At 28.4% G+C, this 133,293-nt stretch overlaps 20 protein-coding genes and 1 long non-coding RNA gene across 25 annotated transcripts in view; 10 read left to right on the top strand and 11 right to left on the bottom strand.

Moving 5' to 3' along the window:
* Positions 1-12,121: 12,121 nt before the first annotated feature.
* Positions 12,122-56,540, top strand: LOC113793697 (uncharacterized). Its single transcript, XM_075824942.1, has 7 exons — positions 12,122-13,670; positions 44,992-46,235; positions 46,319-46,466; positions 52,477-52,519; positions 53,747-53,769; positions 53,848-54,159; positions 56,310-56,540. The coding sequence occupies exons 1-7, from the start codon at positions 12,662-12,664 to the stop codon at positions 56,504-56,506; spliced, it is 2,976 nt and encodes a 991-aa protein (XP_075681057.1). The 5' UTR covers positions 12,122-12,661; the 3' UTR covers positions 56,507-56,540.
* Positions 54,197-55,638, top strand: LOC142646325 (uncharacterized). Its single transcript, XR_012847278.1, has 2 exons — positions 54,197-54,860; positions 54,918-55,638. It is a non-coding gene; the product is annotated as an uncharacterized LOC142646325 (long non-coding RNA).
* A 2,380-nt stretch (positions 56,541-58,920) lies between the features above and the next one.
* Positions 58,921-62,366, top strand: ThrRS (threonine--tRNA ligase). Its single transcript, XM_075825234.1, has 8 exons — positions 58,921-59,061; positions 59,128-59,302; positions 59,456-59,884; positions 59,957-60,332; positions 60,393-60,808; positions 60,871-61,116; positions 61,180-61,928; positions 61,989-62,366. The coding sequence occupies exons 3-8, from the start codon at positions 59,744-59,746 to the stop codon at positions 62,323-62,325; spliced, it is 2,265 nt and encodes a 754-aa protein (XP_075681349.1). The 5' UTR covers positions 58,921-59,061; positions 59,128-59,302; positions 59,456-59,743; the 3' UTR covers positions 62,326-62,366.
* On the bottom strand, positions 62,353-63,620 carry LOC113793682 (uncharacterized). The gene has a single exon (XM_027343744.2). The coding sequence runs from the start codon at positions 63,500-63,502 to the stop codon at positions 62,375-62,377; it is 1,128 nt and encodes a 375-aa protein (XP_027199545.2). The 5' UTR covers positions 63,503-63,620; the 3' UTR covers positions 62,353-62,374.
* A 242-nt stretch (positions 63,621-63,862) lies between these two features.
* On the bottom strand, positions 63,863-72,750 carry LOC113793680 (protein unc-13 homolog B-like). Its single transcript, XM_075825233.1, is given in 21 exon segments — positions 63,863-64,857; positions 64,941-65,100; positions 65,162-65,471; positions 65,531-66,094; positions 66,163-66,387; positions 66,481-66,577; positions 66,636-66,848; positions 66,918-67,279; positions 67,351-67,419; positions 67,495-67,645; positions 67,715-67,812; positions 67,887-67,952; positions 68,039-68,254; positions 68,256-68,467; positions 69,529-69,635; positions 69,992-70,112; positions 70,176-70,395; positions 70,479-70,553; positions 70,630-70,723; positions 70,802-70,857; positions 70,915-72,750. Coding segments are annotated over 21 exon segments (5,649 nt in total). The 3' UTR covers positions 63,863-64,460.
* Positions 72,751-72,757: 7 nt separating this feature from the next.
* LOC142646401 (uncharacterized) lies at positions 72,758-76,756 on the bottom strand. The gene is made up of 8 exons (XM_075825235.1): positions 75,952-76,756; positions 75,412-75,441; positions 74,771-74,870; positions 74,552-74,669; positions 74,332-74,455; positions 74,015-74,170; positions 73,000-73,816; positions 72,758-72,896 (listed from the first exon to the last, which is right to left on the bottom strand). Exons 1-8 carry the CDS (start codon positions 75,977-75,979, stop codon positions 72,839-72,841), a joined length of 1,431 nt encoding a protein of 476 aa, XP_075681350.1. The 5' UTR covers positions 75,980-76,756; the 3' UTR covers positions 72,758-72,838.
* A 1,401-nt stretch (positions 76,757-78,157) lies between these two features.
* On the bottom strand, positions 78,158-81,355 carry Mau2 (Mau2 sister chromatid cohesion factor). The gene is made up of 12 exons (XM_027343677.2): positions 80,986-81,355; positions 80,832-80,915; positions 80,664-80,759; positions 80,241-80,601; positions 79,948-80,112; positions 79,760-79,863; positions 79,551-79,694; positions 79,324-79,454; positions 79,169-79,246; positions 78,995-79,102; positions 78,698-78,914; positions 78,158-78,645 (listed from the first exon to the last, which is right to left on the bottom strand). Exons 1-12 carry the CDS (start codon positions 81,217-81,219, stop codon positions 78,628-78,630), a joined length of 1,740 nt encoding a protein of 579 aa, XP_027199478.1. The 5' UTR covers positions 81,220-81,355; the 3' UTR covers positions 78,158-78,627.
* A 329-nt stretch (positions 81,356-81,684) lies between these two features.
* LOC113793628 (fringe glycosyltransferase-like) lies at positions 81,685-91,197 on the top strand. Of its 2 annotated transcripts, none has more exons than XM_027343678.2 (7): positions 81,685-82,844; positions 89,077-89,168; positions 89,777-89,981; positions 90,117-90,202; positions 90,496-90,661; positions 90,869-90,954; positions 91,023-91,197. In XM_027343678.2, the coding sequence occupies exons 1-7, from the start codon at positions 82,509-82,511 to the stop codon at positions 91,081-91,083; spliced, it is 1,032 nt and encodes a 343-aa protein (XP_027199479.2). In that variant the 5' UTR covers positions 81,685-82,508; the 3' UTR covers positions 91,084-91,197. The 2 variants fall into 2 exon arrangements, with proteins under 2 accessions (XP_027199479.2, XP_027199480.2); XM_027343679.2 differs by lacking the exon at positions 81,685-82,844 and adding an exon at positions 85,632-85,703 and having other exon boundaries at positions 91,023-91,195.
* Positions 91,198-91,600: 403 nt separating this feature from the next.
* Positions 91,601-93,801, top strand: ArfGAP3 (ADP-ribosylation factor GTPase activating protein 3). 2 transcript variants are annotated; one of them, XM_075825138.1, is made up of 5 exons: positions 91,601-91,619; positions 91,694-91,812; positions 91,883-92,074; positions 92,143-93,258; positions 93,318-93,801. In XM_075825138.1, the coding sequence occupies exons 2-5, from the start codon at positions 91,732-91,734 to the stop codon at positions 93,549-93,551; spliced, it is 1,623 nt and encodes a 540-aa protein (XP_075681253.1). In that variant the 5' UTR covers positions 91,601-91,619; positions 91,694-91,731; the 3' UTR covers positions 93,552-93,801. The 2 variants fall into 2 exon arrangements, with proteins under 2 accessions (XP_075681253.1, XP_027199450.2); XM_027343649.2 differs by lacking the exon at positions 91,601-91,619 and having other exon boundaries at positions 91,626-91,812.
* Positions 93,802-94,411: 610 nt separating this feature from the next.
* LOC113793602 (TOM1-like protein 2) lies at positions 94,412-96,286 on the top strand. Its single transcript, XM_027343650.2, has 4 exons — positions 94,412-94,514; positions 94,579-94,663; positions 94,731-95,919; positions 95,991-96,286. Exons 1-4 carry the CDS (start codon positions 94,451-94,453, stop codon positions 96,150-96,152), a joined length of 1,500 nt encoding a protein of 499 aa, XP_027199451.2. The 5' UTR covers positions 94,412-94,450; the 3' UTR covers positions 96,153-96,286.
* Positions 96,199-96,893, bottom strand: LOC113793611 (zinc finger SWIM domain-containing protein 7-like). Its single transcript, XM_027343659.2, has 3 exons — positions 96,761-96,893; positions 96,683-96,704; positions 96,199-96,621 (listed from the first exon to the last, which is right to left on the bottom strand). The coding sequence occupies exons 1-3, from the start codon at positions 96,822-96,824 to the stop codon at positions 96,300-96,302; spliced, it is 408 nt and encodes a 135-aa protein (XP_027199460.2). The 5' UTR covers positions 96,825-96,893; the 3' UTR covers positions 96,199-96,299.
* Positions 96,894-96,983: 90 nt separating this feature from the next.
* LOC113793603 (ribitol 5-phosphate transferase FKRP) lies at positions 96,984-98,589 on the top strand. The gene has a single exon (XM_027343652.2). The coding sequence runs from the start codon at positions 96,984-96,986 to the stop codon at positions 98,463-98,465; it is 1,482 nt and encodes a 493-aa protein (XP_027199453.2). The 3' UTR covers positions 98,466-98,589.
* On the bottom strand, positions 98,463-99,824 carry LOC113793609 (BTB/POZ domain-containing adapter for CUL3-mediated RhoA degradation protein 3). 2 transcript variants are annotated; one of them, XM_027343657.2, is made up of 5 exons: positions 99,667-99,823; positions 99,561-99,599; positions 99,412-99,502; positions 99,125-99,339; positions 98,463-99,063 (listed from the first exon to the last, which is right to left on the bottom strand). In XM_027343657.2, exons 1-5 carry the CDS (start codon positions 99,703-99,705, stop codon positions 98,599-98,601), a joined length of 849 nt encoding a protein of 282 aa, XP_027199458.2. In that variant the 5' UTR covers positions 99,706-99,823; the 3' UTR covers positions 98,463-98,598. The 2 variants fall into 2 exon arrangements, with proteins under 2 accessions (XP_027199458.2, XP_075681255.1); XM_075825140.1 differs by having other exon boundaries at positions 99,125-99,502; positions 99,667-99,824.
* A 57-nt stretch (positions 99,825-99,881) lies between these two features.
* Positions 99,882-102,970, bottom strand: Rpn1 (regulatory particle non-ATPase 1). The gene has a single exon (XM_027343647.2). It carries the CDS (start codon positions 102,848-102,850, stop codon positions 100,016-100,018), a length of 2,835 nt encoding a protein of 944 aa, XP_027199448.2. The 5' UTR covers positions 102,851-102,970; the 3' UTR covers positions 99,882-100,015.
* Positions 102,971-103,020: 50 nt separating this feature from the next.
* On the top strand, positions 103,021-104,203 carry LOC113793605 (uncharacterized). Its single transcript, XM_027343655.2, has one exon. The coding sequence runs from the start codon at positions 103,082-103,084 to the stop codon at positions 104,135-104,137; it is 1,056 nt and encodes a 351-aa protein (XP_027199456.2). The 5' UTR covers positions 103,021-103,081; the 3' UTR covers positions 104,138-104,203.
* Positions 104,103-108,194, bottom strand: LOC113793599 (uncharacterized). The gene is made up of 3 exons (XM_027343646.2): positions 107,608-108,194; positions 104,399-107,527; positions 104,103-104,334 (listed from the first exon to the last, which is right to left on the bottom strand). Exons 1-3 carry the CDS (start codon positions 107,873-107,875, stop codon positions 104,261-104,263), a joined length of 3,471 nt encoding a protein of 1,156 aa, XP_027199447.2. The 5' UTR covers positions 107,876-108,194; the 3' UTR covers positions 104,103-104,260.
* A 546-nt stretch (positions 108,195-108,740) lies between these two features.
* LOC113793610 (RNA-binding motif protein, X-linked 2) lies at positions 108,741-110,110 on the top strand. The gene is made up of 2 exons (XM_027343658.2): positions 108,741-109,328; positions 109,393-110,110. Exons 1-2 carry the CDS (start codon positions 109,315-109,317, stop codon positions 110,024-110,026), a joined length of 648 nt encoding a protein of 215 aa, XP_027199459.1. The 5' UTR covers positions 108,741-109,314; the 3' UTR covers positions 110,027-110,110.
* Positions 110,005-112,062, bottom strand: LOC113793604 (G2/mitotic-specific cyclin-A-like). 2 transcript variants are annotated; one of them, XM_027343654.2, is made up of 5 exons: positions 111,470-112,062; positions 110,962-111,388; positions 110,720-110,897; positions 110,555-110,653; positions 110,005-110,489 (listed from the first exon to the last, which is right to left on the bottom strand). In XM_027343654.2, the coding sequence occupies exons 1-5, from the start codon at positions 111,777-111,779 to the stop codon at positions 110,157-110,159; spliced, it is 1,347 nt and encodes a 448-aa protein (XP_027199455.2). In that variant the 5' UTR covers positions 111,780-112,062; the 3' UTR covers positions 110,005-110,156. The 2 variants fall into 2 exon arrangements, with proteins under 2 accessions (XP_027199455.2, XP_027199454.2); XM_027343653.2 differs by having other exon boundaries at positions 110,962-112,061.
* Positions 112,063-112,595: 533 nt separating this feature from the next.
* Positions 112,596-113,936, bottom strand: LOC113793606 (putative quinone oxidoreductase). Its single transcript, XM_027343656.2, has 3 exons — positions 113,059-113,936; positions 112,810-112,995; positions 112,596-112,751 (listed from the first exon to the last, which is right to left on the bottom strand). Exons 1-3 carry the CDS (start codon positions 113,839-113,841, stop codon positions 112,695-112,697), a joined length of 1,026 nt encoding a protein of 341 aa, XP_027199457.2. The 5' UTR covers positions 113,842-113,936; the 3' UTR covers positions 112,596-112,694.
* A 383-nt stretch (positions 113,937-114,319) lies between these two features.
* On the bottom strand, positions 114,320-115,938 carry LOC113793613 (RCC1 and BTB domain-containing protein 1-like). Its single transcript, XM_027343662.2, has one exon. It carries the CDS (start codon positions 115,796-115,798, stop codon positions 114,335-114,337), a length of 1,464 nt encoding a protein of 487 aa, XP_027199463.2. The 5' UTR covers positions 115,799-115,938; the 3' UTR covers positions 114,320-114,334.
* Positions 115,939-130,349: 14,411 nt separating this feature from the next.
* nAChRbeta1 (nicotinic acetylcholine receptor beta1) overlaps positions 130,350-133,293 on the top strand; it is a 52,369-nt gene continuing 49,425 nt past the window's right edge. Inside the window, exon 1 of the mRNA XM_075825221.1 lies at positions 130,350-130,578. Coding sequence (XP_075681336.1) covers positions 130,422-130,578 — 157 coding nt within the window. The 5' untranslated portion in view covers positions 130,350-130,421. The remainder of the gene's footprint in view (positions 130,579-133,293) is intronic.

Here is a 133,293-nt window from a genome sequence, read left to right as displayed (position 1 = left end):
CAGAAATCGAGGAAGTGAATAAACATCCCGAGTGAAAAAAAAAGAATTAAACCAATTACAATGACAAGTGTGATTATATTGTCATCCTATTTTTTTACCAAATAAATTCCACTGAATAGCTGCAACAAAACAATATTGTAAATGTTATTTCATTAAAAAAATAAATGTTATCCAAATCAATCGAATTCGGATCAATAGAATTACAACAACAACAAAACATAACATCTATTACACTTACACACATTTTTATCGTTAATATGGACAAAAAAAATCTATGCACATGTCACAAAATGATCGATTATTGATTAATTATTAAAAATCTAATAATAATAATAAAATAAAATAATTCGTTCAATCATTATTATCATTAATATTGTATTTGAATTCAATAATCAGAATCGACAACGACAGCGACACTAATGTTAGTGATGACATTGAGATACATCAATCACAAAAGAAAAACGAATCATTAAAGGCTCCTCATCATTGATTGAATGAAAATGAAAAAATATTATTATTATTAATTTCAATCATCATTATACCAAATAACTTGAATAAATGAATTGAAAAAAATGAATTAATAAGGTGAACAATTTGAATTGTCATTGCAATTACAAATGCTTTTATTTTTCATTATATAGGGTGTGTGTAGATAGGTGGTTGAGAATAAAGGGATGATATGAATAACTACAACTTCAAATCATTTATCATTTTGAAATGAATTTGGCTTTCAAAAAAAAAAAAAAAAATCATAAAATGGTAATCAATTGAAAACCAAACTAACTAAAGTACCAAGATCAAATTTATCATTGTCATCATGATTATGTCATATCAACCAACCAAATATACATACTGTTTTTGTTTTAAAAAAAATCATAATGATTGTATTTGCACTTAATATTAACACCATGCATACAACAAATGTATGAAACAAATGACCTATGATTCTGTAATATTAAAAATACCAGCAAAAAAATGTGGGAAATTTCTAACAACAGAATGTTTATGAATTGTAAACATGTTTTATTTATACGTTTGGGATATGAAAAGAATTCAACTAACCAACCAACCATACAATGAGATTTACATTCGGATTCTATCCATATGTAATGTAATGGCAATGGGAAAAAAACAATGGATGGAACAGTTTTTCAATGGATTTCAATCATTTTCTCTACTGATTTTTCTTGTTGAGTTTGAGAAAACTAAATATTCTTTGTTTTCAAAAACAACAATAATAATAAAAAGTCTGAATTACCAAAATTGTCAAACAATTTATCGAAAGACGATAATATCTAGGATTTTTTTTCGATCAAAGAAGGTAATAATTTTTTGTTTATTATCATTATTATACCAGAAAAAAGAAAGAAAGTAAGAAAATATTCATCATCATATCTTTGTTCTCTTCTGGTATATTCATGATAGAACGCCTTTATTCATCACCAAGAAGCGTATAAATTCATTTCAAAAAAAAACTAATAATATTTCGATTGATGGCAGGGTGTGTAGAAGAATCAATCGAATGGAGAATATTTGATGGTGAAGAGAGAGAGCAAGAGAATTATCAAATCCCTATAATTGAATTTTTTTTGGGGTATATAAATAATAATAATAATAATCAAAAAATCGATGAAATAAGAAATCCATACACCTGGCCATTTATGAAATATATACATCATCATCATCATCATCATCATAATGTTTACGTTTTTTTTCCTTTTTCTGTTGCATGCTTCTCTAGTTTCGATCAATATGCCATTTTTTTCGTTTGTTTGTTTGTTTGTCGGATACAATATGTGTAATTCAATGCCTGAGTGTGTGTGTGTGTGTATGTGTTTTATGTTTTCCTGGTATTAAAAAAGCAAAAAAGAAAAAAAGAAAATTCATATTCATTCATCACAAAAAGCGTTTATTTTCCTTTATTCATTTCATTTTGAAATTTATTCATTCGTTGATTGTATAATGCAGGGGAGAAAAAATTAATAATCATAATCAAATGTTGAATAATAAGCTAAAAAGTCATAATATAAATAATAATCACATCACTTGACAAGAAAAAAAGTTTAATTATGTGATTTTATTTTTTAAAGTTTCGGATTGATCTTTGTAAAATACACACACCCGATATATTATTATATCAAAGCTTCTGATGTTGATTTGGGGTAAGGATAAATGAAACACGTGTGTTACACAAGTGTATTTAGGGAAATCAATTTTGTTTTTTTTTTCTTTTGAATGAAAATGATCATGGTTTCAATGTCATTTTGATCGTATGTTTGTATGTCTATGGTGGAAATGGTGAATTTATGAATGAATCTAATCATTTTGTTTTGAATGATTACGTGTGTGTGAGAAAGAAAATGTGTGTAAACGGAAAAATGTAATGTCGCCATAATGAGTGAGTGAGAGATAAACAATTTTGTTTGCCATTAAACATCTGGAGTTTATAAAATTTATGAACGAAAAAAAAACACTAAAATTTTGGTGGTGGTGGTGGTGGTGGTGAATAAAAAAAAAATATACATCCATAATCGGATCTGTTGTGTTCATTTTGTTCTCTCTTATTACTCTGGTTTTTCCATTCTGATGAGGATAGGCACATAGATTGTCAAATTCATTCATTCATTCAGCTCATTTAGTCGGTCGGTTGTTCGGTTCAGTCCAAATTCGTTTCGAAATTGTAATAATATTTTTTTTCTGGATTTCCCCTCTAGATACTCAATTATTTATTCACATGGCAAAAAGACTAAAAAAAATAAACGTCAAGGAACGTAAATATAACCAACCGATATAAATGTTGGGGTTAACAAGAATTGACCAACAAAAATATATTTTTGTTTTGTTTTTTTCGTATTCATTTGGATACGAAAAAAAAATGGAAAATTTTACTAGAAATCCTATTTTTTCTTCCTTTTTCTTGTTGTTGGCTATAAATTATTGCCTTTTCGTGTTTCATTAACATTTAGCTTGAAGCTTATAACGAAAATATACAACACGGTGATTTTCATTAGTATGAAGAAAAACAACAACAACAACAACAAGTAAATGAATTTCATTTTCATCATTACTATATATGTGTGTTTTGTATCGCCTATCATCAGTTTATAAACTGATGATCTGAAATAAAATAAAAAAATTCTTTTTTTTCACAAACAACAGCAATAATATTGTGAATAATGTAACAATGTAAAATTCTGTAACTGAAAAAAAAATATATATAAACGAATGTAAAAATTTCAGATCAAATACAAAAAATCTATTCGTTTTTTTTTCATATCTATAGAATCATCTATATAATAAACACGAGAAGCGAAGCTTCTCGAGAGTGTCGTGCACAAAAAATGAAGGGCAAGAGAAATGTGTTAGGAAATTTTTAATACACAAATGTGATAGAAAGGGTCTGCAGAAAGAGTCAATGTGCGCAACAGTCTGCGCAACACGAATTGCCTCGGGATAGAAACAATTGTTAACGCTTAGGCCCCGGTCTCATTGTTATGGGACCGCGGCCTTAGAGAAAATTGTGGCTTGCAAAAAATCTCAATAGGAAAAAATAGCCAAAAAAATGGAAATATTCAAATATAATTTAAATTTGGTTTAAGCAGGTTAGGTTAGGTTTGTGCAATTAGGTTTTCCGGGAGGAACTAACTAAAGCGCCAATATTTGTGGTTATTTTTGGCGATTTTCTCCACTATTTTTATTGGACCGATTTTCGGTGAGACCCGAAACAAATGGATAGAAACCAAATAAATAATTGGATCGAATCCCAAAAGAACAAAACTTCAGCCAAAGATTTGGGCGATGGGCGGCGTAGCCGCTCATCTGCCAGAATCTACGGGCTGAAGCAAGTGTGCGTGCTGCTGGCCGAAGGCCGGCAACACACACTTGTATATAACAAAAATGTTAATGACAATATATGACAGGATAATATGTTATTTTTGTTTTCTCAGTTCATTAAATGTGTTTATTCCAGAATCCGATAATGAAATGACCGATTGATTATTATTATTTTTTTTTTGTTTTTCTGTTTTGTTGTATAGATTTTATCAATTTTTGCCTATTTTTTTCCTTGTTTGTTTTGTTTCATTTAGATTAGAAAAAGAATAATGGAAACAAAAAAAACAAAAAGATAATGAAAGATATTGGAGATACAAAACACAGAAACATGAATTCTGTGTTTTAATAATGTTGTTTTTTCTGTCTGTCTTTCTGTGTTTGTTCATCATTGATTATAATCATCCATTATTTTTTTTAGATAGTCGATGCCAATCGGTCATTTCTGGTTGATAATGATGATAATGATTTGATCATCATTTGCAAACAAAACAAACAAATAACTAAATCAATGTTTAATCCATTTTTTTTCTTTTGATTGGAACAACTACGAATATCTTACAACAAAAAAAAAGAAAAGATAATCATAATGGAAAATATCATTTAGGTTATTTCATTTAACATTTCACACAGAAAAAAAAGTACACTGATTTTTTCTACTATCATTTATTTGTTTTGTAATTTACCGAAATCATAATAATTATCAATGAAAAAACGTTTAAATTCAAAAAAAAAAATGAAATAAATAGGATGTTGTAGTGGTGCAATCCGATTAAAAGAATTTTTTTTTTGTTGAAAATAGAAGTAGTAGTTGAAAGTAAAGAATATATTATCAAAGCAAATAGGCAGGGATAAAAGCAAAACTAAATCATAAGTAAAGAATAAAAGTTACTGCTACTACTACTACACATAATCGTAATCAGAATTTCATATATAATTTGGCTTCTAGAATATCTCATAATGGATAGTTTCAGAATTAATTCTGAACTTGTTCATGATTGTGTGTAGTGTAAGTGTGTGTGTGCGTTTGGCTGTCTGTTTGTATGATCTGTTTGCGTTTGCGAAACAACAACAACAAAAAAAAAATGTTACGATATTGTTCGTGATATTCATTTCATTCGAAATTCAAGTTATCATTACACACGGAATCGTTTTTCATTTTTTGTAATGAAAATAAAAAAAAGCAGTCATCATCTTCATTGAAAAAAAAGCAACAGAAAAAAAAATATACAACTAGCGGCTTGTTGATGAGAATATATTGTTTTTTTTTGTCTGTTTCTATTTGTAATCCGGTATCCAATTTTATTTTAATTATATTCATTCAACATTATTCTAAAATACACACAAAACACACAAATGAAAAACAATCATCGGTTTTTGTAATTCTAATTCTATGTCCATGTTTAAATGTTTTTTTTTGTGTGCATATTTGTGTTTGTCTAATGTGAAATAATGATTGTTAAATTGTGTGTGTTTTTTTTTGGCTATGACCAAATAATAACCGACAATTAATATCATTTCAATTTCGGATGTTTCAACATTAAAAATGTTTGCCACACATTCGTTTCATCATGATTTAATATTATCAAAATGATTGAATAAATTGGATGATATTCATTTTTTGTTGTAGTTTCTGTTGTTGGTTATATAATAAGCCCAAAAAATGAAATTGTGATTGATGAATGAATTAATATCTGGTGAATAAACGAAAAAGTGGGTGAAATTTTTTTTTCACCAGATGTAATCAAACAATAGCCACAACATACATTGGAAATTCCATATTTTTACATGTACCGTGTTTGTATTTATTCGGTCATCCAATCATCGAATTTGATGGTGTGGTGAAAATGAATTTTCAGACTGAATAGAACGAAAAAAGTTTTCGCCAACATCCAACTGCCAGAAACAATAACGATAACCATTCATTTTATTTTAACCAACGACCAAAACTCAAACTATTGAAACTCATGTAATGTTGATCATCATTATTTCATTAATTAGAAATTTTTTTTTCTAATTCGCTGGTTTTGTCAGTATTTTTGATTTGTGAAAAAAAAGTAAAGTAAAGTTAAAAAAAGAGAGGTGAGTATTTCAAACATTTGAATCATAAAATTGGATAAACAATGTCATCATCCCGGGCAAATACTATTGGAAAACAATAAAAACAAATACACAAACAAATTCCAATTGAAATTAAACACCCAGAAGCATCTTCTTTTTCTTCTTGTTTTATCATCATTATTATATTGGATCCGGAAAATGATTTGTATTTGAGTATAGTGAAATTATTTTTGCAATGAAAATCAAAGAAGAAGAAGAAGAAAAACATTCCACATTCAGAGAATAATTTGACTTGAATTTTCTGAATCCATTGATTGATTTACATTGATGTCGATCAATGAATGACAAATATTTATTCATTCTTTTCATTGTGTGAATAATGTTAGTAATGGATATTTGATGGAAAAACATGTATGGAATGGATTCCTAAACTGTTTAATGGATCAAATGTATTTTTTTCTTCTCACTTCTTAACCATTTCTTCTGTTTATGAATCAGTTTTCCTCTTGTTTGATCTTTATATCCGTAATGACCATTCATCATCAACATCATTATTCATATAGCCTTTATCCATCAATTGGTTTGACCAAAAACCACAAAATTATACATGATAATAATAATAATGTGAATGGTGAATAAATTTTTTTCAAAGTAAAGAAAATTTTTGAACAGAATTTTTCCACTTTTTTTAAACTGTTTCTCACAGTTATTCTAAGCTCACTTTTTTTTGTTGTTGTCATCATAATCATTTTGTTTTGAAAGAATGAGAGGGAGAAAAAAAAACATTTGGCATCATGATGATCATCATCATCATTATGATGATGATGATGCCTTGTAAAAGAAAGAAAAGAAAAATTCTTATAAATAACATTAACATGAATAATGATGGTTGGCTGAACTTGGCTTTTTTTTTCAAAATTCACATCAATATTTATTCTTCAATGATAATGTTGATATGACTAATGTCACTCAACCATGTAGGATATGTGGCCCCATATCTATGTATTTCTTTTTTGTATATTTAACCCCCACACACACACATCTCGATTTTCCCATGATGATTTGTCTCATTGAAAAACTTGTATAAAAAAAAAGATTCTTTTTCCAAAAAAAAAGCACATGTGTTCGTTAACCCTCGGCTATCCATGTGGGGTCAAATTTGACCCCAACGACATTTAAAACTTCGCCATTCGAAAATCTATTTTCAAAAATCAATTTTCTCTTGAATGATCGAAGCTCTATGTTTATTGAACATGATAGGCAATTTTCACCGTTTTTCGACTAAAAATAGTGGAGAAATCATCGATTTTCGGGATGAAGTCTAAATGTGCATAACGTAAGTGCTGTAGGATCCCTACCAGCCATCACTTACGTTATGCACGATCCCAAATTCAATAGGAAAATCAAAATTTGTTTGCCGCTTTGTATCATTAATGATATGCTTTTAAGACAAAATTTTTGATGAAATTTTAAAATTGATAATATTTTCTAAGAGTTGAGCACAAAATTTTAGATTATTTTAGCTTTCTAACATAATTTAAAAGCGATCAAAGTTGGGGTCAAAAATGACCCCACATGGATAACGACGCGAGAAATGCTGCGTGAATAGCGGAGGGTTAAGAAAAGTCAACAACAACAACAACAACATTTATATGCAACAAAAATTGAACCATCTTAATGATGATAACCTTCTTTGTTTATCCATAAAACAAGTAGAGAAAATCAGTAGGAAAAAAATTGGAATATCAAACAGAAAAAAATAGGTAAATTCCGAAATAAAAACAGCAACCAGAATCATCATCCGACTTTATTTTGATTTGAACTAAAACAAAAACAAAACAGCAAAAAAAAATTCCTCAGGCTCTTTGACAAAAGACTTTTTCAATTTTGTTTTATCATTTTTTGTTTTCTGGTGTTTCACATGTATTGATTTTGATTTTTTTTATTTTCAATTTCGATTTTCTGATCATCATCATCGGCATTGACGAATTTTGGGAAAACAAAAAAATTCCATTCCAATGTTTATTCAGAATTCTATACAAACATATAGGCAAAATAAAGGGAGATATGAGCTGCAGTGAAAAACAATCAAAAAAAATTTTTCTCTCCCTCTCTGATTCTTTTGCGAAAAAAAAGTAAAGGAAAATAAATTCAATAATAGAAAGTTATGTATGAAAACAACAACAGGAAGAAAACAATTTGTCATCAAACATTTTGATTTTCATTTTCATTTTTCATTACTTTTCATTCTTATCGATGGCCAAAATAACAGTAAATTAGAAAACAATGAAAAAAAATTCAATTCAATTTGAAAAAATTGATGTCAAAAATTTTATTATTCAACTGAACACATTATTGACACGTTTGATTTTTTTTTCGTCAATTGTTCCAGAAAAAAACCGTTCATCATCATCATAATTATGATCATTATTAGGACAATTCATTCAAAACACTTGTTCTATTGAAAAACTAAACTAAATAAGTGTTTGATTATTGAATGAATGAATGAATGGATTCTTTTTTTTAAACAAAATGAATTTCAATCTAATTTAGCTCGTTTTTGATAATAATAATAATCATCATCATCATCATTATGAGTGTGTAATGTATAGCTTTAGGGTTTTTCGTTCAAAACAAACAACGAACGTTGAATCTTTTGAATCATTCGTTTTTACAATTGAAAAAAAAATGAAAATAATTAGCATTTTTTCTCTCTAAATATATATAAATAGAATAATTGGAAAAGCTTCTGCTGCTGTTTCTGTTCCGCTAGATCTGCAAGAATATGTTATGTGATTTGCTTCGTTTGTAATGAATGAATTTTTTTCGCTGTTTTCATAAAAGTTGTCGAAGAGAAAGAGAGCGAAAACTATTTTAAATAAAATAAAATGAAATGAATGAATGAAAATCACAAAGATTGAACACTGGAAAAAAAAGTTTTTCAATTCTCTTCAATTCTTAGATTCAATGATGATGATTATTATTATTATTTTGTATATACGATTCTGGGCCAAAACAAAACAAAAAAACTGACAGAAACAGAATGATGATGATGATAATGATGATGATGATGATGATGAAATTGAAGAAACTGTTTAAAAGATGATGAAAAAAAAGAAATGAAAATGAAAACTTAAAATGAAATGAAATAATTTTTCTGATGAAAGAAAACGAAAACTTTAACTAACGAAAAATCATTATTCAAAAAAAAACGGGATTCATTTGAATAAATAATGTGTGATAGAAACTTTATCCAAAAATGGAAATGAACAATTTTCTTTTCTTTTTTTTCTAAATTTAATTTTATTGTTAAAATTTTTCATTATTTCTTTTGAAGAAAAAATTAAATTGTTTTCATTTCATTTCTAATATTTGCCCATAATCAAATGTTGGTCGGCGAATTTTCTAATGAATCAACCATACTACCGATCATCAAATGTCTTTGTCAGAAAATAATGACATATAAATGAAATGTCCAAAATATTTGGAATATTATTTGTTTGATGAATTTTTTTGTTCCTAATTCTATTGAATTGAATTGAAAAAACATCGACAAATCAAATCTTTTTGGATCATTTTCCTTTTTTGTTATTCAACTATTGTTTTATCACAACAACAATATTGATTTTGTAATTCCGGGAATTTTCGCTTTTGTCTTCTTCTTCAATTCTTCGCCGTTCCACTTTTGTCCATTCAATCAGTACCGCACTCAATAAAAAAAATTTCATTTTGCTTTTGTTTTGATTAAAGAACCATAGAAAAATAGATAGAGAGAAAGAGAATGAACATTATACTCATTTAATTCCAATTCATCATCATTGGATTGTCATTGTTTGTTAATGGATTGATCATTGAAACAAACAATGAAAATATTTAATGTTTGATGACATTTTTTTTTGTTCCCTGATTTATCTTTGAACAAAAACAAAACCATTCTTCATTTTCTTTTTCTTTTTGGTCCTTCTCATTGTCACCGTTTTGTTTTTCCCCATAGAAAAAGAAAAAATCACTCATTTTTATATATTTGAAATGAAAAAATTCTATAGTTGATCATCAAATCATTCAAAATAATCATAAATTTTTACACTTTTGTTTTTCATATCTTGAGAAAGAGAGAGAGAGAATTTTTTTTTCATATACAGTGGTACCTCGGTTAACGAACACCTCGATTAACGAAATTTTCGGTTAACGACGATGGGTCAGGAGAAAAAATTACCTCAGTTAACGATGATTTTTTCGGTTAACGACGATTTAAAAAAATCAATTTTTTGATTTTTTCAACAAAGACAACATCCTACTTATGAGAATTGATACCTAATCAAGAAATTTCATGAAAATTACAAGTTCCAAATATAATAATCGCTAGCCGAAAATGATTCTTTTTGGTTGAACAAATCTGAATTCCCTTATTCAGTTATGATTACTAACGATTCAAAATTCGCTTGCTTAACGATGATCACTAACAAATCAAAATTCATTTGTTTGAAGATCATCACTAAAAAATCCAAATTCACTTGTTCGAAGATCATCACTGAAAAATCCAAATTTCCTAACCAAGCAATGATCACTGAAAAATCTAAATTCACTAACCAAGCAATGATCACTGAAAAATCTAAATTCACTAACCAAGCAATGATCACTGAAAAATCCAAATTCACTAACCAAGCAATGATCACTGAAAAATCCAAATTCACTAACCAAGCAATGATCACTGAAAAATCCAAATTCACTAACCAAGCAATGATCACTGAAAATCCAAATTCACTTGCTTAACGATGGTCACTAACAAATCCAAATTCACTTGCTTAACGATGGTCACTAACAAATCGAAATTCACTTGCTTAAAGATCATCACTGAAAATCAAATTCACTTGCTTAACGATGGTCACTAACAAATCCAAATTCACTAACCAAGCAATGATTTGGATTTGTTAGTGACCATCGTTAAGCAAGTGAATTTGATTTGTTAGTGACCATCGTTAAGCAAGTGAATTTGATTTTCAGTGATCATTGCTTGGTTAGTGAATTTAGATTTTCAGTGATCATTGCTTGGTTAGAAATTTGGATTTTCAGTGATGATCTTTAAGCAAGTGAATTCGGATACGTTAGTGATGATCTTCGAACAAGTGAATTTGGATTTTTTAGTGATGATCTTCAAACAAATGAATTTGGATTTTTTAGTGACCATCGTTAGACAATCAAAAACATATTGCAACTCTTTTTGAGAAAAAAGGTAAAGAATTATGACAGTGAAGCAAACTTTTAAGGGAAGTGGGACATTTTTCATTTTTATCACCGAAAAGTGATGATTTCCGTTATCAGATCCAGTCTATGGATTAGCCTAGATAAGAACGAATTCAAAAATAATCAGTTTATTATGTTTACATGGCTTTTTTCGAGAATTTAAGGTGATACTAGGAAATCAAGGTCTGAGGTCGGATCAATTCTATCCGCTCTCCATTGAAACCTATGGGAAATCGTACCTCGGTTAACGAACATTTCGGTTAACGACGGTTTTTCAGGTCCCGATCATCGTCGTTAACCGAGGTACCACTGTATTATAAATAATGGCCAAGAATAATTTTTTTTCCATAATCATTATTATATTGAAAAATGATTGATCATTTTCATTTTTAAAAAGTTCTTCATGTATATGTGTTTATTTGTCTTTATATAGATAGAATATTTCTGTAGTTACTTTCAATGTGTGTGTGTGTGTGTTTTTATAATGTTGCTGTTGAATAACCGATACCATTACCGGTTCATCTTTTTTCTTTTTCACTCTCTCTCTCTCTTGCACTCACTCATTTCTTTTGATTCTTGTACGGAAATAATTCTTTATTCTTCTTCATCATCATCACTCAAACTTATGTTTTTGCGTTTTTTTGTTGTCTGGTTTGTTTGTTTGTTTGTAGAAACAAAAAAAAAAATCGACAGGAAATCTAAACTTATCATCATTCATTCATATCCATCATTATTACATCATAGTAATTATAATGATTAAATAAATTATTTACTTTTTGATGATTTCAAATGAATCATTGATTACCAAAAAAAATTTAATGATTTTTTTCAATTTTTGTTTGTCCATCAATAGATTATGAATTTTCACTCATTTATATCATCAAAATGGAATGAAATATTGAAAAAAATAAAATTATCAATATTAAAAATGATAATTTTTCAAATGTTGTTGACAATAAATGTTTCGGTTTTCATTTGAAAAATATCATGATAATCAATGATAATTGTAAAGTTTAATATGATAAAATATATAATGATTATCATGTAATAAATGATTATGTAAAATAAATATTTTGTTTTCTTGCATTGAATAAAAATGATATAAACACTTATCATCATCATTATCATCATTATCCGAGAGTAACTTTTCTATTCATTTGCCATTTCTTCTTACTTGCTATGAAATTTCAGCATTTTTTCCGTGTATTCATAATGATTCCTGAATAATCAACATCAACAAAGGAATTACGAATCTTCATCAACATAAACATCATAATCATCATTGGTTTTCATCGTAAACATTATTCTAATTGTTTTTTTTCCTGTGTGTAATCAATGTTTCAATGATTCATTCATTCATTCATTTTATGTGGGTGTTTTTGTTTATCATCAAAACATCGAAAAATAATCCTAAACGGAATAACTAAGGTATATTCCTGGCGCATAATTATTCTATGTTTACATCATCGATGTGTTTATGTTTTTTGCTAAAACAGCTTATGCTAATCCCAATTAAAATATTTTCATGATGAATAACAATTCTAAAGAAATTAAACAAACAGAAATAACAACAGCAGCAATAGATGATTGTCATTTTCATTCAGTTTTCATTCTTCGTTTGAATTCCAATGAATTCTGTTCGAGAATAGCATTCGATGATAATAATTGTGATAAAATTGCTTTCAACCATAGAAATTTACATTGGTCATCAGTATGGTTATCACCATCAATATTATTTCAACAAATTTATGTGCCAACATTTACATTCAACAATTATTATAAACATTTGAAATTCATTTATATGGAATCAACGGAAAAGAACGGAATATTGATTTATTCATTTATCGATAATAATATTGTCAACGACAATTCTTTATTACGATTATGTTCAAATTCTTCTTTATCATCATCATTTTTTGATCATCCATCAACATTTCGTGTTTATCTGCATAATAATAATGATAATAAAAACCAAATGATGACAACAAACAACAATTCATTAATGATGTTGAATAAAATAATAACGTCCAAAGCAAATACTGGAATAATGGATGACAAAATGATTATCGTTATTCCTTTAAAAACTTTAAAACCGAATGATCTTTTAGTTGATAAAGATCATCATCAAATGGAACAAAGAATAAACAACAACAACAACAACGATGATGATTATAGGTTTTTATCATTGTTTAAATTTGATGATAAACAGAATCGATTCCATAAACAACAAGAACAAGGTTATAGTATTTCACATCTTAAACATTATCATCATAATCATCATAATCATCCACAAAAACAACGAATAAAACATTTTTTATTACATATGTTTGCATTTATTTATTTTCTATTTACAACACAAACAATGATTATTTCGTTTGCATTATCATCAACTGTACCATCATCATCATCATCATCATCATCTGTATCATTAGTATCATTGAAATTGCCATCAACAACAACAACATTGGCACCACGAGTTCCACCATCATCATCATCATCATCATTTTTGACCATTTTATGTCAGCCAGTAATTGGTAAGTTTTATTTTTGTTTTTTTTTCAAAGTTTTTTATTATTTTTTCTTAACTGTAAAAATATATGGATTCTGTTTACAGTGTGAAATAAAAAAAAGATAACAGTTTTTAATGGCTGTAAAGACCTATTATTTGAGCTTTTGCTGTTTTTAAAGGGGGTTAAAGGGGAAAAAAATACATTTAACACATGCATAGAAATATTTAGATGACAACATCCAATCCATAATGTGCATTCCATTACAAATCTATTTCATTTGAATTTTTTTTTATTCAAATTTTCAACGAATGAAATTATCAATTTAAAATGTAATGCAATTTGATTATGCTGATATATATTCTGTTTTCATTTGTTTTTTTACAATCAATTTTTTCCGTTTTCCCATGAATATCATCATCATTTTATTTTTAGTTATATGTTTTTTTCACATGCTCATAAATTCACAAAAAGTCTTTGTTTTTGTTTTTGGTGTGTGGGTATTGAAATTTGCCGTTTCTCCGGAAACACTATTCTTTCGTTGAAAACATTATCCACCACCATCATCATCAAACATCATATATTCACATTGTAATAGTAACAAAAATATATCTACCATGTTTAATCTAATGTTATTTAGTTAAGTTATAGCAAATTTTGTAAATTTTTTCTCCCATATTTTTTTCATTTTCTTTCAATCAAACATCTACGTTTGTTAAAATCCAAAAGCGTAGAGAATTGTAACTGAAACTAGGCAACCGAATAATCAGAAAAACAAAAAATATTGGTCGACCTTCTACCAAAAGATGATTATAATGATGATGATGATGGCCGAAGTTCATTCCAAATGAAATTGAGTGTAGAGAAGAAAATCTAGAGCTTTAACATCACCCACACTCACATGGGATTGTTTTTATTTATTTTTATTATTATTATGGTCATTGTTATTGCCGAAATATATATTGTTTGTGTGCTTGGATGTCGGCATTCCGGTTTTGTTATCTCGTTTTTTTTGTAAAAAGCAAACAATCAACAAACAAAATCAGTGCACAAAAAAAAATTCCCTTGTAATGGAACATGAAAAAACGGGTAAACACAGAGAATGGAAAAAAAAGAAAAGAAAAAGCACTTGAAATGGAATGAATTTTTTTTAAAACAACAAAAAGCGATTCTAGAAATTCTTCTTAATGATGATGATACCAATCAACATTTTCTTCAACACCAACACACACATACACCGATAATTTATATTCAAGATTTTTTTAGCTGAAAATAAAGTGCTTCTGAAAAAAAGTTGTTGTTGTTGTTGTTGTTGTTTGTCAAATTCATTCATTCAATTCCACTTTCAATGATGATGATAATAATGATGATAAGGTAATTCAAATGAAAATTCTTATATAATTTTTTAAAAAAAAACACTTGAAATAAAATGAGTTAGTTGTAATTCCATTGTTGACGATTGTTGTTTTTCTTACAAATTGTCTCGAATCGAATAATATAACCTAAAATCATCATCATAATCATTGGGGAGAGAATTTATATGGAATTTTTGTTTGTTTGTTTTTTTTTGTTGAAAATAAGAATTTAAATAAATAAACAAAAAACAAAAACAAAATTGAATCCATCATTACCATATTTTTTGTTTGTTTGTTTGTTTGTCAAACATTTCAAAATCGTTTGTTTGTTTTATACCTGTTGTTGTTGTTGTCGTATGAATCCTTTTTGGAAATGTTTGAAAATTTTACGTAAATATTGAAAAAAAAGAAATTCAGAGTGAATATTGTTCTGAGAATTTCTTTTTTTCTCTAAACACTCGTTTAATCCTTTGAATGATTGGTATGTTATATGACTGAAATTTATCTTATTTTTTGTTTCTGGATCTGGATTTTTTTATTTCGATTTCACACTTTTCACCAATATATGCTATTTCGTAGCTAAATGATGATGCAGATGATGAAAAATCCAATTCCAATTTCAATCTCTTATGGGGATAAAGCTTTGGTATCATTTCGTATAGAATTAAAACGATCAAGAAAGAATGATGAAAAGTTGAATAAAGTTTCAGTTTGATGATGATGGTGACAAAATTGGTTGTCGAATGGAATGATAAAATATTACTTTACTTTTTTTTTTTGTCAAATAAATTCTTAGCTTTATAAGCTATTTTCCTGCGTCGTATACCATTCGATTTATATGTATGTTTTTTTTTTGTTCTGTTGCAGGAGGCTAATTTTAAATTTTAAATCTCCTCCTTTCATTTTTTTTTTCATTTCGTGACGATTGGAAAATGACGATGGATGAGCCCGAAGAAGAAGAAAGAAAAAAAGTTCGTTGAAGAAGATACGATTGAAAAAAAAGAAATGAATTTTACTTCAACCCCCGGTTTATACTTTTATCCATTGAAAGTGTTTTTTTATTTTGTTGAAAAAAATCCCCCTCCCTCCGTTTTTATCATCAGTTATATAATAAATTTGAAATTTTTTTTTCTGGCATCCACAACTGACTTTGGCTAAAATAAAAGATAAATATTTGTAAAGATGAGCATCGAAGTTTTTTTTTCTTCCTATTTCTACTGTATAAGTTCGTGTCATTTGAGTTCATTTCGTTTTTATTTTATTCGATTTCTCGTTCATTTCATTTCGTATTTTTTCTAACTCCCTTTTATTTTTTTTCCATTTCATTTGGATTTGTGTTGTCCAAAGTCAAATAACTTAACGAAGATGAAGAGAAAAGCAAAAGAAGAAGAAAAAAAAAATAATATTAACAAACATCGAAACGACAATTTTCATTGAATTTAGGTTATTTTTATTTGCTTCCTTCGATTCTTGGAATGAAAAAAATTTCCAAATAACCAACCAAACGAAATAAAAAATGTTTGTTTTTTTTCTTTCTTCCCCTGCATTTTTTTTTTTTTGCATCCACAAATTTGAACATACCAAATTATAATGGAAATGAATTGAAACTGTCCACAACGACGATGTTTGGTTGAAAATTGAAAATTTGAAAAGTTTTTCCTCTTGTTTCTTTCTTTATTATATATTTTTCTTTTTCTCGCCAATTGAATTTTATTTCAATTTTTTCAATTTTTGATTCTCAAACACACACACATGACTTTTTTTACCCACCTTTTTCATAGATTCTTGCTCCCACTTTCATTTTCAAACACATATATGAAATTTATGGCATGTGACATTTTATTTCACACACTCACACACACGTATTTTGTATACTTTATAATGGTTTTTTTTCTCACACACATGTTAATCGGAACGATGAAGAACGATGATTTGAATATAAAAATGACCATTATATTTGATTTAGGCCATAATTTATATTACGATGATGATTCGTTTTTGTTCACTGTGCAAAAATTAGTTTAGCCGGTTGTATGATGTGTTTACTTTTTGTTTTTGGAAACTTGAAACTGCCGAAATCTCCGAAAGAGAAAACCTTTTTTATTTCACAAATCAAAATGAATGATACAAACCAAAATCAAAACAATTTATATTTATAACCATAATATGAAAATCATATTCATTTCTTATTTCATTTCATTTAATTTGGTTATTTTTTTCCGATAGATTATATTCCCGGAAAATAAAATCATCATCATAATAATAATGGTACATTTTCAAGATTTTTTTCTCACTCTCTTTTTTTCATTTTCAAGATTTTTTTTTTTTGTTGATTTCATCATTATTAAGGCTTATTTTTTTGTTGTTTTGTTTTGTTTTGTTCATCATTATTGTCGTTGTTTCGTATAGTCATTGTAAACATGATGGCCACCATTTTTATTTTTCTTCAGTCAATATTCTCTCTCATTTTCTAATCTAATGGGAATTCGATTTTATTTCTCTATCTTGGTTATTTTTTTTCTTCTTCTGGTTGGTTATGGAATTCTTCATTATCATCATCATTATAATGTTTTTTTTTTGTTTTTTCGGCAAAAAACCATCCACCAATATTCTTGATATGTTTGTTAAGAGAATGTTTTTTTTTCTCATTTTGGTTTGGTTTGGTTAAATTGGCTGGTTCATTCTTTCTATTTTTGTTTTGTTTTCAAGCGGTGCTTCTTAATTTTATTTTGTTTTTGTTTTTTATCTTTATTTGTTTTCGATTATATATTTTTTTCGTTCATAAATATTATTCACTTGAACTATATTGAAATTAGGAGAAAACCAGGAAAAAAACTTTGCACCGAAAAATAACAAACAAACAACAAAGGTCCATCGGTATTGTATTGAATGGTGATTATATGCTGTTGTTTATTCTGATGTTCGAGAGAAAGAATAAAAAACAAGAATATTATCAGAATAAGTATTACCGTAAATATCGTTGTTGTTGTTGTTGTTGTTGTTGTAATTCCCATGAAAGAATTTCGGTTAATTTTGTTTGTGCTTAGGTTTTGGTTTTCGGGTATTTTTTTCAACTAGTAAGATTTTTGTTTTTCAATTCTTATATCATCGTTTGGTTGTTGTTGTTGTTGTTGAAGTTCATCAATTGAGTTAAATATTAAAATGGTGAATGAATACGATGAACAAACAAACAAACAGAAAAAAATAAAGACAAATACTGGATCTATGGTTCTGGATTCTCTCTCTATGTTTGTCCTTGTATGTTTGCTTTTTTTATTCTTTATTATTATAGCCATAAGTATGGTTATAGAATATCGAAAATCTCAATAATGTTTTTCTTTTCTTCGTTTCATTCTCGGTCTCAATATCATCACTGTTGTTGTTCGTTTTTTTTCATTTCTTAGAATTAAAAAATGATAGTGGGAGATTTTCGTTTCTTTTTTTTTCTGTCGATAATGATGATGCTTACTTACTTACTTACGTTGTTGTTGTCACTGTGTGTGTGTGTCTATTAGCGGTCTATGATCATTGATGATGGCCATTTTTTTTCCAGCCGAAACCAAACCATCCTTCTTTCTTTCTTTCGTTTTTAGCCATTTCATATTATTAGTGTTAATGTTTTTTTTTTCGTTTGCTGGATGTTATTATTTGGGATAGGGTTGATAAGGATAAATCGTGTGTAATGTATGTGTGCGATGTAGAGAAGAAACAAAACCCAGAATCCGGATCAAAGAATAATTTTTTTTCCCTTCATTACAAAATAGTGATCGAATAAGTGTGAGGATAGAATACAATTCTAAGAAGAAAAAACCAAGGAAAGAAGAAGAAGAAAAAATGATCGAAACAAAAACCGGAAAAATAACGGAAAGAAATTCGATCGATTCGAAGAATTTTTCTTCTTATTTTTACTTTATGAAATAAATGAAAGATCAAACACCAGAAAACGGATGAAAATCTCGGGAATAGAAGAACAGAAAAACAAAAAACAGAAAACACATAGAATCATCATTATCATCATTAATGTTTGCCACATATAAACATTGAAAATGGATCGAAAATCATGATGTTAGTGATGAATGAATGAATGAAAAACAAAAAATCAAAAAAAAGTAGAAAAACCGTAAAACAAGCGTCTCTAGATAAGCAATTTCTGTCACATTATATTAACTGTATGTTTCATTGATTCATCGTTGTCTTAATTTTGTCATTGTCACCTTGTTTCATTCGTTTTCTTTTTTTTTTCGTTTTGGTCAAATCATTAATTTCTGTCGAATAATATACAGTTCTCCATTTAGATTTTGTTGTTGTTGTTTTGTTTTCATGTATTTTACATTTGTTTTCATTTCTTCTTTCTGAATTAAGAATCCGAAAAGATTTTTTCTCCTTCACTCATTTTATCACCAAAATCATTCGATTGCCTGTTTTGTAGGTTGCTTTTTATTCAAAAAACTGTATTCGTTGCGTATAAACTTTTTTCTTCGTTTTGGTTGAAAGAATATTTCAATTATTTGAAATTTTTCATCATCAATTTCCAAGAAAAAAAAGAATCATTGTTATTACATTTCTTTTTCATTTATTGATCAACATGACTTTCAGAATAATAATAAAAAAAATTCAAGAATTCAGTATTGTAATGGCCAAAAAAAAAATCTTTTCTCTTCTATTCCACGAATGCATTTGAACAACAACAAAAAAAAACCAAATTGATGAAGAAAAATGAATGGCTAACCATTCATTCATTTTTTTCCTATAGTCCTAATAATAATGTTCACATTAAATTTTCCAAACTAAAAAAAAAATTCATTTCAAGAATGAAAATCCAATTTATCTTAACTAATGTTATAGGGATTTTCATGGATATGAAAAAAAGAAGAAGAAAAATTTCTAGAAATGATATCAACAATAACAACAACAACATTAATGATAATGATAACAATAAGATTATTGCCATGATCTATTCATTCATTTTCTTCAAATTTTGCTTCAATGATTTGTTGTTGAATGAGAAAAAAGTGGGAATTAATTTTTCAAAAAATTTGAAATGATTTTAAACTTAATTTTTACCAGATTGAATTATAGAATCTTTTTTTGGTTTATTCTTTCACTTGTCATTGTTATTTCAGGATTTTTGTCTTTCTGGTCAGATTCTTTATTCGGTTTTGATTTTGGTTTTTTTTCATTCGGTTGACTTCACATTGTGTGATCATATAACAGATTTCATTCGAAAATAATAAATATATTTCCGTTCGTGTTTTCAATATATAAAAAAGCATTCTTCTTCATCATCATCATCATCATACATGATGATTGATATGATTTTTCAATATACTTGTCATATAATATTTTTCTTTCTTATTCGTATCTCTCTCTCTCTCTCTCTCTCTATTTCTTGATGATGTCATCATTTGTCTTATCATCTTCGTCTATTGTTGTCCTCGTTATATAACATTTGAAAATTGACCCATTATTATTTATCATCATTAAACATTATCAAATACTTTAGCCAAGCGTTTGTGTGTTAATCAAAAGATTAAAATGAAAAATAGAAATAAAAACCCTGAAATAAAAAAGAATAGTAGATAAAAAAAATTGAAATGGATTTTGTTTTTTTTTGTTGTTGTTTTCGTCGTTCGTTGACAAACCACAAAAAAAAGTTTTGATTTTTTTTTTGGCCAGAAAAAAAAACTTATCGGGTATCATGTTTGTGTATGTGCTTGTCATCATTATCAATAACGATACAAGCTCATTACAATCATTCTATAATGGATTCTGTTGTAATAACAACTAAATTCACTACAGCAACTTTTATGACAAAAGAATTTTTTTTTTAAAGAATCAAAAAAAAATCCAATGAATCCAAGTAAGTTATGGATTACAAAGCAAACGACAGCTAGACTGAGTGATAGAAAGTAAGTGATATATCTGATACAAATAAAGATTGTTTTTCTCCCCTCATTCATTCATTGTTATACTACCGTTTTATTATTCTCATTCATCTTTGTTTTTTATCATAAACTGAATATGTTTGGTTTCCACACACACACACAATGCACAAATATTTGGTGTTTTGCTTATAATTCATATCATTCCATGAATTTTTTTTCCCATTCTCTCACTCTCTTTCGTGTATGTTAATAAAGCAGAATTTATTAGGAATATAAAATAAATGAAATGAAATGGAATAGTTACGAAACTGTGTTTATTTCATCATCATCAAAAAAAAATGACCAAAACAAAGTATATAAATGTTTGTATATAAATAGAAATTCAAATCATTTTCGGTTGTTTGGCCTTTTTTTTCTTCTTCACTATTCTTCATCTTTTTTTCTTCCAAAAAATGATCTTCATATTCTTCATATCCTTTTGTTAGTTTTCTTTTCATATTGTTAGTCTCAGAGTTTTTTTTTTTTTTTTTTGGTTAGAATAGAAGTTTGATTCTTATTCGGTTCGTTGATTTGTTTTGATCTGTTTATGGTTACTATTTTTTTCTGTCTCTCTCTCACTACAATCTTTACCAATGGTGAATGAATGAATGAATAGAGAGAAAGAAAAGTTTCTGGAACGACTATGATGATGGTGACGATTTGTGAATGAAGAATTTGAAACAAAGTTATGGATAGAAACCATAGAATTGTGATTATTTTCTTTTTCTTTTTCAATGAAAATGTTGAGAACTTTTTTTTTCTGCTCTACTTTTTTCTGAAGATATTTGGTTGTTGTTTTGTTTATTCTATTTTGATACTATCAGATATTTGTTTTGAATGTTAATGTTTGATTGCTTTCAGAATTCATTGGAATGAAGAAAAGATAAAAAGAAAAATAAAGATTTGAACTTGTAATTCAATTCTTGAATCTGATGAATTTGCAAGCTTCTTGTTTGGTGTGTGTGTGTGTTTAGGCGTTTGTAAATTTCTTTCCTGTTGATCGGTTAGCAAAACAAAAATCTTACCAAGAAAAAAATGATGGAATTAAAGATGCTAATGATGATTAATGTCAATACAAAAAAAAAAAAAAACAAAAATGAATCTTCTCCATTTCTTTTTACCCAAAATAAATTCAGTTAGTCAGTTTACTTTACATTTATGTGTCTTGTGCTATTTAAGAGATTCAAATGAATGAAAATTGATACATTTAGCTAAGTAAAAAAATATTGTATTGAAATCCTGAACGAATCATGTTAGTTTTTTTTTCGTTCATTCATTCATTCTAACAGCATGTGTATTGTAAAAGAATCATTCTTCTTCATTCTTTTTTTTTTGACGATTATGATTCGATTATGCATACCATATTGCTGTTTTTTTCTCAATTCACCGCAAACAAAATTGAAAAACAATTTGCTTTGCTTTTTTTTTTTGTTGGTTGAATCATAATATCCATTTTTGTCAAACAAAAAAAAAAAGTACTATCATTATCATCATCTTTGTGTCTTTTGGGCTTTTGAATGCATCAATCCTATAGGATTTTGGTTTTTTTTTATATTTTTCAACTTATTATCTTGATAAAAATCTATGTATTGTATGTATGGGTATTATTTTGTCATTCATATCAGAATGATGATGATCATCATCAAAAGAGAGAATGAGAGAAAAAACCAGAATCACAGAATATTCTCTATGGTACTATTATTCAAAAGCATATGCATACATACATACATATTTATCTTATACAATTCATCTTTTTTTTCAGCAAATAAATCAATAGTATGTTGAAAAATATTCATATTATTATTGAATTGAATTGAATTTATAATTGTAAAAATTGATAATAATAAACTAACAATGTATAAACCAGTGTTATGCAAATGAAATTAATAAATTATCATTAAGTTATCTGAATCATTGAATAGGAAAGAATCCTTTTTCTACCGAATGTTTCACAGAAACATGACATAATTTGCACAGCCATATGCACATGATTTAATTATGACCAATGATTATAATGATGATGATGATGATGATGATTGAAAAAAATTCATCATAAAATATAAATCAAATTTCTCTTCTCATTCATTTGTTATCAATATTTTCTATATGTTAAAATCATGATCATGATGATCATCATCAATAGTCGAAATAGCCGCCGTTGAGCTAAGACGTATGAAATTTGCTAAGCGTTTGAAATCTCGTATTTTTGCCTTTTAAATAAGTTTTTATCTCTTTTAATCTACATATTTATGAATAAATCAGTAGTCTGTAACTTTGTCTTTCGATTGATGCTAGTGTTTCAAGTGTTTCAAGTGATTCTAACCCATTCCGAACCTATTTTTCCCATATTTCATCATCGCTCATTGTACAAATACCATAAGTTGCTCATCATCACCTCATCACCCATCTTTCTCATCAAATAACCTACCATCTCAATAACTTTTACTCCATCTTCAACTTAATTAATCATAAATCATCTTAATATCTGTGTTTTCTTCATCTTTTGTGTTTTTCTTCATCCTTTCGTGTATTTCTTTATTATTGCTCAAATATTAGACTCTTTCTGGGTCCTACTAGTGCTGCCACTATGACCAGAAGAAAGAGCAACGCTTATCAACGTATTGTGCCGTCTGACTCAGACGCTGAATCATCATCAATACCGAACAAATCATCAAAAAGCGCAGAGAATGAAGCTCATGCAAAATTAGAAAATCTATGCATCGACCCTTCACCAATTGCTACATTCGATATCGATAAATGCTGTGACATTTTGGATCTTTTCAACATAGGCGACAAACGTTCAACATCACGATATATCAGTATTCTCCCAATTCTATCTACAACTATCAGAGCATTAGCTTTTACAAGCGAACAGAAAACATTTAACTTACTTGAGGAAATCAAACAAAACATCAAAGATAACAACAAACAACAACCAATTCCTATAAGCTACGCGCAAATGGTACGAAGAGAACCACAACAAGTGCAAATGATTCCCAAACAAGAAAAGACAATTATCATCAAACCAAACAACAACATACCACCACCAACCATACAGGGGGGATAGAAAGTAACTTTATATATGAAAACAGCTGTTTTTTATTTTTAACGGATTTGTTTTTTGATTGTTATTGATTTGATTTTTTGATTATTTGAAAATTTTTTTTTGTTTTGGGAACTATGAAAACTCCTACAAAACAACAAGAAGAAAAAATTGCTATCCGAGCGCAAATTCGTCGACTATTCCAAGATGGCGTTTCAAAGGTCGAAATTTCTAAACGACTCGGTATATCGTACCCAACTGTCTATCGTTGGTTAAATCGGGACACAATTCTTGATAAAAACCGATCAGGCCGACCGACAAAAGTCACAAATTCTGTTAAAAAGATCATTGAATCTACTATGCGTGATAAAGTCGGGATTGGAACCCGCAAAACAGCCAAATGCCTGAATGCTAAATTTGCAGCTGCAGGTTCTGAACGAACCATTTCTCGCCGAACCATTATGCGTCATTTGAAAACGACAAGTTGGGGTTCTATCGTTAGGTGTGTTAAAAACAAGCCTTTATTAACCAACAAAAACATCAAAGACCGCTTGAATTTCTGTGATTTGGTCGAAAAGCAAGGGTACTTGACCAGAAGCAATCGTGGTAAAGAGCTACGAGCTCATATTCTTTGGACCGATGAGTCAGTTGTTCATCTCTACCCAAAAATGAACAGTCAAAACATGGTCATCCGTACCGATGATCCGCGTTCAATTCCATCGAATCAAGTACCGAAACATAGCCTTAGTATTATGGTTGCTGGTGGCATCTGCTCAAGAGGAAAAACTCCACTTATTGTCGTGCCGGGAAACATGAAAGTGGACACCGCGCTTTACATGGAACTAATGTTGCCTATATATTTGGAAACTTTGAACAATAAGGAATTGTTTCCCGTACCAAAAAAAAGATTATTTCAGCAAGACATGGCTCCTGCACACGGTTCCAAACGAACTATAAATTTTTGAATAGTCAAGGTTTGAATACGTGGGGAAAACACCAATGGCCGGGTAATAGTCCTGATTTTAACGTAATCGAACATTTATGGCATCGACTTCAAGATTCTGTGCTTGTGGAACCTAGGCCTACCAACCGTGCCCAGTTAATTGATCGTGTAACCGAAACATGGAATTTGATTCCTGTTTCCGATCTTGAGAAATTGGTTGAATCAATGCCAAAACGCATTGAAGAATGTAAAAAATCGAATGGACTTCATACCCACTATTAATTCGTTCATTATTAAAAAAAATTTTGTTAATATATCAAATAATAAAAAAATTAAAATTCTTTTCATTTGTAACTTGCAAAATATAACGCTACTTTCGCGCCCCCCTGTAGAGTATAAAATCCGAGATGTGATTAAACAATCTGATCAAAAAGTTAAAATCAACAAAATGTTCAGCAAAAAGAACTGTGTGATAATTAAAGTTCCCAACATTGAACAAGATCCACAAAGTATAATCGATAAAATCAACAATCACGAAATTACTAAAGATAACTGCAAAGCTTACGCCGCAAAGATGAGAGACCCAACCATCCTAGTCAAAAATGTACCATCAGATACCGATCTAGACCACATCACTGAAGAAATAACAGATTGTAACCAAGAGCTAAATGGTCTTAAAGATGAAATAAATTATCTTTTCAAGTTGAAATACGGCGACAACACCGCAAAAAATATGAATGTAGTACTCCGAGTCAGCCCTAAAGTTTACAACATCATAACAAACCAAATGCAAAACAAAATTTATCTTAACTTTCAAGGCTGTTATGTACAAACAAAAATCTTCGTAAGACAATGTCAGAAATGTTTTGAGTTTAATCACAAAACAACGGATTGTAAAAATACTGTCATCTGTAAAAACTGCGGACAACAAAAATCGAACGATCACACCTGTTCAGAAATCAAATGCTGCATTAACTGTAAAAATTCAATTAAACATAAAGACAACACCACACATTGTCCCAATACTGAAAGCTGTCCAATCTATAAATTACAGAAAGATATACTGAACGAACAAACCCAATACAGTCCATAACATGCTGTAAATACACCCATCTTTCTTTTTCCTTTTACCATGGATAATAACTCATTATTGATTATGCAACAAAACACACGCAAAAGCTTAATCGCGACAAAAGAACTACTACATTACCTTAATTTTTCCAAACCAGATATTGTACTTTTACAAGAACCTTACACTGCTAATTCTGACAAAATACTCGGTTTTCCTTTAAAATCTATTTTACATTACAAAAAAAACAGCTTGAGACCAAAATCAGGTATTCTAATTACCAATAACCACCTCTACACAGAACTGCTACCAGAATTCTCCAATAACAACATCACCACCATAAAAGTTCAACTTCATAATTCATCTCTCATCGTATCAAACGCATACATCGAACCTAATTCCTTAACAACTGAACATATCAATCTGCTTGTAAAAATCATCAACACCCACAAAAACCAACCTCTAATTGTAGCCGGAGATTTTAATTCCCGACATCCGCTTTGGCACGACAACACTGCAAATCCACAAGGCATAGCTCTCTCTGATCTAATCAACGACTTCGAACTTGACATCCACAATAATAAAGAACCAACGTGCATCACCACCAACGGAAGCAGCATAATAGACCTCACACTGACCAACAATAAAGCTACACCACGAATATCCAACTGGTACACGTCTAAGCAATCTAATACAATATTTGACCATGTATCCATTATGTTCACATACCAAGCTCAATTCTCAATCCCTAAGAAAACAATACACTCTACATATAAATTCAACGAATCTTTAGCAGACTGGCAAAAATTTATAAATCATGTCAATACGAATATTACACAACTTAACATATCAATTAATAACATTCACACTGCAGATCAAATAGATTCATGCTCTTTACAATTCACGAAAATGATCCAAGAAGCAGCATACCAATCAATCCCAACCAAAAAACAAAATAAACCTCATAGAAATCACACCCCTTGGTGGGACACAAGTTTGAGATTAATGCAAATAACAACCAAAAACCTTAGAAACTTGTACGCGCACGAGAAAAATCCAATAATGAAACAAATCAGATATCAAGAATATAAAAAATACAGAAACAAATATGTAAAATCGATATACAAAAAGAAACAAGAAAGCTGGAAAGAATTTTTAGAAGAAACACACACAAAAAACACTTGGGGTAATACATACAAATTGATCAAATCAACTTTAGCTTCTAAATCATACACATTACCAATACTAGACAAAGCACCACCTCACCAACACAATGTAATCATCAACAATATTCTAACCAACATCTTCCCAGACGACATCTCAAATCAACACCTCATTGAAGCAACACCAAACAACATCCTTGATGACGAACAGCTTGTTATCACACCTGAATTTATCAATACACTTGTAAACACCTCTAACAACAAGAAAGCTCCTGGTCCAGATTATATAACAAACAGAATGTTAAAACAAATAAGAGAAATAATTTCACCTACACTAGCCACACTTTTCAACAAATGTATAACCATAGGACACTTTCCCAGTTGTTGGAAAAACGCAACACTAATCATCTTTCCGAAACCGAACAAAACAGATTACAATAATCCCAAAAACTACAGACCAATTAGTCTACTGTCAAACATAGGCAAAATTTTCGAAAAAGTCATTCAAAACAAAATTCAAGACTATCTCACAACACACGAATTACAGAACCCGAATCAGCACGGATTCACAAGACATAAATCTACTATTACTGCACTATCGAAGATCACAGATGACATTATACACAACAAAAAACAACGAAACCAACTTACGTCAATAATGTCCGTCGATTATTCTGGAGCATTTGATAACGCCAACTGGCACCGAATTATAACAAATATGATCAACATGAATGTACCACATCAATATACGAAAATCATACAGAGCTACCTGTCGAACAGATCTGTGACATTTAAATACAACAACCACGAACAAACAAAAAGACTTACAATGGGATGCCCACAAGGAAGTCCACTATCACCATTACTGTGGAACATATTGATCAACACACTTCTGAATACATTCAACATCCCCAACGCCCATATATATGCATATGCTGACGACATAACTGTAACATGCACAGGGAAAGACACAGACACCCTCCATCAAACACTTCAATCATCGCTAAATTTTATAAACACTTGGTCCATACAAAATTATCTTCGAATTAATGTCCAAAAAACACAAATTCTTCATTTTCACACCAAGCCAATGAACACACCGGTCACACTCAACAATGAACACATTCAAACTGTAAATACAATGAAAATCCTTGGAATATCTTTTGAAAATCATAGACACAAAAACAAAATCAACTTTAATTCACACATCAACAACATCATTGTAAAAACAACACGCATCAAAAACATCTTACACAACTATTGTAAAAACACTTTTGGCATAGATAGTAAGAAAAGACAAAACTTATATAAGGGCCTCATTAGACCTGTACTAACTTATGGATCTGAAATCTGGATAAATCATGTAAACAAAAAACACATAAATAAACTAGAATCATTACAACACCAAATTCTCAGACAATCTATCATGGCCTACAGAACAGTTTCAAAATCTTGTGTCACTGTCTTAACACAGATCGAACCATTACATACTAACATACAGATTAAACAGCTCAAGTTTCGCAGCAGAAATAATATGCATCTAGATATCCCAGACAATCAAACACTTGATCAATATATCCAACAATTAAAAGACACTGAAATACAAACCGCACACCAAAACGCTAACAACACATTCAAATCATTCTTCCCTTCCCATAAAATACCAAAACACATCACGCCAAATTTCTTTACAACACAGTTTTACACCGGACACGGACACTTTCAAAAATACCTTTACAGATTCACACACTCCCACACAGAACTCTGTACATGTTCCAACACAACACAAGACCCCACACATCTACTCCTAAATTGCACACACTACACAAACATTAAATACGATCTTCATCTACACAATGTTAACACATTAGAAGAATTCATACAAAACAAAAACACACACAATAATTTCAAACACTTATGCACACACATCTATAAACACCTAAAAACATTATTCTGATCTTAATTTATCTTATATTTAATTATATTTTCTCTTCAATTTCATTTTCTTTGATACTCATTTCAAATTGTATTTTATTCCTAGGCTATCTGCATAATATTTGTAATCTATATTTTATTTTGAATCTCTTATTTTAGCGTAAATATCCATCGGATAAACGCTTTTTTAATAAAATTATTATTATTATTATTATGATGATCATCATCATTATCATAACGAATGAAGGAATTCCGTTTGATCTGATTTCTATATTTTCGTTGACAATTCCTGTTTTCTTTTTTTCTATTCTTTTTTTATAATTCGTTTCATTTCGAATCAAAAAAACTTTATTATTATTACAAAAAAAATAGCTATGAAAAAAATAAAATGAGATAATTATCTACAGGAAATGAACAACAACAACAACAACAACAACTGTAAATGAAAAAAGTATGTAATGAACAAACGAATTTTGTTAATCTATGATTCGTTCATTTGTATTTGTATGTGTGTGTAGTTGATGATTCCAAATGTCTTTTTTTTTTGGCCGATTGACACATCTTTATTACAACTGACAGTCTGTGTGTGTGTGTGTGATAATGATAATGATACAAATTGGCATTTTCTTCATCTGGTAATTTTGTACTATATATGAAAAAAATTTTTGGCTTCCCCAAATGTTAATTAATTGGTTTGCTTATTGTTTCCCAGATTTTTTTTCTCTTTTGGTCTGATATTTTTCACATTTTTATCATTCTTTTTTTTGGCTATCCTTTTTTCACCATATATCATTCAATAAATTCTTTTTTTTTGTGATAATCATTGATTCATACACACACACAGACACACAAAATTATATCATTTGATGTTCATTTTGGGATATTAGTTCATATTGAATTCTTTTTTGTTTTGTTTTGTAATTTAGAATGAATTAATGAAAATCAATGAAAATGATAAACGTTATAAACTTTGTAAATGACATTGAACATTCACATACACGCACACCGAAAACAAAAAAAAAACATTATCACGACAATAAACGATTTAACACATTGTTTCTTGTATGTATATGGGTGTGTTTTGGTGGCTGTGTGTTAAAAATTGATGTTCACTTAATGAAAGCCGAAATTGTTACTTATTTTTATTTTTTTGCTATAGAATTTAGTTTTCATTTAAATCGAAAAACCAAAAATAAAAAAAAAAGAATAAAAGATCAGATAAATCGTAATATATTTCACTGTGTTTATAAACTTTGTTTGAATGAAAAACAAAACAAAACAACACAACAACAGCAAACAGTTTATAAATTTGGTGGGTGTGTGTGTGTGTTTGTGTATGTGTGAAATTGCTAAAGGATCAAATGATTATTAAAATTAATGTCTTTTGTTGTATCACTATTGGTATTATGGTTATATGGCCAATTATATCATCCAATTCTAATCCATTATCTTTATTTATATATATAAAAGAAATGTTACCTTGAAATTCTGTATAAGCAGGATGAAAAAAAACTGATCATTTATTTTCTCAATGTTAAAATTTATAAAGAATCTCAATAAGAAAGCAATGATATGATTTTTTTTTCTTCACAAACCACGCTTATTTAGTAATTTTTGATACTGTATGTAAACAAATCGATAAAAAAAAAGAATCAATGTGATATATTTTTGTTTGTTGTTGTTGTTCATTTTCTGTTATTGTCGTTTGGTTGTTGTTGTTGTTGTTTTTTCTTTTCTTGTTTCTGTTTTCATTGGAATGTGACAAATCCATATTCTAATATAAAATTGTTATCATTATAGTCATTATATGGATATTTTAATAATAATTTCAATTAATCATATATATCAGATATGTGTACAGGAATTTGTTTGGTTTCCCACCCCTCAGTTTTCTTTTTCTTTCTTTCTTTCTTTGATTCATGTCTATCAATATTATAACAGCAACAACAAGTATTCATTTTCGATATTACTTTGTTTTTTTTTCATTCATTTATTCTCTCGCTATTCATATTGCAATTAGGTTTTGCCGATTTTTTTTCTTCTCTATTCAATTCCTTTCAATCATGTTATATATTTTTTTTTTGTTTATAAATATGGAACAAACAAGTGAAAAAAATTGATCCCTATTATTAGCATTATCATCGTTTTCATCAAATAGAAAAGAATCAAAGAAGAATATTCTCTTTAACAAAAGAATCTATGAACGAGAAAAAAAACATTATTATTATTGAAATAAATATGAAATGAACACACACACACACACAAGAATATAATCTTTAATACCACATTAAATGTGATTATTATTATCAATATAATGAATCGATGGTTTTCGTTTCTTACGAAAAAAAATATTGATCATCATCAATGCTTCTATTTTTTTTGTCTACAAAGGTTTATGAATTTTTTTTTCTCTCTATGTTTGTCATAGTTATGATCCATTGTTATTGTGATAATTGGTGCATTTTTCTCCTTTTCTCTTTCTTTTCATATTGTAATATATTCGTTGTTGTTGTTGTTGTTCGCTTCCTGGCTTTATAATCATCATCATCATTATTATATAATCGGTTATCATTATTTTCATTTTTTTGCTATTTGCTACCCCATTCACCTCACATCGATAATATCTATTGGATTTTCTCGTTTTTTGTTTGGTTGGGAAATTATTTTGTTTCTATTGAATCATATCTATGTGTGCTGCTTATCATGATCATCATATCATAATAATAATAATCATAGGACAGCAAAAAAAATCCCGGATTTTTTTTCCAGACTAAACCATTATTGATTCCCTATGATTAGTGTATTCATTTGGTCATCATCATCGTGATCATCATGATCATATATGAGAGAGAGAGAGAGAGAGAGAGAGAGAGAGAGAGAGAGAGAGAGAGAGAGAGAGAGAGAGAGAGAGAGAGAGAAAGAATTTAATAAGTAACTAATGATTCTGATTCTGGGTTTTTGTTTTTCATTTTTACACACATACACACACACACGCCAAATATATATGGATTATATTTCATTTTTTTTTTCATTCGTGGTTCGATTCTTTCCCCATATATCATATTTACCCCTTTGAATCATTTTTTTTTTGTATTCTTGTTACCCACACACACGCACAAAATGAATAAGAGAGGGATGTAACATGAATTATTTTCATGAAAACCAATGGCCTGGATTTTTTTTTCTTCTATCTGATTATATCGTCATCATCATCGTGATCAGTAACAACAACAACAACAACAACAACAACAAATGAATTTAATTTATAATCAAATATATTGAGGCCGAACAACAACAACAACAACAACAACAACGACGACAAAAAAATCTGTTGTCATGATGATCTAAATGTTTGAATTATATAATTCATTAAATTATTATTATTAATAATATAATATAATATAATATAATATAATTGATTCTTATTTCTTTTTATAAAATCATTATCGTTTTCATTTTATTTTGTAATAAGCGACAGCTACCAGCTCTCTCTCTCTCTCTCTGTGTTTATGTTCCAAAATTTAATGATTATTATCATAATGATGATGATGATGATGATGATAATTGTTGTTTAGCCGGTCAGAAATATATTTAGAAACTTTATTTTCATATAGATTTTGTTGTTTCATTCAATATTCAGTCACTCCTTTTAGGGTATTGTTTCCATATAAATAGTAGATGAATGGATTTCAATCTGATCATCATCATCATAATATTTATTTATTTTTTTTAATATTTTCATTAAGATCATTCATTTTTTTTTACTTTCATCTTTTGTTTGATATTCGTTTCATCAATCTATAAACATACGCACCAAAAAAAAAGCACATATACACGATCCAAATAACGAAATATAATCGATATAATGAGATATAAAGTTAATGATATGGCTTATTTTTTTTCATCATCAATAATGGGATTCATTCATTCATTTTTTTTCGGTTCATACCATTGTATTATATTCAAGTTAAAATAACTAGGAACTAAAGCTTACTGGACTTTATGATGATGATGATCATCATCATCACAATGATGTGAAATTCTGTGGAAAAAAAAATATCATTCGGTTTCACATGAACTTTTCATATTTTTTTCAACAAAAAAAAATTGTTTAATCTAGAATTAACGTAAAGAAATCTGAGTAGTGTATTTCCCTCGTTAAATTTGATCATAAATCTTGATTCGAAACTTTTTTGGTTGTTGTTGGAACCTCCATTATTATTATTATACCACGTACACGTGTCACGCAGACATTTAATGACATTAATCAAACAAAATTTTTTTTTCAATTTTAGATCAATTTTTTATTCTGCTATAATGAATCACGCCTTTGGATAAAAAAAATATCAAGTTCATTGAACAAATTTGTCACAACCTTTCGTTTTTTTTTCTTCTTGTTTCCCGCCTCTAACCTTTTTTTTTCGTTTTGTAAAAAATGAAATAACATTAGTTGAATGATGTTGGAACGAACCACCATCGATATTCCATATTACATAAAACAACAAATTGTCAGCCAATCATCATCATCATCATTGCTGTCATCAATGCCATAAACATAAACGACAATGAATCTTTCTCGTAAATAGATTCTTTTTTTTTGATGTACGATGTGTTGTTCATATATGATGATGATGATGATTTAGTGGTGATGGTGGTGGCTGGGTAGGGATGGATACGTTTTTTGTTGTTGTTGTTGTTATTATTGACGTATTTTTACGAAATACTTTGATCCAAAAAAAAAAAAAAAATGTTATCAAATGTTGTTATCGTTGCTCTGTTGAATGCCCCAATGATTATATATATATTTTTTGACTCGATTCGATGATTGATTTTGATTTTATTTTTTCGACATTTTTTTTTTTTGTTATCCTGTTTTTTTTTTGTTTTTTTGTTTCGTCTACAATATTTCTATTTTTCCTGATTCTTTGCCTCGCTATTGTATCAAAGCTATCAAAAACTTGAATTTTTCTTTTTCTTTTTCTTTTTTTTCCATTCTCCATTTTCATTCTCAATCACGCATATAAATGGTTGCTAGTTTGTTGTTGTTGTTGTTTTTTTCTAAACGATGTGTGTTGTCGATTGTTTTTTTGTTTGATTGAGATGTTTATTTGCCTGTTCGATTCTGATTTCGGCCGAAGCCGAAACAGCAACAACAAAAAAACGGAAGCCACTGTTGATCGGACATCATAAATTTGATTCGGCTTCCAAATCAGACAAATTTTTCTGTTTTTTTTTATTTGACATTATTCTGGCTGTCAATGTCTCATCTTAGTTTATCTAAGGGCTTATGAGTGGAAATTTTTTCCAGTTTTTCTTTTCAATTCAAGAAACATTTGTTAGAATTTGTTGAATTGCAAGAAAAAAAAATCGTATTTTAATTGTCAAATTATTGAATGACAATTACAAATTTCTAGAAGCAAACTACAATTCAATTAATGTGCATTCAATCATTAAAATTGAACAATATTTTCTATGTTCACTCTGAATTGAGAAATAAGAAATTTTTTCCCCTGTAGGCTTTTCTAAGAACCAAAAGAAAAAACATTGTCAACACAATTCTATCCAAGAATTTATTAATGTTTTTTCTCTCTTTCCTCATATGTTTTTCATCATTATCAGCGATAATTGGATGTATGTTATTTTTTTATTTTTTGGCGAATAAATAACGATTTTCGGAATGAATTATCCTTGGAAAAACCTTAGTATTTATTCGATTGATTGATATCAAACAAACAAACAGAAAAATGATTTATCAAAATTTTTTCTACATAAATAAATTTTTTATCAACATTCAGTTTATTTATTTTCCTGGTCATGTTTGTTTGTTTGTTTGTCTGTTTGTTTTTGTTGAAACTTATATTTCGCAATAAATCGAAGAATTTTTATCAAATTGATCAAGGTTCTTTAGTTATTAACGGCAAAAAAAAGATATTTTTTCTTTTTTCTACTTAATTTTTCTGTTTATCAGAAAATTATGATGATGATGATCTTAATTTCGCAATCGAAAACAAAATAAAAATGAAAATATTCTGATTAATGGATTTATGTCTGTCTGGTGTGTGTGACATACATGTTTATCGATGATATCAAAATGGATAAAGGCAAAAAAAAAATGAAACAATTTTTGTTTGTTTTTCCCCCCATCTCAAGTCTTAAATATTCGTAAATATTATGTGATTGCTTTCCTTTCTATTGATGGTTTGATGAATGAGTTTTTTCTTTTTTTTGAAAAAAAACAACATCAAATTTCTCTCTTTTTTTCTTCCATAATTTTTGTTTTCGGCATTTTTCATATTCTTCGTACTATTCTGTCATACAACATCTTAATATGATTTTATATTTCTCGACTTATGAAAAAAACTTATTCAAATCCTATACCAAACAATTGTGAATGTGTGTGTGTGTGAATCGGTTGGTTGGTTATTTGCTTGTGTTAAGAAACCAGCAACAACCAAAAAAAAATAGGATGTGAAAAAATTCAAGTGAGCATAACGCTTCTAAACTTTCATACATTCATTTCTGGTTTCTCATAGGAAAAAAAAGCCCCAAAGAAATGATCCAAAAATTTGTGTATGCGAGCGTTATGAAACTCATTCTTATTCAAAACTCATAGTTTGTTTTCGGTTTTGTATATATTCGGTTTTTAGTTTTTTAGTTTATGTTTGAAACGATTTTGTTGTTGCTGAAGTCTTTAACCGAACCCCACAGAATCTACAAAATTCTGTTGCCAAAGAATTTTATGCAAAAAAAAATTTTTAAGTTTTTTTTTATTTTGAATATCATTTTTAATACTGTATTTATATGGTGATCAAACATTTTCGTTGAATGAATGAATATATCTATTGCAAAAAAATGATTGAAAATTTTTCTTTTTCCTATGTGTTCAAATATCTCATTTGAATATCCGGATGCGGTTTTTTTATTATTTTCTTCACTGGTTATTTGGGCCAAAACACCAAATAAATGTGCCACATCATAATAGTTGTTAAGGATGCTTTAGCCTTCATACAAACATGCATATCGTTTTTGGCGTCATCTTGTTATTCTTTTGGTTAGCCATATTTTTTTTTCTTTTTTACTTCTTAAAGAAGTAGCCATTATAATTTTCTTTTTTTTTGGCATTCATGAATGAATCAAGTGATGCATACATTTTTATTCGAATTAAACGATGGAAAAAGAATTTTTTGTTTCTTTCACTATCGCACTGATTCTATGGGTCATCAGAAATTCTGGCCTTTTTCTTTCGCTTATAGATTGCCAGTATCTTTCAATTGACTGAAATGTTATCGCTAAATTCATTGTAACATTTGTGTTTGTCCAAAAATAAACACAAAAGTTGTAACAAGATTTTCAGAAAAAATAAAATAAACACAAAACAACAAAGGAAAATGAAAATGAAGACGACAATAAAGCCAATCACAACAATGATGATGATGATGATTGAATAAAATGGAAAGAAAAAATTCTGCTTTTTTCTCACGCAGATAAATATTGATTTTTCTTTCACTATCTCATTCTCTTTCTCTCCCTTCCATTTGATTTTTATTATGACGATTCTCTATTCCCAAAAATTCATACAAGTTTTTCTGTTTGTTCGTTTGTTTGGATATTGAATACACTGAACAACAACAATAATAATAATTTAGCGATAAATTTTCATTGTTTAGGTTTGTTGTTGTTGTTTTTTTTATCCCCATGTATCATATATAATTTCATTTAAAACGATCGATATTATTATTCATCATGATCTTGTTGTTGTTGTTGTTTTTCGCATTTGAATCAAATGAATAGACAAACAAACAAACAAACAAACAAACAAAAAAATTGATAATAATGATGATAATGAATAGGGAAAAGTATTTTCGTAATTCTCAAATTATCATAATCTTTTTGTTTTGTTTTGTTTGTTCAATTCTTTATTTGATTGATAAAAAACAATAACTATTTCAACAGAAGAAAATGAAATAGTCGAATCGATAAGTATGAGTATAATAGAATAAATGACACGTACGGTGATTATGAAACAAAAAAAATGAATCAATTCTTTTTTCATTTGAAAATTTTTCAATGATTTTGATGATTGAATTACATTTCGTTTGAAAAAATAATGATTGGAAACAAACAAAAACAAAAACAGAATGGAATGAATGAAAAAAATGTGTTACATATTTTACAGTTATAGTTAGTTAGTTAATGAACGAAAAAATTTTTCGTCTAAAGATTAATCGTCAATCAACTTATTTCAATGTTTTTTTTTATCTTTCGTTTCTTCGATCATAATAATTATCATTAACAAGTTTGTTTTTGTTTTCATTGTTTTTTTGCCTTTCGTTTATTAGAATTAGAATTTTCGTTTTTTTTTTCATAATTCTTCGAAAAGAATTATCGATATTAACGTGATTGTTGAAGTTAAGAAAAACGTGCCAAACAAAAGTTCCAAACGTTAAAAAGAAAAAAAAACATATGGATTTCAAGTTTTATGGACCAAACGGAAAAAAAAGAGCAATAATAACCGAAATACAATTGGGAAAAAAATGTTTACAATCATTTTTGTTGTTGTTGTTTCATTTCAACAAAAAAGTCCGAATTTCGGGTTGATATGGACACAAACTTTTGTTGTTGTTGTCGGATATAAACCGAAACAATCAATTGAAAAAAAGAGTTGCCTGTTTCATTTTTGTTGTTGTTGTTTTTCTTTCAGAAAAAATACAAACATAAGCCTAATGATTGAATGATTTTAAGCTTAAATTGTGTTGTAATGAGCGTAACAAAAATATTTAAATTGTTTATCCAGTTGTTATTATTATTATTATTATTATTGTCCATTTTTAATGATGTTGTTGTTGTTTGCCTCAATCATCATTTTAAAATTTTAATTTGAATTTTATCTCTTTTTTTTCAATTTAATCATTATTTTTGCCTTAACTTTTGGTTTGGGTTTTTTTGTTGTTGAAAATCTCTGGTATGATTGTTTGTGTATTTGGCATGTAATTTGCGTGTTTGTTGATGCATCAATGGATATTTCGGTTAAATTTTCCATCATCATTTTTTTTCTTTTTTCAGTGCTTTTTTAAAAGTTCGGTATTGAAGCGTGGGCGCCTTTTTTTCTGTTTATTTCTTTTCATTAATATATTGTTTTCTCTCTCGTGCACTCACTGTGTGTATTTGTTTATTTGTGAAGACCGGGAATTTTTGATGTCCGGAATGTATTTCGAAAAAACAAAACAACGTGCGACAATAAGAAAACAGAACTAATTCTATAGAAGTTTAATAAAATACAAACACAAACACCGGCCTGTCTGTGTCTATTTCTGTTATCTTCCAAAATAACTTTCAAATAAACAACGCACACACAAGACATTTGGAATTTAAATTTTTTTTTGTGTTTTTAAAAGCACCAAGAATCAGGATAATCAAACAAACGGAAAATTTTATTTGATTTTTTAGTTGAAATTTTGTTACTTATCAAAGATGGCAACATATTATCCGTTTATCTTTTTTTTCGGTTCTTGAATTTTTTCATGTTTCAAAAAATTTTATTTCATTTTCATTTTGATATTTTTTTCGTTGACAACGGGTATGATTTATGAAATTTTAAGCCGATGATAAAATTCACTGTGTGTGTATGTGTGTTTGTGTGTGCAAAATTCATTTCGTTGGAATTGTTTTCATTCATTCATTCTTTCTTTGTGTTTTTTGTTGTAATTTTTTTCAGTGTTTTAAATTCAGTCTAAACCCAGAAACTACACTAGTTGTTATTTTAAATTATTATCATCATCAAGTTAAATTAAAAGAGAAAGTGAGAGACTTAATGAGAATGGGAACCAGAAAAAAACATTATCCAGAAAAAAATGTCTAGAATTTTGGACAATATCCTAGACCACAAACAAACAAACAAACCAACCAACCAACCAAACAAGATCGATGTTGATGATGAATATTGATTTTTTTCAACTTCTAATTTCATAAATATATAATGTTGACACACAGTCTACTTGTGTTTGCTATGATGAAGAGAATCTGGCCTTGTTTTCTTGCTCCTGCTAATGATAATGAAGATTAAATTAAATTTATGTCGATTTAGATGATGATAAATTTTTATTTTTATTTTCTGTTTGTTTTTTTTATCATTATAAATCATCATATATGATTAAAAAATATGATATTTTCTTTTCGGTTGAAAACAAGTACAAAGAAAATAAAACAATTTTTGAAAATTTAAACCAAAACTGAAATCAAAACCAGAAAAAACAAAAAATATAAAAAAAATAATTGTATTTTCGATTCACATGATATATGTTCATATGATAATAACATTATAATAGGGATATTTTCACGACTGAAAAAGCTATTCTTTAATTTTTATTTTTCGCTCAAAATGTCAAAAAATGAAAAATGAAAATGAATATCCAAAAACAAAAAAACAAAAAATCGGTATCGTTTTTTTCCAGTATGCAAAAATTTGACCAAAAACTTTAGAATATTCTGTTGCTGTTGTCGTTGTTAATGTTTTCATTGACTGAATATTATTTGTAATCTTTTTTTTTCATCAATATTATCATTATACTTGAAATGAAATATAATAAAATCTTCATACACAACCTCTTTGGAAACAAAAAAAAAAAATATATATTCCAGTTATAAAATATATAAGAAAACGAAAACTTCTTTGAATGATGCAAAAATGAATTAATGTGGAAATGAAAGGAGAGAAATCGTACATGCACATACACATAAGATGGATGTTTTTCTATTTTTTTTTGTTTACAAAACAACAATTTGTCACCAAAGACGTGACCAAATAATGTCCAAATACTAAAGTGACTATTTTTTTTTCTCATTTTCTAAACATTTTAGGATTTCTTATTTATGTTGTTGGTTGGTTGGTTGGTTATATAATGCATACACACTAAACATTATCCTATATCCCTTTGGCTTTTTTTTTCGTTGTTTCTGATCGCCGTGTTCGTTTGTTTATTTATTATTGTCAAAAATATTCGGGAGCCATTTTGACTTACTTTTTGTTACTTGTTGTTGTTGTTGTCGTTCAGTTAGTTAGTTAGTTATTATTATCGGATAAAAACTGATCAAGATCTATATTGTTTTTTGTTGTTGTTGTTTCGTTATGAACAACAATAACTACAACAACAACTAAACTAAACTGAAAATATATATCCTATGGGGCTAAATAATTGTCATTACATTGTTGTTATGTTATGTTGTTTTTTTTTGATTCTCTGTGTGTATGTTCCGATTTTTGTTAACCCAGAAACAAAAATATAGACCCAAATAATGAATGAATGTTTTTTTGGGTTATGAAACAAAAACAACCGAAATGAAGAAAAAAGTTTGTTTATTCGGAATATTATTTTGTTTTTCGGTTATCATCATCATTATTATGAAATCAAAATCACAATCCAAAGAAATAAAGTAAAGAGAATAACATTACAAACCAACATATCAACTAGAAAATAAAACCAAGATGATCATCATATTTATTTAGTCAAAAAGTTTTTTTTTGTTGTTGTTGTTGTGGTAAAAAGAGATAAATTTTTTATTTTTTGCTCATTGAATAACAAGTTGAACAAGTTTTTGATCTTGTTTTAATGAGCATTAATTGTATTCGAATAGGAAAAAATGTTTGATGATGAATATAGAAAAAAAGGATGTAACCAACGAAAAAAAATGACTTTATCACTAAAGTCACAAGATTACATACCAACCAAAAAAAAAAAAACGATGTCTTAATCCACAATATCATTTAGATAACCAAGAAAGAATCAACCAACCAAAATAGTTCCATTCAATTAAAGAATAATTTTCCCATTTTTTTTCGACAACGTTTTCTTTTTTTTTGGTATATTTTAAGTAGAAAAAATCAACTAAACAAGAAGGAAGAAGAATAAAGTTTGGATATGATGATTTTTATTTTCTTTGTTTTTTTTTCGATGGAAAAAAATATGTTTTCATAGGAACAAGCTTACAATAACAACAACAACAACGATATGATTATTATAATCATTATTACTGTTACTGCAATTGATGATGATGATGATAACGAAAAAGAAAAATTCTCGGTTCCCGAATGATTTCAGATGAAATGATAATTCATTTTATCGGCGATAGTAAGGAAAAAATTACTACAAAGAAAACAACAACAAAAAAAACAACAGAAGAAAAATTTTCTACTGATTTTCATTATCAATATGTATTATTAATGTATATTTTGGTTGGTTGGTTGGTTGGTTGCTGATTAAAATATATTCACTTATGTAGTTGTCGTTTTACTTATTTGATGATCTTTTCGATTACTACCATCGATGATGATGATGATGATAATCAATAATGAGCCTAATATACGATGCATAAGATGACATTATCATCATCATCATCATCATCAATATAAGAAAAGATAATGGAAATGTTCAATAATGATGGGTAACCAAGAAGGAAAAAAATGAAAAATATCAGGACAAAAACGTGGAAGAAGAAGAAGAAAAAAAACAAATTTAATTTCAATAAATTTTTTTTCAATGAATAAAGGAATTGAGGAAGCTAAGGATTCCATCATCAGAGATAATGATGATGGAATCCATTCTTTGCTTTTTTTTCTTGTTCAAAAATTCTGTCCAGTAATCAGTAATGTATTTTGCCAATTCTTTTCGATTCAATTCAATTGATGTACAGAATGGAAACGAGTTATTCATTGAAATTAACGATGATGATGATCATCAACAGTGACTGATTTCTTTTTTTCTTTTTTTTTTTGCACAATTTCTGATGATGATTTATAATAATAAAATCTATTTAAGACAAATTTTGGATGAGAAAAAAAAACTTGAATGAATGAATGAATTAATAATGAAAAAGATGTTCAAAGTGTAGATTATTTCGAAAAAAATGATTGAATAAATGTACCACTAGAGGAAAAAAAACTACATTAAGAATAAGGAAATTTTTTCCTCGTTATTGAATCGAATGAATGAATAACAACAACAACAACAACAACAACAACAGACAACACTTCCTTCCTGGCCACAATAATAATAATGTTGTTTGATGTTATGTTCATCATAAATGATGATGATAATTATGATGTAAGAATGATAACTAACTAACTAACAACAACAACATCTAGATTAGATTGTTAATATTTATGAAATAAAAAAAGTTATATATGGAAAACAAAATATGTGAATTGAATCAATTCTTTGATGATCCATGATTTGAATACAAAATCTAGATTGATTGTAATATACTATGATCATCATAGTAGTCGTCGTAGTCGTTATATTATCATAATCATCATTATCTATGTCTGATGCGGTCAACATGGTTTCTTTCAAACAAATTCTATTGGAATTTTTTGTTTTTTTTTCTCTTTTTCTTTCGTTCTTTCAAAATGTACCAGATGTATTCTATTTATTCATTAATGTATTATTTCAAAATGAAAATAGTTTTTTTATTCTTTGTGTTTTTACTTCATTTCTCTCTAATTCAATATGCGAAACAACAAAAAACAAACACTTTTTTTCCAAAATAAAATGATAAACAATTAAAAATTTCATGTATGTTTTTGATCAAAATTTTCTATACAATCATTATTGGTATTCGTTTCAACAACAAATTCAAAAAAAAAAAAAATGTTGATTTTTTTCTGATTTATCATGAATCAATGATTTACATACACACATGTACGAACTTAATTCATCGTTTTCTTTTCTTCTAGGAATTAATTGAAGAAAACGAATGTTTGTATGTTGTAAATCTCTTTGTTAATTTTGTTTATTTTTTTATTTCGTTAACTTTTTTTCTACAAAAGAAAAAAAAATCTAATTATAAAAAAATAACGGTAATTCTTCGATGATTTTAAACAAAAACAAAAACAAAAAAAAAATTGAAAATCAAAACAGTCCATATGAAAAAATCCGTATGCGAATCATTCACATTTCCAATTTCAAGTTTGTTATCTATCTTTCATTATCAGTCTCTCTCTCTCGCTCTTTTTTCGATTTGTTTCCGATTTAATTCCATTCGAATATATATCATTATTCAAAGGAAATCTAATAACGACGGTAATGTTAATGATGAAAATTGAGATGAACATGATGATAATAATATCAACAACAACAACAACAAAAATCGGTTGTTGATCGAACACACACACACACACTGGAAAAACCAGTAAAAAAAACCAAATTATAAACAAACTAACTATCATCTACCTTTTTCTAATTTATCAACACTGAATTACTAGTAAAAGCCAACTTTCTATTTCGGAAAAATTTCATGAAATCCTTGACAACAACAACAACAATCCCCCGTAAAATCATTTCAAAAAGTTATAAAATGTTTTTACTCTTGTCTTTTTTACTAATTTAAAATTTGTCTACCGAGAAAAAAACGAATCCTAACATTGTAAATAGACTCAGTTGATAATGATAAAAATCAGATTAAATTTTGAAAAAAATAACAATCTTTAATAATGAACGAAAAAGATTTCAAAAGAAAATTGCAATGAAAAAAAAGTTGTTTTCTCTGCAAAAAAAAAAAACAAACAAAAAAAAAAAAAAAAACAAACAAACAACTATTAACCGACTTATCAAGAATCAGAAAATAAATCAAAAATTTTTTCTTTTTTCACTCTGAAACGATTGATTGATACACACACACACACATCTTATTTTGATACGAAACTAATGATATTTTTATCTTTGTTTTTTTTTTCGCAAAGCGAAAAAATTTCGACATAAGATTCTTTGTATCGATTGCAATTCGTCTCTATTTCACAGAAAAGAACAACTGAAAAAAAATTTCTTCCATTTTTTTCAATGAATTTCCATCATTTTTTTGAAATATGAATGAACATGATCACCACCAAACAACAACTATTTTATGAAATTTTCAGAATAAATTTCATTATTTTGCAAGAAAACCATTCCAAAAAGTCAACCGACAACAACAATTTGAACAAAACGGTTTTTATTTTTTGACAAATTACCTTAGATAAAGTTTTGTACTGTACAAACAAAACAAACAAAAAATCAACAACTACTACGATAATCTACAACATCGATAAATACGTAGAAAGGTTCTTATGAAAAAAAATTGATGCAGACTTTTCAATTTTGTGGTATTTCGTCGTTGATTCTTCTTCCAATTCTTTTTATTTAATCCAGGATCTTTCTCTGTGTGTGTGGTGGTGGCCATATATCCGAAAAAATAAAATAATTCATGCAATACATGAGGATGATGTGATGATGATAATAGAAAAAGAAAAGAAAAAAGAAAATAAACATTGAAAATGAATGTGATCATGGCATGATGCGTGTGTGTGTGTTTAGTGTATGATAAATTAAATTTTTTCTTATTTCTCATTATTTTTTCCCATTTGAAATTTTGTTTTTCAAAAAAAAATTTCGATTGGAATTCTGGAATTTTTTGTTTTTTTCAAATTTATTTTTTGAAATGAAAAATTCCTTCTAGAAAAAGATCTTCATCATTTTTTTTTCGCCCGAAATTCAAAAAATGAAGAAATAGTGTTTTTTTTGGGTTCATTTGACCTCCATCGACAACGACCAAATCGATCGCGATCGATCGATTTGATCAAGAAAAAATTTCAAATAGAGAGAAATGAAAAAAAGCCGAAAATCGAATGATCCAAATTCAAGTTTTCAAATGTAGATGTAGAAACCAATGTTTGGAAAGGGAAACAAAATATTAGAATATAAATTATCAATGAAAACTATCTTTCCTTTTCTCGATTCGAGCAGAGAAATTTTTCCGGAAATTTTTTTTGTTTTTCTTTTTTTTTGAATTTCGTTTATTTTTTCCTTTTGAAAATTCGTGATTTGATTCTCATTGATTTTTATTATTATTTATCTTTTTCATCTTTTCAATTATTAAAACCATATAGAACTTTCTAGTCATGGTGATGATTATTATAATCAAAAAAATAACATTGTTGCCAAAAAAATTCAATGCCAAAAAAATCATAATGATGATCATTATCACCGAAAAAATCAAAGTGATGATAATGATCAACCATCATCATCATCATTATTATCAACAACAAAACTTTCAAGTGATTCAAATGCCGTATTATTTAGCCCGAAACAACATCAAATCAAACAACAACAACAACAACAACAAGATGAATATTTAAATGATTTTCATCTATTTATTTCACATTATCATAATCATCAATATAATTCTTATCGACAACAACAAAAACCTCAATCAAATGCAAAAAGAAAGTTAATGAACAATAATAATGATAACGAAAAATATATAAATAGTGATATGAAACAAAATGACCATAATAATAATAGCCACTTGAATAATAATGGATCAATAATGATGATGATTCAACGAGATTATTATTCAAAACGTATCAAAAGATCAGCATTGATTTTGTCCAAAAAACAACAACATGAACATCAACAACAAAAAACTAAACAAACATTGTCCAACGTTCAACGAAAAACAACTTTGAATAATAAAAAATTTCAAAACAACAAAAATGAACATCAACAGAATATTAAGAAATTGCCTTATAGGAAAAGATCTAGGAATAAGCATTTAAAATCAAGAATTTCAACAATTTCATCATCATCATCAACAACAACGACAACACCGACAACAACTACTACTACAATAGAAACATTAATGATGAATAATGATAAACGAAAAAATATTCGTCGTTCATTACATCATGGTCATAAAATGATTAGTCATTTGTTTCAAATGGAACATCATAACAATGGTGATGGTGATGATGATGATGATGAACAACAACATAATAAAAAATATGATTCAATAAATCAAGAATCAAATATGAAAATGATGATGAAACCACCTTATGTTGCTATCAATGATGGTGATGATGGTAAATTATTTCTTGATCAAAATTCAAATGATAGTGAGAAATATTCAAATCAAAATCAAGATTTATTAATAAAAAATCCGGCCAGTATTTCTTCGTTGTCCACAATAAAATCACATCATCAACAGCAACAACAACCATCAAAATCAATGACAATTCGACGAATGAATACTATCGGTATTGATGATCCAGAATTTAAATATCAAAATATAACAGCACAAGTTGGTCATCCTGCCTATATGCCTTGTATTATTGATTCACTTGATGATAAAATGGTTTGTTTGTTTTTGTTTCTAATCTTTATATATTAAACTCATTATAAAACATTTTCTTCTTATTTTCACTTTAAAATAATCAGGTTTCATGGATACGTTTACGTGATTTTCATCTATTAACAATCGGACAATTAACTTATATACAAGATGATCGTTTTGTTGTACGTTATGGTGGTTATCAATCAAATGATTGGATTCTACAAATTAAACATGTTACAATCAAAGATGAAGGTAAATAACATTAATAACATATGATTTTTTTTTTTATTATCTAAGTACAAATTGATTAAATCGATATTAAAAAGATTGAAAATAAAAAATGAAGGGAAGGAAAATCAATTTTTTGAAAATAAGGAAATAAAACTTCATCCAAATAAGTACAATATATGAATACCAACAGAGCAAAAATTGTCAATCGATCGATGACGATTGTGAAAAACTTTAAAAAAACAAAACAAAATCATCATTTAAAGTTGAATCAAATCGATTCTTTTATTTATTCACTTTTGATGATGATTCAAAAGATATTATTATTGTCTATCGGAAATAATATTTTTTCCCTTTTTCAATAAATCATGAATATTACCGATCGAATCATTCAGGCCAATTAGTTCATCTTATCGATCGATGATACTATACTATTCAAAAGAGACAAAGATTCTTTTGAAATGACTTTATTTTCAAGCAATACCGGAATAGCATTGATTATGATGATAATATTCGATTTTTTTCATTCTGGAAAACCATTTTTAAAACGGAATTCAAGAAAATTGAAATTGAAGTGGTGTCATCATCGTTATTATTATTATTATTCGGAAATAAAAAGTTAAATTACCATTTTTTTTGTTGTCTAAATGACATCAGTGATGATGATGATGATGGTGAATGGATGGATGGAAGGATGAAAATTTATTTTCATCAAAAGAAGGATGAAGATAAATTTTTTTTTGGGGAAATCGAGATGAATCCAAACAAAATCCAATTTTTCCCATCTTGATTTTGTTTTGTTTTGTTTTGTTTCACTTGAAATGGAATCGAATCTGAATCCCATATTTCTTTTTTTTTCTTTTTTTTCCCATAGTGATTTATATATTTTGTTGTTGGTTTTTTCAAATGAAATAAAAGTAGCGACAAAGAAAAAACAACAACAACAACAACAAAATGCATCAAAATGATTTGATTTCAGTTTTTGTTTCTCGTCTTCAATTTCTACATTAATTCGGTTAATATGTTTTTTTTTGTTTTGGCCAAAACAACAACCAGCAACAACAACAATAAGATTTCTGAATTGGAATTCAAATTCCCCCCCCTCTAAAAAAAAAATAGAGAAGATTGAAACAATTTCCAAAAGAATAATATTGAAATGATTGAAATATGAGGACCAGAGAAAAAGAAATGAAAAAAAATGTAACATTCAACAACATTCTTCTCTTGTTTTCAAATATGCATTTTTTTTGTCTGTTTGTTTGTTTGAATGAAATTGACAATTTTTATCTATCTGCTTTTCTGAGATATATCTTTGTTTGAGATTCTTTTTTGGGTTCAAATATAACCACTTAGTTTGCAGCAACAACAAAAAAATGAACGAAAGAATTGTATTCCAATACGAAGAAAGAAAGAAAAAAACAATACAACATTGAATTCTGAAAAAGAGAAATTTGTCAATCCTCTTGGATTTTTTGTTTTTTTCGTTTTCGTTTTGGCGTGCTTTCATACTGATAATGGCTAATATGGACATTTTTCTTTTCCAGTTTTTTTTCCAGTTTTGTTTTGTTTCGTTTGTCATTACTATAGCTGTGATCATCATCATCGTCATCATCATTATGATTATTGTTATGAAAGCCATTTTTTTTTCTTGACCATAAGAGATTGAAAAGAAATAATGAGATAAAAGTTCATTACCTAAAACAAAAAAAAAAATCTATCCATTGGTCGAGTAGGAAAAAGAAAATATATCACAAAAATGTAGGAAGTACGAAGACAGAAAAACAGAAAAAACAAAACAAACGGAATGCAATGCGGAATTCCATCTCTTTATCCTTCAATTTTCTTGTGTTGTTCATAATTCGTTTTTTTCCATTCTGGTTCCATTCATTCGATATACTCGAATGAGTAATATCATCGATGATTATATGTGTTGAAAATGAAAAATTTTTTCGCTTTGTTTTGATGATTTCGACACTATAGAAACCAAAAACAAAAAAAACAACTGCGTTTTAAATTGTGTAAAGATTCCAACTGGGAAAAAATTAAATGAAAGTTAATGGATGAAATTGAAACCAATAACGAAAAAAAAATGTATTCCGGTTTCTTTTTCATGAATCATTTCAATTCATCGATCGATTCAATTGAAAATATCAAAAGAATAAAAAAGTAGCGTGTTAAATTGAATCTAAACAATTTCCGATTATTTCCTTTCATCAAGTTGACCATATTATCATCAATCATTATTATTTATCCGGATTTTTTATATCCAATCTTTTAATAGATTGAAATATTTGTCAAAAAAATATTCACATATCAATCATACAAATAAATTAAGCAGTTAATATGACAGTTTATTAAATCTTAATATCAATAAATCTGTTTTGTTTTGTTTTCTTGATGAAAAAGAGAAAAGATTAAACTAACTTTCGGTTTGTCATTACTTCACATTGGTAGCCTAACATTAACATTGTCACATTGTTTATTTTTTTCCAGATCAAAAGTAACTGATGTGAAAATATTCAGGAAATATTGTATTACCTAAATAAAAACATTGAATAACATAATGTTTATTATTAGTTGTGTTTGGAATAATAAAAATGAAGAAATAATTCATGCGAAAACTAATCAAAAACTTGCTTGAATTTTATTTTCCCTTTTATTATACATCTCTGAAATATAGAGAGAATTACATAATCTTTAGCAACCACTATGACAAAATACATGGTGAATTTTCACACATTTATTTTTTATTTTTTTTTTACTTATAAACATCCACCAAAACACATACATTTACATATTACAAAACCTGAAATTACTTGTTTTTTTTTGTCTTCGAAGAAATAACGAATAAAAAAATGCAATGCAATGAAGCCGACTTTTATTCGATCAACTTTTTGTTGTTGTTGTTGTTTTTTCTGCATTCATTCATTCGGTTTTGGTTTCGTTCATCATTGTTGTTGTTTTTGTTGTTGTTCAAAGAGTTCATTCAAGCTTAAATCATTGATTCTGTGTTTTTTTCATTTATTCTTATTCTTGAATTCGGATCTATTATCATTAACGAAACTTTTTTTTGTTTGCAAACAAACAATCAATGGATTGACCGGTTGTTCAATTCAAAACAACGACAAGCAAATACAAATGAAAATGAACAACATCAACGACAACGAAGAAAAAAAAATTGAAAATAAGTTCGTGTATGTGTGTGTTCAACAAACCTTAAACGAGAAGGGAAAAACAAGAAAAAATATACCCACTGTGTTCATATTCAATGAAGCAAAGCAAATTCAAAAACTACTAAACAAGCAATCAAGCAGTTATTTTTTGTTTTGTTTTTTTTCGTATTCTGTCAGTGTGTTGTTTCAATAAAAAGAATAAGAAAAACAAAAATAATAATAACAAGTCTTAATATCTCATTAACTTGAAATCGAATATAAAGTGTGTGAGAGAGAGAAAAGAAAGAAGTGGTAAAAAATAACTATATTTCAATGAAGAGAAAACAAAATGAAAATAAATCCAGGAAAAAATCTAACAAGGTCCAGCAGTAGAATGTAACATTGTCACATCATAATCAAAGAGAGGGCAAACAGAGAACCAATTTTGTCAATAAGTTCAGTTCAGTTCAATTCAGTTCAGTTTCTTCATCATTGAGAAATGAAACATACAGTGCATGTTGTTTGTTCAATCGTCATCACCCAAAGAATATGTAGTCAACGAATAGTTTTTTATTCTTTCCACTCTTTTTTTTTTATTCTTACCACATTACTTAGTTTATTTTAGATCATTTTTCTTCTCTTTTTTTCTTGATAAACCATTTTACTTTATTGAATTTTCATCTATAATTAATCACCACCAAGAAAATACTGTTTAACAGAATATGAAAAAAATGTTGTTGTTTTTGTTTTTGTTGTTGTTGTTTTCATAAAAACAACAACACAACACACAAACACATTGACGAACTAATATTCTGGGTCTTGGTAAATATATGGAATTGGAAAATATAACATGCCAGTATCAGTTGTTGTTGTTGTTTTTGTTTGCGTAGAATTATATTCCATTTTTGTTTTTTCTTTTCGTTACTTTCAATTTCTCTGAAATTGCATCATATTTTGTTGTTGTTGTTGAAACCAAAAAAAAAAAAAGTTTTTTTTCGTTTCATCATTTCTTAGCAGGAAAAAAACTGTAACATTTTTTTCAATTTTCATCAGCGACCAGAAACATTATTCTTTTTTTTCTTTTCTTTTTGGTTTCTTTTTACGTGTTCTCGCCATACATCACCACCATCATCAACATTATCATTATTTTTTTTTTAAAAAACCAGACCATGACATGATCATAATCATCATCATCATTGCAAATGGCAGTAATAACGATTGTAAATGTGAAATGAAAAAAAATTTCTTCAAAATTCAACGAATAAAGTTTGATTATTCGTTATTATTTTTCCCAATAGACCCGTTGACCACCACCATCACTGTCTGTTTGTTTGTTTTTCCAAGATCGTTTCAGTGAAGGATGAAATAATTTTCTCAACTATCTGGTTAATGGATTGAAAACCGTGATGTGTTGTGTATATGTTTATATAATTAAAGTATTTCTTTTCATTATTATTTATTGATTTGGTTTTCTTTTTAGTTACCAAATAATAAAAAAATAAACATGGTTAAAATAGAGAAAAAAAAAGGGTTGGCCATCATTTTCTTTATATTATCAATGTTGTTTGTTGTTGTTTCTGAGAATTTGATACTTTATAATTTGTTTTTTTTCACTGGTATTCATCCAATTAATTGTTTAGGATCATTCAATGAAATCCAATTGGGAAATCAATGAAACATGAAACAAACACAACAAGATTATAAATTATGTTGTTGTTGTTGTTGTTGTCTTAACACCCTATATTTGTTTATACAGATAAAATGTATCCATAAAGATTGCAAAATAAAATACATTCGGTATATGAAATGAAATGTATGAAATGTATGTAGAAGAAGAGAGAGTAAGCAAAAAAATAATGTCAACGAATAAATTCATCTATCTTCATGATTGTAATTATTTTTCTTTTTATCAAATTCATTTACCTCGTTCATTTCATGATCTTTTACTTTTAAAAATACAAATTATCGTAATTTAATGAAAAAAAACATATATTTTTAATGTCAATTTAATAAATAGTTGTTGTTGTTTGCTGTTTTTTCACTACTGCTCATTGATGTATTTTAGTTTTCATTTGTAAATGATTAAATAGATTTGATAATTTACAGGAATTTTTTTTCAAATCAATAATCAAGTTGTTCAATGATTATGATAATGAATTCAATTTATCCAATTTTATCCAATCTATTTTTATTGTTATTTTTCTATTTTACACAATTCAAAATGTATTCAGTTGATTCATTTCATTTTAGTCAGAATAATCATTTATTCGTATTCTAATTAAAGTAGACAATTAAAAACACAATGTTCAATTAGCTTTGAAACATTGATCTTTTTTTTCTTTCACATTCACACACACACACACACACACACATTCGGAACGGTCATCTGACAAACAATTATAAACAGCCGATTTAGCTAAATGAAAATGAAAACCCGACCAGAATAAACTGATGTTCATTGAAAATAAAAACCAATATCGAATGATAATAATTCAAGTATATAAGATAGGAGAATTGAACGAAATAAAAATTGGTTGATCATTCTTATTGACCGGGTTTTTATTTCGGTTGTTGTTGTTTTTAACATTCATAGTAAATGTGTAATGTAGTTCAAATTCAATTTGAATCAACTTGAATGTTGTCATTTTGTTTTTGGAAAATAAAATCAAACATATTGTAGTCATCTAACTTTGAATACAATATCATTCCATTCCTATTCTGTTATCTATATTGCTATTTTGTTTCATTCTTTCATTCATTTTCATTTTCTCTTTTTTTTACTGACAATTTATCTTTGATGTGTGATTCATTCTGTTTTATTTTTAAGTAACTTTCATGTACTTATATTCTCTTTCTTTCTCTCATCTCACTTCACTTTTTAGGTCTATACGAATGTCAAATCAATTCGGATCCACCAAAAAGCCAGTAAGTAAAACTAAAACAAAAAAGAAAAATGTTATTGAACTTTTTTCATGCAAAAAACCCATTCCAACATTTTCCATCCATAAAGATATGATTTTTTTTTCTCTCCCAGTTGTTTTAATCTAAAAATTTTTAGTTTGTTTTTTTTGTTTCGTTTCAAATCAAGCTTAAAAGCAACAAAAAAAGGGTTATTATCTTTTGGTTTCAAATAACATTAAATCGAACAAGATAACAGAATAAAATGAAAAAAGGAATATGACATGTTTGTTATGCTTTACATATCCACATACACACACACATACATGAATAAAGAAATCAAGATTGAAAACAAAAAATAACATGCATGTGACACTGATTTTTTTTTGCTATCATTTTTGTTGTTGTTGTTCATTCTGGTTAAATAACTACAAATGAATGAATCTCAATGTATCATTTGAATGGTGGTGGTGGTGGTGGTTGTAATCTCAATTATTTAAATTTGAAACAAGAACAGAATAGAAAACAAAAAAAACGATTCAAGATAAATAGATATACAGTGAGTGAAAGAGAGAGAAAAAAATGCAATTTGTTTAAGTGATTCATGATTCTTCTTGCATCCAACATTCAATTATATTCAATTCATTCATTTCAGTATATATCAAATGACAACGATGATGAACAATCTCTCTCTCTCTCTCTCTCTCTCTCTCTCTCTCTCTCTCTCTCTCTCTCTCTCTCTCTCTCTCTCTCTCTCTCTCTCTATTTCTAGCCATCCATTGTCGGGAAAAAAAGTGGATAGTGAATAATATGGTTGATATGATGATATGATTTGATGAACCTCGAAAACAAACGAAATAATTCTTATCGAGAATTGAAACCAACCAACCAACCCCCCCTCCAAAAAAAAAAGATACACAAAAAAAAACCAGAATAAAACAATTTTTTCTGTTCAATTTCAAAATTCCAGAATTCCAGTCCTCTAGTGAATTATCATTTTCTTTTCTTTTTTTTTCATTATTAAAAAATCAATTAATTATTCTTTTTTTTTGCTACAATTCTTTCATTGATCGAAACGAATTTCAGTATAATAATAATGAAACCATTCATAAGCAAACAACAACAACAACAAAAAAATAATTAAAACTTTTCCTTTTCCCTTCATGACCAAAAAAAACCATTCATTCATTTTTCTTGATTGAAACTAATGTTTTTTTTTCGTTTTCGTTTTCTTAATAATTTCTTATTTATCAGATATTTTTACCTACACATTGTCGGTATGTATTTCCAACGATTTTTTGTTTGTTTGTTTGTTATTCTAAATTGCTGACATTTATTTATTTTATTTTTTATAGTACCAGTAACCGAAATTATTGGCAATCCAAATATATTTGTACGTCTTGGTGAATCAATTAATCTTACCTGTTTAATAACACAATCACCTGAACCACCGGCATTTGTATTCTGGTATCATAATGAACGTATGATTAATTATGATTATACTGAAACCGATGATGGTCGTATTATTATACAAAAAAGTACCGAACAAAATGATGTGATTATATCACGTTTAATTATTAATAAAGCTAAATTAGAAGCAAGTGGTAATTATACTTGTTCACCAAGTAATGCTGAACCAGCATCAACATATGTACATGTTTTACAAGGTTTGTTTTTCTTTTCATTTAGAATTGAATATTTTTTTTTATTTAGGTCAAAATTTTATTGACCTTAACATTGATAATAATTACAATGACATTATTCAATAGAGAGACTTAAAGATAATCAAAGATTAAAAGAGGTTTTCATTATCATAGTTTTTTTTCCTGACTTTTGTTCTTTTGTCAAAACTATGCAATACTCCAAAGCTCAATAATAATAAAAATCCAAAAACAAATACAGAAAAACTTTTTTCACTGATAACATTATCATCATCATTACTGATAACAGTCAAGACCATTCCAGAATCTTATAGATTTTTCAAGAAACATTTTTATTATTATCATTATTTTGAAATTATGTCAAACTATTGTACTAGTTTTTTACTGTTGTTGATACATCTGATTATTGCATATTTGCAATTACAATGATATGATAAAAATCAAATGATGATTTTTGTAATGTTGTCCACAATGTTTTTGTGTGATGTATCAATTTGATATTACGAGGGGGAAAAATGAAGAAAAAAAAAGATTAAGCTGTTGAAATCATCATCATTTGTTTTTGGTCGTTTTTTTTATTGTTATTGTAATTGAATTAGATAAGAATCCCTGTTTATCATGTAAATCATTCGGATTTGTTTTTTTCCATTGTATTCAATATCTACATGTCCAAATAACGGTAGTTACTGATAGAACGAATAAAAATTGTATGTAATGAAAAAAAGTGTTTATGAAAATAAAACTTTTATCCACTGTTTCCTTAGTTCTTTTTGGGCATGTTTTGAATCTGAAAGACAAACGAGATGCCATCATTGAACCGTACGAATATTCAAAGTTTTGCCTTTGGAAATCCAATGATCGAGAAAAATATTATATTAGGAATGAGATTCGAAGATTTCACCGCATTTTTGTTCTCCATCATTGTACATCATGATTTTAAATTTGCCGATTTATTCTTTTTTCTGTTTGTTTGATTGTCACAGTCTATTTTTGATGATAGACTTTGTTGGCCTTGTTCTACTTTAGAATCAAAATTTTGATCAAAATCAACACCGAAGAATAGATAAGGGAAAAAAAAGAAACAGAATCCAATCAACAATATAGAATCTTTAGTCAAAAGTAAAACTAAAATCAAACGGATGAAATGCTAGCATCCTGTATGCAACCCAAACATTGATCAAATTGAATAGATTCATTGAAATGATTGACTTTTACGCACGAATAACCATCTACTATCTAATCAACCAACCAACCAACCAACCAACATCATCATCATTATTATTATCATTCATTGAAAATCTAAAATGTTTAGAAAAAAAACTGAAAAAAATATACATTTTGTGACATTGAGTTTTTCCCCTCCATCATGAATATTTACACAATTTGAATGAAAACAGCCATATCGGATAGAATATATGTCATTTCGATTGAAACAAATTGAAACATATTTTGTTTCAATACCCGAAAATAAAAAAACAAAATTCATATCATTTAAAATCGATCATTATTCGATGTGCACATCACACATCTATAGATAAAAATCATTATTATCATTCATTTTTCCATTTACAAGTTAAATTGATAATAACATTATCGTATTGAATATGAAAAAATATTATGCGAAATATCGTGATAAATTCATATCGATCAACAAATTCAATGAATGATAATCACACACAAACGCTGTATATTTTTCTATTTTCAATAGAAAATATAAATACATTCTTTACATTCGAAAACTGTGATCGTTCTTTTCTTTTGAACCATTTTTTTCCTTTGGTTCTGGGCGTTGACCACCATCATCATCATCATCTTTCGTTTGTAATAATATCAGAGGAAACAAAAAATACATAATTGAATTGAATGATTAATTTTAGCTTTGATTTGTAATGATGAATTCTACAAAAAAAAAATTCCTGCTGTTTTTTTTTGCAAATAAAAGATTCCTATACAAATACGCACACCTGATATTATGAAAAATTATTTAAGTAATTATTATTATTATTGATAATCTTGACAAGTGGGCGTCAAGATTTGTTTGTTTTTGTTTGTTTTTTGTTTTAAATATATAATTGATTTGATTCAAAATAATAACCTAAATACATACATTTGATTATAATTCAAATTTCTTTTTCTTTTTTTACTTTTTAATTTAGGTGAAAAACGACTTTCGAATGATGTACAAAATGATTGGAATCAAGCATTAGATATAAAAAATATACAACATAAAAGTGCCACAAATTCAGAAGGTCATCATTCCGGTTCAATTTCAATATTTCAATACAATTATCAACGATTCTGGTCTATTATTCTAATCATTTCAATGCTCAATAAATTTTTATTTCCATGTTAAAAAAATCAATAAACTATCATCATCATCATCAACCATCGTCATTTTTCATAATATTTTACAATATTTTCTTTGTTGTTTGTTTGTTATTGTAAAAAAAATATGTTAACTGTAAATAGAAATGAAAATATAATTCCTATTTTGAAACATTCGCGATCGCTCATCTCTTTATTCAACAACAAAAAAAAATCACCGAATATTGTTATTGTTTTCCTATTTTTCATTGTAAAAAAATGATGTCAATTTTTTTTCTTGTCTTTTCTTTTTTCTTTTGCTTTTCCAACAACTCAATTTCATGAATTTTCAAAATGTGATGATAAACTTTTTTTTGAAAACAAAAACAAGAATAAAATTCATAGAATAAATTCGTAAAAAAAATTCTCATTTCAATGAATTTTGAAAAAAAGATTCGTATTTCCTGGGAAAATCTGACACCAATGGGAGAAAAAATAAAATTTTGATAACCAAAATCTTTTACAAGATTTTAAAGTCCATAAGGGTCAATAATGGAAAAAGCTGGATTGGAAGGGGGATGAAAAAACTTTCATAATGTACAAACCATATATCATTGATTGAATTCAATATTCAAAACATGTCTTTATTATTATTATTATTATTGTTGATTTTATTGTTGCATGTATTGAAATATATATTTATTTATTAAATAAGATAAGAAATTGTTCATTTTTTTTGAATAAAAAGTTCAGATCAATATTGTTATTTATTATGTAAATAAAACACCAAAAAAACCAAACTGAAATGTATATTTTCTATCTATTATTATCATCATTAACAAATCATTCCATTATTTTTATTTTGATTGAAAAATATAAAAGGATTTTTAATAATTTTCAATCTATACATGATACAAATGTTTGTGTGTATTATTCATTTGTTGGTTTATTTTGTTGATTTGTTTTGTTCATTATCATTTTTGTTTTTTTCTCTATCTATATATAAATGGATGAATGTGTATATGAATTTTTTTATTATTAAAAAATAAAAATTTGTAAAAACAAAAAAAATTCTCAAGATGATTATTTATGAAAATTTATGTAATTTGAATTAAATGGTTTTGGAATGGTTAGTAAAAAAAAATATGGTCGAATGCAATAAACGATTGGATCGGTAATGATTTTTACAATAGATTTCTTACATAACATGTAAAAATAACATGTTGTAAGAAATGCAATAACTTTTCTTACCTAAATTGGCTATACTTATCACAACAAATCTTTGGTGGTATATATGGAAATAAGCGATGGAAAACAAAAGCAAAAGCGTAATTAAGATGCATTGCTTTTCCTTAATCATCGAGTAGTGATATCAGTGATTATTTTTTAAATAAATCTGTAACTAAGGGAGAAATGATATGTTATCTTCTTAACATCATTATTTATTATATTTTTAAAATAATTCTTTTGCTAAATATGAATTTGATGATGATAATTTGTGTTTTATGATATGAAAAAAAGTTTCTCAGAATTTCAGAAATTTATTTAATCTGATTAAATGGATTTCAATGATCTATTTTAATATTTTTTCATCAGGTATGATTGTGATAACAAAAAAAAAAATTCTAATGCGTAGACAATTGATTTGATTTTGTTTTATTAGATAATTAAAAGTGCTAAAGAAAATTTGAGTTTCTTTTTGTTTTAAAAAAAAAAAAACAAAGAGGTTAAACAATTCGCAAAAAAATGTATTCCTTTAAAAGTTTTTTTGTTGTTCGTTTTTGTTTTTTTTATTCAAAATATCTTTTTTAAAACCATTGGGTATGTATATTGATATTTTGAAATTTTATTGTATTATTTTTGAAACAATTTTTAAATCTCTTTTTTTCAAATAAGAAGAAGAAATGAAGTGTGATGAACACGAATTTCTGACAATGGATAATAAATGTGATTGTAAAGTTCATTTTGAAAGAAAATCGGGAAAATGTGAATCAATATTTGGATATTGCAATCAAACATTTCAGTGCCGAAATGAAAAATTCAAATGTTCAGACAAAACTAAAGGCTACTGCAAGCCTAATTGTGGATATGAAACAGATAAAAATTGCGAAACGGGTTGCCAGTCAACTTATGAAGATGAATGTATCCCTATTGTTCAATGCGATGATAATTTAAAATGTTATGGTGAACAAGTGTGCTTAAAAGATGAATGTCAATGTCCAGAAGGTATACCGGATAAAAAATACTATTGTACACATTCGATAACAACAACATTTAAATCAACAACACATTCAAACTATTCAATAAATACTGAAAAATGTAGAAATCAAAACAATAGTAATCAAACATTTGATTTTTATAATGATACAGAGACTTTTAATTCAACACCATATTTCAATGAATCGATAGACAACAATAAAAATTTCAATAATTCCGATAATTCAACGGCTACAATTAAACCAGAAAGTAATGTATGGTTTATTGTACGTATTGTTGTAAATGGAATTTTAATTGTAATTTTATTTGTAATTTTAATTATTATATATCTCGTTTTTTCTAAAATAACTGCTGTTAACGAACCATTGCCATCCCAAATTACTCATGGTAATTTTAATTTTATCTTATGTTCAATCAAATTTAATTTTCAAAAATATTTTATTTCTTTCCTAGAAAATTATGCATTTATTCCACCAACGCACGAAAATCGAGATATAAATGAAAATACACCACAAATTCCAGATTCGGAAACAAATGATGAAACAGAATGTTGATTCACAATAAACAAATAAATCAATCCATCCCAATGTCGATTTATTGGTCATAAAAAGCGAGCTAATTTTTTTAGGTATTTTCATTTTTATATACTGATTAAATATATGCATTACTAATTATTACCTCATTTACCGCATATCATCGTCGTTCCTGGATCAAATGCATCGTCATTGTTCCTGCATCAAATACATTGTCATCATTCTTGTCTCAATCGAACAATGTATAGTCAAATATTATGAGTACAAATAAAGTGGATTTTTTCAAAAAATCTGATTCTGGACATCATTTTCCTATCAATATTTAATTAATCATTGACGCGTTTTATCCCTGATTATTCAGAAAAACAAATTTCAAAAATTTTCTATATCGACACGAAACGTTCACTGAGGTAGAAAACTGTAAAGGCATGCGGCCACCGTTGATTTTATGATGAGCAATACTTGAATAAGTCTGATGTATTTGTTTCGGACACGTTTCTTTCCTACGAGTTTATAATTGTGATAAAATTCTTTTGATGAAATTTCCATTATTTTTTGTATCAACTTCATCCTTTAGATATTATTATAGCTTTCATCATAAATTTCAACTACAATATCATCTTCTAAAACATCAACTACAGTATATTCATTCGAGAAAAATTCATAGATTTTCGACGGTCAGTAATGTTTTTTTTAAAGTAATAATGAGAATGTGTTCATTTGCTATAATTTTCGAATTGTAAATAAAGAATTTTAAAATGGCAGCCGAAGTAGAACAAAAAATCAGCAACATGACATTGAATGATTTGAATCCACAACCTGATTTCATTGCTAAACGTTTAGAATTGTGGGAAAAATTTAAAAAACGTTATGAAGCTGAATTGGCCGATAATCAAAGCAAAAGTATTGAAATTACAATCGTTGCTAAGAATAAAGATGGAGAAACAAGAGAAATCAAGGGTAATAGTTGGAAAACGTGTCCGATTGATGTGGCCAAACAGATTTGTCCGAAATCTTTTTGTGATACGTTAGTTATTTCTAAAGTTAATAATGAACTTTGGGATCTCGAACGTCCGCTTGAAGGAAATTGTACTTTAGAATTTTTAACCTTTGATTGTTTTGAAGGTATTAAATTTATTTTTAAAATGAAGAATTTTTTTCACTATGATTCAATTTTTCCTATAGGAAAACAAGTATTTTGGCATTCGACAGCACATATTTTGGGCGAATCTTTGGAAAGAATTTATGGTGGTCATCTTTGCTATGGACCTCCAATTGAAAATGGTTTCTATTATGATATGTATTCATCAGGCTGTTGTAGCGGTGATACCGATCTTAGTGCTGTCACACAGGCTCACTATCCATCTATCGAGAATTCAATGAAATCTATTTGTAACGAAAAACAACCATTCGAACGTTTAGAATTGACCAAAGACGAATTATTGGAAATGTTCGCCTATAATCAATTTAAAGTTCGTATTTTAAAGGAAAAAGTTAAAGAGCCAAAAACTACCGTTTATCGTTGTGGTAGTCTAATTGATCTTTGTCGTGGACCACATGTAAGACATACCGGATTTGTCAAAGCCTTTAAAGTGACCAAGGTGATTTTTTTAAATTTTATATTTAAAAATGATTTTCATTAATTTTTAAATTGAATCATTAGTCATCATCGTCATATTGGGAAGGTAAAGCTGATGCAGAAGCATTACAACGAGTTTATGGCATTTCTTTTCCGGATTCAAAACAATTGAAAGAATGGCAACGATTTCAAGAAGAAGCCGCTAAGCGAGATCATCGAAAAATTGGCCGTGAACAAGGTCTTTTCTTTTTCCATGAACTTAGTCCGGGATCATGTTTTTTTACTCCACGCGGAGCATTCATCTACAATACTTTAATTGATTATTTAAAGGTAATTTTGTGTAATCTAAGAAAAATTGATCACAATATTCATTTATAAAAAATTGATCCATAGAGTGAATATCGTAAACGTGGTTTTCAGGAAGTTGTTTCGCCAAATATTTTCAACATGAAATTATGGCATATTTCTGGCCACGCTGAACATTATGCAGATAATATGTTTCAATTTGAATTGGAGAAAGAAAAATTTGGTCTCAAACCAATGAACTGTCCTGGTCATTGTTTAATATTTGATTCGGATATTCGTTCATGGCGTGATCTACCACTTCGTCTTGCCGATTTTGGTGTATTACATCGTAACGAATTGTCTGGAGCATTAACCGGTTTGACTCGTGTTCGTCGATTTCAACAAGATGATGCCCATATATTCTGTACGATCGATCAGATAAACAAAGAAATAAAGGGCGCATTAGACTTTTTGAATGCTGTTTATTCGCTTTTTGGTTTCACTTTTGATCTTTGCCTATCGACTCGACCTGAAGGTTATCTAGGCGAACTAGCTGTTTGGGACCAAGCCGAAAAAGCTTTGTCCGATGCATTGAACGAATCGGGTTTAAAGTGGAAACTGAATCCCGGTGATGGTGCATTTTATGGCCCTAAAATTGATATCACCATTAATGATGCATTACGTCGACCACATCAATGTGCAACCATTCAATTAGATTTTCAACTACCCATTCGATTCAATCTTAATTATTCGGCTGAAGATGGAACGAAAAAACGTCCGGTTATTATTCATCGAGCAATATTAGGTTCAGTAGAACGATTTATTGCAATTTTAACTGAAAACTTTGCAGGAAAATGGTATTATTATTATTATATTGTTTTTTATATTAAATAATTGTCATTTTTGTTATCCTTCAGGCCATTTTGGTTATCACCCAGACAAGCTATTGTTCTTCCTGTTGGACCAAGTTGTAATGAGTATGCTGAAAAAGTACGACAACAATTACATGATGCTGGATTTCAATCTGCTTGTGAATTAGATCCAGGTTTAACTATTAATAAAAAAGTACGTAATGCACAATTGGCACAATTCAATTTTATTCTGGTGGTCGGTGATAAAGAATCAGCCAACAATACGGTCAATGTTCGTACTCGTGACAATAAAATTCATGGAGAAATTTCTATCACCGATTTGATTGAAAAATTTAATAATTTCAAATTAGAAAAAACTATAAATGCTGAAGAAATTTTCTAAAAAAAATTATTGAAATCAATAAAAAAATATTATCACAATCATTTTATTATTATTTATTTTTGATTTTTAAAAATCTCAAATTGTTTAATAAACGATTTATATGCACCTGAACATCATATATTCGTTGATTTTTTTTATCCATTAGTTGTCGTCTGGTCGATTGTTGATTATCTTGCATCAATGTAATACGTGGAATTTCATCGGGATTGTTCCAAAATTGAAACAATTCCTTATAACAATCAAGTTGGCGTATTATTTCAAGTGCATTGATAGCTTTGATGCTATCTATTTGTGATAATACTCGCCCCGTTCCTATTCCAATCAATGATTTTATATCTCTGATGACCATTTCTTTGACAGTTTGAAAGAATAATTTATCGATATTATTTTGAGCAATATTCTGAAATGTTAAATTCAAGCTTGATGGGTTTGAAAATCGTTCATTTAGAGATCGTCTGTCGTTCAATTGTAGAAAATTTACATGATCATCATTCCAGATTAATTTTTTTGGTTCGATAGCCACCTGCTGTTCGACATTCGATACTGAAGGTATTTGCTCATTGATTTTATAAATAAATTTTTTTAAGAGTGGATAAAATTTTGAATCTAATGATCTGAATGTAGATGAAGTGATTTTGGTCATGAACAATTGCATCAACTGTTGTGTTATGGATGAATCATGTTGTTCAATGATGGAAGCTAATAATTTTTCCGAATCGTTGCGAATACTTTGATCAATATGGGTACTACCACAGCTAACAAATGTCATAATCATCATTAACGTTGGTGAAAATTGTGATCGATTATCAGATTTAGGACAAGCATTGATTTTTTTAAAATAAATACGTAATGCTTTCAACACTTCCGAACGAACACGGTTATCATCATCAGTAAGATATCGACAGATGATTTGTATTTGTTCACCATCATACAATTGACTATCATCTTGCGAAATTATCTTATTGAATTTGGTTAAATAGATTAATTTGAGCTTAGTATTGATTGAAGAATTTGATAAAAATCTTATCGGGTCAATCGATTCGATTGTCGAATTAATTTGGATCTTTTTCGCCTTGATTTCGGGTCTGGCTTCATTAAGATGTTTGGGTAATATTTTTCCGGCTTTCAATTTAATCTTTTGGAAATCACTATTTTTCTTCTTTCTTTTTCTGGCCATTATGCGGAAAAATTTAACATAAAAAATAGATATTTAGAACTGAAATGAAATTCAAAGAAAAAACATCGAATCCAATGATGATAAAATAAATAAATATTCGCACGTGTGCGTATTTCTTGCTTATCGGCTATTTCGACCCAAAAAGATCACATCAGATCATTTTTGATTTCGAATAAATCATTCGATTTTTGCAATGTCCATTTGATAATCTTAAAATCAAATTAATCTTTTTTTTTATTATTCACTTGTAATATTTGAATAAAATTTTTAATTAAGTGCACTCTTTATTTGGGTGGTATAGAAAAATAGTCTTTTTTTTGAATAATCAAAAAAAAATGAAGAAATTTACAAATAACAACAAGAAAACGAGAAAAAAAATGCAAACAGGATAAAGAAACGAATAAAATGCAAATATACAAATTTTTGCTCTAAAATATTTTTTTTCATTTGTTACATTGATTATATTGATAGATATGATGATATGGAAAATGAAAATATAACATCAACAAACAAACAAAAAAATATTAAATGTATCAAGTATAGATTCAATGTGCAAAAAAAATGCGGGTAAGTTTGTGTGTGTGTGTGTGTGTGTGTATTGGCAATATATAAAACTAAAATTAAAATTGCAAATCACAAATTCAATGTATAAAAATACGAAAAAATATGGATGGTGTGTGTGTGTGTTTTGGCTTGAAATGATGTAATTTCAAAGAACAAAAAAAAAGAAATCAGCAAAAAAATTTTCATATAATATTGGCACTCACCTGAGAGGTGTGTGTGTGTTCTGTGTCTGTATATGTTTTTGTTTCGGCTATAAAAATGTGAAAAAAAAAATTTCAAATCAACGATATGATCCAGAATGATAATTCATTTTCTTCATTTTTGTGATAATGTTACCAAGAAAAAAATAGAGTATATTTACACAAACACACTGATAATGGTGTATAGTATTGCTTTAGGAAACAATGGCTGTAACACCAGAATTTGGTGCCATTGTTGTTTGTGGTGATTGATTTACATTGATCGATTGATTATTAACTGCGGGATTATTACCGACAGCAGTTTGATTAGCTGCTAATTCATCATTACGAACATCGGATTTAAGTTTAACAAATTCTTTGGCAACTTCATCGGTATTTCGTTGTGATAATATTCGTAAAATTGTCCAACCAGTTTCATCCATATGAACACGACGACCTAATGGTAACCAACAATTACAATTACCTTGTTCAGCAATATCAGCTAATTGCAGTATACAAACACCAACTAAACGATCTTCTCTTGCAAAACAATAATCTTTGACTGATATATGAAGTTCGAATGAAGTTGGTTCATCTTCATTACCGATAATACTGTTCATATTATAATAATTATAATAAAGAGAAAAATAATTTTACATTCAAAATAAACGAATCTTATCTTCAATCAAACTTACAAATAAAATGTTTCATTAAATTTTGGTGACCAATTATTATGTTTGGATTTAGTAGCAAATTTTCGTTTCTTATCACTTAAATGTGGTCCAATCATATTAACTTCGACAAACGGTTTGAACATTGTTGTATTTGGCCATTTAAGTTCATTACATGCAACGACTAAATGAAATCCAAAATTATTATGAAATTATCATTACAAATAGAAATTTTGAATACTTACTTTTAACGGTAACTTTGTGTTCACCCGAATTTGGATGCGTAAATAAATCAACCTGTATGGATATTTCACCAACTGGTCCATCTTCTTGTGTGGGTAAATCTTGTTTAGTTTGAGTTGTGACAAATTTTTTAATCAAAGTATCAGTTGTTTGTGTATACATTGATAAGGCATTTCGTAATGATTGTAGATCTGGACTTTTATCCAAAAATGTTTTCTTCAAACCGTTACCATTTGCATGGAAAAATTGTTTCATTGTTTCTAATGAAACATCTAATACGGCACATTGTCGTGGATTTAGATTCTTTTCAAACTGTAATGAAAAATTTATCATAAAATCATTGAAGAAAATCATTGAAAAAAAATACAAACCTCAATAACACCAAGATTAGTTAATCGATTTGCTGACAGATTATTCTTGAATAAACGGCCAACATCTTCAATTTTAGCATTCGGTAAACTTTGAAGTATAATATTCTTTTCATTCATCGGTGGCAATACAATTGTCTTTTCTAATGTATTCATTACTAATTTCCATAATTCTTTTAACAAACGTTTGAATACAGTCTTTTCACATGATTGTGCAAATTGTGATAATTTGCCATCCAAAAGATCCATAAGCGGATGTAATATAAGATCAGCATCTGCAGCCACTTCAGGACCACTTTTTAATGCTTGTAATTGTTGTGCTGAATTACCTGAACTTCCTTTTACTTGACTCAATAATTGTCCTAATTCTGCTACACTCTTTTTGATTGTTGGTTCTAAACTTTTACCAAATATAGCACTTAATTCATCAAGATTACTATTCAAAGTAACTTGAAGATCTTTCAATATATCGGCTGCATCTGTTTCAAGTTTTTCACCACCCATCGATTCAAACATTTTTTCCAATTGTACACGTAATTGTTGAATATTGTTCATAAGAACACAAGCCTTAAATATTCAGGAAAAAAATAAGCGTTTTTATAAAAAAAATAAATTATCAACAAAAAGTAACTTACAATTTTTTCATTTTTACAATTATTAGTTGCAAAATCTCTTTTGACAATATTAACATAGGCAGTTAAAACTTTAACAATTGTTTTAGCAAAACGTTTCATATAACGTTTTACAATTTCCGGATCTGGACATTCAAGTTTTTGTATAACATCAAAACATTGTGTTAATTGTGTAAAAACATCGACAACCGAATTTGAAAATAATGAATGTTCCGAACTATGTTGAAACTATGTTTTCATTCAAAAATAATTACAAACAAAAAAAAACATATACAATTAATGTGAAACTGTCACATAACTTATTTTAAACAAAATACATACACCATCTTTTTTATCACGCATATAGGCACCATTAACATATTCAAGTGAAACATCATCATTTTCATTTAACCATTGCATAACGAATGGTTCAAACCAACTAAAATAAAATAGAATTGGAATTTATGTTTAGTTTTATAAGATTTCGCATAACTTACGCTGGATAACCGGGTACAACATCTTTAAATTGAGGTATATCACGACAATATGTATTATAAAACCATTTACATTTAAAATGTAAATTCATATATGCTGAACTTAAACAAAGACGATGTTGTTCATGTTCTTCTAATGCAAATTTCATATCACTTGAAAAAAATGTCCACATTGATGCAGCGCTTAAATGTCCAATATTAAATTCTTGTGGAAATCTATCATGGAAAAAATTTTTTATTAATTATATTTTATCTTAATGATTTTTTAAAAAAAAGACAACTTACTGATTCAATACAGGTGAATAGCTATTTTTATCTTCTTCAATTACCGATACCATTAATGCAACTAATTTATGCCAAAAATCTAGATTATGTAAACTAGGTCCAGCATCATCTTGTGGATTTTCTTGTTTTTTATCCGTTGGTTCAGTTTGAAATTCTGTACCATAAAGATTTGTACAATTTTCAAATAAAAATTGATACGTTGATCGAAGGCATGCTTTGGCACAATCTTTAACAACTTGACTGGCACGTGGTGGGCTAGATAATTCTTGAACTTTCATACGAAAAAATGTTATACTTGTTAATAAATCAACAGTAGATTTTAAATCTTGTAAACGTTCAGGTGATGAAGCGGGAAAATTATTCTGTATGGTGTGTATGAAAACAAAACAAAAAATCATTACACACAAATTACTAATTCATCATCGATACTTACTCTATACATTGATAAATCTATTCGTAATGAATTATGTAGCTGATCTAATAGTTTAATGAATTTCTCTTTCTGTGAACAAAACAAAAAAAAATCAAAATGTAAAAATCGAAATACAAAAAATTTCAAACATCAACAAATAATTACTCCGAAATTGGAAGCTGCAAAACGATCACTAGCCGATACATTTGATGATGCTGAAGTATGGGCATAATAGGCATTTATATTTGCCAATAATGTGCTCATAACTGCTGGTACACCTTGACAAAGATATTTAGTTGATAAACAATGAAAATGACTATATGGTAATTGAACAAAAAAATTATCATTTAAAATTAGTGATTGGAAACAAAAATCAATAAATTACGTCATCGCCTGATATATCGATTCGATTCCATATCGCATAGCAAATTCATCCACAATTTCTCGAGCCGGATAATCAAAATAAACTTTCCATGCATCATCCTTTTTTTGTTGTAATTATGATATTTTTGCAATTAAAGTTTTATCTTTTTTTTTGTAATTTCATTTATACTTACGCCTTTATAGTCTGGAAGTTTAACGGAACCACTATGGACGGTTTCACACAAATAATGGAAGAGATTCTATACATTGGACAGAAAAACAAAATGATTGAATTTTTTTTCGAAATAAAAACATGATAATTTTTTTTTTGATTTTCGAAACTAACTTCATGTAGGCAAGTATATTGTACATGATATGGTGCAACTTTTTCTTCGCCTTTAATTTCAACACTAATATGTAAACGTATAGCACCAGAAACTGCAGATTTATCTGTACGTTTTTCCAAATTATACCATACATCCATTTCACCGCTTAATGTTCGAACTTCGATAATTGTTTGTCCAAGAAAATCATCCGATTCACGTGTTAATTTTTGTCTTAAGTTTTGATTTTAGATCATTATCTTCATCCCAAACACGAACTTTAATTCTATCACTTGAATTATGACATTCAAAATAGAATTTTTCATTCCAAACAGGATTTAAATCTTGCGGTACTGTTCGTGTACGTTTTTTAACTTTTCCAACCTGTGTTGTTACATATGGATCACTAGTTCCACTTTTATCTTTAGCTATTAAACCTTGTGCACAAATCACTATTGAGTGATGGAAAAAATTGGCCAAAAAAATGGTTAATCGAATTGAATCAGAATGAAATGATTTGGGAGAGAGAGAGAGAGAGAGAGAGAGAGAAAAAAGGAGAAGAATCGAAAACATTTATGGATAGAAAAAAAAGGAAGGAAGTGTAAAATATCAATTGATTGAATTAATGAATAATGGATCCAGGATATAAAGGTTTAGGTTAATACATGCCTGTGATGGTGATTTTGGCCGACCAGTTACTGTCAAGCATCACCTGTTCGGCTTTTTGCATTTCTTCAATATGTAATGCAGAATTAACAGCAAAAACGTCTCTGATTATTTTTTATTTTTTTAATTGTTTAGTATTTTTTTCAAGGAATTTTTAGATTTTGTTTTGTTTTTTTCGTTAGTAAAATAGTAGAATAGGACGGGAAATGAAAGTAAATTATTCATCATTATTCAATTCAGGGAGGCAACAATAAACGAGCGAACCAAAAGAATTGAAATATAGCCAACAACAACAACAAAAAAAAAGATAGACAGGAAAAGAGAAGAAGTCAGTTAATAAATAGATTATCAGATCAATAATAATTAAAATTTTTAAAACAAAAAAATGCGACTAATAAACTAATTAAATTAGTGATAATGAACAGCCAACAAAACAACAAGTGAATCTATAGTGATTATCAACAGTAAGTAACACGCACACAAAATTGTAATTTTTTGGTGACAAAAAAAAAGAGTGCATAAAATCAATTCAATTCAATTTTTTTTTGTGGTTAAAAAAGATTCAACATTTGTTAATTCAGTGTATTAAGTGCGTTAATGTTTCATTTCGAAATGAAAAAATCTATTTACAGAATGCAAGATTAAGTGAGTGAATAGATCATCCGTTTCATTGATTTTGATTGTGTTAATTGATTGAAACGTGATGGAATGGGATGAGTAAATGAATTTCAAGATAAAGGATGGATTTATTTGATTGGGAATTATATACACTATAAAATGATTGTGAATCATTTGATAGCGGATAAATCATCAATTCGGGAATATTCGGGTTAATCTAGGGACCTACCAGTAATGGCAATTTTAGCTGACCATTTAGATGTGCCATCAAGAACGCTTTGTTTGACGGCTTTCATATGTCCAGAGTGGCTTTTTTGATCCACACCGAACACGTCCCTGTTTGTTTGTTACATAATAATTTCAAACAATAATAATTAACAATTTATGATCATTTTCAGTCTGGTTTTGGTATTTTACAGTATCAGAAAAAAAATTTTTCAATAAATCATAAAAAATGATAATGAAAACTAAGAAGACATGGGTACATTTCTAATCAGAAATATTTTGAAACAAGAATTTCTATTTCTATTTACTATTTTTTTTTTGTACAATTTTTAGTGATTGAATTTAAATCTCACTCAAACTCACTACGCTAAAGCAGTAACAACAACCAAATGAAAAAACAAAACGAAATCTACATATATTAATAAGCAATATCTAATGATTTTATATTTGAAAATAAGAATTTAAACCTTATCATTTCGAATATTTCTGGTTTTTCTCGTTCACGAATTTTCATTCGTTCTTTCATTGCCATTATAATGTTATTTGCTTTATCTTCGGCACCATGTTTTGAACTTTTTTCAGCAGCACCTTTTAAAAAATTATTTTAATTAAATTGGTGTTTAAATTATGAGAAAAAAAACCGTAACATACGTTGTAGACAATCAGCATTGAGTAAATCTTTACATTTTTCATGACATTTTACACCACATTCAGTACATCGTACACCTTGACGAGCAATACCCCATAATAAACCTTCACATTCATAACAATATGTTGGACTTGTTGCTGTCCAAAGTTGAAAATTATGTGGTGTTGTACTGGAAATCGGATAAATCAATGCCTGTAATGTTTTCTTGTAGACATGTGTTTTCTGAATGAAAAAAATATTCCCAATACAAAAAAGATTCAACCGTAAATTAGAAAAAATTTCCGTTTTTTGAATTCTAAATTTACCAATTCTTCATCGTTTAACGATGCACGTGGGATGGCTGATGTTAAACCAGCATTTCTTTTGTTGGCAGCCATTGTCTTTTGACGATGAAATCAAATGATAAAATGATTAAAAGGTTTTCATCAAAAAAACCAAAAAAATAAAAAAACATACCTTCAAAACTAATTCACTAACTAATGGAATAGATTTTTTGCGTGGTCGTATGTCAGGCATTGCATCGATTCCACTGAAAAATGGATTATCACCACTATGATCATTGAATAAGATAGCAAATGAAATGAATTGCGAAATGAATCAATAGAATATTCTATTTATAAAAATTTACCCAATTCTGAAGCCAAGACTTTTGAAAATATCGCTTACTTCAGGTCTTCCACCACCCTATTGAATTCAATCGAAAATATTATTCGGTAAAACAAATCATCAGATATAACAAACCTCATTAAGATGAGAATTAATCTTATTAAATGCATTGATCCAACGTGCACGTGCTTTGGACATTCCTTCAGTACTTGTAGGTACAATTAATGGACCATCAAACATGCTAGTCATTCTTGGTGGACTTTTTCTACCAACTTCTTCGGAAAATGTAACACTTTTTGCTGCAGATGGTTCATTTTTTATTGAACCATGTAAATCGATCAAACCACCACCACCATTATCAACCATCTGTTGTTCATCATTATTGACAAGAGAAGATTCAATGCCAGCAAATGGACTTGAATCATTAATGGCATTACTGACAATTGATGTGACAGAAGTTTGATTATCATTCAATTCGCCTAATTCTTTTAGTTCAGATTCTGTCAATTGTGTTGCATACGGATCAATCATATCCGATTGATTAGTATTTTTGATCGTTTTATCATTATTGTTTAAGGCAGTTGTTGTATTGATTAATTCATTACTACTATTACTAATAACAATGGATGGTGTTGTAAAATCTATTGTCGATTTTGGTATTTGTATTGAATCATCTAATTGTTTATTTGCTGATTGAATACTATTCTGTTTGAGCTGATTATCAAAATTATTAACAAAAGGTGAATCATGTATAAAATGATTTTGGTCATGTTGTTGTTTTTGTTGAACATTGTTGTACCAATTATTATTATTATTATTATCTGTCATTCCTTGAACATTTTGGTCATCAATTCCTAATTGTGTTTGTTGATTATTTTGTTTATTATCTAATTCCATTGTTTCGAATTGAGCTTGTCGTCTTGACCAATTCTCTTCAAATTGTTGATCAAGGAAATCCTGTTCACTTTGCCAATCACCATTAGCATCACAATTAACAATATCACTGGAAAGGGTGTCTTGAGAAATCATTTTTTTCGGACTATGATCAGATTGTTGTTGTTGTTGCTGCTGTGACAACGATAATGGCGGAAATTCAATTGTTGCTGATGACGATGTTGGTTGTTGTTGTTGTTTTTGTTGTTGTTCGAAACCAATATTCTGATGATGATCAAGGACATGCACCGGATATGCATTAGTGATCTTTTGATCATTGACAACATGTTGTTGTTGTTCAGCATGAATTTCATTATTCATAATAGTCTTTGTATCCTGTTCTAAATTTAATATCGGAATGTCATTCATTACCGTCATCATGGCATCATTATTATTCAAAATAGATTGTGGAGGAATAGGCGATTGTTGTTGTTGTTGTTGTTGTTGTTGCCGTTGCTGTTGATTATTATTATTATTTGCATTTGGTGCCGGCGGAACGATGATTACCGGTTGAAACAAATTACCCGTTTGATTATTATTATTCTGAACAAAATTGGTTGCATTCGAAACAGTATTAAAACTTCCGTTAACAATAACAGGAGTAGCAGCTTTATTCATTGAATCATGGATTAACATTTTATTTTGTTGTTGTTGTTGTTGTTGTTGTTGAATGACAGATTTTCTTCTCTGTTCAGCAATATGTTCATCATTTTGCTCTAGGGCACCTTGTCGTTCTAAACTTGGTTTACGTATTGCTTTTCGTCGTTGTTTAAGTCGATATGATGATGGATCTGGTTGTTCAAAAATATCTGTTGATGTTTTTTGAAATGTTTCATCATTCAATTGTTGATGAGAATGTAGATGATTATCTAAATTTTTATTTCCTGACATAATCTGTTGTTGTTGTTGTTGTTGCGATTGATGTGATAATTGATTCGTGACTGTATTATTCGAAATGAATAACGGTGGCTGTTGTTGTTGTTGTTGTAGATTATCTTGTTTAAAAATTTGTTGTTGATTTTGATGAGAAAAATTCATATCTCGAAATTCATTTGGCTGTTGGTTTTGTTGTTGTTGTTGTTGTAAATGATATTGCTGTATAGTTGTTATTTGTTCTTGTGTTAGATTAATTTGTTTTAGGAAATTGTAGACTTTTACTTAATGGTATTTGTGGCATTTTACGTCTATTATTTATATTATTAAAATAGAAATTTGATCGACAAGAAGAAATTTTTTATTTTCAATCAAATCAATTGATTCAAATTGCTAAAGTTCACAAATACTTACCCTTCTTTATTTTTTGCATTAATATTTCCGCTACTATTATTATTGTTGTTAATAATATTATTGACATTGATTTGAGGCAATACACGACGAGGACGGCTATTGTAATAAAGTGAATCCTGAAATCCAAATCCTGATCCGTCTTCTTGTGATGATGGTTGTTGAGACTGAAGATTGCTATGACTATTTACATTAACAATACCAATGTTTTTATTCTGACAAATTTTTTTTTGATATTGACTTCGGATAGCATCGATATCGGTACAGCCACCAAATGGTAATTCACGTTTTGGTCTTGAATGATGAAAAGAATGTGCCACTGGAACTATTTGATCATCATCATCATCATCATCAATATCATTCAATGGTTCAATAAAATTCTGTTCACCATCATCATTATCATCATAATCAACATTGTTATCAATATCATCTTTATTTTTTTCATTATTATCATTGTCAAGGATATTTTGTTCTTGTATAGTACTTGGACTATCAATAAATTGTTGTTGATTGTGATTAGAATGATAGGAAACACAACCATATTGTTGTTGTTGTTGTTGTTGTTGTTGAATGGTATTTGATTGATCTATATCGATTTTATTATTCGTAATAGAGGCCATTGTGATATTATTATTATCATTCACATGACTAGTACTATTATTATTATTATTTTGTTGATTATTAATATTATTTTTAAAATTTTTTGATATCGTTTCGAATTGTGATGAGGACGAATTTGCTTGATGATATGATCCATATTGATTCTGTTGATTTGGAAAGCTAATATCACTTGTATAATCGCTATCTTCTGAAAGACCGGCTTGAATATTAATAATGATAACAATAAAAAAAAAATAGGTATAAGAATTTCGATTGACAACAATGAAAAAAAAAAATAATATTATTATTTCATCAAAATGAAAAGAATTTTATTGACATTGAACAAGCGGAAATTTTTTTCTTTTTTTTATAAATTTACAATGAAAACAAACAAATAAAAAAACTGAACAAAACTTACAATAAAGTTGATGACCATGAAAATGGGAATCCTTATCAATGTTATAGGCACAAACTTGTTCAACTTGTCCACCACCAATGGTTGTTTGTTCCAATTGTCCAATATTGACATAATTTAGATTCCTATTAAATTCATTTACATTGTCCAATTGGGTTTCTAAAATAAAAAGAAAAAGAAAAAAAAATATTGTGAAATGTAATTCATTATCCATTTGTGTTAAATAAAGCATGATGATGATGTCAATCTATAGCTAATCAATTAACGACTATGAACGAACAAACAAACAAAAAAAAATATATAACGAAATCAATGTTTACCATATACAGGCTCAAAATGTGTTTCAATCAGTAAAAAATTTCCCGTTGAATTACATGTACCAAGTATTTCATCATTCAATACACGAAGATCTGCATCGATTGATTGCCATTGACCACCGGAAGCCTTTGTAATATATGAACAGAAATATAATTAATGAAAAACAATGGCGAGAAAAAAAATTTTCACATGAAAAAATATAACCAAAAAAAAATTGCATACTTGTTCTAAAAATGGAACATCATTCAAAGGCACACAAATATAACCGATAATTTTATCCCATAATATTCCTTTATTCCATAGCTCGATTATTAGATTTGTATCCAGTCTACTTGTTTCGCTATTTTTTGTTGTTGTTGTTGTTATATTTTCATTGTTAAAATTAAAATATTTTTCGATTATTTTCAATTTCAATTTATGAATAAATTTTTTTATACATACAAAATAAAATCCTGTTCCCAACAGGGATTACATCCTTTGACGGCAACCGTTGTCGATTTAACATTTTCAAGTTTTACGGCCACATACGTTGTAAATTCCGCTTTTTTTTGTTACAGAAAAAAAATTGACGTAAAAAAGAAATTTTTTTTTTATTAAATTCAATATTTGAAACAGAAAAAAAAATAATAAAACAGACGCAAAATGATTGTATCTAAGTAAATTTTTTGTTGATGATGATTTCAAACGACATTTGTTTTTTTTTCTTTCAATGAAACTTTAGAATGGAACTCTATTGTATTTAAACAATTTAGAAATATGATCTGAAATCAAATTCTTTGGAAAAAAATATCGTCATCCAAAATCAAAAATCAACAATGGAACTCGAGATACAATCTATGTATTCTACTATCATTGATCAATAATGAAATTTTGAAGAAGAAGAAAAAAAATACGATAATAAATATTGATATCACAAAATTGAAAATGTCAAACATAAATTGAACCTGATTAAATTTGAGTTGAGATTACAGCAAAAAAAAACAAAAGATATTTATTTATCGATTTTAATAATGATGAAATTATATTTATTTAAATGACAGCAATCAATGAATAGAATAAAATAAAACCAATCAAATACATACCATCATTTCCTAATAGCTTGGCTTTTCGTACTTTTGATGATGAATTTTTTTATTTATTTATTTGTTGAATGTGTTTCCATACGGTTTGATCGATAAATTATTTTAGGATAAAGTAACAGATAAAGAGAGAATGGGAGATAAAAGATAGAAAGATCAGAGAATTAAATTTGAAATCAATATTATGATATTTTATCATGAATTGTTGATATAAAAATAGATAAAAATTGTATTTGATTTTGAGAAAAAAAATGAATGTCATTTCATAGGAAATGAGTACGGAGAAAAAAAAGTTAAATTGTCAGATAAATAAGTAAATATATTTTTTTTTTTGCCAAACCAAACCAAGAATAATGATGTCAATACAAAAATAAATATTTGTTTTTGTTTTCATTTTCAATGTGAAAAAATAACAATATAATTCTATGGATTGTTTTTCATTTTTTCAATTTTTTTTGTTTTGTTTTGTTTTTTTTGATGCATTAAACAAAAATTGATTTATGATTTCAATGGGAAAAAAATAATAATAATGTTGAAACATACCGGTTACCGAAAGTAGATAAGTTGACATGATGATGATGATGAGGATAAAATAGTGATTGTGATGATAATTTAAAAAATAATGGTAGTGATGAAATTGTAACAAAATTTGATTCAATAGAATCTTTTAAGAATTTTTTTCGATTAATTATCGAATGTGATTGAAAAATATTATTTAAAAAATAGGTTGTTATCGTATTGATAAAAACGATGAAGGTGGTAATAGCGTTGATAGTGGTCGATATTGTTACGACAATTGTCACAAAGTGAATGGACATTTTTTTTTATTTTCATTGAAAAATGAATCTATTGATACCAATGAGGATGATAATGGTGATTATTATTTGGAAGAAAATGATGATGATGATGATTATGTAATTCAACGAAATTGTATGAATACATTTTTTTCATCATATATTTTCGATAATGACCTTAATCTCATTTGATTTTCATTACCTCGTTTTATTTACCACCATCATTATCGTCCACATCATCATCATCGATCACCACAAATGGTGTCGATAGATGAAATCATTGATCAGCATGAGACTAATGTAATGTTAATGTTAATTTTTTTCAATGCAAATATTGTTGTTGATATTCAAAACATCAAATGGTAATTGTTGATCAAAGATTTAAGTTAAAACAAAAAAACAAAAACAAGTCAATCCAATAAAGAATGGCACACAAAACAAAAACAAAAAAAAATGTCAGATCATCATTGAATCATAAACACATTTCTAAAAAATTTAAAGAAAACAACTTTGAATGAATAAAATATCGATGAACTTGTGGTTAATTTTTTTTAATTTTTTAATTTTTGCTTCTGAAGAAAAATAAATAAATTAACTTTTCCGGTTCACATACAGACACACATTAACAGATTAAACATAATAAATTATCCATTGATCGGTTTATTTGTTTGTCTGTGTGTGTGTGTTGGTGTTTGTATATCATTTGATCAATTGATTAATAAAGAATCTTCTGTATTGAATACAAAAGTCAGACATAAATGGTATTTAATGTTGATAGTGATTTTTCTGATGAATTAAAAAAAAAGAACGATAACTTTGATGTATATGTGTGCGTGTGTGTTTGCATGATATTATTATCTCACACACACACATTTTACTCAATTCTATTCGATATTCAATAAAATATAAGGATCCATCCCAACAAACCCCAAAAAAATGAGGAAAAAAAAAGTTTTTGCTTTCATTTCTTAACATGAATGACATATATACACACACAAACAACATTCAGACGATAGATTCTATAGGTAGTATTTTTCTCGTTTTCTCATAGAGAATCGTGATGATAAAAAAACACTGCCCTTCTATTATTGATAAAATATTATATGACGATTTTTATTTCGTTGTAGAAGTGGTCCAATTTGTTTATATATAATGTTTAAAGGTATACATTGGAGCCGACTCTGGAATTTTTTTTCCTTCTGTCCATATTCTGGCCATTTGATAAAAATATAGCAACCATAATTCAGGATCGAATTGTCATCATGCGCGTTCGATGAAATCAAGAGGAAAAAGAACAAACAAACAAACCAAAAAAAAAAACCAACACTATACAATCATGTTGTAACGGTTTTGGTTTAGATACATTTTCGGTCAAACCTATGGAAGAAAGAGGTCATAAAGAAATTAACTACAGGAATCTTATAGTTTGTCATATCTGTTCAAAAACAAGACAAACAAACAGAAACAGAAACAGAAAAAATGCCATTGCATGTATAATAAATGCAGAAAATTCATTAAAGAAAGATCATCATTTTCATCATCATCATCATTGCATTTTGTTTGTTGTCGTCAATGAAACAAAAACACGCGTATCATTGTTTTCAATCAGCAAACCGATTAGTAACCAAAAAAAAAAAAGCCAAAAGATTTCATCATTATATCATCGAGTTATATTAAAGAATAAATAAAATCATCATCATTAGTCATTTAGGATTTTATCGTTATAATCATATATTTTCAGCAAGGTTCCATTTTTTTCCCATTAAATATATGAATGATAATCAATAGATTATAAATATAGAAATGATATAATAATTTTCAACATTCCTGAAAATTTGTAGATAAACATTGAATATTTTCTTTTTATAAATGTCTAGGTAATATTTTTTATTTTTCTTTTTGGAATAAAAAAACGTTTGACGCCATTCGAAAATCATTTTCAGACAATAAAGATATTATAATAATCAGCTTTTATTAATCATTGAAAATGAAAAAAAAATAATAATTATAATGATTTTTTCTTTACTGGTCTTTCTATATGGTAAATGTATGTATATTTTGGAAATGAATGTTACAAAAAAAAAGTGATGAAATCATTAATTTTTCACAAATATGTTTGTTGTTGTCGTTGTTGTATAAATAGTTCCGGTAAATTATGATGACGATGATGATGATGAATGAAATAAACAGCTGCTATATGGAAATTATTTAAATAATAATCAAATTTTTTTACCCAAGTTTTCTAGTTCCAAATATTTACACACATGAACGCACACACAAAAAAAATAAAAATAAAATGAAAACATGATTGCGTATGTGTTTAGTTAGAATCTATTGATTCTATACTTGAAAAAAATGCGATTTCCAATGAAAACCTTGTCATTGTTTGAGAATTTTAGTTTCAACATCCGGTTGAAGTTGTTGATCAACGTTCGCTATACCACTGTTAAAATACAAAATTAAAAAAATTAATAAATTCTAAGCATTTGGCTTACATTAATGTATCCATGTTCGTTTAGATGTAATGCCTGATATTGATCGTTTAATAATATTTGTGAGAATTGATTATGCATTTGTATGGCTTCAGCTTGTTTAGCACTACCCGAATCATAAAGATCTTTTAGTAATGCTGTTGCCCATAATTGAACCTGTGTATCGGGAATTTTACTGGCCAATTGCATAGCTGGTGTTACCATGTTCAAACTTTCACGACTATTTGAGATGAAAGTATAAACAATAAATACAAATAAAGTCAATTCAAAATTAGTTTTTACAAATAATTTATCTCTTACCTATTTCCCAATGAATAGAAAATGTGTCCAAGTAAAACCAATGAACATGATGTTAAACGATTAAGATCTTCACCATTGGCCATTTTCAATGTTTCACGTAAATATCGTCTATATTAACGAGAAAGATTTTATTGGCTATCAATTTTTTTACTACTAAAATCATAAAATACATACTTAGCATCATTATAACGGGCTTGAAAATACGAATTTAAACCAAAAACATAATAAGCGGCTGCTTTTAAACTTTGTGAACTATTCAAGATAATTTATATTCAAAAACATTTAAAATAAAGTAAAAGATTAAAATAAGATTAAATATTTGAACAAACTTTGAATGAAGTGATTCAGGATTCAAATTGACCAACAATTCATTTAATTCATTTTCACGTTTATTACGTAAGTAGACAATTGCCAAATTCAGGCTAGTCAATATTCTTGCTTCGTTTGATGCACCATGTAACTGTTTGTGTTTGAAGAGTGAAAGTAAAAAAATGCATTATCAATCATTTTATTTTTTTGCTTTTCACAAATAAAAAAAAATCGAAACGATGCATACCGTTAATGAAAGTCTTAATTGACTTTCAGCACAATCAGTTATGTTCATTGACATGGAATACATTCCCAATAATGAATGTATTAATGGCTCATGTCGAAATTTTAATTTTGGATCTCTATAGCATATATTCAACGCTTGAACAATCTATCAATGAATTATTTTAATTATTTAGAATTTGTTAAAGTTTAAAAGATAGTAAAGAAAATTACTTCTTTGATTGCTAAGGTTCTGTTGCCCATAACTAAACGGCACATGGCTATATGTTCTAATAAAATCAATTGAAATGTATTCAACATTTGATGATTACCAACGCCTAAATTAAATAAACAAAATAAATTAGAATTTTAGATATTTAGATATTGTGTAATGATAATGGAAATAAATGATCAATACATACTTCGTAATTTATCGATTTGCATCAATGCTTTTTCAGTATATTTTTGTGCCTTTTCCATATAACCCGATTGCATTGAATGTAATACGGTGACCAGATATACCAAAACGCACATATGTTCTTTGGGCATCCAAATAAATGTATCATTTGAATTTAGACTCATGTATTCTATAATAACCATTAACATTGAAAAATGAGAACAGAAAAAATGAAAAAATTCATTTTTTTCCACAAAAGAATTTAAATTATGAATGAATACAAAACTGAAAAATAAAAAAAATAACACAAAACATTACCGTCATCAAGATGGAATGATGTGGCCGTTATATTCTGAATACTTTGTTGTAATAATTTTAAACTTGGCCGTACACTTTTTACTTGGCCGGCATTCAAATGATGACATACTTGTAGTACTAAAAAGAATACTTTTAATGCTTCTTTTAAATGAACATTTCCTTGCCAAGATTCAACTAATTGGCCGGCAAGATTTAGAACAGGATGTACTTCATTGATACGTTTATCAATCATTAATACCATTCCACGACTTAATAGAAAAAGTATTCGTGTATAATGAGCACCGGATATATTAGCATATTCTGCACCAATATTCAATACATTTGCTGCTTCATTATATTCTTGATCATTGGCATGAATTTGCTGAGAATTTTTAAGAATTATTTTCTGTAAAATTTAATTCATATTATGTAATGTATACTTACCGCTAATTGAAATAAAAGTTTAATGTGCCAATAAATTGAATGACAAGATTTTTCTACACCTTTTCGTAAAATTTCTTTGGCACCAGGAGTATGAGTCTAATAAAATTAACAAACAAACGAAAAATGTTACAAAAACAGTACAATGCAATGCATCATATTTATTATTACCAATTTTTCATAGATGCGAGCAAGTAAAGATATCGATTCATAAATAATATCTTCACAATTGGCAATTGTTTCTGCTTGACCCCACTACGATGATTGGATAGTTATTATTATTGTAGATGAAAAATCAAAATAGACAAATCTAAACAAAACTTACAGCTTTTTTCAGATGAACTTTGGCCAATTCAAGATTATTTGAATGTTCCAACAATAATGAACCGATTTGTAGATGTGTTTTAGCTTCGATTGCTGGATATGGAACACGTAAATTGATAATGGCCGTTAAACATTGTACACAATTTCGAATATCGGGTGGTTTTTGTGTACGAAATTCTTCGGCCAACGAAACAAGAGTAAGGTAGGCATTTTCTGGATTATAGCTATTCATCATTCATTTAGTTGTTAATTTTATTTTAATTATTAGATAAAAATCAGAAGGAAAAGGCCATAATAATGAACAAATGTTTTGAAATCTTTGAATTTCATTAATGACAGAAGCCAAAAAAAAATAATAATCAAAATAAAAACAAAATGTTTTATTTTGGCATTTTTTTTCGTGGACAATGGAGCGATTCCGTTCATATACAACGTATTCGAAATATTTTACGAGCTAAAAAATTTTAAAAATCTATTCCCGCCATTGTTTTGAAAACAAAACAGCTAACAAAACTGTTATTTTGTTAAAAACTGTTAAATTTGATATTGAATATATCACATTTTCTTCATCAAAAATCCAAACGACAATCAAAATCATTCAAAATCGCCAAAGATAAAAATGTGAATGAAATTTTATTTAATCTCGATTTTTCGACATTGCATTAAAATTACAAGAAACAAAATTTTGTTTACTTGAATAATCGTTGAATGTAAAACTCCAGAAGCTTCGAAACGATGTGAAAAAAAAGGATAAAGATAAATAATGTTTTTCCATCGTAATCTTATCCAAAAAACACAAAAATTCATAACAACTAATACCAATACTAGAGGCCACTATTATCATCAGAAAAAAGAAAACCATCACCATTATCATCGGGCGAACGAACGATCAAACAAACAAACAAGATAACCAGATCTATTTCAATATATTGATTATCATTAGACATTGAATTGAATTGAATTGATCATCAAAACCGGACCATCATCGGATCGACCTTTTTTCCCTCCTTCGACTTGTTCATCACCATCATCATCATTATCGTCGTCGTCGTCGTCGTCGTCGAACAGCTGCCGTAATGTTATTTTTTTTCAATTGCCGTATTTAAGTGAATGGTATAGTGGGTGGTGTTTTTTATATTTCGAATGAAGAAGAAAACAAGCATGAAAAAAAGGCTGAGCATTTATGCAACACACACACAGAGATTGGTAAGCAAACAAGCAAGCAAAGCAAAGAAAATGGTTTCTTCGTAAACAAAAAATGAATAGATAAACGAAACAGCCCCGTATTTGCAAATCAAAAATGAAAATTATCAACATTCAGTTTGTGTTTGAATGTTTCGCGATGTAGTTGATGGTCAATCAAAGTTTGTTTTTTTCTGTGATTTTTTTTTCTTCCTGAATATTTTTTTCGTGCCTTAAAAAACTTGACAAATTCATGATTCGAATGAATTTGAATTGAATCAAAATAATAAGAATTTTTTGTTTTGTGAAAAAAAAAGAAAATGAAGAATCAAATCATTCATAATGTTGTTTATAATCATCAAAGATTATAAAAATTTTAATTCAAATCAACAACTACGACATAGGCTATGTAATATAGCTATGTATACAATATCAATGTGCCTTTTATTTTTTCTATTTACGATGGTTATCATTTTGATGCCATCATTATCATCATCATTACCATTATCAGCAAATTTGAATCATTCAGATTTATTAAATGATTCATCATCATCATCAGTGAATAAATCCAAAATAAATATTGATGATATATTTATAACAGTAAAAACAACAAGAATATTTCATAAATCACGTTTAGATATTATCCTTGATACATGGTATACATTGGCAAAAAATCAGGTAAGCTAAAAAAGCAAATACAATTTTTCCCCGTTTGAATGATGATCACCATTGATTGTTTTTCACACCTTTTTATTTTTGGTGTGCCCATTTCAATTTATTAATTACAAACAAGCAATATGGTTTTCTTTCTTTTGAATAATTAATTTTTAATTTTCCTATTTCATTGGTTTCAACAAAAAAACATACAAAACACATGTTATTTGACATAAAGTTGTCAAATTTTTGACCAAAAAATCCTTTGCGGTGTGTGTGTGGTGATTACCACTTTCAAATTCAATTTTTTCAATCAAAATCTCTCTCTGAAATCATCTGAGCTAACTTATCGGTTGATTGAAATTCGATTTGGTTTTAGTTTTCAACAACAACAACAACAACAAAAAGGGAAAATTAAAAACTTTTTTTCGAAACCATAATGACCCATGACCTCAACCAAATGATTCTCCGATTTATTTATCAACATACACATTGCTAATCTGCTTTTTTATGTCGTCAACAACCAACAATGTTTAAATTCAAAATATTCATTCATTCACTCTCTCCCCTCATATCACATTTGATTCGAATGTTGAATATTTTCGTACTGTTTGGGTCATTTCACCACGACGACTATTGACAACAACAACAACCCCCGAATACCAGAAATGAAATTTATTATCAGTTTGTTTGACAAACAGTAAAACTCTGTATAGTAGCTTTCGCAAAAAAAACAACGCACGAACATAAACCAAGTCCCGCTTTTTTTTTATCTGATTTGACATTGGAATTAGAAAACAACCACTGAGCGAGTAAAATTTGAAAAATACCAGGAGATTTCCTCCCCCCCCCCGAAAAAAACCAAACATTCGAAATACTTTGGTGCATTCGAATGAATTTTGGACTGTCTTTGTGTGTGGTGTTTTTCATTTTCAAAAGTATTTGATTTTTTCTTTTCGTTTTCCATTTCTGTTCACGAGAATGTGAAATGTTTCTGCAATGTCAAACATTTCTCTTTGAACAAAACAAAACAAAAAAATTTCCAGTTTCAAGTTGCAAATATTTGATTGTCAAATCTAATCTCTATCCTGGAACGTTCTTTTTGTTCCTACTCCCCTACTCATTTTTTTTCTCCTGTTCGCGATTTTAATTTTGATTTAAAAAATGAAAAAAATGCTTCTGCTGTTCTATTGATGTCACGATTGCTATACGATAATATCACAAAGGTCAAACATTGGTTGGTTATTATTAACCTGAAGACCCAAATAACACCTCAATGTGCTCTTTTTTTTCTACATTCATTTTTTTTGGAATTCTTCTTTTGGAAGTTTTTGATTGATTAATAATCAAAACTATTGTGGTCGATTTCTATTGTACAAAAGATTGTCTATTCGGTTATTGATAAAGTTCATAACAAAGTTATCATTGACCCAAACTTGAACCAAATAGTCAAAAAAAAAAAGACTATTTGAAATATTGGCACAGGGTCAAAACCAAATGCACGTGCATCAACAAAAGCCTGTTGAATGACTAGACGTGAAAAAAAATTGAAAGTGTACTGGAATGCGATCCAAAAAAGCTAGATAGATTTTGTTCTATAATGACCTCTTTGGTTTATGAACATTTCATTCGAATAACTTTGTCTTCTTCGACGAAAATTCTATAATCTCAAGGGAAACAAAATTATGTCTTGGTTGTTTTTTTACCAAAGAAAATCTTATGAGAATCTTTCAAAACATATGGTAATAGATGAAAAGGGGGTGTAGCAATGTTTGATGCTGGTAAAAAGTTCTCACCAGAACTTTTCTTTTCACTTGATCTTTTTTTCTCTACTTTGTTGTCTATTTTTAACTATTTTATTCGTATGAGATTCTTATGAATTGAATTGAAAAAAAAATTTAAATTTTCTCAAGAATAATCACAACAATTGTTTTGTTTTTTATCAGACCACAATCATTAAATGGCGAATAATTGATTCATTCAAGGAAAAAAAAGAGGTTCACACACAAACACCAAAAAAATACAAAAGTTAATTATCATTTTATTATCGATGATAATATCCATAGCAATTGAACTATAGTAAAAAAAAAAATGAATGAATGAAATCTTTGGCTGATCGATTGTCAATCGAAGATAATGATTGATTTTATGTGAAATCCATAGATTTTTCTTTTTGTTGGTGGTGGTGGTGGTGGTGTTTAAGATAATTTCACACGGTACCTGTCTGTTTGTGTGTAGTTTGATTGATATTTATTTACATAAAAAATAACCACTATTGTGTCATCAATCAATAATGTTGAGGATGATTGAACATACACACAAACACAAACACAAACCTATAACTTGAGATTATGATGATGATTCTACATACGCTTGAATGCAAGTGTCATCTTTGCTGTGGGATGATAATGATGATCATTTTCGTCAATGAAAAATGTGTGAGAAACAAAGCAAAAAATGATGATAATTTACTTTTACTTTCATTATTTTGAAAATGTTTTTTTTTTGTTAAATTTTTTCTTTAAAAATGATAATTATTTATCCGGATCAATCAGATTACCTGATGATATTTTGATTTTCCCTTCCCCCGGAATGATTATTAATTGGTTTTTTCCAATTGATTTTAATGAATTTGTTGTGTGTGTTAGTGTTTTTCTGTGATATATAGTGATAATGATGATGATTTCAAAGATTCCCACCAATCAATCAATTGACTTTGAATCAATCAAGCAAATATAAATATTTAGCTCTTTAAATATTTGACAAAACAACAGCAGCAACAACAACATTTCTTCATTTACAATTCACACGATTATAATTGATGAGACAGATATTACAATGTTTCAAACAAATCTTGTTGTTGTTGTTATAATTTCATTCAAGGTAGTGTTGACATTTTTTTTTTTTGTTGATAATTTACTTTACTTATCAAACATTATCTTTAAAAGATTAGTTAAAGATTGATTAACACACAATATACACAATTGACAATTGACAATTTTCCCATACAATGTAAACATTTACATAAAAAAAAATAAAATTATCAATGATTCTATACATGGATGCTGTGTGTGTGAAAAAAATAACATTGTATCAAAAATTTGGAAGAAATTCTTCTTTTAAACTCTTTTTTTTCATTGACATCAACAACAACAACGGATAAGAATTGTCACACGACCTAGTTTTTTATTGTTGTTGTTGTTATCGTTGTGATATTGATTCTTATTTAATCAATTCAATGATGTCCTAGATAGATATGGTTGTTGTTGTTTAAAAACGACCATTAACATTATGTATCATGCAGAAAAGAACAACAACAACAAACCTGTTTATTGATCACTATTGATCAGTAATATTGGACAGCAGCAAGAAAAATCAAACCATAATTATGAAATGTCAATAATAATTATGGCGAATACAACAGGTTTTTGATTGATTCGTTTGTTTTTTTTCTTCTTCAATCCAATCTCTTCTCTTTCTTTGTTTGACCATAGAATTTTGTGGTTGTTGTTGTTTTTGCCCAAACTTTTATCAATCATCATTAGTCAATCAATCACCACTCTGAATGAATTCGCAACCATCACCAATCTGTATTATTCTTGTTCACCAAAAAGATTGACAATGAATGAATGAGTGGAAACAAGAAGAAAAAAAAAATTCAATCAAATGGAACCACAAAAAAAGTTTTTAAATCTAAGAAAAAAAATGTTGATAATAATAATTTCAAATATGATTATTATTTGGTGTTTGCCAACTGCTGTTTGCCTATTTGGGTATGATTATTTCTGGTGAATTGAAATCAAAAAAAAATAACACAATCAAAAGCAAAAAAAAACTAAGAATTCCCATCACACAATGTTGATCAATTCAAAGATTCATCAAACTTTTTTTTCTCATTCTGTCTGTAATCAAAAATGATGATGTTTCATATTTTATTTTATTTTATTTTTTTTTGCTATAGCCAAATCAATGATGATGATGATGTATTATTTTTTGTTTGTTTGTTTGTTTTTCTATTCCTATATATTTGATTGCTTTTGTTCAAAGTTCATAGTTCAAATCATCATCATCATCTGAATAGACAAATTCTTATATTCAACATAGTACTTTATGAATTTTTACAAATTTTTTGTTTTGTTTTTGGCCATAATAAATCATCGTACAAAACAAACAAACAAATAGATTCTATTTTCATTTGTTTATCTATTATATATCGATAGATTAATTATGTTTTTCTACCTTATTCATCATCATCCACATCATTTTGATTTTGACCTTTTTTTTCTCTCGACAAACAAATCAGACAGAATTGTAAACCTTGTAAACAAATTTATGCACCAACACATCACAAACACACACACAATTAAAATGCATTGGGCCGCCTGTTGTTTGTTTCGATTATTGACAAAAAAACAAACAAACAAATTTAGCTAATCTTTTCTTTCTTTTCTTCATTTGATTTGAATCCAAATTCTTCAAATCTTTTAGATAAGCAAATCGTTTTTTTCACCTTTTTTTCAATGGCAAGTTGAAAATTTCTAAAATTTTCTACATTGAGAAATCAATATCCTGAATTGGATTGATGATGATGATTCTGTCCATGCATGCATACATAAAAATTCATAATTTTCTTATCATTTTTCATCGTTTTGCTTTGGTTTTGTTTCACATAATTATATGTATTATGAATTCTGTTCAAAATATTGTTTCTCAAAACAAGTGTTTAGGGAAAAAACATTTTTTTTGAATACTTGAAAACCAATGATTATTATGCACAATTTTTTTCATATCTTTGTAGACTTCTGGTCTTGTGTGAATGCACACACAAACACACAAACAAAAGCAATTCAATCGATCGATTTCGATGTTTCGGTTTTTTGTTTTTTGTTTCGACGAATATACCTTGATCTTTGTTGTTGTTGTTGTTGTTGTTGTTGTTTCAATCAAATCGGTCGCTAAAAAAATGATTTGTTCTGAAACAAAAAAAAAAGACAAAAATTCAAATATATTGATCTACATATAATATTCATTTCCAAAGGTAGTAATAGCCTCCAGTAGTCATTTTTTTAAAAATATATCCAGTAGTCGATAATAATATTCGTTGTTGTTTTTTACCAAACACCAAAATTATGGTCAGTGAAATTTGGACTCGGGAAGAGAGAGAGAGAGAGAAATGACTATAACAAATTAGTTTTTTATTCTCTCTCTCTTTATTGAAATATATCTTAGCTTTTCGATATATATATTGATATCAATCTTTGAATTTGGTATGTATGTTTGTCTAGCCAGATAGTCTCGGTCTTTGGTCGTCATAACGAAAAAAAGAAAAAAAAACTAATCATCAATTTTTCTTCATCTTGTTGCTTTCTTGCTTGCTACCGTCCAATCAATTGATGGCCACCGAATGATCAAACAACTTAAACTACCTTTTTTCTTGTTGTTGATGATGATCATCATCGTCAAAAATGATCGTTGTTGAAGCTATACAACGATTTTTGTTTTTCTTCAACTTCACTCGAAATAAATGGTGGTATCTCGGGTCAATTTCAAAGAATTTTAAAAAGAAAAAAATAAATTCTCTCTTTTTGAAATAAATTTAAAAACGAAAAAGTCCGATTAAAGAAAAAAATTTCAAGTTTTTTTTATTACCAAAAAATATGGTTAAAATTGAAAATGTTTTTCAAAGTTTTTTTTGCAGGTTTCTCCTTTTTTGCTTCTTTGTCGATAAATGGTTTTTTCTTCTTTCGTTGTTGTTGTTTGCGCAAATAATCATCATTTTGATTTTCCAAAAACGAAAAAAAAATTCTTAATCGAAATGAATAAAAAGGACAGCAAACATAAACATCTTTTGAAGTGCAAATGAGATTGGAAAATTTATATTGTTATTTATGACCCTGTGATGATGATGATACTTGAATGATGATTGGAATAAGTAAAAAAAAAGATTTGATGGTCAATGCTTTTTTCCATCCTCTCATCTTTGATTTTATAAGTTTCTTCTTTCTTCTGGTTTGAGGATTTATTTTACGTTTGTTTTACACACATTAAAATCGGTCGATTGATAAGCTTTAATTGTCTATATTCTATGAAAATGATGATGTTTAAAAATTGATGCTATTTCTACCCCAAAAAAACACTCTTCATCTTCATCTTCCGAACCAATATGAAGACGATAATAAAAACTCATCACCATGATTTGATGTGTGTTTGTTTGCATAAATTTTTAATTCTTTTTTTTCCATATTTTCTTTTACAGACTTATTTTTTCACCGATAACAATGATCCATATTATCGAAAAAAACTTGGTAATCATATTGTCAATACGAATTGTTCGGTTTCACATAACAGGTATGTATTTCTTTTTTCTATAAAATTTGGAATGGTTTTTTTGAAAAAAAAACATGATCATCATCATCATTGAAACGAAACAAAAATAATGATCATGATCATGGTCAAAAAACGTAAGCATTAGAAGAAAAAAACGGATGATAGTGAATGACAGGCCAGGTGTTTCGTTGAATGTAATTATTGTTGTTTGAATATCAACAGAAAAAAAGTCGAAAACAAAATTAAGTTCGTGCTTAACACACGTCATTTTTATTTTATGTTTTTTTTAGAAGAAAAATTCCTTGAATAAAAATTTTAGTTTAGTTAAAATGTGATGATGGATAATTGGATTTTGCAAAAAAAAAAAAAAAAATGGCACGTTCACGATTTTTTTTTCATGTTCATCTCTGTCCACTCTTCGCTATCTTTATGTGAATAAAAGCACGTGCGTGTTTGTCCATAATGAAACGGTCAAAGATCAGGTCAAATTTATTTCTTTCATAATCTTCTTCACTATAGTATGATCTAGTTTTTGTGAATTCCAATGAGGATTCCATGTTTTTTTTGTTCACGGAAAAACAAAAACAAAGCAGTTTTTAATAATGATTTTACAATTTTTTTTTCTATAGGAAAGCATTATGCTGTAAAATGAGCGTCGAATTTGATTATTATATTGATAGTGATAAAAAATGGTGGTGCCATTTTGATGATGATAATTATGTAAATATACCAAGATTATTATCATTATTACAAAATTATGATCCAATGTATGATTGGTATCTTGGTAAAACCAGTATAAAACATCCACTTGAAATTGATGATCGTGAATTTAAGGTAAGAAAAAATCTCCTCATGAAAAATTGTACATTTTAATTATTGCAAAATTCCTTACGAAAAAATCAAAGTAATCAGCATCGTTTAATTAATGAGATTTCTTTTCTTCTTCTTTCTTTATTTATCCACTAAAAGAAAAAAATTCATTTTTCATTCGCTACTGGTGGTGCTGGTTTCTGTATATCAAGATCATTGGCATTAAAAATGATTTCGGTAGCAAGGTTAGTATTATTTTTAATGTTAACAACAACAACAACAACAAAAAATAACAAATCAAAAATGAATCCATGTCTAAAACGGACATAATAACAACATTATTTGAAGATAGAAATCTTGTTGACAAGTTTTTGTTTGTTATGATTCCATATACTATATTTTTAGTCCCTAATTATCGATTTCCGACTTGTTGATTCTTAAATGATTTTTTTTTGTCGTTTTTTTTACTCTCGTTGTTGTTTTTGTTATATGGTTGGTTTATCTCAAAATTATTCAATACACACGCACACACAAACAGTAATGGACAATTAATTTCCGTTGGTGATCGTATACGTCTACCGGATGATGTTACAATTGGTTACATCATTGAACATATGTTAAATAAAAAATTAACAGTAATTGAAGAGTTTCATTCACATCTTGAACCGATGGCAATGTTGGAAAAAAATTCACTCAAAAATCAGGTATATTTTAATGTTGTTGTTTTTTATTTTAAATTTACGATTCTTTAGCTAAGTTAATAGTTGTTTTATAAATAAAACTTTATTTCCTGTGAAATGGTCACGGTAGAGTGATTTTTTTTCACTATCATTTTTTTGACCGCCCATCATCATTTTCATGAATCTAAATGTTCATTATGAATTTTTTTTTTTTTTGTTCTGTTCATACAGGTTTCATTCAGTTATTCGGGTAACAATCTGAATCGAAATGTTTTACAACTTAATCAACTTGATTCAATTCATAATGATTCAACAAGGTAAGTAATTGTTTTTATTATAAAAATAAAAATAAATTCTTAATGAATATTTTAATTTAATTTCTCAGATTTTATTCGCTACATTGTTATCTGTTTCCCGAATTATGTCGATGGAAAAATCATCGTTAAATAATAATTTTCAAGTGGCCTTTTTCTCATTCACAATTTTGAATTTCATTTTGATTTTTAGAAAGCTTTATATTGTTGTTCTTTATCAACATTACTGTGATTGTTATTTTTGTTTATTTGTTTGTTTGTTTGTTTGTTTGTTTTATATTGTTTTTATCTATTTAATTCAATAAAATATCAATAAATTTTAATTTACAAAATTGTTGTTGCATTAAAAACAAAAAATCACCAAATAATTTTTCGGGAGGAATGGCGTTATGTACGTACATTATTTACAGCGCTTAATACAGTGATGTTACGACATAACATTTTATCAAATAATTTTATTCATTTTTTGATAAGATAATCCATGGATGATAAAAAATTTTCAAAGATTATGATGGATAAGTGTTATTTAAAGCAAATGAATAAGCATTATTGCCGCTAATTTAATGACAATATAAAATAATTAATAAGCAAAATTGAGAAAAATGTTATTTGAGCTTAATCATATCGTGAATACTCTGTAAAAGAGTTTTGCCACGGCATACATAATCGTTACGTTTGCGTGTATTGTAAAGTTTAAAGAATTGTCTTTATTTATAAATTTTTTTTTTTACAATTTTTTTAGTTTTTTATTTAAAAAATTCTTATTGTTATTAATTAATTATGGCTACATCGCTAAATGATCCAAGTCAAGAAGAGACGGCACAAATTTTAGCCAAACTTCGTTCCAACAATGCCAACAAAGTTTGTTTTCATCTTGTTTTTCCATTTTATTTTCTTTTGCTAAATAACCGGAATTTCGTTTTTTATTTAGACTTGTTTTGATTGCGGTAGCAAAAATCCATCCTGGGCAAGTGTAACCTATGGTATTTTTATTTGCATTGATTGTTCGGCAATCCATCGGTCATTAGGAGTTCATTTATCATTTGTTCGATCGACAATGCTTGACGCAAGTTGGTCTTTATCTCAATTAAGAGCTATGCAACTAGGTGGCAATGCAAATGCTGTAAGTTTTTTTAATTGTTTTATGATTCTGATTCGATAATCGAACTTTATATCCGTTTTGGAATATAGCAAGCATTTTTTCAAAATCATAATTGTAATATCAAAGATGTACATCAAAAATACAGCAGTCGTGCTGCTCAATTATATCGAGATAAATTAGCCGGACTGGTAGCAAATTCTATTAAAGTTTATGGGGATACAATTGAAATTCCAACTTCAAAATCCGAATCTATTAGACATGATTCCATCGAAGATGAATCAACGAAAGATTTTTTCGAGGAAGCATCAAACACTGCTTTATCACATTCGAATCTACATAGTGGTGATGTATTTTTATCGGACAGAAAATCACCAAATATCAAATCATCTACTGAAGGGCCCAATGTTAATCTAAGTTCGATTGATTCGGGTGCCAAATTAAGTGAATATAAATCAACCGTAATTGGAAAAAAATCTTCATCAAATCGGAAACCCGTTAAAAAAGGTTTTGGTGCTCAAAAGGTACAAACTGATTGGGATAAAGTCGAACAAGAAGCATTGCAAACTGAACAGATGAAGAACAAATCTGTTAGTGATGATTCTTCGACAAAATTGACAGCGGAGGAACAAGAAGAAAAGTTAAATTCCATACGATTGGCTTATAAAGAAAAACAAAAACAAGTTGAAAATAAACTGAAATCCGATCCGAATAAAATCTCTCAAATTGAACGACTTGGTATGGGTTTTGCCAATTCAGGTCGAACAAATAAATCACATTCTGCAGTATCCGATATGACAGTTATTGAACAAGGCACCAATCCTGTTGTTAGTTCGTCAAAATCGAAGATTGACACAATCACCGATCTAGGATTTTCGTCATCATCAACAACATCGTCTAATAATCGATACAAAGATTTTGTCAAATCGAATGACGATTTCTGGAGTGATAATGGATTATTGACTGATAATGGTAAAAAAGTGAAAAAACCACAAGTATTTGACACTATACAGACAATCGATTTAAATGTAAAGAATAAGAATAAACCAAAGCCTATTGAAGAATCTAATAATACACATTCAAATAAGAATGGTGGTAGAGCTACACCATCTTCATCATATTCATCATCTTCAAATGATGCGCAGAAAAAATTTGCTAACGCAAAAGCAATTTCATCGGAACAATATTTTGGTGGTGATCAATCTAATGTACGTTCTAGTTTTGTTTTTGAATTTAAATCCTCTATTTAATTATTTTATTATGATAGCTTGATTCTAGATCTACTGGTCGCTTCGAAGGTTCAACAAGTATAAGTTCGGATGATTATTTTAACCGTAAAACGGTACCGAATCATTCGATTTCATCGAACTTTAATTCAACTGCTATGTATGATCTAAAAGAAGGTGTTAGGGATAATGTTTCACGGTTAGCTGGTCGTTTATCAAATCTGGCTACAGATGTTGTCAAATCTATCAACAAAATGGATATCATGCAAGGTTAAATCTAATAAAAAACAGAAAAAAAATCGCCGAATCATTCGCATTTGTATTGTATTTTTTATACTGATACACATACACTAACCATCCGGCACATCATTAGATTTTTTTTTTATATTTCAAATGATAAGAATGTTTTTACTTTGTTATATACAATTTATATTCAAAATAATTATGCGATAATCTTTATTGCCATACACACATCCATCAATTGTGAATTAAATCAACACAAAAATCTATTATCCACATTGGAAAGGGAAATATTGAACAGATTGTTATATTTGTGAAAAAAAAAGATTTGTTAATTTTGTTTGAATAATTCTAATCGTTTCTGTTTCACTTTTTTTTTTGAAAAAAATTTGGGAGTAAAATGATCCAAGAATTTTCATTTTCCTACCAACAATAGATGGCGGTCATTCTTACCTTTTTTTTGGATTCATCTAAATTGATACCACTACATTGTATCCAACGCAAACTCATCATCAACAATTTTGTTGGATTTCTTTACTTCCATTGATAGGCATTTAACTTTCTCTCTTCTTTGAATATATTAATTTTTGGTTTGATAGTCATCATTCATCTTTATATAATTTTGTTTTGTCAACAGTGGAACGAATTATAACGCAAACACAAAACAAAATACACACCTAAATCAATCAAAATAACAGTAATATTTTTGAAATGATTTACAATTAAAATAATGTCATAATTTTTCTCAAATTTTTATGACGATGTTTCATTTCCAATCATTATAATAATCCTCAATTGATCGATTTTTTTAAGATCTTTAATTTGTATTTTTTCGTTTGGATATTCCTTCGAATCATTGCATTTTACTCTTCATTTGACATAATAACAGCATTTCAATTGCGGCTTCGATATATTTTTTTTCATTTGTGACAAAATGGCCGATTTACTTCAACGTTTTAGTGGTAATCCATTTTCCACTTCAGTTGGACAACGAATCGGTAATATTTCACCTTTTTTTTGTTTTTCGGAATTTTTTAAAATCTGATTTTTGATTATGAGCAGAACAAGCAACAGATCCATCATTGGACAGTGAAAATTGGGCATTGAATATGGAAATCTGTGATATAATTAATGATACTGAAGACGGGTATTTATTGTCTTTGATTCAATTTTGTAGCTTTTTTTGATCGTATTCTTCATTCATTTTATCTTAGTCCCCGAGATGCATTACGCGCTATCAAAAAACGCCTTCAACAAACGGCTGGAAAAAATTTTACCGTTTTTAAATTAACTTTAACCGTGTTGGAAACATGTGTAAAAAATTGTGGCAAACGATTCCATATATTAGTGTCAAGCAAAGATTTCATTCAAGATTTAGTCAAATTGATTGGCCCAAAAAATGATCCACCCGCTGAAATTCAAGAAAAAGTTTTAAGTCTCATACAAAGTTGGGCTGAAGCATTTCATGGTCAGCCAGAAATGCAAGGTGTATCCATTGTTTATAATGAATTAAGAAATAAAGGCATTGAATTTCCTAAATCATCAAATGAACCGAAAGTACCAATTTACACACCTCAAAGACAAATAAGTCCTGCATTTAAAAATCAAGAGATGGCATCAAGTCCTCCCAAACATCCAATGCCAGGTACCTCACCTACTAACCAAGTGACATCGGCTACAAAAGCCACAAGTGAATTATATCCAATACATTTGAGCCCAGAACAGTTGAACAAATTGAAAATCGAGTTGGAAGTAGTTCAAGGAAATATGAAAGTTATGAGCGAAATGTTGACCAAAATGAGACCCGGTCAAGAGCATAAAGATGATTGGACATTGTTAATCGAATTGAATCAGACATTAGTATCTATGCAAAAACGTATCGTGGATCTTATTGAGAAGGTTGCCAATGAAGAAGTTACCAGTGAATTATTACGTATCAATGATGAACTGAATAATTTGTTTATGAGATTTGATCGTTATCAGAAAAAACGAGGCGGCAATAATGATGGTGATCAAAGAAAGACTGATATCGATTTGATGCCATCCACTTCATCGAAATTACCTCATTCAAATGCGAAAAATATGAAATCAATAAACCCACCATCGTTGATTGATTTCACTGATGAAAATGAGGGACCAGATTTGATCGATGGCCTGAAGAAACTTGATATGAATTCATCTCAATCACCTCAAATGATAAAGCCTTCCAATATCTCAACATCATCATCACAACAGCCTACAGAAAATATGGGAGACAAAGAATTCGATATGTTCGCCCAATCAAGATCATCTACAACAGCCACTACGTCATCATCGATCATTAGTCAGGCATCATCTACATCAAAGCCAACAAATATTGGATCCCGTCCAAAAGATCCGGCACCATTACTATCGACTGAAGAAGTTAGAATGAATTTGAAATTTTAATGATATTTTTGTTTTGATTGTTTCCTAATAATTTGTTTAATTCTCAGGGACAGGAAAAAGAAATGGAAGAAATCGAAAGGTGGCTAAATACAAAACCCGGTGAACCATCCATGTCATTCGAAGCGTTTCTTGAAAAGCGAGCCAATGCATTGGACAAGCAACCATTAAAGAAACCTAACAATAATGGTCAAGATCCAAGTTTAATATAGTGAATAATCTACATTTGTGTGTGTGTGACCATCAAACAATAAAACATTTCGTTGATATCCTGTGCATTTTATTATTATTTACACTTGTTAATAATTATTTCATTGATCGAAAATAAAATTGAGTCAGTAATAAATGGTGAAAAAGTCTTATTTTATGAAAGTATGTTGGAAAACTTCTGAATATTCATAATCTGAAATGGTCTTGATGCTAAATTGACCAGTGGCCAATGCAATTTTAGCTGCGATCAAATGTTTGCACCATATTTGTTTATCAAATTCGACAAAATTAAATGCAAATGACGGGCAATCACAATGATTAGATTTGACAAAGCAATTATGATGACGACCCTTTTCTTTTTCTTCAACACGCATAATGTAACGACCGGAAGGCGTAATTAATTTTTTAATATTTTCTTCATTGTATAAATTGAGAACATTAATAAAGAATGGGCCAAAAAATGAAAAAAAACTACAAAAAAGGAAATGATAATGAAAATTGATTGGTGCATTCTGAAGAATTTACAACTTACCCCAGAATCAAATTATCTGATACTGAATAATTTTAAAAAATTAATCATTTAACCAAAAGACAATATCATTAAACTTACATTTTTTAGTAGCTACTAATTGTTCATAAAGATTGTCGAAAATTTTGATAGTTAGGGAACTCATTTTTTATTCGATTTTGAATAATTCTTGTTTTTTTAATTTGAAAGTATCGAATGAATTTCCATACCAAGAAACTTTCTTCAAGAATAATTCCGCGGGAATATTCCGAGGCTTTTTTTGCAATTTCAAATAATTCTTTTTTGGATCTTTTATGATCCAAATATGAATACTAATGTTCAGCAGACAATTTTATTATTCATATTGGCTTATTTAATCATTTTAGTTTTTCTTCTCAAAGCAAGCAACAAGGATTTATTTCCAAATCAATCAGCTGAGCTTCATCCAACAACTGGTCTTATTTATGAATTTGAAAATTTTCAAAATGATCTATTTGAAACGGTAAAAAATGTCTGTCTAAGTTTTGATGAGTTAATTATATTCAGTGAAACATTCATTTATCCACCAATTGATTTTTCTACAATTTCTGATTGTTCTTTAAAATTAATCGAATTGGAAAAATCTTTAAGTGATAGTTATGATCGAAAAAATCTTTACAGTATCATACAAAACGATTATTTGTTCATCTTACCTGATTCCACTAGAATCGTTCCAAATAATTTATTGTCGATCGATGTTCTGGTATCCAAGATAAATCTAATCAAAGCTGATGTTTTGTTACTACCGTTTTCAAAAGAAAGCATAACCTATTGTGACCATTTCAACTTTGATATACGTCGTTGGACATTGAATTTTGTCGATAATGGAACAAACTGTCTTTACAGATATGTGAATGATGGATTTGCTGTATTTTTACCAAAAAGGATATTTTTCAAATTATCTCATCCTTTGCTTCGCCCATTTGTGGAATCATTTTTGATACAATCACAAGTATTAAATTTGAAGATTTCCATCCTTGAATCGCCTTTATTTTTGGAGTATGGATCGAAAATATTCTCAGATCATCACACAAAAGCTAAACATGATCATTTGGAAGAGCAACGTCACAAAATAATGTATGCCAAATTAGGTATTAAGAAGATTGTTAATAAAGATAATTCGATCGAATGGTATGGCTGTGATCGAAATCGACCAAGATGTTTTGGTTCGATTATGAACGACATTCCAGAATATTTGATCCAAAATCGTTGGCTTCCACCTTGTTGTCGACGTAATCTAGAAATAACTGGACATTATGTTTTCAATTTGTTAGAGAAATTCCATGTTCGTTATTGGCTTGAAGGTGGATCGTTGCTTGGTGCAGCTCGTAATGGCCAGATTATTGATTGGGATTATGATATTGATATCGGCATTTATCAGGAAGATATGTACAAATTATCCATTCTTCAAGTTTTATTCGAAAAAGCACCTGGTTTTCGTATTGAAGATGGACAAGGTTTTGTTTGGGAAAAAGCTTTGGAAGGAAATTTCATTAAAATTCATTACAGTTTAATCAATAGGATACATGTTGATATTTTTCCATTCGTTTCTTCAAACGGTACAATGACAAAGGATACCTGGTTCGAAAATCATCCACAAGATATGCCTTTTCCAGAACACTTTTTACAACCTTTGGAACAGATATCATTTATTGGTATCAACGTAAGCGTTCCGAATAATGTTCGACAATTTTTAGAAATGAAATTCGGATCGAATGCCATCGAACAGCCTCGATATCCGAATAATAAAAAGACAGACTATGAATAAGAATTTTATCATTTTATTTATCAAATTATCTAACAAATTCGATTTAAAGATAAATAAAATTATCGTGATGAATGTCATTTTAATATTAATATAACAAAAATAAATGAGCCAATTTTTGTACCAATTGCATAGTTTACGTTTCCTCTTTTTTATCATCATTTTTATTATTAACCGAAATTCTCCCACTAGTGCTGGTTGTGGCCAACATAATATCCGTTTCTGAACTGTTTTTATTATTTTCATACAAAAGAATGTTCAGCATTTCTTCATAGATACGAGCTTCAGGAAATTCCACTTTTGTATGTTTCTTATCTGTAGCATAAACGATTGAAGTACAACAAATTTCTGCATCTTTTTTCCCATTACCATAAAAACTCCAACAACAGATCTCATTACTACAAACGATATCTTTCATGAACAGAACACGATTACAGAATTTCAATGAAAGTTTATCAAACAAATCTAAATTCTTGAGAAGATTCTCGTCGGATGCACTGGTATAGGAATATTTATTGTTATGGCGATTAAAGATCAATTTAATGGCTGGCTTATTGGTCAATGCTAACAGTTTGGACTCTTCGGATTTTGATCGTATTAACTACAACAATGGAAAAAATGAGAAATTAAACAATTAAATCATCAATTCAAAATTTACATACCGGAACTGAACAGACAGGTTCCATAATTTTGCATTCTTTATGTTTTTTCAATGCCGTTTCACATATATCGATCAGATCTTGTATAAGATAATATTTGGCTTCAATCAAAATTTCGGTCAATTCAGGTTGATTATCTGGTAATGGAATACTACCATCGCGTAGAAAATTTAAGATTTTGCCAAAATGTTTTCCACAACGATCTATAAGAATCCATCCTGGAATGTTGGCCATAATACAGAATAAAATCGTTAGTTTCAATTTTTGTTTTTCTCTAATGAATTTGTTACCTTCATCATCTTTGTACACATCCATACGTCCACTGAACATTGCCCGTAACATTGAATCCACTTTGGTCAACGTACTGATCGTTGTATAATACTAACATTGATGAATTTATCAAATTATAATTTTAATAATACGTATGCAATAATCTTACCAATGTTCCACCAACATTAAGTTTAATATAATCATCACTCTATGAATGCAAAAAATAAATAAGATAATTAAATGAAAAACATCGAATTTAGAATAGAAATGAATACCCGAATAGGAAGTAATTTTTGATCATCAAAATTATCCATTTCTTCTCAATCGACAATTATTCAACAAAACGTATACATGCAAAGAAAAGGATTGTTGCAATAATTAAAATTTCAATAACAACATCAAAATGTTATTGTGACACATACAATGCTGATACGATAATTTTTTGATAATAGATGGCGTTATAAAATTGTAGGAATTTGTTTTCTAAAGATTTCAAATTTTTAAGATAAAATTTTGTATTTTATTACGAATTTAGAAAAAAATTAATTCTTGTTTTACAGCCATTACATTCATTAATTATATACACACATTTTATCATATTATAATGTGTTTTAAAAATGATAATTACGAAACATAATCTGGATTTTTACGAAGAATGACAAAACCTTCAAGTATAGGTGTTAATGGCAAATATTCTTCGGTGGCTAATTCGGCACGTTCACCAATCGATAACAAAACAGGTGTAGTATGCGTTTGAAATCCAGTAATTGTTTTCGGTTTTCCCGCTTGTCCAACAACATCGACTGCCTGACCAACACGAACTGGTACTGGTAATGGATTCAATTGTTCATCGAATGTGATCAACATTCGTGGCTGTATTGCTGGCACCAAGAAGTAGATCAAATAATGTGCCTTCAGAATCGTATACTTTGGATCGATCAAGCTCATCAAAACAATGAGCAATCCACCCAAAGCAGTGGGCAACAATAGTTGACGATCCGAATGAAACGGCGATAATGTCAATGTTCCTTTTCCCAAGTGAGTTAGACCTTGAGCTAATCGAACCATGAATAAACAATTCGGTTCTTTAACATGATATTGGGCCAATTGACGAAGCATTGTAGCTAATCGAGCATTGTTAGTTCCAGCGCCAATCAATCCCATAGCAAAAATAGCATTGCAAGCAACTTCAGAATCAGAATCATGGCTAAATTTGCTCAACGTTTCGAGAAGATTCAATTTAGGATTCGAAATAGATGTCAATGCCAAAGCTAATGGAACCGATCGTTTAACCATTGAATCACCATAACGCAATAAATGTCCGAATGTTCGGAAAGCCATTTCACAGCTAATATCTTCGGACATGGCAATCAAACCAATACCAATGGTAGCGATAGCCTGTTGAATATTGAATTCCGAATTTGATGAATTATTATCGGTGCTGTTACTTTTTGAATATGAACTACTCTTCCTTGACGATGATGATTTTGAACTTGAGCTACTGCTACTAGTGCTGCTGTTGCTAGAGCTAGAAGATGAAGAAGTCGATGAAGTTGTTGTTTGTTCCGTACTGGAACCACTTGGTTCATCGCTACTTTGTTCATCAGATTTACTGTTGGAACAAATATGCAATAAAGATTGAATTTTCAATACGTTTCCAGTGGCAGCATAAGCGCATACTTCCACTATTGTTTTGGCCATTGCTTTAAATTGTTGATTTTGGATCACTTCCAATGCTTCGATAATAGCTTCACTACTGTTTTGTTTTCCGAGAATACAAAGACCCAAAGCGAATGGTAAAAATCGTGCAAAATAATCTTTGACATCAACATCAGATTTTTCAATCAATAATTGAATGATGTTTGATGTAACTTCGCTATTTCCAGATCCAACTGCAATCAAACCACAGGCTAAAGCGGTAACACCAATTACTTCGATTGAAGCTTTCTCAAACAAAACAGGTGTAAGCAATGAGATTAAATCTGCTCGATTACTTCCAGCATAGGCTAAGCCAAGACCAAGAATGGCACCGATTTGAATAGTATTGGAACTGTTGGTTACATAATCGGCCAACAAAGCCAATGCAGGATCACAATCATTTTTTACGCCACTGTTAACAATACCACAAGCTAACAAAGCACCGGCTTTAATATTATCTTCTTTTGAATAAAGATATTTATCGATTTGTGCTAGGCCACCATCAACATCCCATAATAAAATTAAACCCAACGAACCGGTAGCGCTGAACATGCCTAAATCTTTGTTTTTGTACAGCCATTTGTTTCCTTCATCATTCAATAGGACTTTATCTTTGCCGAATGCTGCATTAACAAAACCATTTACGAATGAAGATGCCAGATTATAACGTGCAGAATCGACACTTGTACTATATAATCGATTCGGTGCTTCTAAATGCGATTTATAAATATCATCAGGTGTTTTTGGTTCCATAATATCCAATTCACGAGCCAATGTCAAAAAATGTGTATTCAAATGTGAATTGGATGAAATATCCAACAGATCATTGTTATCCATTTCCAATATAATTTGTTGACGGCCAATCATGTAAGCGATTTGTTTTTGAATCGATGAATCTTTTTTGGCATTATCAAAAATTTCCTGAAGAGAATCGATATCTTGCAATTGCATAGCTACACGACAAGCTTCGGTAAGTTTATCGAATTTCAAAAAGATGGACATGATCGTCTTCAATAGGTTAGTGTTATCTGGGTCCGGTACAAATGGAACAACACTACGAAGATATAAGCAAACTTTTTGACACAAATCTTCGTTATCGATGTATTTGTCAAGAAGATCAAGACGTTCGATTTCAATCAATAAATCACAAGCTTCAGCTTCAGCATTATGACGCATATTATATGGGATAATTTCTTCGACCAAATTAAGCAATTTTTCTTTGTAATCATCAGCCAATTCATTGGTAGATTGAAATTCGGATGCAATTTCACCCGAAATATGGCGAACATATTCATGGCCCCATGATCCAATCGATTCAACTTTGCTTCCAATTAAACGAAATTTAAGTGCTTCACCATTTGTTTTATGTGATTCAGAATCAATAGTCATAGCTAATATCGAAATAATGTCGGCCAATAAATTTTTAGTCTCTTCAGTCGGCATTTTTTCATACAAATTTTTCAAAGTATCATAATGTGGTCGCAAAAATTTCAATGGTTTCGGTACGGATGTCATCGATGTTGTCGAACTTTTGATCTGTGTTCGTAATGCTTCCAAAGCAGGTTTGTAAAGAGATACATTTGATTCTTCTAAACGATGAACATACAATTCTAATTCTTCTTGCAATGCTTTATCCTCTTCGCTTAATTCTTCTTGTTGAATCTTATCTTTTGGATCAACGGTACCGTTAGCTGATTTTTTGCTTTTTTCGGATTTTTCATTTTCATTCGATTTAGATTTGGTATTTTCTTCAATCTTCATGTTGAATAATTTCAAAATTAAAATGTTTGTTTAATTTCACACAAAGAATTAAGTAAAATCAATGAATTGACAATATCAATCAACACACACAAAAGTTACAATGCAAAAATCAAAATGCTGATTCACGGACTGACAGACAGACAAACACCGATGAATTTTAGCCAGTCAAGTTAATATAGCTGTTGGAGTTAAATTAGTCGCACTAATGAAAAAAAAAATTATTTCATCAACATGGAGCCAAAATATGGTTTATTTAAATTTTCTAAAAATTCGTCGAAGAAATCTGAATTGATTAAAAAAACATCTGTATTTGGCGATTCAGATTCGGATGATGAACCAAATGCTCTGCCAGATTATCATGAATCTTCTAATCTAAAACGACAAACTCAATCAAAAATTCAAAAAGCAGTGGAACTTGATCCAACTATTTTTCAATATGACGAAGTTTATGATGAAATCAAAAGTCAACAACCAGCAGAAAAAATTATCAGCCAAGTTGATAAAAAACCTAAATACATCAACAACTTGTTAAAGATGGCTGAAACAAGAAAACTTGAACAAGAAATTCGTTTGGAACGAAAAATTCAAAAAGAACGCGAACAAGAAGGTGATGAATTCAAGGATAAAGAATCATTTGTCACTTCTTCATATCGAGAAAAATTAGAAGAGATGAGAAAAACGCACGAAGAAATGGAAAAACAAGATGCAATCGAAAAAATGCTCGATGTTACAAAACATAGTGATCTCAACGGATTTTATCGAAGTTTATATAAAAATAATATGTTTCAAGATAAAAATGTTGCTGATGCTGATTCTAAAGCAAATACCAATACAGATAAAATAGTGTTCAATAAATCGAATGTTCGAAACAAGATAAGTATACGTGAAAGAGATACGCTAAAAACCGATGTTTGTAATGATGATGATGATGATGATAATGATGATGATCAAGATCATCTAACAAAAGCCGTTCTTGAAAAACCCAACGAAAGTGATAAATCATCTAAAGAAAAAACTAAAAATGAAGAAGATAGAAAGGACGTTGAAAATAAAAAAGATATTGATATTTCATCCGAATCTCAATCGGTTGAAGAACGAAAAAATCCTAAAGATAAAAGTAATGAAAACGAAGAACCTGAACCATTACCGTCATCACCACCAAAACCAAAATTATCCCGTATGGAATTAATACAAAAATTATTCACCAAACGAACCGTTGGTGATGTATTCGAACAAGCTAGACAACGATATCTTGAACGACGAAAACAAAGTCTTTTAAAAATTTGAATTTTTATTTTTTTTCTTTTGTTATTGATATTTACATAATAAATAATCATAAATTTAATAAATAAATACTTCAAGTCGAGATATTTTTTTCAAATATCAAAAAAAAGACAAAAAAAAATCCAGTTAGACTTGAGTCCATTGTGTGGCATTCTGATGATGAAATCGATGTGAATGTGGTGGCCTTGTTAATGGTTGTCCTATGTCAGATGAATGAATTTTAATTAATAAAATTTTCTTAGTTTTGACTAAAATTAAACTTACCATTGATTGGATTGATCGGAACGTTAGCGTTAATACAACCACCGGTGGTACCATTGGAAATTTTCAAACCTGTTGTTTCTGTAGCTGCTGTTGTGGTAACAGAATCACCAACATTCATTTGAACATTCATCAATGTGGTTGTAGATGTTTTTGATTTTGAATTCAATAAATTTTTTGCCATCAAAGATTTAACTGGAGAATTTTTAGCCGGCGAAGAAGGTGTTGACGAAGATCCGCTATTATTGTTTGTTCGATTAATACTGGTTGTTAGACCAAATAATTTAAATGCTCGATACAATCGACTAAATCGACCTGGTTTTATGTTATTATCCGTATTATTGTTAATATTATCAGATTGTGTTTGTTCAACATCATTATTATTCGCCGATTTGATTTGAATTTCAGTATAAATATTTTCTTTTGGTCTTTGATGAGGAATCGGTTGAATTTGATTTGGATCAAATCGTTGATCATTAAAACAAATTTTTCGATTGCCATAAATTGATTCTTGTGGTGGAAGATGTTGTATGTTGTTAAGTCTAGCGGTCAATGATTTTGATCGAAGTGGTGGATGTTGCGGTGCTGATTGTTGTTGTTGTTGAAGCGATGGTTGAGCAACGGATGAGATCATTTGTACAGAAGGTGGAACCGATGGTCTTTGATTCAAATATTGATGATGATTCGACTGCATCGGTGTTGTTGAACCATAAATTGGTTCATAATAACCATGTTGTTGTAAAATTATTGGTTTAGCTTGATGTTGTTGAAAATTAAGTACATCAATATAAGGTGAATAATTGCCATAATGAGAATAATCTTGTGATAATCGTGAAGGTCCTTGTATGACCGATGTTTGTTGCATTGGATGATGTATTTGGCTAGTTTTTTGCTGCTGCTGTTGTTGTTGTTGAGCAATTTGTGAATGAAACATGGCCGATGGTGCAAGAGGAAATGATTTCGCTATCAATGGATTCGAATAAATAGCATTGGATGCGGTGACAAAATTATTATCACAATATTGATTTATTGATTTGATTGGAGCTTGTAAGGATTGCGGTGGAGGATGTTGTAGAGATGAAATATTGTATAATTGTCCAGCGACACCATTTGTTGTTGATGGAAAAAAAGCAGTAGTCATTGTGGCTAAATTTGGTGATGATTGAAAGCTAAATTTTCTTGCACCTAATTGATCATAAATTGATTCTTGTCCACGATAATTATTATGTTCATAATCAGAATTAAGATGTTGATGCTCAATACGTGATTGCATTCGATTATGATGATGTATTGGTTGGGCTACGGTTACAATCAATCGACCTTCAGGTGTTTTGATTATACAGGAATCATCTAAAATATGTTGATATGTTCTCGGTGGTTTTGGTGGAGCATTTCTTGTTGATTCATTCAATGATGGTGGACGATTATTGTTGTTGCGATAACAAATATTTTGATGCAAAGGATTTCGGCTATTGTTAGTATTTGTTGATTCTGAAATCACAGATTGTTGATGTTGCTCTTGTTGAGACTGATGAAAAACTTCAACAGAATTTGATTCAATATTATCAGATTCGATTGCTATTGGTGAATTTTCTGGCGTATCCTGATCATCGGTTGTTGGCGAACTAACATTATCAAAACAAATATCTTGAATTTTAGCACGATTCGATGCAGAGTTTTTCTCCTGATTTAATACCAGATTTGAAAAGTTGAAATTCTTTTTATATACACTTAGTTTTGCCGCACTTAATGTATAGCTTTTTGCTTTACGGCTAGGAAGCTTTGGTTGATTGATTTCTAGATGAAAATTAAAATTAAAATTTCGAAAATTTTCCTTAATACTTTGGCTTCGTTGAAGACGATTTGTGGTTGTTGTTGTATGATTTGTTGACGATGATGAAGATGATGACGACGACGATGATGATGTAGATGGTTGTTGATTTTCTGAATTCTGATCACATTGTTGAGCTTGTTGTTGTGGAGGATTATCAAAAATGGCTTTTAATTTTGCAATGCTAGGTCGTCGTATAACGGTTGCTTTGCCAATTAATTTTTCATGTGCAGGTCTTGCCTCTTCCGTCTGTGAATCATCGGCATCTTGTTGTTGTTTAAACGAATCTTCTAACGTTGGATTCGAATCATTATTACTAGATTTTGAATTAGATTTCGAATCATCATGTTTTTGTTGATCATTTTCTATACTATCTTTTGTAAGATTATGATTATCGTTTGATGATTTCACATCATCGACTATTGTCAAAGAAGATAATGATGATGATGCTGAATTTGATGATATTGAAGATGATGATGATGATGAAAGAGATTCGTTTTCCTGTACAGATTTTTCTTCATCTATTTCGACAGGAATTGTCAAATTTTTAATACCCAAAGGTTTACCATCACCATCGATGTTTTCATATGTATGTGAATCAATAAGTTTAAGATGCTGTTCGAATAATGTTGAAACAGCTCTATAGCAAAGCATATATTGTTCAACTGTTTGTACCATTGCTATTCTTTGTCGACGCATATCACTAATAATTTCGAATAGGCTAAAATTTTCGCGAAGTTTTCCGGTTCGTAATAATGCCCAAACATAATCAATACTGCATAATGTTCCAGTACGGCCACATCCAGCACTACAATGAACCAATATTGGTCTTGATTCTGTTAATTGCACATCACGCATTAAGCGTACCAATTCTAAAATAGGTTGTACCGAACTTGGAACACCATGATCGGGCCATGTTGTATAATGAAATTGACAAATAGTTCGTTCTTCATTATCGGCAGTAACTTTGAATGTTCGAACTAAAAAATCCGGACAAACCTGTCGCCATTTAACATGTTCGACAGTAATATTACCGTATTGCTGTTTTTCGTCCGTATTTATTGGCCAATATGGTTCACATTTATATTTACCAGCTTCACGTTCATTACAAGCCATTACAATTACCAATACTTCTGTTTCCCAAATCATTCGCCAAAAATCTACCAATGTATTCGGTAATGGACCTTGTGATGCTATATAAGCTCGTTGATTACCCGATGAACCACGAACATAATTAGCGTTAATATAATCCGAACCGGGAACACCAGGATATTCGGACAATATGACACGACTATTATCATCTAAATAATTTATGAATGTATAAATGGTCAAACAATGAGAAATAACTAAAAAAAGTGCAACAAGTGTGATATATACTTACAAGGAAGAATATCTTTGTAACGATTCTTTTTTCGATTCACTTCACTATGGCCTTCAATCATTGGACAATTAACATCATTTTTAAGTGATTCAGTCAATTCTTTAAGTTTAAGAAATTCTTGCGCATATAATGATAATGGTGGCGGTGTTGATCGTCCAGATTCGGCATATTCTTTAATTGCTTTACGTGATTGTACAAGACTTGCTTCAAGTTTTTCATAATGTTCAAGAAAATTTTTCAGAACATTTCTTAGTGAAGATTTTCCCATTTTTTCTCCAGATATTGATTTTAGTTTCAAAATAATTAGATAATTTTTCTGATGATTATCAAATCATTAAAGAATATTTCAAAAAACAAAAAAATTTCAAAAATAAAATTCACCATAGTAAATCACGAATGAGAAAAAAAATTCAACACATTGATTGAAGAAAACAAAAAAAAATTTCTTTCTTTCTTTCTTTTTTTTCACCTAAAGAATTTGACTTCAGGCAATGAATTTTTGAATGAATAAAAAAAACGAAAAAATTTTATAATTATTTTTTTTTACGTCGTGTGTGTATGAATGTATGTTATCATCAACAAATTCGGCATTTCACCACTAGCCATTTGGTTGATATAAGCTCACTCTCGCTATCGCTCATTCACACCGAAAAAAAATAAATTTTTGAGGTTTGGTGGTGATAATAATTTTCATTACATAAATGTGTATACATGCATGCATTCATGCATGTTTGTTTGTTTGATAACGAATTTTTTTTCTTCTTCCTTTTTACAATTCTTGAATCTATAGATGTGTGTGTGAGTATATATTTGGCTTATAACCAACAACAACAACAACAACAACAATAATAATAATGGGGGCCGATCTTAAGGACTAGCTTGTTCATCATCATTATTAATATGAATCATTCAATTGAATGAGTGTATGTTAGAGGGAAAAAATCCTGAATGAATGAATGAATGTGGAAAAGAAAGCGCAACAAGTATATATGTGAATACAAGTTTTTTTAGCATTTACCAAAAATGTGTATCGACGACTACGACGACAACAATCTCAAGATTCATTCAACTCACAAACACACACCAACATAACATAACATACATAATACTCGGATATTTGAAAGAAAAGAAAAGAAAAAGAAAAAAATATATTGCGAAGAGCAACAATTGGTGGCTTTGCTTCTCGCCATTTTTTTTTCTTTTCTGATCGTCTTCGCGGTCGAATGGTCTTCAGAGAAAAGATAGATTAAAGAAAAGTTGAAATTGGAATTTTTTTTTTTTGAATTTACAAAATTCATTGAAGATTTTGTGCATAGCTTTTATTTCAACCTTATTTAGTGGGTGTGTTAGTCGTAGTTGATGGGGGGATTATTATCGTTATAGTTTTTCCCTTGTATAATGCCCTACCTTGAACTAAAAACAAGTGCGCGCGTAAGTCGCGTGTGTGTGTGTATTTTTTTACAAGTCGGTATTGATTCGAATTCTTTATTCAATACAGAACAAAAAAAAAAAACTAGTCTAACCATTTATTTTACCATGAAAAATGAATTCTTTGATCATGGTGTTACGTCGTTTATGTTCGATTCATCACATGCCGAATTGTTTTGTTTTTGTTTTTGAAAGTTGATTTGCTCGTTTGTCAAATTATGATTTGAAAAATTTATTCATTTTCATTTATAAATTCCAATGATAATTTAATATCAAAAAATGAATCCATTAACGTAAGTTAAGAAAGGAATGAAAATTTATTCTGTTATTAATTGGGGTTTTTTATCATTAAATTAGGAATGTTAAAAATCTTGCAAAACTTTGCGAACGAGAATTAGAGATGGGTATCGATGTTAAACATTCCTGGCATCAAATGTATAAAAATAGTGCATGGATTTTTATTGGTGGTCTACATTATGATCTATCCGAAGGTGATGTATTAGCCGTATTTTCACAATATGGTGAAATTGTCAATATAAATTTAGTTCGTGATCGAAAAACTGGTAAAAGTCGTGGATTTGCATTCCTTTGCTATCAAGATCAACGTTCAACAATTCTGGCTGTAGATAATTTTAACGGTATTAAATTATTGAATAGAATCATTCGTGTTGATCATGTTGAAGAATATAAAATTCCCAAAGAATTTGATGATATCACCAATGAATTAAAAGAATTATATAATGAAGGATGTGCACCGAAACCAATCGAACAACCATCAAAACCCAATTCCAATGAAATTCACCATGAACTAAGTGAAAATCCTAAAAAATCAGAACATCGTCATAAGGATCAAAAACGAAAAAAACAATCACGATCACCCGAAAAATCGAGCCGATCACATCATCGTCATAGTTCTTCATCATCAAAAAAACATAAAAAACATTCAAAATCATCCAAAAAACATAAACATAAAAGATCTAAGCATGATTAGTTTATTCATTTGATTGATTGAGTCATTGATTTTGAATATGTAAAAACTTAAGTAATAAAAAGAAATCAATTACATTTGAACAAACATTTCGTCATTCATTCTTATCAAGAAAATTGGCAGCCAATATTTTTCAAATGTTCGCTTCATCAGCGAGTTTGGATACATTGTAAAATTTATTTTCACAATATTTTTTCTGAATAGCTTGCTGTGGATGTTTATTTGCATATAATCGTAATTGATTCAATGCTTCCAAAAGATTATTCCGTTCATCTAATAATTGTGACACATCACCTTGATTGCCCAATTGTTTTTCATACAATATTGATTGCTGTAAAAAATCTTCAGGAATGATATCAGAAATTCGTAATATTTTACCGGCCAACATTATTGAACATATGGCAATTTCACTTGGATAATACTTTAAAAATGGTGTACATTCTAACATAGTCAATAGATTTAAATACTGTAAACAAAACACAAAAAAAAAACGTTAAATACAAATGATATAATGGTAATATTGAAAATTACTTTGGCAAGACAATAGATTTGTTTATCCAAAACGAGTTTAGTCGAAAACATTTCCAAAAAATAATTACTTGTTGGTACTGAAACATCAAATGCCAAACCCTGTATACAGGAAAGATAAATGTTAAAAATTGGTTTGAAATTTTTTTCTCAAAAATTCTACCGTACATTCAAAATAGTTTTTTCCATAAGCAATATCTGTGCTTTACTAAAAGAATCATCCGTAATATATACAAAATCAGCCAATTCTGGTGGATAAATTTCTTCATATTTTGATGCAATAAACAATGCTGATGTACCTAATAATTGAAATTCTTGTCTCGTAATAGAATAATTGGATAAAAATCTGTGAAAAAAAATACAATTAACAATATTGATCAAATAAACTTTTTAAAAAAAATAAAACAAACCGATCAATGTAGTTGATGGCTAGAAAAAGTGTTTCATCTTTTAATTTATATTCATCAGCTACATCGACCAACCAATCGACTAGGATCGAACGCATTTTTGTATTGATATTTTGCTGATTACTCATATAGAATGGATTTGGCATAAATTTTCGTTCTTTTTCAAGCATATAATACCATATGTTTGATGAATAATCGCCAAGTAAATCTAATTCTGGATAATGTTGTACATAACTTATATCCGAATGTATTGATAAATGTGATTGAAAATTTTCTTTTTGATTTTCCAAATCATCATAATCATCGATAATCATATCAGTATCATCATCATTATCAGGGCAGACATCATTCTTTGGATCATTCTCTTTGTCCGATAATGATTTAAAAGATTGATCACAAATCTTTTGGTCATCTGTACCAAGAGATTTTTCTAAAGAATCGATGAGAAAATTGTTTAACTCTTTTTTAACAGCTTCAATATTTTCTTGAAGTAATTCTTCTTGATTTTTACCTGGCTGTTGTTGTTGTTTTTGTTCAACAGGTGTATCTTGAACATCTTTATAAATCTTGAATGTTTGTTGTTGTTGTTGAACATTTTGTGGTTTGAGGTAATCATTTTCTTGATCAACTAAATTCGATGTCGATACTGATTTTTGGAATGTAATAAATGGTTGTGATTTTAATGATTGAATATTCAGTCCATATTGATTATTCGGCTTAAGAACATTTTGTTTATTGATATTGGCAGGATTTTGACTAATACAAGCTAAAGCTTTTCTTTGGCCATTCGGCTGAATTGTTGGTCCAAAAGCACGTGACATTTTCTTCACCAATAATGATAATGATAGATTTTAAATATGGAATATAAATAAATGAGATCCGATGATGGTGAAGAATGATTTGAACACTTTTACTAAAATATGATGATGGTAATCAAAATTTAAAAGCAAATATATTCAACCATAATTGTATTTGATAAATGGTAAAAAATAAATAAATGTCGATCGAATAAATAACGAGACCAACAAAAAAAAAATATGTAAATGGTAAAAAAATATTTATGATATTCGGGTTTTTGTTCTCGATCTTAGCAACGGATTTAAAGTTAAAATAAAGAGAAAAAAAAGAAAAGAAATTCAAACTTGAACCACTAACACAACACTTGACGTTTCATTTTGAAATTTTACTTTCGTCCTTAGAAAAAAGAAAATTGAATTGGCCGTTTGGCTTTGAAACAACCAATCGTGTTTTTCAACGACCAAAGCGCCAAATGTCAACGGGCAATATGTACCAACACATATTGCGCATGGTAGTGGTGGTGGTGTACAAAAAAAAAAAGAAAAAAGAAAACGAAAAAAAAACCTAAATCGGTTGCGCTTTCTGTTCAGAATCCAGTTGTTCGTTGAAAATATAGTCGTAACTCGCTTTTTTTGTTTAGATCACCTTCAACTTCATATTGATTGAATTGGCTGACTAATGGCGGATCATCGTTCACCGAAGTATTACTGTAAATTTTCGATCTAAACTTTAATTTTCAAAAAAAAATGTCGACAATTTTTATTGGCTGATCAATTGACACATTGATCCATTATCGTCTGTTCATGGATCGGCAAATTCAAAATTAGGAAATTAGGAAATTTCTAAATTTCTGGAAAATTTTATTTTTAAAGGAAAAAGTATTTTTTCTTTAGAAAAATATTCAATCATGGTTAAAACAAATTATGATTGGTGATGATTTATGGTTCCTGAATTTGAACGACCACTTTGCCAAGATTCTTTCCACCATGTAAATACTGTAATGAAAAATTCAATTATAGATATTATATAATACAAGAAAAACTATTCTCTTACCTCTTCAGCACGAGCTACTTGTTCTAGACCGAAAAATTTACCATCCGAAGTTTGTTCACCAAGATCAACCACTGCTTTAATCTCACCTTTATGTACTTTAGAAATTAATTGGCCAAAATATTCTGGGAAACAATCATGATAATTCGGCAACATAAAACCGGTAACTGAAAGTGATCGCATAACAATCTGAATATAATGATTTATAATTAAACAAATCAAATTTCAAAAATATTAATACAAATTACTAACTTTAGTTTGAAAATTGGAAATCGGAACATCGGCAAAACCATGACTCTGTTCACTACTATAATTAGTGATACTACCAATCACAACCATTCGACCTCTAATGGCTAAATGTTTGAATAATGTACTATATATTTCACCACCGACTGTTTCCCAAACAACATCAATACCATCGGGAAATTTTTCAGTTAAAACTTGATCAATATTATCAGTTTTATAATTGATAATAAAATCAGCACCCAATTGTTTCAAATATTCAGCTTTCTTTTCGGATGATGTCATAGCGATAACATATGCACCACGATGTTTAGCCCATTGTACAACAATTTGTCCAGTACCACCAGCTGCAGCTGTAACAAGAACTTTATCACCAGCTTTTACATGACCAGCTTTATCCAATCCAATCGTAGCGGTTAATCCATTGACATATGTAACCAGATAATTGGGTTTAAGTTCTGGCAATGGAACCAGATTTTTTGGCGAAGAATAAACATATTCGGAAAATCCGCTTGATGTTAATGCCAAAACTGGTTGTCCTTTTTTGAATGTTGTTACATTCGATCCAATTTCATCGACAACACCCAATGCTTCAAGTCCAATATCGAATGGAAGTTTGCCATCAGTAAAATAACGAGCAGCCGTTATATTAATATCGGTTGCATTAACACCAGCAAAAATATTTTTCACACGAACTTCTTCATCTTGTGGTTTAACCAATGGACATTCAACCAATTTGATGGCTTGACGAAAATTCGATGTTTTGGTGAAAACTTGAAGTTTTTTATACATGTTTTATTTTCAGGGATTTATGAAGCAAAATGAAATGAAATAAAATCACAATTATCCAATCTCAGATTTTGTTATTGATTTTTATATGAAAAAAAAATTGAAAATAATCCAAAAATAGCTGTTGTTTATTGATTCAATGATTGTATCATCTGTACTCTCTTCTCTCTCAATTATTTAATCGTTAAAAACGTAGTGGTAATTTCAATTTGACAAATCAAAACACAATATTGAGTATACTTCAAAGTTTGTCTGTTTAGCTATCCAAAAACATTGTAACGATGACAATCTTGAAATATGACAATCAAGGTTATGCCAAATTTGCACTCAAAGTAAATGTTCTAAAATATTTCCAAAATAATAATTAATAGAAGTACATGTACTGCAATATAATTAGTTTTAAACATCATTTTTTTTTACTAATGAAATTCTTTAATATTCATTACAAAATAAAAAACAAACAAACAAATGAAAAATACAAAAATAATAATAAATATTATTTGGAAATTGTATAAAAATTCAGATATGTATTATTATGTTCATCATCATGATAATGACGAGCTAATTTAATTTTCAAATCATTTTCACCATTTTTGACAGCCAATTCATATAGTTTTCCTTGTAGATCACGTTCAACAAACAATGTATCCGTATATAAATATCGTAAATAATAATAATAAACAGGAAATGAAAAACTAGTTTCAATAGTAATTGTATCGCCATTTTTAATTGGTTCTTCATTTGTAATAAACATACGACGAAAATAATTCGATCGTTCCATTAGGAATGAACGATGTATGAACAATATACGATCTTGTATTTTTAATCGTATGAATGAAACAGAATCATCATTATCAATAGTACAATCATTGAAATTATTTAACGAAATTAAATATGATGGACTAATAACAAATGATGACAATACTGTCATATCGATAGTCTGTGAATTAATGTATAATGAACATACATCAGAAATCGATGTCAACCAAATGGACATACCACGCCATATACAATATCCATTGTCTGAAACGGCAATAAATTCATCGTATTTTTCATAATTTCTGGCGACAACAATTTGCTGGATTTTCGGACCATTTTCTTCCAATTCACGATGACCATTATTTGAAATTTTTTTTCGCATTTTTCCCAATGGTTCAAGCGAGATTCTAGATTCATTTTTTGAGTTTGATATTTTCTTCCATTTATGTATGATTCCATCATCGGAAAGAGAGAAAAAATAACTTGAAACACCGATAATTTGCTTGATTTTCACAGCCGATGATCCTATTTCAAGTTTGATGAAATCGTGCATAATACCATTTATTTTTCCGATGGCAAAAAATTCATCATCACAGCTACGAAATAATGATCCATAACGATGTGAAGCAATATCAACAATTTTTTTATCTTCCAATTTTGAAAATCGAATAGGATTCGCATGAATATGATCTTCAGTAATCGAACCCCAGTATAATATTTTGCCTTCAGTGGTGAGTGCAATTGTATGGCCATAGCCACAGGAAATGTCAACAATATTATCGATGATATAATTTATATGTTCACATTCGGTGATGTTTCCTGTACCAAGTTGACCAAGATTATTGCTGCCCCATGTAAATAATTGACCTGATGAATTCAAAGCAACCATATGTTTACCACCTTCTTCTAATCGAAAATCCATTCCGTTTAATAAACATAATTCCATGGGATATTTTTCGATATCTACTTCTACATATTCTTTATTTTTTGAGAATAAGAAACCAGATCCAAATACTCCAAGTTTATAAGATTCGTTGATACCAAAAGCAAAAACAGTACCACTTCGATCAATCCAAATAATCGAACGACCATAATTGAATACAAAAAATCTATGTATGTTAACAAGTTGTTCATGAGACAATCTTCGAAGAATAGGCCACAAGCCTAAATCGTATGTTCGGTTTTCCGGATCGTACATCATTTTCGTTAATCTTTAATCAGTTAATTATCATCGGACAATAAATGACGAAATTCAAAACAAAGCATATGTTGTAACATAAACACACAGTGATGGGCAGAATGCATAAAAAAAGGAACATTAATTCATGATGAACGATGAACGAAACTATCGATTATTTGTTGAATGAATAAAATTTTGATATTCGAAACCTTTAAATCGAATTGTTTGGCAAAATAACAATCGAATAATGGAAAATATCATTTTTTTTCGAATTCAAAATCGAAAATAAATAAATAAATTCAAAACGCGATTATTATAATAATGGAAAATGGTGAAAAAGCAAAATAAAATTGTCACACTATAATCCCGACAGAAAAAAAAATGTCAACGGCAGATAAATGGATAGAACGATCCATTTTGTTTTTGCCCTATTTTTTTTTCTTCCATCATCGTTATCATTAAAAAAAAGATTTTCAATTGTAAAAGCAAAAATCAACAACAACAACAAAAAATTATTTCAATTGATCCTATTTCGATTTCGTTTCTTTGGGGTTTCCAATTTTCCAATTCAAATTTTTCATCATCCATCATTCCAGTTAACCAAGAAAAAAAAAAATTTATGCATTCTTAACGCGTCCACACAAGCATTCATGCAAAACACAATCATTCGTTTGTTCATCAATATTTTTTTTTTGTCTGATAACAATCAATTGGATTTAAATTCAGTTTTTTTTTCAATTTTATTCAATATTTCGTCAACAACGAATAATACAAAAAATTCTTCAAACAATCGTTGCAATGTTGTAAGATGGCAGCACTGAGTTGTCATCTAAGTGATTTTTTTTGCCGGGGTGGTGTGGGGGTGCGTGTGAAAACAATTGGCGACAGCTTGTGTTCGAATGTTTTTTTTTCAGTCCAAAACGACAGCTCGAATTTTTTTTTTATTTTGTCGTTCACTATTAATCGATCCAGAAACAAAATATTACAGTTTTTATTTTCTTCATTCTTTCTTTATATCTTATTATATATTTAATCTCATCTGTATTTGTCATCTTGATGCTTTCATTTCATTTCATTTCATTTCATTCATTTTTATTTTTATTTTTTTTCAAAATGAATTTTTATATTTTCTTTCGATTCTTTCATCTTCATAATCATCATTCTATCATTATTATTCGTTATTTGTGTTTGTTAATTAATTAAATCGCCATTTTTTTTCGTGGTTGTTTTTTGTTTATCTGTTTTTTTGTTTGCTTCGTTTCTGATATATTCATTTCTGAATGTTTGTGTAGTCGAGTGTATTCACTCGATTCAAAGTTTTTTTTTTGCCAATCTAATATATTCCTTGTTTTTCTTTCTATTGCTGCTTTGTTCACCTCATATTTATCATTTGCATTTAGGATAATGAAAATAATGTTTAAAAACAAATGAATCTAAATGATAATGAAAATTCTGTATATCGTTGATAGCAATTGTTTTCCGATTTTTGTGGCTGAACAAAAAGAAAAAATCATTATCAACGATGTTTTTATTTAGTCGAATGAATAAATCAGAATCATGATCAATGTCAACAAAATGAAATTTTTTTTTTTTTGTTTTTTGTTCATTTTTGCAAATTCAGTCAAATTTTGTATTATTTTTTTTTCTAATATTTATTCTGTGGTCGAACAATAATAATAATAATATCCAGCATTTATAGGATTATATTTTTATATATTTTTAACCATTTTTTTTATATTCTTTTACTCCTACACATATAATTGTAAATCTTTTTTTTTCGTATATTCATTCCATTACATTACATTACTTATAGCCATTCTTTCACAAATGTATCGTTTACTTTTTGATTGTGTGTGTGTGTGTGTGTGTTGTAAAGATTTTGTTTTTCCTTCATTATTCTTTATCTAATATTAACAAAAACTATTGCCATGATCAGCGATCATGTCAAAATATACGAAACGAAAATAACAAAGTTTTTTTGTGCTGTACAAAAATTTACAATACAGACACACACACACACATAACATAAAATAAAATGTGGTTATAGTTTGAAAACAAGCAATTTCTTTGGAATAAGACTTTATGATATTCTTGTTTTTCTATCCATAAGCAAACAAAAAAAACGTGCAAAAATTTGTGATGAAACTTCCTTTTAAATGCGTGTGTGTGTGTGTGTGTGTAAGTATGGGAACATAATCAATTCTTTAAATCTTTAACATACCAGAAACAAAAACAAAAACAAAACTTTCAATAGCAAAACCAAAATTATATAATAACCCCCCCCCACTCCCCACCAAAAAGAAAAATAATGTTATGATTGAATAAATAATCAGCTACATAAGCATTATTTTTTTTTGTTCCATCACTTTGAAAGTTTTATATTTTCTGACCATTCTTATCAGCTGACTGTTTGTGTGTGGGTGTGTGGATGGCTTTCTTCTGGCTTTTCCCGATGCATCATCATCATGATCATGATGGCGAAGAAAAACGAAGATGACGAACAAAATATTCTGGAACGAATGGCGAATTTTTTTTCTTTCGTTTTCTTTTTTTTTGAAAAAAAGGCAACCAAATATTATTTGGTTTTTTTTCTGTATCGGACGGATAAACAGCCAGAAATTCATCGGCAGAAGTGAAAAATTGAATTGATTTTTTTTTTTTTTTTTTTTTTTTGATTTGGTTAAAGTAAATTTGATTAAAATGAAAATGATTTATATTGAAAAGTGACAATGTAATGGTAATTTATTTTATCCCAATATTTTATTGATCATTTTTTTTGTTTATTACTTCAATCGATCAATGGTTAATTAATCAATCAATCAATCAATCAATTTGTTTTGATTTAATCAATCCGGCTGACTGACTGACTGATTGTAATAAGAAGTGATAAAATGAATTATTTTCTTCATAAGAATAATATATCGATTTGTTGTTATTAACGTTATTATTTGCCACCAAAAATTAATATCGACAACAACAATAATTAGTTTGTGAAAAAAAAGATCAATCGAATATTTCTTCTTCTTTTCATATTCTTTTCACTTATTTCATAATATGAAAGAAAAAGAAAATTTCATGGATCAAATGATTGATCCATCCACATTGCAGAAAAATGATTGCCGATGATTATTGAAGAGAAAAAAAGTTTTGCACTTTTTTTTGTTTGTTTGTTTGCCCCTCTGCTTTAATTTCTTTTTGGATCAAAAAAAAAACTTTGATGACAATAATATATATTCGATGACACCATCGATTGATTCGATTTCTTTAATATTTTGAATGTACAATCTTAGCCATTAGCTTAGGGAAGCATAGATAGATTTTTGTTGCTTGGCTTCATTTTCTTCTTCTTTTTTTTTCATTGAAAGTATGGTATTTATATCATCATCGTCAAACATTAATCGGATCCATCATCATCATCATCATCATCATTTCTGGAATGTCGATCCTAAAAGAATATCGACATATTAGAATGAAATGAAGAAAAAAAAAGTCAAAATCGAACAGAGAAAAGACTCAACGTTGAATATACAATACCCCATTCGATCCAACTTAGTAATGTCTTTTTCTTCTTCTTCTTCTTTTTTTCTTTATTCAAGTTTTTTTCCGATACGATGATTTTTTTTTGCCAATATCCTACAGAAAAAAAACCCTGCACAAAAAAAAGATCGACTGATCGCGTATACTTATTACTTACGAAAAGAAAAGCAATCAACAACAACAACAACAACAATATATATCGATAGAAGATATGATCATCATTCAGTATCGAATAATATTATCATCATTAATCGACCCAAAAATTTCGATTGGATGTTAGGAACTTGAGGGGAAAAATAAAACAGAGGAGGGAGAAAAATGAAGAATGAAAAATATGTAACACTAACGATGATGATGATGATGATGAGACAGATTGAGATGTCTCCATTACTTTTTTTTATATATATCTTCTTCTGTTTAAGATAAAGACTATGAAAAAAACAAGAAAAATTCCATACGATTTTTTTTTCTTCTTGCTTTCTTTCTCTATGATTATCAACGATAAAGTATTTTATTTTTTTTCAGTTGGGGAAGTTATATAATCTCATACTTTATCAATATGTTTACATTGTATATTGATATTGAAAAAGAGAAAATACGTTAATATTCGATTAGAATGAAACATCCGTTCTTTTTTTTCGTTGTTGCCACATTTGAGAAATACATGTGTGTGTGCGAAAATAGGAAGTTTAGTGTTAGATGAAAGCTTATGATGACTGTGTGTGTGTCGCTTATTAGTTTTATTCAACTTTTTTTTCCAGAAAAAAAAGTGGGGACACTTTTTTAGGTTTTTTTTTTCTCTCTCTCTCTCTCTCTCATTTTACAAAATACCAGAATCGAAGAATTCTTTTTCCCATTTCCACATATGTCTGTCATTATTATTATATATTTTTTTTCACAAATTTTTTTCAACCATTATCATTCATGTACAACTTTTGTTCGTTCCCCTTTTCTTTCTCTCTTTCTCCCTTTATATATTTCAATTTATCCAATCTCTTTGTCGCCAAATTTGCTTGTCCAAAATTTTCTCTCGTGCAAACTTTATACTAGAATAAAATATACTAATGCAAAAAAACTTTGGAAAAAGAAAATATGAATATCACCATTCGATTACATATGATGATGTTAATGAAAGAGTTTGTTGCTGTTGTTGTTTTTTTTTCATTGTATCTCTCATTTATATCGGAAATTTTATAAAAAAAATCAATGACAAAATTGATCATTATATTTTTTGCATTTTAGAATCAGAATCCACTGTTATTGTGTTAGGTCAGCCGATCGATATTGAATGAAATGAAATGAAATAGACTCACTGTTCTCTGTAATGGTTTATATCCAAAGTTTTTTTTTCTTCACTCCACTTTCCGCACACACACACACACACACAATCTGCGTTTCAAACTTACTATTTCAATCATTTCAATTCTTTTTTCTTTTCTTTTTTTGCAGTTCCAGATGATCGTTTAAGTTTGTTTTTTTTTCTTCGTTGGTTTGGTTCTCCTCTTCACATTTGATTTGATTTGTTTGTCGTTATATGGACCAACAAGAACAAAAAAATATTAGCCAAATCTATTCTTCATTTTCTTTTCATTTTTCTGGTCATCAATGTTTGAAATAATGAAAATACATAGCAGCAGCAGAAAAAAACCAGATTGCTTTATAGAAGAAAAAAAAACACTTGAATCTTATAGATTACTTTTCTTGTTGCTTGAAAGATTCATTAGTTGTGAATAATGGAAAAACAAAAATCTTGTTCCAAATGTTGAACTCTCATCATCATCATCATCATCATCATCAAACACTCTCTATGTCAATTATATGACTTTACACACACACACCAGCACACATTATGTAATCTTGAACTTGGTTGGTATTATTTCTATATGAACAATTTCATTCCTTTCCTTTTTCACTCATATTTATTTGATTCTTTATTTCACATTTTTTTTTGTTTTGTTTTGTTTCTCATCAATTTCATAATCATCATCATCATCATTCGTCGAGGTTTAAGTGAGAGAATAGAGAGCCAAAAAAAAACCATTTGGTTCATTGCTTTATTCCATCATCATCATCATCATCATAGTAATCATCATTGTTTGAATGAAACAAACAAACAAGGCCAAAAACAAAAATGAATCGATAATGAAATAAAAAACGATACTTTCTTGGAAATACCACCATACAGACTTAATTGATGTCAAAAGAAAAAAAAGCTTATGATGAATAGATTAAAAACAACAAAATATAAATATAATTGACCGAAAGAATTCTGAAGAATTTGTATGATAAAGCAGAATTTTTCGTTTTGTTTTTTAGTTTTTTTGAATTGGAATTGTTCAATTCTTCAGAATTGTTTACTGAGTAAAACAAAAAATAAAATTAAAATTTAAACCAAAAAAACAAAAATCGATTTTCTTTATCCATTGTGTTTGTTTTGTTTTTTGTTTTTCTGGAACGTTTAACGAAAAACAAAGTAAAACAGAAAAACGTTAAGAAAAGCCATCCATCCATACGATTTTCTGTATTCAGAATTGAATAGAATAAACAAACACAGAGAAAAAAAATATGGATCATATAAATTCTGTGTGAAAAGATCATTGAAATGATAAATAAATAAATAAATAAAAATGGGTAAACAAAACTTATTGAAAATCTTTATTATTACTTTATGAATATAAAATTTATTCATATTAACTTACATTTTTTTGGGATAATAATAATATCGATCACTGTTAAAAATGGTATGACTTTATAAGTTCATAAAGTGGAAGTGTGGACTTATAAGTTCACATTTTTCTCGTATGAAGTTATAAACTCACATTATTTCTCGTTGACCAAGTGAACATATAAACTCACTTTAAGGAATTGTGAGCTTATAACTTCACTTTAAGGAATTGTGAGCTTATAAGTCCACACTTCCACTTTATGAACTTATAACTTCACTTTAAGGAATTGTGAGCTTATAAACTCATACGAGAACGTTGTGAGTTTATAACTTCATACGAGAAAAAATGTGAGGTTTTTAAAATAAAAATAAAAACCCCTATACGCAAGCGTTTTTTTTTGATTAAAAAAATCTTGATGCGCAAGTGAAATTAAATTGAATTATCGAAGTTTTTAATTATTTTAAATTTAAAGATATATTATTAATTATTATAATTATTAAACAAGGCTAATAGAAATTTATCAATAGAAATCGTCACAGGAACATGAAAAGAGGACCCGACTTGGTTTTCATTGTTCTATCCATCTTTATAGATTATGACCTCGTGATCAAATGGACAAATAAAGTAAATTAGAATCTTTGCATTCGTTCGACACTTGTCGGCATTGAAGTTGGGACAGATAGCAATCGACCATCCCCAACATAAATGTCATTCTTTCTCAATCTTAGCTTGATTCCGTGTTATTGTAGGTAGTGATAAAAAATACTAAAAACAAAACCAATGAGATTAGGAAAAAATATGGAACAAGTTAGACATAAACAACAATCATATTCAATGAACAAACCTGATAACCAAACATTGTAAACGAACCACACTTAACAAAAATAATGAATAACAACTAATCGAACAGTAGTTTAAATAATCAAAACAGAACCCTAACAGCTAATTTCAATTATGAGGGCGCTCGTCGCCTCCACATGAATTCAAAATTTTTCAAAAAAATTTTCCAAGTCCAAAAATCCAAATTTTTTTTGAAAAAAAATAAAATCCAAAATTGTGATTTTATAACTTCATAAAGTGGAAGTGTGGACTTATAAACTCATACGAAAAACCATGTGAATTTATAAGTCCATTCGAAAAACATTATGAGTTTTTAATTTTAAAAAAATAAAATAAAATCCAAAATTCGAATTTTTAAAGTCATACGAAAAACGTTGTGATTTTATAACTTCATAAAGTGGAATTGTGAACTTATAAACTCATACGAAAAACCATGTGAATTTATAAGTCCATTCGAAAAACATTATGAGTTTTTAATTTTAAAAAAATAAAATAAAATCCAAAATTCGAATTTTTAAAGTCATACGAAAAACGTTATGATTTTATAACTTCACTTTAAGGAAGTGTGGACTTATAAACTCATACGAAAAACCATGTGAGTTTATAACTTCATACGAAAAACATTATGAGTTTTTAATTTTAAAAAATAAAATTAAATCCAAAATTCGAATTTTTAAACTCATACGAAAAACGTTGTGATTTTATAACTCCATACGAAAATATTGTGAACTTATAAACTCATACGAAAAACCATGTGAGTTTATAAGTCCATCCGAAAAACATTATGAGTTTTTAATTAGAAATAAAATCAAAATTCGAATTTTTAAACTCATACGAAAAACGTTGTGAGTTTATAACTTCATACGAGAAATAATCTGAGTTTATAACTTCATACGAGAAAAATGTGAACTTATAAGTCCACACTTCCACTTTATGAACTTATAAAGTCATACCATTTTTAACAGTGATATCCAAAGCAAAAAAATTATACGGTTTCTTTTTTGTTTTCGGTATTGTTTTCAATGAAAATATGCCCATAGAATATTCTTTAGCCAGAAAATATGAAGCGAGTTTTGTTTACAGAATTCTGTAGAGCAGAAAAAAGTAAAATTGAAATTAAAATTTTCAATTTTCAATGGTGGATGGTGATGAATGGTGGTGGAAGAAAAATAAATCTTTCTTTTTTTTTTGTCTATTTGAACAACAAGGAAAAAAAATTCCGAAGAAAATAAATAGAAAAGAATTTTCTATTTTCATTCTTTTTTATTTGAATTTAAAGTTTTTTATTATTATCATTTTTGATAGTTAACCTTATAAGGCAATGGACAATGGACTTTGTGTACATCGAATAGAGGATTTGATGTGAAAAAGAAGAATAAAAAGAAGATTCAATACATCAACCCAGAAGCATAATTTGATGCTGTAGCCAATGATGATGATAATGTTCAACAATAACGATGACAAAGAATTTTCAAAAATAAAAATTGAGTTTAAACATTCCATTTCGATTTGGAAAAAAATAGAATATTCTAACAACGCAAACGCAAAATTCTTACGAATATCTTGCGATGCGTATACGCAAATTATATTCAACTATTTTTTTTTATATGATTGTCCCAGCTAAATAAAGGAATGCTGATACTAATGATGATGATGATGATGATGATAGTGGATCCATAGATTGAGAAGTTTCAATTGAAACCACCACCAAAATACTGACGACGAATATAACAACAACAGCAACAGCTAACCAACGAATAACGATAATGTTAACGATGATGATGACGAAAACATTTTATCTTAATATCAGTTTAGAATTTGCTTGGTTATAGTGGATGTTTATGGAATTCTTTAGGCTCCACTTTAGATTTTTCTCTATTTTTTTCGGTCTGTTCCTGTATCTTGGTCTGTTTTTTTTGTGTTCATGAAGAAGGCAAAGAAAGCGCATAGTTTCAGTTTTTTACTGTCTGTGTGTGTGTTTGTGTGTTGTCAGTGTTTTTTATCCATTTAACAAGGATTTTATTCTTTCGGCCTGATTGTCTGACTTTTTTTTTATCGTTGTTGGTTGTTGATTCTGATATTACACATATATAACCAAGTGAACTAACCAAAAATAAAGCAAAAAAACAAAACATAGACAGTATGAATGGTCTTTGATGATGGTGGTGGACCAAACAAACTTTTGGATAATGAAAAAAATGGCGCCAACCAACAAACAAAAAACAGCGATAATAAAAAATCAACATACAACGACTATACTACATGTTTAAATGGCTTAATATATTTTGTTTTTTTTTCTATTTCCATTTTCTTCCTATCATCATCATTGTAAGCATCATGATTTTTGTCTATTGCATTTGAATTGAATTAAATTGTTAAAATGAGATGTGTAAATGTGATCATCAACAACAGCGACAAAATAAACAGTGATTTAATGATAATAAATTCAAATGCAATTAAACGATAATCTTTTTTGACACATTTTGATTCTTTCAATCTTTTATTCTGTCTGTTGTTGTCTGTTGTTGTTGTCTGTTTGTTGTCATTATAATCATTTAATCAAGTTTTATTTCCTTCAATGTTTTAGTTTTCTGTATATCAACAATTCTGGCCACAAATTTTTTTTTATCATCACCACGACCATATTCATTGTGTGGAAATTGATTTTGTTTTTTGTTTTTGTTTTTGTTTTTGTTGATTTATCTATCTAAACATTCATCTATCCATCTTTTTCTCAATGCTTTCTATATGAGACCAATCAACAAAAACCAAAAAAGAATATTCCATCTTTAGCTACCAAACGATGCAAATAATTTTTCATCATAATCATCATCATTGATGTTGTTGTTTTTGCTTTAATTTTTCAATTTGAATTCTGTAAAATGCATAAATGCCAGTCGTTTTTGTCTTGTTTTTTCATTTCATTCATTCATTCATTCATTTGGTACTGTTGCACTAGATAACATTTATAGAAAAGAATGATTCTGAATATACATCACAAAACAAAAAACGATTCTGTTAATTGGCTTAAATTTTTTTTTTGTATGTTTTAAAAAAAAATTTTTGAATTTTGGGTTCTGTTTTCATTGTATTTCATTCAACTCTCTTTTTTTCTCACTGAATTTTTCGTTTTCATTTTGAATTTTTTTTATTCCCAATTTTCATTTGAAATCCTTTCCCATTTTGTTGTTGTTGTTGTTGCTGATTCACCATTAATTCATTCATTTTGTTTCATGTAGATGTCTATGTTGAGCGAAAATAACAGAAAAAAATAACGGTCACTGATCGGATATTTTGCCCTAATTTTCTTTCTGTTTTCTTTCATTTTAAAATTTTAATATTCAAAATTTTAATTTATTTATTTACATTCCTGCAAAATTCAACAACGATGATGATAATAAATAATGAACAAGATGAACAACAAGCGAAAAAAAATGGAATGAATTAACAAAACGGGATAAAATAATAATAATGACAACAGCAGAAACTAATGGAATTTTTATTACAACAACCAGAAGTGTGTGTGTGTGTGTCTGTGTGTGACTTTGTGATGTTTACATCCAGAAATTCTTTTCCATGTTTTGTTGTTGTTAGTGTCTGTCAATTTTTAAATGTTATGTTCGTCTTTCCAAAATAAAAAAAATTTGTAGTTTTCAATTCTTTTTTTTTCTCCCAAAAAAAAAAATTTTGCTTTGTGAAATATATCATTTCATCATCACCATCATCATGAATGAGAATGGAAAATGAACCAAAAAAAAGTGGACTTTATAAAAGTTTTTCACTCTTATTCTCTCTCTCTCTCTCTCTCTCACTCTCTCTCTCTCTCTCTCTCTCTCTCTCTATTTTGGTAACCAATCCACGAAATGGCACGAAAAATTCTTTAAAATTTTGGTAAATGAGAATTTCATCTGGATCTACAAAACGAACGAACAACAAAAAATTTAATGGAAAATGTAATTTCTATTTGTGTAAAACAAGAAAGAAATAAACGAAATTCCGACTTGTTGTTGTTGTTGTTGTCATTTTTATGTATGAATTTAAAGTTATTCCTATAGTGGTCTTTTGTTTTGAAAATTTGCATCCCATTCGCTATTATCATCATTATCATGGCATAAACAATAGCCAAACAACTTCATTGACTGCAATAATTTCAAGTGTTTACCATCCAACTTTGATGATGATAATGATGTTTTTTTGGTTTTTTTCGTTTGAACAATTAATATAGAAATCAAAAACAACTTCATTTTCAATTTTGGATTTTGTTTGAAATTGTTTTTTCCTTGGAAATTTATTATTAAAATTTTTTTAGTGGTTTTTTCAAAGAAAAAAAAAACAAAAAAGAATAAAATTGAAATTTTTTGCAATGAAAAAAAAATGAATTTTCTGCTTGCAATTTTTTTTAAAAAAATTCTTTCAAAAACAACAAAAATTTTCATCAATTTTAATTTTTTGTTTTTCATTCAAAATTTATTACTTGGTTACATCCGAACGAAAAAAAAATCATCAATCAGTTTAGTTTTCAAATGTAGAATTGCTTCTTTAAACCGGCCTTTCCAAACAGAATCGGGCAACAACAACAACAACAAGAAAAAAAAATAACAAATAACAGCTTGACATGCAATATCTGACGACGAAGAAACAGCAAAAAAAAAGAAAAAAGTTGATTTATATTTTCTGAAATTTTAGCGATGACAAATAACATGGTTATGATGTTGGTGATGATGATGATGATGATGATGAAACGACTTAATTATATGATTTGATGATGATGATGATGACGACAACAACCAACTACGTCTACGACAAATCAATGTGTCAATCTTGTCATTTTCATTATATCATTCATTAAATTATAGTTTGATTGTTTTTCATTTCGATCACAATCGATAGCATTCATTCATTCAATTCTGTCTTGAAATAACGGAATTTCTTTTTCCTCTTTTTTTTTGTCATCATTTTTTTTTTTTTTTTTTTGCTGTTTTTATTTTTTGCAGAATCAGAATTGGAAATCATTTCTTAAGAATTTTTTTTTTTGAATCTCATTATACACGTTTGTTGTTGTTGTTGTTATTACTGTTCCATCATGGTCAATATTGATTAAAGATTTTTTGGCCAATAACAAAACGGAATAGTGAAATGGAAATTTTCTTCTGAAAAATGGGCAAATAACAAACAACAAACCTAAAAAAAGAATCCATCAACCAATGAGGAAAGAAAGAAGGAAAAAAATGCATTAACGAACACACACACAAACAAAAACAAAATTATTTAATTTTCATCAAATTATCTATGTATTGAAAGAATTTTGATAATAATTTTTTTCGTTTTTTTCGAATCCAAATTGGCAATTTGTCAATTCATTTGCGACACCAACCAAAATCATTATCAAATTAAAAAACAAATAGAAAAACAACATTGATGATGACCGGCCCCCCAAAAAAATGCTAAATGTTTAAATGTTGTCAGAATTTCTTTCATTCGGAATCTTGAAAATCGAAAAACAAAAAAGCAAAACAAAATTGTCAATGTTACATTACATTGATGGATAAGGGAATATTTTTTTTTTCGTGTTACATAATAATAACAACAACGTCGACGACAAAAGCTAATAATAATAAGACGGATTTGAAGTAAAATAAATAAATAACTAATGATAATGAAATTCTCATTTTGTTGCTGTTGTCATCATTATTATTTTCTCAGTTTTCTTTTTTCCTTCTATCTCTTATTTCTCTATTCTATATATAAAAGAATTTCGTTTTTTTTCTTTTCTTTTCTTTTCTTTTTTTTTTACTACAGATTTTTTTTCCGGCCAATCACCATCATTATCAACAACATGATGAATAATAACAAGATTTTTACAAACAACTTTTAATCTTTCAACATTTTGACGTCGTTGTTTATTTTGATTAGTATCGTGTTCGTCATCGACTTATTTGTTTTGGATTGATTTTTGAGAATGTACGTAAAAGGAAGAAAAAGAGAGAGAGAGAGAGAGAGAGAAAAGAGAAATCCGGCTCTTCGAATTCCCGGATTATTATCAACAGAATTTTATAATAATAATCAATTTGTAATGAAGAAAAAAGTAAAGTAAAGTGAAAAAAAATCTTTGTGTGTATCGTCATTATTATCATTTGTGTGCTGTATGATAATTAAAACTCTAAATTGGTGATTTTTATTTTATGGTGTATGCTGTGATTTGATGTTTCGTTTTGCTTTTTCCTTTTTTTTAAACAACGAAGTTTATCGTTATTCTGTTGCTTTTAATGAAAAAAAACTTTAATTTTTTGTTGTTTTTTGGACAAAAAAAAAGCTTTTTGCTCTAATTTACAAGTATTTGAACAACCAAGCAGAAAAGATTTAAAATCCTTGACAATAATCTTGGCAAGAAAATTCTACGGAATTTTTCTCATTTTCAATTTTTTTAACCAATTTAATTCCAAGCGTTTTTCTTCACTGCTGCTACACACACAAGAATCACACACACATTTTACAATCTTGATTCAAATCAATTTGTCAAATCATTATCATCATTTTAGAATTGAATATTACAACAAGATAAAAAAAACCGACAACAACACTTACCACATTCATCATTTTCAGTCAAATCAAACCAAACCAAAACCAAAAAAAAAAAATCAAATTATTTGTTGTTTTCCGTCTTATAATCGAATTCTCTTTTCTTCATTCTTCATTTCTTCTTATCTAATTCTTTCACTCATTTTCTCTCTTTGGTTTCTTTCTTCTTCTTCTTCTTTCTTCTTTCTTATTGATTGCTCGATTTCCGAAAAAAATAATAATTCTTTCCTATACAATTTCATTATTGAATTCAGTTTATAATCCATCATCATTAGTATGGTTTTTTTTTCGTTGTTTTCTTATTGGGGTGCTGTGATAAATAAATTCAATGACATACTGATGGTGACAACAACGATAACAATAATTCAAGCATTCCATAGTAATCAATATCATCAATATAATCATCATTTCCAGATAGTTGTTGATGAAATATCAATATTATCGATGATGATGATGATGATACTTATTGTTACTCAACATTCATTTTCAACAATCATATAGTTATATAATTATATTGATTATTATCATTATGATGATGATAATAGTAATAATAATGATCAAAATGATGATTACAACAACAACAACAACAACAACAGAATATTATTGACCATCATGATGTTGTTGAAAATAATAATAATATTTGGAAAAAAGAGAAAAAATTCATAATATTTCCATTGTACCTATCTATTTCTATTATTATAAATCAAATCTGATGGATTGAATGAAATGTAATCATCATCATCAAACGAAGATATTACATCAAATTTCATCGAAATATTCTTATTTTTCATAATCCATCATCATCATCATCTACATCATCATTCACATCATCATTCTTAGCTATAATTATTTATCAATTGCTCATCATCATCATCATTTTATCATCATAATCATTATTCGTTTACTTAAATATTTCCAAAAATTTTTTCTTTCTTTCTTCTCTGTTTCATTTCTATCGTTATTTTTATCAAAATTTTTAACTTATACATCTCTATCATATTTATTGTCATCAAAGAAAAAAAATGACTATCAACAACAACAAAAATATTAATAATAATAATAATAATACCGTCAACGTTTCAACTAGCCAGAAAAAATATCCGGATCTAACAAAAATGATGTTTATAATGATATTTAAATTAATATTGTTGCTCATTTTCAATGTTGCCTTATTATCCGGTGGGTGTTTGTTTCTTTTAATATTCCTATCTCTTTTTTTCCTATTACTTTTTTTACAATAATATTTGTTCAATATAAACGTGCAAATGTTTTTGTTATTTTTTCACTTCATATTGTGAAAATGGAATTTTTTTAAATTATTCGTTATTGATGTTTGTGAGAATGTTTACGAAAAGAAAAAATTTGACAATATCCGTGAAAAAAAATAAACGGATATAATTCTGTTGATAAAATAATATTTACTTTTATCAAGTGTTATATTAGTTTCGAATAATGTTTTATTAGCTGGAAAAAATATATATCCTCAACCATTATCAGCCGAAAATGAATTTTGCACTTTCATTCCTGAAAATGTTGTAGATGATGATGAACAACATGATAGCCATTATCAAATTGTTTTTTATTTTCTTCATTGTTGAAGCTTTATTTAATGGTGATAATGATCATTATTATCATCATAATCATAATGATTATTTGCAAATTTTTCTTTGAAAAATTCTTTATGAAAGAATCAAATTGAAAATCAAATAACATTTATTTCACACGCACACACATTGGATAGCAATAAAGATTAAAATGTGAATATAGTTCAATGTTGGTGATTGGGTGATTTGAATTTTAATACACATTTTATTTTCTTGACCACAGATGTGGATTATATTTTATATTCAATTAATGATGTTTGTTTTGTTTTTTTTGGAAAAATTTTATGTGCATGTAAACAATTTCTCATTCATAAAATAACGCAAAGAAAGAATAATGAACGAACGCAAGAAAAGAGATTGTATTATCTCGAAAATAAAACAAAAAACAAAAAATACACACAGGCAATTTGAAAAGAAAAGAAAAAACATTTTCCTTAAATTTATTCTGTCTTGCCTTTTCCTTCAGGGTGATTATTCTGTATTGTTTTTATTTATCTGGTTTGGTTCGTTTAGTTTGTCTTTGATTGTTTGTTTGTTTGTGAATTTATTATTGTTGTTGTTGTCGTTTTTTTTCATTGTAATCGATCAGATAAGAAATTTTTGAATCAATGTGAATTATTTTTTTCACAAAAAAAAACATTTATTTTTGTTTGTATGAATGAATTCTGGATCATTTATTTGGTTTTGATCTTTCAAGCATCTTTTTTTTTATCTTTTACTTTATGAAACGAAAAATTTGCCCTACAGAATTTTCCTTTTGCACATTTCATTGTAACCAATTCACAACAACAAACAAACAAATATGCAAATCGTAAATTCATATCATACGGAAAGACAAAAAAAAGCATCAAGTTTTGTATTATTTCTGTAAATAAAACAAAAACAAAACGAAAAAAAATAAATGAATAAATTAATGGATGGAATCAAATACAACAACATTGAATCTGAAAAAAAAAACAAACTAGGCAACAAAAACAACAGAAAACAAAAACATCAATAACAATAAAATATTATAACAAGGATCATGATAACAATCAACGTAGTTATTCGTTTTAAAAAAACAACATTTTAAAATACATGTGTGATGTAAAGAATCTATGAAATGATATTGAAAACTTGAAATTTTTGTATTCTTTGCTTTTAGTTTTAAATATTCATTGTTGTTGTTGTTGTTCATCATGTATTCTATCTTTAGGCAATTTTCATCATGATCAACATTATCATCATCATATTTTTTGCTTCCAATGTTGTTAATATTAGATTCTGATGATGATGATGATTAACATTTATTTTTTAAAAAATGCCGTCAATACACACACACACACACATATTGTTTGTCTTTTATTTCCAGAATTATAAATTGCCCATAAGCTTGAATTCTTTTTTTTTTTTACTTTGAATTTCACATTTTTTTCCATTAAAAGAATGACGACAACATTTTTTTTGATTGTGATCGATTGTCAATGTGCCGAATGTCAAGTGTATACACACACTACACACGATTGAAAATGAACAAGTTTTTTTTTGTTTTGTTTTGTTTTGTTCCAGTTTTACAATTCTATTTCAATTTCCTTTTGCTAGAGAATATTTTCATTCATTCATTTTCACTATCATTTTTTTCAATGATGATTTTTTTTTCATTCCTGATTTGACATTCAAATGTTGATATGAGATTTTTTTGTTTTGTTGTTAGAATGAAAATTATGTTGTCAATTTTTTTGTTTTTGGGTCTGATTTATTTCACCATGACAAAAATGATGCTAAATGATTGTTCAACAAAGAAACCAAAAACAAATCTGTTTCCTGGGTGTCATGGATGCTTTTCATTTGTAGGCCATCCATTCGTTGGTTGACTAGATCGAATGATTCAAACAAAAAATTTTATTTCGTTTTATTCTTTGATTCATTCATAGAACAATAAAACAATCAACCAACTTAAATATTTTGCATTTTACATTTTCATCATCATCAAAATTTCAATTGTATTTTTTCATTTACATTTCTTTTTTTTAAGAATAAAAATTTTTGTCTTATTCTTTCGCATACAACAGAGATACATATCAAAGGGGATGGAAATTCTTTGGAATTTGCCTTTTTTTCAAGTGAAACGAAAACTATCATTAAATTTATCTTTTTCTTAAGTTTTATTTCCATTTTCTTTTTTTTTTGTCATTCACATTGTGGTTTGTCATTTGCCTTTTTTCTTTCCTTCAAATCAAATGATATCAAAAACAAAACCAAAATGAGAGGCCATTCATTTGATCCGTTTATTTCACACTTTGAATTGTTT

This window comes from Dermatophagoides pteronyssinus, unplaced genomic scaffold (assembly GCF_027571235.1).
Source record: "Dermatophagoides pteronyssinus isolate colony J.1.1.1.1 unplaced genomic scaffold, Derpt_VIB-CSIC_2022.12 sq0003, whole genome shotgun sequence".
In the NCBI taxonomy this organism is placed as follows: domain Eukaryota; kingdom Metazoa; phylum Arthropoda; class Arachnida; order Sarcoptiformes; family Pyroglyphidae; genus Dermatophagoides; species Dermatophagoides pteronyssinus.
This window is presented reverse-complemented; position numbering and strand designations above follow the sequence as displayed.

What these genes read in the sequence shown, in the direction of transcription:
- LOC113793609 (XM_075825140.1), bottom strand. Translation starts at nt 99,705, where the DNA reads ATGGATAATTTTGATGATCAAAAATTACTTCCTATTCGG. An exon ending in TTAATGTTGGTGGAACATTG is followed by an intron (nt 99,503 to 99,560) that starts GTAAGATTATTG and finishes CATCAATGTTAG; the next exon opens with TATTATACAACGATCAGTAC. An exon ending in AACCTGTCTGTTCAGTTCCG is followed by an intron (nt 99,064 to 99,124) that starts GTATGTAAATTT and finishes CCATTGTTGTAG; the next exon opens with TTAATACGATCAAAATCCGA.
- Mau2 (XM_027343677.2), bottom strand. Translation starts at nt 81,219, where the DNA reads ATGATGAATAGCTATAATCCAGAAAATGCCTACCTTACTCTTGTTTCG. An exon ending in AAGTTCATCTGAAAAAAGCT is followed by an intron (nt 80,916 to 80,985) that starts GTAAGTTTTGTT and finishes CAATCATCGTAG; the next exon opens with TGGGGTCAAGCAGAAACAAT. An exon ending in GAACCTTAGCAATCAAAGAA is followed by an intron (nt 79,695 to 79,759) that starts GTAATTTTCTTT and finishes ATTCATTGATAG; the next exon opens with ATTGTTCAAGCGTTGAATAT.
- LOC113793606 (XM_027343656.2), bottom strand. Translation starts at nt 113,841, where the DNA reads ATGTATAAAAAACTTCAAGTTTTCACCAAAACATCGAATTTTCGTCAA. An exon ending in TTTCCAATTTTCAAACTAAA is followed by an intron (nt 112,996 to 113,058) that starts GTTAGTAATTTG and finishes CATTATATTCAG; the next exon opens with ATTGTTATGCGATCACTTTC. An exon ending in AAGTAGCTCGTGCTGAAGAG is followed by an intron (nt 112,752 to 112,809) that starts GTAAGAGAATAG and finishes TTTTCATTACAG; the next exon opens with TATTTACATGGTGGAAAGAA.
- LOC113793611 (XM_027343659.2), bottom strand. Translation starts at nt 96,824, where the DNA reads ATGAGTTCCCTAACTATCAAAATTTTCGACAATCTTTATGAACAATTA. An exon ending in ATTAGTAGCTACTAAAAAAT is followed by an intron (nt 96,705 to 96,760) that starts GTAAGTTTAATG and finishes AAAATTATTCAG; the next exon opens with TATCAGATAATTTGATTCTG. An exon ending in TCAGATAATTTGATTCTGGG is followed by an intron (nt 96,622 to 96,682) that starts GTAAGTTGTAAA and finishes CCTTTTTTGTAG; the next exon opens with TTTTTTTTCATTTTTTGGCC.
- LOC113793605 (XM_027343655.2), top strand. Translation starts at nt 103,082, where the DNA reads ATGGAGCCAAAATATGGTTTATTTAAATTTTCTAAAAATTCGTCGAAG.
- LOC113793613 (XM_027343662.2), bottom strand. Translation starts at nt 115,798, where the DNA reads ATGATGTACGATCCGGAAAACCGAACATACGATTTAGGCTTGTGGCCT.
- LOC142646401 (XM_075825235.1), bottom strand. Translation starts at nt 75,979, where the DNA reads ATGTCAACTTATCTACTTTCGGTAACCG. An exon ending in CAAGCTATTAGGAAATGATG is followed by an intron (nt 74,871 to 75,411) that starts GTATGTATTTGA and finishes AACAAAAAAAAG; the next exon opens with CGGAATTTACAACGTATGTG. An exon ending in ACATTTTGAGCCTGTATATG is followed by an intron (nt 74,171 to 74,331) that starts GTAAACATTGAT and finishes TTTTTATTTTAG; the next exon opens with AAACCCAATTGGACAATGTA.
- LOC113793599 (XM_027343646.2), bottom strand. Translation starts at nt 107,875, where the DNA reads ATGGGAAAATCTTCACTAAGAAATGTTCTGAAAAATTTTCTTGAACAT. An exon ending in TTACAAAGATATTCTTCCTT is followed by an intron (nt 107,528 to 107,607) that starts GTAAGTATATAT and finishes TAAATTATTTAG; the next exon opens with ATGATAATAGTCGTGTCATA. An exon ending in TCCGATCAATCCAATCAATG is followed by an intron (nt 104,335 to 104,398) that starts GTAAGTTTAATT and finishes CATCTGACATAG; the next exon opens with GACAACCATTAACAAGGCCA.
- LOC113793628 (XM_027343678.2), top strand. Translation starts at nt 82,509, where the DNA reads ATGTTGTTTATAATCATCAAAGATTATAAAAATTTTAATTCAAATCAA. An exon ending in ATACATTGGCAAAAAATCAG is followed by an intron (nt 82,845 to 89,076) that starts GTAAGCTAAAAA and finishes TTTCTTTTACAG; the next exon opens with ACTTATTTTTTCACCGATAA. An exon ending in AAAATTCACTCAAAAATCAG is followed by an intron (nt 90,662 to 90,868) that starts GTATATTTTAAT and finishes CTGTTCATACAG; the next exon opens with GTTTCATTCAGTTATTCGGG.
- LOC113793603 (XM_027343652.2), top strand. Translation starts at nt 96,984, where the DNA reads ATGAATACTAATGTTCAGCAGACAATTTTATTATTCATATTGGCTTAT.
- Rpn1 (XM_027343647.2), bottom strand. Translation starts at nt 102,850, where the DNA reads ATGAAGATTGAAGAAAATACCAAATCTAAATCGAATGAAAATGAAAAA.
- LOC113793602 (XM_027343650.2), top strand. Translation starts at nt 94,451, where the DNA reads ATGGCCGATTTACTTCAACGTTTTAGTGGTAATCCATTTTCCACTTCA. An exon ending in TTCAGTTGGACAACGAATCG is followed by an intron (nt 94,515 to 94,578) that starts GTAATATTTCAC and finishes GATTATGAGCAG; the next exon opens with AACAAGCAACAGATCCATCA. An exon ending in CATTACTATCGACTGAAGAA is followed by an intron (nt 95,920 to 95,990) that starts GTTAGAATGAAT and finishes TTTAATTCTCAG; the next exon opens with GGACAGGAAAAAGAAATGGA.
- LOC113793682 (XM_027343744.2), bottom strand. Translation starts at nt 63,502, where the DNA reads ATGGCCAGAAAAAGAAAGAAGAAAAATAGTGATTTCCAAAAGATTAAA.
- LOC113793604 (XM_027343653.2), bottom strand. Translation starts at nt 111,779, where the DNA reads ATGTCACGTGCTTTTGGACCAACAATTCAGCCGAATGGCCAAAGAAAA. An exon ending in TGGAAAAAACTATTTTGAAT is followed by an intron (nt 110,654 to 110,719) that starts GTACGGTAGAAT and finishes TCCTGTATACAG; the next exon opens with GGTTTGGCATTTGATGTTTC. An exon ending in AAATCTATTGTCTTGCCAAA is followed by an intron (nt 110,490 to 110,554) that starts GTAATTTTCAAT and finishes TTTTGTTTACAG; the next exon opens with TATTTAAATCTATTGACTAT.
- ArfGAP3 (XM_075825138.1), top strand. Translation starts at nt 91,732, where the DNA reads ATGGCTACATCGCTAAATGATCCAAGTCAAGAAGAGACGGCACAAATT. An exon ending in GTTCCAACAATGCCAACAAA is followed by an intron (nt 91,813 to 91,882) that starts GTTTGTTTTCAT and finishes TTTTTTATTTAG; the next exon opens with ACTTGTTTTGATTGCGGTAG. An exon ending in TAGGTGGCAATGCAAATGCT is followed by an intron (nt 92,075 to 92,142) that starts GTAAGTTTTTTT and finishes TTTGGAATATAG; the next exon opens with CAAGCATTTTTTCAAAATCA.
- ThrRS (XM_075825234.1), top strand. Translation starts at nt 59,744, where the DNA reads ATGAAATTTCCATTATTTTTTGTATCAACTTCATCCTTTAGATATTAT. An exon ending in AAATTCATAGATTTTCGACG is followed by an intron (nt 59,885 to 59,956) that starts GTCAGTAATGTT and finishes TTGTAAATAAAG; the next exon opens with AATTTTAAAATGGCAGCCGA. An exon ending in AAGCCTTTAAAGTGACCAAG is followed by an intron (nt 60,809 to 60,870) that starts GTGATTTTTTTA and finishes TTGAATCATTAG; the next exon opens with TCATCATCGTCATATTGGGA.
- LOC113793697 (XM_075824942.1), top strand. Translation starts at nt 12,662, where the DNA reads ATGATGAATAACAATTCTAAAGAAATTAAACAAACAGAAATAACAACA. An exon ending in TGTTACAATCAAAGATGAAG is followed by an intron (nt 46,467 to 52,476) that starts GTAAATAACATT and finishes TTCACTTTTTAG; the next exon opens with GTCTATACGAATGTCAAATC. An exon ending in ATATGTACATGTTTTACAAG is followed by an intron (nt 54,160 to 56,309) that starts GTTTGTTTTTCT and finishes TTTTTAATTTAG; the next exon opens with GTGAAAAACGACTTTCGAAT.